The sequence below is a fragment of the Staurois parvus genome, unplaced genomic scaffold, assembly GCF_062004578.1.
Source record: "Staurois parvus isolate SC_StPar_1 unplaced genomic scaffold, SC_StPar_1.0 ptg000621l, whole genome shotgun sequence".
NCBI lineage: Eukaryota > Metazoa > Chordata > Amphibia > Anura > Ranidae > Staurois > Staurois parvus.
In genome coordinates, this window is record NW_028318417.1 from 1,086,682 (window position 1) to 1,190,827 (window position 104,146).

Below are 104,146 nucleotides of genomic sequence, written 5' to 3' on the forward strand. Positions count from 1 at the left end.
TTCCCCCCACTGACACCAATGATGGGGCACTATTCCTCCCACTGACACCAATGAAGGGGCACTATTCCTCCCACTGACACCAATGATGGGACACTATTCCTCCCACTGATACCAATGATGGGGCACTATTCCTCCCACTAATACCAATGATGGGGCACTATTCCTCCCACTGACACCAATGATGGGGCACTATTCCTCCCACTGATACCAATGATGGGGCGCTATTCCTCCCACTGATACCAATGATGGGGCGCTATTCCTCCCACTAATACCAATGATGGGGCACTATTCCTCCCACTGACACCAATGATGGGGCGCTATTCCTCTCACTGATACCAATGATGGGGCACTATTCCTCCCACTGATACCAGTGATGGGACACTAATCCTCCCACTGACACCAATGATGGGGCACTAATCTTCCCACTTATACCAATGATGGGGCACTAATCTTCCCACTTATACCAATGATGGGGCACTATTCCTCCTACTGATACCAATGATGGGGCACTATTCTCCCCACTGACACCAATGACGGGACACTATTCCTCCCACTGACACCAATGATGGGGCACTATTCCTCCCACTGATACCAATGATGGGGCACTATTCCTCCCACTGATACCAATGATGGGGCGCTATTCCTCCCACTAATACCAATGATGGGACACTATTTCTCCCACTGACACCAATGATGGAGCACTAATCCTCCCACTTACACCAATGATGGGGCACTATTCTTCCCACTAATACCAATGATGGGACACTATTTCTCCCACTGACACCAATGATGGGGCACTAATCCTCCCACTTACACCAATGATGGGGCACTATTCTTCCCACTAATACCAATGATGGGACACTATTCCTCCCACTGACACCAATGATGGGGCACTATTCCTCCCACTGATACCAATGATGGGGCACCATTCCTCCCACTAATACCAATGATGGGGCACTATTCCTCCCACTGACACCAATGATGGGGCACTATTTCTCCCACTAATACCAATGATGGGGCACTATTCCTCCCACTGATAGCAATGATGGGGCACTATTCCTCCCACTGATACCAATGATGGGGCACTATTCCTCCCACTGATACCAATGATGGGACATTATTCCCCCCACTGACACCAATGATGGGGCACTATTCCTCCCACTGACACCAATGATGGGGCACTATTCCTCCCACTGACACCAATGATGGGGCACTATTCCTCCCACTGATACCAATGATGGAGCACTATTCCTCCCACTGATACCAATGAAGGGGCACTATTCCTCCCACTGACACCAATGAAGGGGCACTTTTCCTCCCACTGACACCAATGATGGGGCACTAATCTTCCCACTTACACCAATGATGGGGCACTATTCCCCCCACTGATACCAATGATGGGACACTATTCCTCTCACTGACACCAATGATGGGGCACTATTCCTCTCACTGACACCAATGATGGGACACTATTCCTCTCACTGACACCAATGATGGGGCACTATTCCTCTCACTGACACCAATGATGGGGCACTATTCCCCCCACTGATACCAATGATGGGACACTATTCCTCTCACTGACATCAATGATGGGGCACTATTCCTCTCACTGACACCAATGATGGGACACTATTCCTCTCACTGACACCAATGATGGGACACTATTCCTCTCACTGACACCAATGATGGGGCACTATTCCTCTCACTGACACCAATGATGGGGCACTATTCCTCTCACTGACACCAATGATGGGGCACTATTCCTCTCACTGACACCAATGATGGGGTATTTGTTTACTCCTACTGACGCTGAGACATTTTCTACTTTCACTAGTCATTCCGGCCCTCCTAAACTCTGAAGGACAGTAAACAGGCCCCTTTCTTAGAAAGTTTGGAGAGCCCTGCTTTAGAGGCTCCACAAACAAAAAATAATAAATGCACATTTTTTACCTGCACAAAATTGTGCACTTATTAATTTCTGTTAATATGTGAACGTATCCATTAAAGTAGAACTGAAGCCAAAAATTTTTTTTCCTTTTTGAATAGAGCAAGGGAGGGTTATATCTCCTGTCCCTTTTACTCTTTTGCCATCTGTGTCCTATTGTGGAGATTCCCCTTCACTCCTTGTCTTATAGCCAAAGCAGAAAGTGAGAGGAAATCCCTCCAAAGTGAAGGAAACTGGTTGTCACCAGCACTGGTGTCCCCATTGGAAGATTTCTCCTCTCTTCCTGTTCTGCTGATAACTCACATTGTGGGATTTTCTTTCACTGTCAATGGTACCTGTAAACAGGACAGACAGAGAGGGAGAATCTCCCTAACGGGGACACAGCCAGCAAGAGAAATCTGACAGGAGTCCTAATCCAACTCTGCTCTCCGAAATTACAAAAAAAAGATACTGCTTCCATTTATGCAATAATATATGTGGATATAATTCAGAGAAAATGAAGAAAAAAATATGGCAAAAAAAGGCAGAACATAAAAAGAGTGAAATTAGAATTGAATGGCGTTGATTTACTGAAACTGGGGAGTAGAAAATCTGGTGCAGCTGTACATGATAGCCAATCAGCTTCTAACTTCAGCTTGTTCAGTTAAAGTGTTACTAAACCCCCAACAGTACAATCAGTCTGTAGATGCAGTAATGCATGCTTGTTATACTCACTGTGGAACCTAAGGGGTTAATCCTCTGCATTGTGTAAAAGGGCTGTTTGATCCTGTCTTCTCTGATCCTCCCCTTCTTCTACTGTCCCCAATCCATCTGCTGATAGTACAGAGCTCTAGAAGTCACTCTGCACATGCTCAGTTTAGTGTGTATGGCTAGAGAGGTTTTTTTTCTTGGGAGGATGTATGTGATCAGCACAGAGCCAGTAAGCACTGTCCAGACAGAGGGTCAGGGACCTGCAGCCTCATAGTACAGTCGGAGCACAACGAAAACTCCTCCAACAAGTGTTCTGGACACTGATAGAAGTGACAAGACTACTATATACTGCTGATGAGAAAAGGTATTTAGCAGTTTATATTTACTAAAATAATTGCATTTCCATGTTCTGTGTACTGTGGGAGACCAGATATAGTGAATGCAGGGTCCGGGGAGACTGGATATAGTGAATGCAGGGTCCGGGGAGACCAGATATAGTGAATGCAGGGTCCGGGGAGACCAGATATAGTGAATGCAGGGTACGGGGAGACCAGATATAGTGAATGCAGGGTCCGGGGAGACCAGATATAGTGAATGCAGGGTCTGGGGAGACCAGATATAGTGAATGCAGGGTCTGGGGAGACCAGATATAGTGAATGCAGGGTACGGGGAGACCAGATATAGTGAATGCAGGGTCCGGGGAGACCAGATATAGTGAATGCAGGGTCTGGGGAGACCAGATATAGTGAATGCAGGGTCTGGGGAGACCAGATATAGTGAATGCAGGGTCCGGGGATACCGGATATAGTGAATACAGGGTCCGGGGAGACCAGATATAGTGAATGCAGGGTCCGGGGAGAGCGGATATAGTGAATGCAGGGTCCAGGGAGACCGGATATAGTGAATGCAGGGTCCTGGGAGACCGGATATAGTGAATGCAGGGTCTTGGGAGACCGGATATAGTGAATGCAGGGTCCTGGGAGACCGGATATAGTGAATGCAGGGTCCGGGGAGAGCGGATATAGTGAATGCAGGGTCCGGGGAGACCAGATATAGTGAATGCAGGGTCTGGGGAGACCGGATATAGTGATTGCAGGGTCCGGGGAGACCGGATATAGTGAATGCAGGGTCCGGGGAGACCAGATATAGTGAATGCAGGGTCCGGGGAGACCGGATATAGTGAATGCAGGGTCTGGGGAGACCGGATATAGTGAATGCAGGGTCCGGGGAGAGCAGATATTGTGAATGCAGGGTCCTGGGAGAACGGATATAGTAAATGCAGGATCTGGGGAGACCGGATATAGTGAATGCAGGGTCCGGGGAGACCAGATATAGTGAATGCAGGGTCTGGGGAGACCGGATATAGTGAATGCAGGGTCCGGGGAGACCAGATATAGTGAATGCAGGGTTCGGGGAGACCGGATATAGTAAATGCAGGGTCCGGGGAGACCAGATATAGTGAATGTAGGGTCTGCGGAGAACAGATATAGTGAATGCAGGGTCCGGGGAGAGCAGATATAGTGAATGCAGGGTCCGGGGAGACCAGATATAGTGAATGCAGGGTCCGGGGAGACCAGATATAGTGAATGCAGGGTCCGGGGAGAGCAGATATAGTGAATGCAGGGTCCGGGGAGACTGGATATAGTAAATGCAGGGCCCAGGGAGAGCAGATATAGTGAATGCAGAGCCCAGGGAGAGCGGATATAGTGAATGCAGAGCCCAGGGAGAGCGGATATAGTGAATGCAGGGTCCGGGGAGACCAGATATAGTGAATGCAGGGTCCGGGGAGACCAGATATAGTGAATGCAGGGTCCAGGGAGACTGGATATAGTGAATGCAGGGTTCAGGGAGACCAGATATAGTGAATGCAGGGTCCGGGGGTTTAGTAACACTTTAATCACTTGCCCTCCAGAGGATTTCCCCCCCTTCCTGGCCAGGCCCTTTTTTGCTATACTTTAACTGACAATTGCGCGGTTATGCAACGCTACATCCAAATTAAATTTATGTCCTTTTTTCCCCACAAATTGAGCTTTATTTTGGTGGTATTTGATCGCCTGTGAGTTATTAATTTTTTTATTTAAAAAAAAAATTAAAATAGGTCGACAGTTTTGAGAAAAAAACAATATTTTTTACTTTTTGCTATTGAACATGTCTAGTAAAAAAATTTTAAAAATCACATTTCATCATAAGTTTATACCAAAGTGTATTCTGCTTCATGTCTTTGCTAAAAAAAAATTCCAATATGTGTAAATTAATTGGTTTACGTGAAAGTTTTAGCCTTTACAAATAATGGTACATGTACTGGGATTTTTTTTCTACTAGTAATTGCGGCGATCAGCGACTTATAGCGGGACTGCGACGGGCATTCTCACACTGGGGGGGGGGGGACTTACTGCCACTGACATCCCCAGTGACACCATTACAGTGATCAGTGCTAATAAAAAGCACTGACACTGTACTAATGGCACTGGGCAGGAAGGGGTTAACATGTGGGGCGATCAAAGGGTTAACTGTGTGCTTTACACTGTAAGCATACTGCTTTGTATGGCTGTGCTATGCAGAGCCATACCAAGCAGTGTGCAGGAGCTGACAGGGGAGAGATCTGTATTGTTTACATACAGTTCTCTCCCCCCCACATCGGTAATGCTCGGTAATCACCAGGTGCCAGTGAGTAATCACCAGCCTGGACCCGGTGATTGACAGTCGAAGCCACAAATGGCAGCATGGGTAGGGCTCATGAGCGCCCCCTATACGGAAATGCAAAACCACGTATACATATGTGATTTTGTGCACCCCTGCAGCCCTGTAGCAGTATATCTGCTATAGGGTGGCGGGAAAGCGGTTAAGCTTTGCCAATAAAACCTGGAAGCTGATTGGTTTCTATGCTGAGCTGCACCGGGTTTTGCAATCACCAGTTTTAGTAAATAACCACAATGTGTCAATGAAAAAAAAGAGGATATTTGGACAATATACATATTCTTCTACTATGATATGATATCTGATACATTAATCATGGATGGATGTTGTAACCGATGAAATCTGTTTTCAATAAATACAACCTCTACCTTTTGTAATAAAATACATTTATTAAAAATCGTTACATGATAACAGGCCGCCAGGCCAATCAGCTGTAGCAGTGAAATTCCCCGCAGCTGCATGTAACCAAGGGCTGGTGATGTCATTGACCTAATACTGCCACACAGACATGACATTGTCCATTCGGTCATTTTGGATCGATGATGTCACCAGCATCTTTGCTGCTGGAAGAGGAACCTCACTGAGCCGCCAATACAACTCTCATTCACATTCAGACCAATCCCATCCTTGATGATGACCAGGAGAGTTGATTGAAATTGTACATTGGCATGCTTAGATTTGTGGGATCTCAGGGAGTCCAACACCCCAACTTAGCTCAAGGTACCCCAACTCTGATGTTGCAGGGGGCTGTGCCACCACTCCAAAGTGATCATTTGCTTGCAAATTGAACATTGGTGTAAAAATTCTATCTAAATAAATTAACAAATACATGTTGAAATGCTTCTGACTGACATCATAGTAAGTAAAGGTGTACCATCGTTTACGAATTTAATGCATTCTGCGGGACATTTCGTATTGCGAAAAATTCGTAACGCGGTTTTCCATAGGAATGCACTGCAAAACCAATTAATCTGTTCCGGAGGTCAGAAAAAAAGTAAAAAAAAAGTCTTATCTGTTCAAAACTCTTTATAAACTGCACTTTAAAGGCATAAATACTGTACAGGGACATGATTAAAAAAAAATTCGTAAATGCATTGAAATCCAATTAATCCATTCCAGAGGTCAGAAAAAAGTAAAAAAAATTCTTCTGATCAAAACTCTTTATATAGTGCACTTTAACCACTTGCCCTCCTGAGGATTTACCCCCCTTAATGACCACACCTCTTTTTGCTACTCGGCGCTGTGCTAATTCAACTGATAATTGCGTGGTCATGCAATGCTGCTTCCAAACGAAATTTGCGTCCTTTTTTCAGACAAATAGAGCTTTCTTTCGGTGGTATTTGATCACCTGTGCGCTTTTTATTTTTCACGCTATAAACAAAAAAAGACCAAAAAAGAAAAACGATATTTTTTACTTTCAGCTATAAAAAATATATAGTAAGCTCAAAGTTAGTTATAAATTTAGGCCAAAATGTATTCTGCTCCATGTTTTTGGTAAAAAAAATCCCAATAAGTGTATATTGATTGCTTTGTGTGAAAGTTATAGCGTCTACAAACTATGGTATAAATACTGCAACTTACGCCATTTTTTTTGCTATACAGCGCTGCGCTAGTTTAACGGACAATCGCGCGGTCATGCAATACGGTACATAAGTGAAATTTTTTTCCCACAAATTGAGCTTTCTTTTGGTGGTATTTGATCGCCTGTGCGGTTTTTATTTTTTGTGCTATAAAAAAAAAGGCTGACAATTTTGAGGAAAAAAAAACAATATTTTGGACTTTTTGCTATAAAACATGTCCAGTAAAAAAAAATTTAAAAATCAAATTTAGTCATAAATTTCTGCCAAAATGCATTCTGCGACATGTCTTTGCTAAAAAAAAAAACCAATACGTGTAAATTAATTGGTTTACGTGAAAGTTATAGCGTTTACAAATGGCGGGAGAGATACTGGGATTTTTAATTTTTTTTTATACTAATAATGGCGGCGATCAGCGACTTATGGTGGGACTGCGGGACTGTGGCGGACATTCTGACACTGGGGGGAACTGACTTGGGGTCACTGACATCCCCAGTGACACCAATACAGTGATCAGGGCAAAAAAAAAAACATTGACACTGTACTAATGGCACTGGGGAGGAAGGGGTTAAGTTTATTATTCGGGGGAAAGGGTTAACTGTGTGAGGGGAGTGTTTTACTAGGGGGGTGTGTACTGCAGGGAACATGCTGATCGGGACAGATAAACTCTTCTGTCCCGATCAGCGTGTCAGGAGCTGTCAGGGAACTGACAGAAAGCACAGCTACTGCAGCCCTGCTCTCTGTCACTGATTGCCGCTAATCACCGGGACATAGCCGGTAACGACTGGCTGTGAGCTGGCAACTGACATCAACGGCCGTGATCGGCGGGGCAAATAGGGCGGCAGCGCGCGCCCCCTACATGCTTTAAAGACGCACGGTTTAAAACGTGGCCGTGCCGCCGTGCCGCCATATTTCTACAGTGGCTGGGCGGCATGTGGTTAAAGGCATAAATACTGTACAGGGGCATGATTAAAAAATAAAAATCGTACATGCATTGAAAACCAATTAATCCGTTCGTATTTGGGAAAAAATTTGTAAACCGAGCCATTATTGTCAATGGATTTTCATTCGTAAACCGAAAATTACATTACCCAAGGTACGCCTGTAATTGACACAAATACTCCTGCGCTTGGGGGTGAGCTCGATACAGTTATGGATCCATTGTGGAGATCCTGGATGGTGCACGCCTTGCTGCCCTCAAAGGACTGGGGGAGTCCAAACACTGGATACAAAGAAAACAAAGAGAGGGCTCTGAGGAAGAGGCAAGTCCTCGAAACGCGTTAGCCTGTTGGAGGTCCAGTGTTCCTATGTGGATAGTCATACCATGCGGACTGGACAGTGCTGTGCTTTATGATGAGTTAATACACATTTGTCCTTTGTGAGTATATCTCTTTTCTTTTTTATCAATAAATGTTATTTAAGGTATTGCACTAGGCTGGTGCGCCTTCTCTTTGTTTTCTTGGTTGACATCAAATTAAAGCTGAAGTCCATCCAGATATAAAAGACACAACTGAATGCAGCTCTGCAGTCCTTGAGTACCATCCCATAATACCCTTTCATTTCCAGGCCATTTTTCAGATTTCACCATTGTGATCATTTTACTGACAATTACTCTGTTATGCAACAGCTAAGCTAGTATTGTATCATTTTGTGAGACAGGTAGAGCTTTCTTTTGGTGGTATGTAAAGAGTATGTTATATTCCTGAGCAGGGGCGGACTGACAACTCATAGGGCCCCCGGGCAATAGGGGATCATGGGGCCCCTGTGTCCTTGCCCAAGCTCAAAAAAGCCTATGAAAAAGGTACCAGGGGCATCTCATGGGGCCCCCTACTGACCCCGGGCCCTCGGGCAGTGCCCAAGTTTCCAAATGGTCAGTCCGCCCCTGTTCCTGAGATGTGTCTGTTGTACCATGTACTATTGTTAAAACATCTCCTGTTCTCTTTGTGCTTCTTCCATGGGGCCTGGGGTCAGTAGGGGGCCCCTTGAGATGCCCGTAGTACCTTTCATAGGCTTTTTTGGGTGTGGTTTGAGTGTGGGCGAGGACACAGGGGCCCCATGATCCCCTATTGCCCAGGATCCCCATGAGTTGCCAGTCCGCCCCAGGCCCATTCATAAGTATTGATCTCTCTCCTTCCCTTGTTGTAAGGGGACGGGGAGGGACCAGCACTGTAAAGATTACCATAGGATGACCAATCACAGGGATCACATGGTAACCAGCCCCCTCCAGATCTGCTGGGTACAGTGTCTCTGAGTGCTGAGCTATCTAATGACAGCTCGGTACACAGCGATTACCAGGCAGATCGATCACTCAATGGCTAGTTATCCTAAACGATAAACAAAGGGCTGCCCAGCCAATGTGGAAAGACGTCCAGAGAGATGAGCTCTGAGTACTGCGGGGGAAATCTCCCAGTGGAAGATGAATGTTGCAGCACATGCTGATCTTGTCATTTTACCTTTCAGGGGCCCTTCCTTTAACTTGTTGTTTTTGGCTGGAGTTCTGCTTTAAGTTAAACAAATGGAGATCTAATGGTAGTGAGCCTGGGGGCCGCTGTCATCGTGTCCTGCAAGTCCTGCGAGCTCCACGGATGGAATGTTTGCAGAGCCGCGAGTGATTCACAAACACGGAGCGACTGGAGGTGATGCACAGCCGGAGAATTATTTATATAGAGATGAAGTTGTCATTGATCTGGATTTGGAGAGGATAATGAATAGTAAATCTGGATTGTGCTTCTGCAGAATATTGTATATCTGGAGCCATCGAGGTATGTCCGCTCATGGGTGACCCATCCCCATTGGTGACCATACAAATCGTTCCTGGATGCCCCAGGAACTCAGCACAGGGATGGTGGGAACCCCTCATAATGGGCACAGTGGGTGTACAGACCCAGGAACACAGCACAGGGATGGTGGGAACCCCTCATAATGGGCACAGCGGGGGTACAGACCTGGGAACTTAGCACAGGGATGATGCGAGCCCCTCATAATGGGCACAGCGGGTGTACAGACCCGGGAACTCAGCACAGGGATGGTGGAAACCCCTCATAATGGGCACAGCGGGGGTACAGACCTGGGAACTTAGCACAGGGATGATGCGAGCCCCTCATAATGGGCACAGCGGGTGTACAGACCCGGGAAATCAGCACAGGGATGGTGGAAACCCCTCATAATGGGCAAAGCAGGTGTACAGGCAATAATGGAGCCACGCGTCATTTCTGAAGGGCAATACTGCTGACAAATGCAGCCTATGTCAGTGTGTGGGGATACAATCGTGTGCACTGCAGGCAATTGAAGCTCAATGGTCCAGTTGTTTTATGGTTAATATGGGTATCAAGGAGTTGACATATCACCTCCTCACCGCCTGCCAAACAGTTCTGAAAAGTGATCCACTGCGACTATCCCTCGGGATTCAGGAGTGCAATGATGTGAAAATTACCCGACAAAATCAGAGATTCGGCTCCCTGTGATCTGAGTCTGAAGGCCCCAATATAGAACATAGTTTGTCTGCAGTGATGGTGATCCATGTGCGCTGTACGGGTGTCATAGAACAAATCAATACAAATGACAGCTTCCTAGGCATCCCAGCTGGTGCACCATCAGGGCTGCAATGTCAAACATCACACTGGGGGGGCGCCAACATTAACTAAAAACAAACAAAACCCGGACATGTTACATTGTTGCTGACACGCTGTAATTCATTGCAATGCTCTGCAGCACATAACTGCGTACAAGTTCATACAAGGAAAAAGAAAGGAAAGAAAAGGAGCAAGGACTGCAAAGTGTTCAATATCACAACAGCTGTGATCTGTCAGTTTATAGAAGTTTCATTGTTATATTTGATTGTTGCAAAAATGTCCTTTATCCTGTACAGCCCAATATTCCCATCATGGAAAGTACCAGACTGTCACCTAGTGGGCAGAGAAGGCAATGGTGGCGGCCAACATTATACAGGCGTGTTCCTGCCGTGTATTTCTCAAGCCTGAAAAAGTGTTTGTATAGAAGTTTTAGGAAACACCTAGACTTCCTTCTTTAAAATTGGGAAATACATATATGTTATCCAGAGGTCACTCCAGAGAACACATCTCCACTGCTCTAGAGCCCAGTGGTGGCGTGCTTTACACCACAGCAACTGATGCTTTGCATTGCACTTGGTGATGTAAGGCTTGGATGCAGCTGCTCGGCCATGGAAACCCATTCCATGAAGCTCTCTACGCAGTGTTGTTGGGCTCATCTGAAGGCCACACCAAGTTTGGAGGTCTTTAGCTATTGACTCTGCAGACACTTGGCGACTTCTGCGCAATGTGCGCTTCAGCATGCCCTGACCCCGCCCTGTCATGTGACGTGGCCGACCACATGGTGGCTGAGTTGCTGTTGTTCCCAGTTGCTTCCACTTTGTTATAATCCCACTAACAGTTGAGCGTGGAATATTTAGTAGCCAGGAAATGTCACGGATGGACTTATTGCACAGGTGGCAACCTATCACGGGACCACGCTTGGAGTCACTGAGCTCCTGAGAGCGACCCATTCTTTCACCAATGTGTGTAGAAGCAGTCTGCACGCCTAGGGGCTTGATTGTATACACCTGTGTCCATGGAGGGGATTGGAACACCTGATTTGGAGGGCTGGCCCAATACTTTTGGCAATATAGTGTATGTGATGCACTTACTTGAGCTGCTTACTATATCATCTGCTCTTATTTGCTTCTGGAAACATTCCCTTATATTTTTCCAAAGGACAAGTAAATTACCCCTGTGGGGCATTAGTGTTGTGACTTGTTGTACTGCAGATCCAGCTTGGAAGCCGCATTAGTTTGATTCTACCGATTTTTTTTTTTGATTTTTTTTTAAATTCAATACTTTTTATTAGGCTATGGAACTGCATTTGGGATTTCCTTGTTGGCCTCATATCCCCGCTTATGTATTTATACATGGAGATCATATCCCCCCTTATGTATTTATACATGGAGATCGTATCCCCCCTTATGTATTATACATGGAGATCATATCCCCCTTATGTATTATACATGGAGATCATATCCCCCCTTATATATTATACATGGAGATCATATCCCCCCTTATGTATTATACATGGAGATCATATCACCCCTTATGTATTATACATGGAGATCATATCCCCCTTATGTATTATACATGGAGATCATATCCCCCCTTATGTATTATACATGGAGATCATATCCCCCCTTATGTATTATACATGGTGATCATATCCCCCTTATGTATTATACATGGAGATCATATCCCCCTTATGTATTATACATGGTGATCATATCCCCCCTTATGTATTATACATGGTGATCATATCCCCCCTTATGTATTATACATGGAGATCATATCCCCCCTTATGTATTATACATGGAGATCATATCCCCCTTATGTATTATACATGGAGATCATATCCCCCCTTATGTATTATACATGGAGATCATATCCCCCCTTATGTATTATACATGGTGATCATATCCCCCTTTTGGTTTGGTTGCCCTTCTCTCTGTTCCAGTCTGAAAACAGGTAACATGATCCCAGGTGAAATTATTCTTTGAGGTTATCATAAAAAGCCCTGCTACACATAGCATTCAAGTAAGATATAAAACATGGTAACTTCTTCTGCAATGGCATGTTTCTTGATTTTTGGCATGTCCTCCAAAGTGTGTCCACATCCTCTACTCAAGTATGACTATAATATTGGCAGAAGTTTGACCCGAGTTTTAGATTTAAAGTGTAAGTCAACTCACTGAGTTAAGGTTGTCAAGAAGGAATAGGTTGAGGGGTTCCAGGATGTCTATTCTAAGAAGGCAAAACTGGGTTAACCGTTTTCTCCTGGATTGGCAATTCCTGGTGTCCAGAAGATGCTTGCCATAGTGCAGCTGAAGTCTCTGGGCTTACACAGCGGCATAGGCGCAGACAGGGGCGGACTGACCATTTGGAAACTCGGCACTGCCCGAGGGCCCGGGGTCAGTAGGGGGCCCCATGAGATGCCCCTGCTACCTTTTTCATAGGCTTTTTTGAGTTTGGGCAAGGACACAGGGGCCCCATGATCCCCTATTGCCCGGGGGCCCCATGAGTTGTCAGTCCGCCCCTGCGTGCAGATGTGCGAGGGCCCATTCTGCTGTGCAGAGTCATGAGCATTTGTGCACACCCGCAACTGCCCATTGCTAATGTTGGCGCCAATTAGACTATTTAAACTCATCAGCGCTATGAGCCTGTGCTGACTGATCAGTGATGCCTGTGGTTGACCCCTGCTTGCTTCTTGGACTCTGCCTCTGCCTTCTGTCTCTGCCTGATCTGCTCCTACCATTACTGACCTTGGCCTGTGACCCAATTATTCTTCTGCCTGCTGTTCATGCCTGACCCGTTTATCCATTACCGACCCGGCCTGTCTGACGCTGCATACAGAATCCCGATGAGACATCTGCCCGCTGCCAGCCTGCTCTGCCACCAGCCTGTCCAGCCGTGACGTCTGCCTGCTACCAGCCAGCTCTGCTGCCAGCCGGTCCAGCTGTCAGCGAAATGCCAACAATCTCTGCAGAGACTACAGGACTGACCAGGCACTCATACCCCGCCATGCTGTTGTGGATGCTGTTCCACCTTCAGTGGCCCTCGAGCCGCAGCTGTACGAGAGGCCTTCCTCTGCCGTCAGGCTCACAAGCACACCTGGATTTGGTTCTGGAGCCCAGAGCCTTTGAATAGTCTTGGGAGGGATGACACCTCTAATCCTGTGTCCACATCTTACTGGTGGCAGGGTCTTGGTTTGAACCCTTTGACAGCTGTGGTGTCTGCCTGTAGCTCTTCTCACTGAGCCACCTGAGACTGCTCTCTGTCTGATCTCTAGGGACAATCTTGCTTTGTCTCTTGTTTCTCATGAACCTTGCACCCTTTGTTGCTTCCATGATTTTCTTGATTTAAGCCATGTCTCTGTAGATCCTGTTTTACAAATTTTTGTGCTCTCTCTCCAGCTAACCTTGCGCTCTTGTCACTCCTGCTGCTGGCCGTATCTCCACTACCACTCGGTGTCTACTTTTGGCTTGTTCTTCAACTATGCTTCCGCTGGATCCCAACCTGCAAACACTTGTTCGTGATCTTTGGCTTATTTACTGACTATGCTTTTGCTAGATCCCTATCTTTTATATCTGCTACTGGACCCTGGCTTGCTCACTTCCTGGCAGGCGATCCTGAGGACCACGATCTGGTACTAATACACAGCAAAACCCATCTCCACCATCAGGAGCTCTGGTGAATACTGGTTATTGCTTAGATCCCGCATCTCAGGTGAGCCCACACCATCCACCAGGGTGACTTGTTTGTATACTTACCCTGCTGGTTGGTGGGAGCCTCTCTACTGCTATAGCTACTGGTCTCCAAGTCTGGCTTACCCCTGACCAGGAAAGCTGGAGACCAGGACCCTGATGGTGCAGATTTGCACAGAATTTTTGGGCAAGGTTCTGTCTGCAGTTCAGGGCTCCTTCTCTAGGGACAAGCTGCTGCAGGAGCAGTAGATTTATGTAGAGACACTAGGATGGTGCTTACCCTGACCTTGAGGAGAGGTGCTCAGATCAGACCAGACTGGGGCCTGAAAGTAATATTAGGAGTGTGTGGGGTCGATTTACTAAAGCTCGAGAGTGCAAAATCTGGTGCAGCTGTACATGATAACCAATCAGCTTCTAGCTTCAGCTTGTTCAGTTAAGCTTTGACAATAAGACTTGGAAGCTGATTGGTTTCTGTGCAGATTTTGCACTCTCCAGTTTTAGTAAATCCACCACAGTGTGTAACAAAGCAGGAGCCTGTGCTGTCCAAGGTAGGCAGAGTTGTGATAGCTGGGAGGCTGAAAATGTATGTTCTGTCATGGAGATGCTGAAAACCCCCACAAAGATAACCCTGTAAGCTGTTTTGAACTTTACTTTAATAAAAGTGGTCCACGAGCCTTGAAATTGTACTTTGCTTGCTGGTCCAAAGCTGATGAAAAGCACCACATTTGAGTGAAAACTTTAGATATGGAGAATTTCCTCCTCCTCATCACCATTAATGGCTTGGGAGGTTTGTACTTGTAATAGTAATGGAAGTGGCCTTAAGATTTGCCAGCCGTGTCCTCTGGCCTTCCTAACCACTGGCACTTCACATTTTAAAGACTGAAGCTCTGACCCAGATGGTTCCACACATACTCGTGGTATGTCCAAGGAAGCCATATGTGAAGCACTTTGTGTCCTGGCTGTGTCCTCGTGTAGCAACCCACTTGGTGTTTGGGAAGTCTTTATTTGCTCATATGAGGTTGTTGGTAGTTTTTCAGCCTCAGTCACCACCAATCCAAGCAGATCTGGCTTTATCGTTTGGTATTCCTTTAAGTAATTTGGTGTTTCCTTGACTGAATTAATGTTTTTTTCTCAACCTTGAAAAGCTTTGACATAACGACGGATCTTTTTCTGACTAAGGTCCTTTCTTACCACCACCCTGTAATACCAGAAGATTAAGTTAGAGTGTTTTTTTAGGAAATATTTTCTACAATAATGCTTTTCATCTTTTCAACTACCTACCCTCTTTATCCAAAGGTAGAGGTTTTAAAGTACACTTTTCTAAATCCTTGTCTAAGTTCTAAATGTGTAATATCTGTGAGAACGGTTCTAAAACCAGCATGTTCTGTATACCATTGTGTTGAATAAGGAACCATCTATTGGGTGTTCACTGCAATAGCACCTGTTTTTATTATTTCTTTCAACAAGAATAGGGAGTGTCTTGTTAAAAAAGGAGAATAGAATTCCATGGTGGATAACATATGTAAGTGTTCTCGATCTCTTTCTGTTCGTGAGACGGCCCTCAAGGTTTTAACTAGATGGTATTATACCCCATCAAGACTACATGTACTGTTCCCACAAACGTCCCCTTTATGTTTCCAGGGCTGTGGCCTCACAGGTACTTTGGTTCATATATTTTGGGATTGCCCGACCATATCTATTATTTGGTGCAAGATATCTGAGGTGGCTACCTCACTGGTGGGTACCCCGATACGATTATCTTTACAGACCTGTCTATTGGGGGCTCATATCCCGGGGGTCTCTGATGCCATTATGAGATTGATACATACTATATGTATTGCCACTTTATGGTCTATTGCCTTACATTGGAGGTCCAATTCTGTACCCTTGGCCTCCGTTTTACACAGAATTGATGCTGTAATGCTCATGGAACGTATTCATTATACCCTACTGGATAAGATGCACTTATTTGATAAAAAATGGGAGTCATGGAGGGATTATAGACATTTATTGCATAATTAATAACATTCCCAATGAAAGTTGACTGGCATATACTGTTGACAGATGTATCATTCAATCTACCTTATCATCTACATATTTCATGTACTTGCTACCTACTCTTTTCTATTTCTTCTCTTTCTTTCATTAATATACTTTTCTGTATTGTACTTTTCAAAAGTGCCTTGTTTTTGCTGTATGTATCATTTGAAAATGTACTGTTGTTTTACAGTCTACTTTTGTACAATAAAACCGTTTTGTTCATAAGGATTTTCCATAAACCACTGTAGAGTGATTTTAGCTTCCTGAAGAACCTGTGAAGGTCTCCTCCATTCTCCTTTTGATACACATACAGTATGCTTGTAAGTTTTTTTTATCATTTGATGAAGTTATGCAATATCTAGATTGAATTTCAATGTATTTATTGTGATTTGTAGGTAGCTGTTTACAAGAAATGTGTTCAGTGTATACATTTGTAAAAGACATGTCTACAAGCATATTGTAACTTCACTTTGTGATTGTATTGCAGTTTTACAGAATTATTCACAGATGTAAAATTCAGGAATGAAACACAACGCTGCTTCTGTCAGTTTTGTTAGCTAGTTGTCGGTTAACCATTAGTAGGACAGCATACAGTGGCATGTAGCTACCGATACCAGATATAGTGAATGCAGGGTCCTGGGTTTAGTAACACTTTAGGAGAAAATTTTCAGTAAAAAATACACTGTCAGGAATGTTTAACGTTCCTGATCTATCACAGCTGCTGATCTCATTCATCCAGGTTTTGGCTGTGATACATTCTCTTTGTCTGTCCACCTGCAAGGTGATTGATGTGGCCAGTCTCTGGGTTGAGACCAAACCTGATTTAAGCCAGCCAAGCCTGCAGTCTCATGCTTGTGACATTGCGTTTAACATGGTCTCCAAGCTCTATTAGACCCCTGATGTCCCCGCTGCATTCCACACAGACCACAATCCATTTGCTTCTTCCCTGACCACAGTGGCCAGAAAAAGTGATAGTAGAAAACGGAAGTGACAAAATCCTCTTTGCGTCTCGGTTTTTACTATCTCGGAGAGATCAGCAAATGGACATTCGCTGGTCTCCCTCCCGTCTACCCGGTGACTTGTGGGTCTTGGGCCTGTGGGTGGGAAAGCTGCCGGATCTCTTCTACCTAAATATTTACACACACTCCTGGCTTCTGTAGCAGCCAGGAAAGAATAGGGCCTGGAGCTAGATGGGCAGCATAAGCATAAAGCCAGACATGACTGGGTTTGCAGGGAAGGCTGGAGTAACATGGGGTTAAAAAATGAGTCAGGTTTGTTTAAAAGTTTTTCCCATCTGACTGGAGGAACATGGGGTGGGACGGAGCGAGGCAGGGTGGGCCCTGGAAGAGGAAAAGGGGTGGAGAATTTTCCTCCGAGTCAGTCGGAGCTGGTACAGAAGAGAACAAGCTTCTCCCTCCCTCCTGCCCATGATACTTAATTTGGCCTTGTATTGTGTTAGCCTTTTTTATTAATTGCCTTGATGTTCTTCATTTTCGTTTTGGGTTGTGTCGTAGCAGTTGGCAGGGGGTCTCAGGGTCTTTTAAGGCAGTGACTGGTAAAATTGTTGGAGAATGAGCAGGTTGGGCCCATCTCAGGTATGGGTGTACCTTCCCTAGTTAAGTTAAGGAGTAATATATTAAGAGTCATTCGGCTAAATTGAGGTTATCTGGATATTAAATTGTCCTTGAGCCGGTGTATTTGCGGCTGGGGGCCTTCAAGTCTATATGGTGGCAGATATAGCCGGTCGGTTGAATACAAGTTGCCTTAAAAGACCTTTAGATTTTAACCACCTCCCATCCAGCCATTGTATATAAACGATCGGACGGTGGCAAGGCAGGGTCGGGTGGTCGTTTCTAAACGGCCTCCCCGCCCCCTGCTTGTGCGCGCTCCATGGGAGCGCACAGCACCGTGATCTGGTGTCCGCTGTGTCCTCCGGACATAGTGGAGCACTGATCGTATTATGGGACCTCTTTGCGAGGTGCCGATCATGTGATCACTGATTGGCAAATCAGTGATCACATGCAGAGTAGTAAGCAAGATGTCACTTCTGACATCATTGCTTACTACGTGTGAAATCTGTGAATGATCACAGAGGTCACATGGTACAGGGCTATTCACAACAGCCTTGTACCATGTGACAAGCTGTGACCAATCACAGCTCACACAGTAATTCTCAATGGCTGCAAGAATGCAGCCAGAGGGAAGGAGAAATGATTGCTTTAACAGCCTTTATGGGTGTAAAAGCAATTAGTGTAAAAAATAAAAAATAAAATCTTCATCACCCCCCACAAGTAGTACAGTGTCACCAAGGTGACACTGTACTGCCAGGGTGACAGTATGTAAAAAAAAACCCCATAAATAATAATATAAAAAAATAAAATAAAAATGTGAAAAAAATGTTTAAAAATTATAATTTTTGGTTATAAACTAATTTGGGTTTTTTGTTTTTTTTTTACTAAAAAGATAACGGAATAAATTTTGGCCAATATTTATGATGAAATATTTATTGGCAAAATTTTATAAGAAAAACACTTTTTTTTTTACATTTTTGGACTTTTTCATTTACATAGCAAAAAAAATAAAAATCCCAGTGGTGAATAAGTACCAATAAAATAAAGCTTTATCTGTCTCAAAAAAAAAATTGGAAAAAATAAAAATAAAGTTTTATCTGTCTCAAAAAATGCATATGGGTACAGTGTTGCATGACAGCGCAATTGTCATTCAAAGTGTGATAGCACTGAAAGCTGAAAATTGGCCTAGACAGAAAGGGGGTGAAAGTGTCCGGACTTGAAGTGGTTAAGGAGGTTAGTTACTGTAATTACATTGTGGTCAGCTATGTTCACAATGTAAGTTTTTAATAAAGTTGCATTTTATTGTTCTTCCAATAAAATGACTGCTATGGCCTTTACATTCCAAGCAATAAGATTGTGTTGTCTGTTATTGGGGTGGGGGGACACAAGTAATGGGGTCTCTCTAAAGGTGACGGAAGCCAATAGGTATCTGCAATACCTCAGTCATGTGTAAAAGGCTCTAGCTACCACCGACCTACGACACACATATGACATTTGGTGGCAGTAAAACAGTTAAGATAAAAACTGGAGATCTCTGCAAAGCAGAGTTAAAAAAAGACAAAAAGTCAGCTACACCTTACAACATTCAACTCACCATAAGTACCAATGGTCTCCTAATCCATATTTTGTGCCACAAACGCCTGATCGAGGCCAGAGGAATCGTGGGAGCTTTCGCTCTAACATCACTGTGGTTGCAGCAACCTGATAAAAAGAGAGGCGAGAAACAGGTACGTCTTTATTATGATGGAAAATTAACTTGTTGTACAATAAAGTTCAATTAGATTTTCAAAAATATATATCCAAAGATCCTTAGGCATTAACCCTTCGAGTACCTGAACTCTCCACAGCTCATCCCTCTCCTGTGCCACCCTCCATTGAGTGTCTCCCACCATGGCGATCAGCAGGTTCAGCATCAGGAGGTTGGTGAGGATGGCGAAGGAAAAATATACAATGTGGAAAATGTAAGGAAGGGTCACAGCATAGTTGGTGGGGGAGTTGATGATGTTGAGGAAAAACTCAAAGGTGCTTAAAATAGACATAACGTAGGTATAGAAAGATCCAAAGTGGTTGTGATCTTCTGTCTGGATGATGATGTAAAACGCTGGCAGAAAGAAAACACAAACAGAAAGAGATCGATGAACATGATGTTACATTTAACCTCCCTAGCGGTCTGATTATGTCCATATTTCTGTGCTCAAAGCGGTACATTTTTTTGCATGGAAATATGTATTTTTTTATTGTAGGCCTGTAATTTTTAGGAATAATGCACTGAAATCTGTCCGAACAAGAGTCTAGTAAACATCCCAGGAATGTTAAAATTTGAAACACGAAATCATAAATTATAATTTATTAAATAATCATAAAAAATAATAATAATAAATTTAATTCAATAATATAATCAAACCAAAAACACTGAAATTTGAAAGAGCGCCAATCACTGAGCTCAGTCGCAAAATCATTTTCAGTGTCTGATGAGGAATTTCCCCACGAATCATTATCACTCAATTCTGCAAGTGGTTCTGATTTACTATCGCTGTTCTCTAGCCGGTCTAAAACCGCTTTTGACCTAAAGGGACGCTTTTTGGACGCCATGGACGTTTCCCAGTTTCCAGGCAGAAAGAACAGTAAAAATGCTGGCAGGGCGCCGGACAAAGCACTCGGGACAAAATGTATGTGAAATGGTTTGATACAGGAATGTTATACTATGTGATTTTAGTGAATTTAGTGAATGGCACTTTTTGTCATTTTCAAATTTCCCGCCGTTCTGTCCCCCGTACGTCCTGACGTCGCAGGGAACGGAACCCAGAAGACAGATGCCGGCATCCGCCGGAGGACATTACAGGGGACACTGCAGGAGGGACATCGCGGGAGCGCAGGACAAGGTAAGAGAAGAACAGATCCTGGGGCAGCGCCGCAGTGTATTCCCGAGTGTAGCTCGGGGTTACCACTTTTGGAACTGAAACTTTACCCCGAGCTACACTCGGGAATACCGCCAGGGGGGTTAATATAGAGAAAGAAGCTTCACTTTTACTAAAACTGTTTTACGATACAGTTAGATAAAAAATAGGACGGGAGCTGGAGAGACATATAATCTCACCTGTCCTTGTATATTGGTTTTATAGGTGCCACACCCCTATTTAATCAGAACGATATAAAAATCCTAACAGAGAAAAAACTAATGCAGCTTTTAAAGCACCATACCATATGAAAGTATAAAGATGCACAACATGAAAGCACTAGATAAAATAGAACATGTTTTATTGTAATTTTATAAAAAAAAAAAAACGTGGTAAGAGAGACCAATTGGTCAGTCAAAATAGACACATGCATAATGAAGCAAAAAAACATAATATAAATCTATAAGTAACAGAAGGGGGGGAGCGGGCAAGAGTCTAAGAGCCCCAACAATACCAACAGATACATAGATCGTCAATAGGCAAATTTATTGCCATAAAGTTGAATTATTAATCCAGAAACTGACGCGTTTCGTGGGATAAGACCCACATCCTCAGGGAATTTAGGAAAACAAGATAACAGTGCAGATGATGATGCTCTGTACAATAGTAACTGTCAGGGATGCGGGTGTGACCAGAAGTGTGTGGACTGAAACAGGGAAACGTAGGCTTCAGATATAGTAAATAATATAATTTATTAAGACTAACAATACAAACGCAGTGCAAAACTAAACATAACACAGTGCAAACAAACTGAACCAAACCTCCAACAGATAACAAACATACGATACAAGAGTAGTCAGGCAGGCCGGGTCGGTAGCAAACGGGAAAACGGAGTACCAGGAGCAGGCGGGAGAGTGGTCAGGACTAGCCGAGGTCAGTACAGGCAGAGTTCAGGGAGCGTCAGAACAGCAGAAACAGGATCAGGAAACCAGGGCCAAACAAACAGTACAACAAGGCACAGACTGCAGGTCTGGCCATCCCTTAAATACACCACCTGCAATCAGCCCCAGGTGATGGCTAATTGCCGAAGTGAGCCTCTGGTTGTTGAGAGCACCCGCTGGCCAGCCCTGGTACTGCAGCCCACAAGGCAGGTGAGTCCCACCACTATTGGCAAGTCCATTCCTGACAGTAACACCTGATGTAGATAAAGATCAATATTGGTAGAAAATACAAAAAAACCCTTATTCAGCGGACATTGGGGGGGGGGGGGGTAGAAAAACCATCAGTCCAGGAGTACCTCTGGTCCTATTAGGGAACCATTAGTCCAAGAGTTCCTCTGGTCAGATAAACAGCAGAAAGCCAAAGCAATGTTCATTCCAATTGTGTAAGGCTGCAGTAACCAATCATCAAATTAATTTGATGATATTTGTATTGTGGGAACAGGGGTTGTAGCAGTCTCAGCCGAGCCCTGGATCCTGTAGGACTAGATGGGTTTCTTTGCAACTTTCAACTTGAACTTCCCTTGAATTTGTAACAGTGCAAACTTGTATTCAAGGGTTTATGTATCTGTTCAATGTATGTAGCTCAGACCCCAAGCCGGTCTCGCTGTTTCTCCCAGGTTCTATTCCCTATTGAATGCACAGCAGCCAGGCACACGGCAGTTTTCAGTCTCTCCACACAAGGACCAGACAGAAAGTGTCTCTTTTTTTATTTATTTGTTTGGGGCACTTGGATAGGGTATAGGGTGAGCCTTGGGATAACTTAGAACTAGTGTAAACTTTAACTGAGGACCATATCTAGTAGTAATTATCCTCTTTAAGGTAGGCCTCTAATGCAAGAGAATGTGGACATACAGGCAGGGGCAGACTGACAACTCAAGGGGCTCCCAGGTGATAGGGGATCATGGGGCCCCTGTGTCCTCACCCATACTCAAACCACACATAAAAAAGCCCATGAAAGGTACCACTGGCATCTCATGGGGCCCCCTACATCCCCCGGGCCAAATGGTCAGTCCACCCCTGCATACAGGGGGATCCCATACTGTAAACAGGTCTGAGCCAGCAAAATTAGAACAGTTTCTCAAAAAGGGGGTCAAATAGCAACAGTCTCTCCAGCATCTCTCTCTTAGGCCTCTACTTACTGTGTCCCTGTATACATGAATGCCTCCTTCCAGTCCAAGCCAGACCCTGTACTGTGAGCCTTGAGGCCAGATCCTCAGCAAAACTTTCTCCAGACTATTCTCAACAACTTCAGAAATAGGTCCCCCAATTCTCCCTGATCTAGGACCTTGATGATCCAACTGCAGTCTTCACCTAGGAAACCCAGGAGGGCAGAATCAGCTGGTTCAGCAAGGACTGTCTGAATTTCAACCCATATATGGGCAGGCAGGTTGTACAGACGTCAATGCCAACTTCTGTACAACCAGCCTGTTGGATTTTTCCGGCTCGATCAATGTATTATGATCACTACACTGTCAGAATACAATAGCTCAGCTGGGAGGATTCCCCCATTCACCTTAAGGCATGTGTAATGTGTCAGTTGTCATCACTCAATATGGTAGTAAATAAGTCACAATACGTAAAAAAAAGAGAAAAAAGCTCTAGAATAGTGGTCTTGTGGGGCCAGATGTGGCCTTTTGCTTGCTTTTGTCTGGCCCTTGGAGAATTATTTCATCCACTGACACCAACAATGGGGCATAAATCTCCCCAATGACACCAATGAAGGGCACAATTCCTCCAAATGACACTAATGGTGGGGCACAATTCCTTACAATGACACCAACAATGGGGCCCAATAATACCAAGGATGGGGCACCATTCATCCCAATGACACAAACAATGGGGCACCATTCCTCTCACTGACACTCTTTACTCCCACTAATGCCGGGACATTTGTGACTCCCTATGTCCACAGTCTGGCCTGCCTAAAGTCTAAACTGGCCCTTTGTAAAGAAAGTTTGAAGACCCCTTCTTTAGAAATGTCTTCTAGAGGCAGGGGAAGCCCCAAAACTAAAGTTACCCAACAACCTAACAGAGAGGGTGTCCCATTAAGATTAGGGTCTACATTCACGTGATCCTTGAGCAGATAAGAGACTACTGAAATTCCCTATCAGTGATAGAATACAAGGGCAAAGGTAAAAGAGAAATGTATACTAAAATATATATGGTAATTAATGAAGAAACATTAATGACGTAAACAAGAACTTAAACAAGTCCCTAAGAGAGTTGCAGTGGAACAGAAGAGCATTTATAAGTCTTTCGTGTCAAAAACTCCATTACTTACCTGCTAGGAAATGTTTGAAATCTTTATATTGATTGCAATGCATGAGCAGTACAATGTGCAGTCCCAGCATCTTCCAGAAGTAGGGAATGGAGCCAAGGGCCGAGATTATGTAACTCCAATGTACATGTGCTTGATTTACACCATCAGTGCCTGCCCAATGGGTCAGGTAAGGAGATGGTGGACCCAGGGGCGGACTTACCGTTCGAGTACTTGGGCACTCCCCAAGGGCCCTGGGTCAGTAGGGGGCCCCATGAAATGCCCCTGGTACCTTTTTAATAGTCTTTTTTGGGTGTGCTTTGAGTGTGGGCAAGGACACAGGGGCCCCATGATCCCCTATTGCCCGGGGGCCCCATGAGTTGTCAGTCCGCCCCTGGGTGGACCCTGAGGAACAAGAAGATAACATAGCATCAGCAGGGAAGAAGTGAATGCGGAAGGATGATTGCACATCATGGCAAAAGCTGGCTGCCCCTTTTCGATTGAATCTGCTTCAATCTGATCTAGTTGCAATCCCCTACATCAGCGGTCGCTAAATGGCGGATCGCATTCCACAAGCGTCCCCAGCAGTGCTGCCGCCCGGACCACCAGCCCACCAGCCTGCAATGACAGATCTGCTGCTGAGCACAGCGGTCGTCACGGCAACATGCCATCCCGTGCGCACCCCGCCCCTTTCAGCTCACTGTCTCTCCGGCTTGTACACGAGCATCCAGCAAAGATCCTGGCACAGCTCCTGTCTGCCCTCAAGGTAGGGTGTAGTCTTACAGGGGCATTCTGATGGGCATATTGAATGTTAAGGGGCATTCTGATGGGCATATTGAATGTTAAGGGGCACTCTGATGGGCACAACATAGAATGTGCCTATCAGAGTGCCCCTTGACATAACGTGCCCATCAGAGTGCCCCTTGACATAACGTGCCCATCAGAGTGCCCCTTGACATAACGTGCCCATCAGAGTGCCCCTTAACATAAAATGTGCCCATCAGCATGCTCCTTATTTTATGTAAAGGGACACTCTAATGGGCACATTTTATGTTAAGGGGGCACAAATGGGCCCATACTATGGAAAGGGGCACTCTGATGGGGAATATGATGTAAATGGGCACGCTAATGGGGAAAAATGATAGAAAGGGATACTTTGAATGTAAGGGGGCACTGTGATGGGGATACCTGATGTAAAGGGGCACTCTGATGGGCACATTTTATGTTAAGGGGCACTCTGATAGGGAATATGATATAAATGGGCACTCTAATGGGGAAATATGATAGAAAGGGGTACTTTGAGTGTAAGGGGGCAATGTGATGGGGATACCTGATGTAAAGGAGTACTCTGATGGGAATATGATGTAAATGGGCACTCTGATGGGGAAATATGATAGAAAGGGGTACTTTGAATGTAAGGGGGAACTCTGACGGGAATACCTGATGTAAGATGGCACTGTGATTTAAAGGGGCACTCTGATGGGCACACTTTATGTTAAGGGGGCACAACTGGGCACATGTGATGGTAAGGGGCACTCTGATGGGGAATATGATGTAAAGGGGCACTCAAATGGGGAAATATGATAGAAAGGGGTACTTTGAGTGTTAGGTGGCAATGTGATGGGGATACCTGATGTAAAGGAGCATTCTGATGGGGAATATGATATAAATGGGCACTCTAATGGGGAAATATGATAGAAAGGGGTACTTTGAATGTAAGGGGGCACTCTGACGGGAATACCTAATGTAAGGTGGCACTATGATGGGGATACCTGACGTAAAGGGGCACTCTGATGGCCACATTTTATGTTAAGGGAAACTCTGATGGGGAATATGATGGAAAATGGGCACTCTAATGGGAAAATATGATAGAAAGGTGTACTTTGAGTGTAAGGTGGCAATGTGATGGGGATACCTGACGTAAAGGAGCACTCTGATGGGGAATATGATATAAATGGGCACTCTAATGGGGAAATATGATAGAAAGGGGTACTTTGAGTTTAAGGTGGCAATGTGATGGGGATACCTGATGTAAAGGAGCACTCTGATGGGCACACCTGATGTGATTACATGATGTAAAGTCGCACTCTGATGGCAAAACCTAATGTAAGGGGGCACACTGATGGAAACACCCTATTCGAATATCGGGCAGGAGAACATTTTAGTGACCGGACCTCCTTGAATTTTAATTCCATACCCCTGCCCTACATGATCTGCACATACAGCTCCATAGATGATCAGCAGGACTGTAATTCTGTGCTGTGTAGCTACTTCATGTATCATCAATTGCTTTCAAACTTCCAGGACAAGTTTGACTTTGAGAAATGTCTTGCCACATAAAGCTTTTTAAATGCAGCTTTTTGTGCAGCAGAAAGGAGAATGTTCCATCAGCAGCAGCAACGGTGTCCAGGATCGCCTGCTGATAGACAAAGGGGACTGGGGAAGATTGGAGCAGTATAGCCATGTACTGATTATAATTGAACTTTTCTGAACAAATTTCTGGAAAAAATCAAAGGGCAAGCCAACCCAAAACTAACATTTTAGGATTTAGTGGATGCTGGAAAGTTCAACCACATATCTCTTCAGTTTCTTGGGGACTTAATTGTGAGATATCTGAATTGAGTTCCCAGGTTTGTATACCTGCTGTGCCCATTATTAGGGTCTCACACCATCTCCGTTGGATTGTTTTTATTTATTTCATTTTATGGCGAATGTAACAAGAGGAAATGGGACAAGCAAAAGTGGGCAAGGACACCCAAAACCCAGGTGGACAGTAGCTGAGTCAGGATTATAGCAGGGAGATCTGACTGTTGACATATTCAAGACATATAAGCACTATTAAAGGGCTGACTCACCAGACTCTACCCAAAGGTGGAATAAAATAATTGCGTTAACTGATCATTTAGGCTTTAAGGTGGAATTAAACCCAATTTTGTTTCTTTTACCTACAGGTAAGCCTTTAATAAAGCTTACCTGTAGGTACTGTAAATATCTCCTAAACATGCACTGTTCAGGAGATATTTACTGTAGAAGGGCCGGTGTTTTCACCGGCGCATGCGCACTGCGCTCTCAACAGATGGTGTGTTGTCCATTGAGAGAGATGTGCCACGGCCAACACTCCCAAGCTCATTCTCGGGAGTGCCAACATCGCAGCTCGGCCAATCAGATGGCCGCAACTTGCAAACCTGGAAGGAAGACTGGGTAAAGATGGAAGCCTCGGGCAGCCGAGACAGCGCTCTCCTGGAGAGCTTCGTTTTCAGGTAGGTCTTTCATAATTTTTCTAGGGTGTGATACATACTAGCACATTATGTTCTTAACTTGCAGAGAGAAGATTTACATTTTTTAGGCTCACAACCGCTTTAATATCTACTCTATAGGTCTAATTCATCTTCAGAACTCTTTACTTACCAGTTGTATATCCAAAAATGACCACAACCATCAGCCAGCAAAACCGTACCAAGTCTCCAAAAATCATCTGCAAAAACCGAGATAGTAGGATTTTCTCATAAACCCAACATATTGGATACATATCAGATTTCCTATAAATACCAAGATCACATATACTTCTCATGCCCTGCTTGTATGGCTTTGGCCTCTCTCTTTACCTCTCTGGTACAGTTCCTTCAATTCCTCCTTACGAAAGCAAGCCTACCCATATGGAAAAAAAATATATTTGAAATATATTTTAAAAATATTCTTCCCAAATATATTGACATATATTTGAAATACTACAATTTTGGCCATATTCAATATATTTCAAAATATATTTCAATTATAATATATATATATATATATATATATATATATACACTGCATGTTGAAATGCATTTTTTAAATATTACAAAATATATGAAAAATATTTTTAAAAATATATTTTCTTAAATATATTCTTCAGATTTTTTTAACATATAAAACATATACATAAAAAAGTCATTTTAACATATATTTTTACATATAATTGTAAATGCATTCCAAAAATGTAGATTTTGTATTTTTAAAGACATACAGTATATTTGAAAATGTATGTAAAAATATGTTTCAGATATTTTGTAATAAAAACGCATTTCAACACGCAATAAATATTATATATATATATATATATCTATATATACATATATAGATATATATATATATAGATATATATATTTATTTATATTTTGAAATATATTGAATACGGCCAAAATTGTAGTATTTCAAATATATGTCAATATATTTGGGAAGAATATTTTTAAAATATGTTTAAAATATATTTTTATTCCATGTGGGTATCATTCAGCTACGACACCCTGAGGTCTAGGTCTAATAATTGCTGCCGTGTCAATGACCTAATCTCAAGTAGATAATACATGTCCCATGTTTCCCAACTCTTGATTGTTCATAATAGTGAGACTTCTACAGCAAGAATAATGTAATCCTCATTGTAAGGACCTCTGTTGATAAGCTATTGTTTGTATCAGATGTGTTTTGCATTTTCATGGAAGTCAATGAGAATGGAAAACACGCAGGTCAAAGGGAGGTCAACTGTAGGTCAAATACACCTGTTTTTTAGATCTCAGAAGTATCTCAAACTGATACCACCAACCAAAGCCTATTGGCACAGATCCTAAATCTGCTATTTATTACTGCAAGGGTGAAGAGTAGATATACAGCACGCCCAACAGTGCCAACTGCCTTGCTGCAGTTTTCCTTGGTTTGAATGCCAGCCAGGACACTATCTGCATGGAGTTAACATGTTCTCCTTGTGCATGTATGGGTTACCTCCGGGTACTCTGGTTTCCTCCCGCACTCGAAAAACATGCTAATAAGCAGGGGCGGACTGACAACTCATAGGGCCCCGGGCAATAGAGGATCATGGGGCCCCTGTGTCCTTGCCCAAACTCAAAAAAGCCTATGAAAATGGTACCAGGGGCATCTCATGGGGCCCCCTACTGACCCCGGGCCCTCGGGCAGTGCCCGAGTTTTCAAATGGTCAGTCCGCCCCTGCTAATAAGTTATTAGGCTCCTGTCTAGGTTGGCCTTAGTATGTGTGTGTATGAATGGGAAATGCAGACCTTGGGTTGTAAGTTCCTCAATAGAAAACAAATAAAATAAACTTGCTCATCAGGGCCCCTACAGAAAAGGGAACAATTTGCTTTGACAAGAACTTTCCCAACGTCTTATCAATTCACGATACAACACAGCATCTCTACATCAAACCACGCACATTGCTTGGTCCTATCAGGTTGTGCATGTCCATCCCATTCTCAAGTCAACTTACTTTATGGATCATGATGGTGAACGGTCCCAGCATTTGGAATCCACGTGCAAAATACATGACGTAGCACCAGCCCAGCACAAGTAATATGGACATCGGCACCACCTCTCCACCCGTGTCAGTCACTCGGAGAACGAGGGTCGCAAAAACAAAACAAGGGAAGGTGATTCTGTTGGCAGATAATATTTTAGTTGCTTTGCTCATATTCACAAAAGAAATATCCAAACCAAGAAATAAACATAAAAAATGCACCTTTAGGCTATTTAAAGTAGTGTTGGAAAGGCTAAGCACAGCAAAACAGCCCAATGGGGTTAAAACAGGCAGTGAGGTGGTGATAAATATATACACTCACTGGCCACTTTATTAAGTCTACCTTACTAGCATCAGGTTGGACCACCTTCTGCCTTCAGAACTGCCTTCATTCTTCATGGCATAGATTCCACAAGGTGTTGGAAACATTCCTCAGAGATCTTGGTCCACATTGATATGATAGCATCCCGCAGTTGCTGCAGATTTGTCGGCTGCACATCCATGATGCAAATCTCCCGTTCCACCACATCCCAAAGGTGCTCTATTGGATGGAGATCTAGTGACTGTGGAGGCCATTGGAGTACAGTGACCTCATTGTCATGTTCAAGAAACCAGCGTGAGATGATTTGAGCTTTGTGACATGGTGCATTATCCTGCTGGAAGGAGCCATCAGAAGATGGGACACTGTAGTCATAAAGGGATGGATATGGTCAGCAACAAAACTCAGGTAGGCTGTGGCATTTAAACAATGCTCATTTGGTACTAAGGGGCCCAAAGTGTGCCAAGAAAATATCCCCCACACCATTACACCACTACCATCAGCCTGAGCTGTTGATGGATCCATGCTTTCATGTTGTTTACGTCACATTTTCACCCTACCATCTGAATGTCGCAGCTCAAATAGAGACTCATCAGACCAGGCAACGTTTTTCCAATCTTCTATTGTCGAATTTGGTGAGCCTGTGCAAATTGTAGCCTCCGTTTCCTGTTCTTAGCTGACAAGAGTGGCACTCTGTGTGGTCTTCTGCTGCTGTAGCTGATCTACTTCAAGGTTCGACGTGTTGTGCATTCAGAAATGGTATTCTGCATACCTTGGATGTAACAAGTGGTTGAGTTACTGTTGCCTTTCTATTATCTTGAACCAGTCTTCCCATTCTCCTCTGACATCAACAAGGCATTTTCCTTCTCACAACTGCCGCTCACTGGATATTTTCTCTTTTTCGGATCATTCTCTGTAAATCCTAGAGCTGGTTGTGCATGAAAATCCCAGTTTTTGAAATACTCAGACCAGCCCATCTGGCACCAACACCTATGCCACGGTCAAAGTCCCTTAAATCTCCTTTCTTCCCTATTCTGATGCTCGGTTTGAATGTCAGCAAGGCGTCATCCGCACATCTAGATGCCTAAATGCATTGAGTTGCTGTCAAGTGATTGGCTGATTAGCAATTTGTGTTACCAAGCAATTGAACAGGTGTACCTAATAAAGTGGCCGGCGAGTGTATATATAAATTCTGTGACTATGTGACAATGTTTATTGTTTTGTTGAGATAATGATGGCACCAACAGTGTCTCCTGGATGCAGAAACATGCATATTCAGTCTAATGCAGCCTCTCTAAACATTTTTATCCCAGAGAAACCCTTGGAATAATTCTCAGGTCTTCGGGAACACTTACTAAATCCAGTTTGTTGGGGGTCAAGTGGGAAAATCCTTACACTGGTGGTCAGGAGGTAGAATGAAGCCCTTACAGTGGTGGTCAGTATGCCACACTTAAAGCCAGCTAAGAAGATCATTGGTGTCATGCTGCTGGCTCTGCCAACTGGTGTTGGCCCAAGATCCATCCAGGAATCATCAGATGGGAAGTCAATCAGCTACAACTCAAGGAACTCCTAGCAACCTCTGGAGGACCCTGGTTGAGAATGACTGCCCTGGTTGAGTATGACTGGTCTAACCAACCATACATGTTTATAGAGAGACCTTCAGCAGGCAGATCTTCTGATCGTCATTTCACATTTCAGGCGCGGACTGACCATTTGGAAACTCGGGCACTGCCCGAGGGCCCGGGGTCAGTAGGGGGCCCCATGAGATGCCCCTGGTACCTTTTTCATAGGCTTTTTTGAGTTTGGGCAAAGACACAGGGGCCCCATGATCCCCTATTGCCCGGGGGCCCCATGAGTTGTCAGTCCACCCCTGTTCACATCTTTGGCTAACTTACATAAAATTCTTCCCCGTGGTTCTTACATGATAAGTGTGAAGGGTCCTCCTTGAACAGCTTGTATGAAGTACCTTGGATCTCTTATCTGAAACAGGTCCGGAATCTAGAGAGTTTAGAGAAATGCTGAAAATTAGTAGAATATATTGGAGATTAGATCAACACGACTGCACCGTTTTCTACAGAAAAAACTCCCTTTTAAATTCATATTTCACCCAATGGCACAAGGTGTACTACAGGCAGTTTGCAGTGCTGTGATCTGTGCACCCACTGCTTCTTGTCAGCAGCTGGAAAGTGTTCCCTAGTAGCTATTCTTTAATGGACTACCTTGGGGGCTTAATAAAGTGTATCTAAACCCAAGAATAAAAATGTAGCATATTATAGCTTACCAGTCCTTAAATGGGGTGGCAGCATTAGTTTTATTTTCAGGCTTTTTTTCCTTGATTTTTAACTAGGGATTCTGTCACTATATTACAATTCCTGTACTAGGCTGGCTATGCTTACTCAATGTACTGTATCTGAGGAAGAGAGGTGTTGCATTCTAGACCTGAATACAAGTGAATAATCCATACCAGGGGCGGACTGACCATTCAAGCACTCGGGCTCTGCCCGAGGGCCCGGGGTCAGTAGAGGCCCCCTTTGAAATGCCCCTGGTACCTTTTTTATAGGCTTTTTTGGGTGTGCTTTGAGTGTGGGCAAGGACACAGGGGCCCCATGATCCCCTATTGCCTGGGGGTCCCATGAGTTGTCAGTCCGCCCCTGATCCATACACACACGTTCCTGTGTTAAAAATGGCAAAAGTGTGTATAAGTGGGTGCTGCAGCGACTGTTGGCTGGAACCAAACAGAATCAGCAAGGGAGAATGTCACCAGCACACCGAGGATCACCAATATGGGTCCAAAAGTTTTAATGAACAATCACATAGTAACAGCAAGGCAACGTTTCGGAGTCTTGCAGAATCCCTTCACCAGGCATGTGACGTCACATACCTGATGAAGGGGTCCTGCGAGACTCCGAAACGTTGCCTTGCTGTTACTATCTGATCTAATGATCGTTCATTAAAACTTTTGGACCCATATCGGTGATCCTCGGTGTGCTGGTGACATTCTACCTTGCATTCTAGACCTGGACTACAGAACACCTTCCCCTCTTTGTTTCTCTACAACATTGTTGGGATAGGGGGTTGTTGGTAACAAAATAAATGGTAACAGTGCAGCCAAGACAGAGAGCACAGGAACGTATCAGCTCACAAGATTTCTGGAAGGATCTTTTTTTGCACCTAGTGAACAGATATAGCAAAACGCTTTCAATGTTTTATTTACAAGAAAAAGAAAGGAGCAAAGGACAGAAGACCATTATTAGGCTTCACTCACACGTGCAACTAAGGGGCGGTAACACAAGGTGTCTGAGCCGTGGTTTTACTGCTCCCCACCCCTCCAACTGCCTGCCTAGACCAGGGCATGCAGCCATTTAGGGCTGTACACATGCTGTACAACATCACAGCAAAAAATAAACAGTATGTCACCTTTGGCGGGCATTACCATCGCTGAACGCGGCCAATGCAAGTCTATGGGGCTTGCAATCGTTGGCAAACTCATGCAGACTCCACCTCCACAACATCTCCAAAATATGTTCGTTCCTAACCCCAGACACTACTAAACAACTCGTTCACTCCCTTATTATCTCACATCTGGACTACTGCAACTCCCTCCTCACTGGCCTACCTCATCACAGACTATCCCCGATTCAGTCTATCCTGAACTCAGCGGCCAGACTCATCCACCTCACCAACCGCTCCTCTTCTGCCACCCCCCTCTGCCAATCCTTCCACTGGCTCCACCCCCCTCTGTCATTCCCTCCACTGGCTCCACCCCCCTCTGTCATTCCCTCCACTGGCTCCCGATTGCCCAACGCATCAAATTCAAACTACTAACACAGACATACAAAGCCATCCATAACGCTGCCCCAAACTACCTCACCGACCTGATACCCAAATACCACCCAACCCGTACTCTTCGCTCCTCACAAGACCTCCTACTTTCTAGCTCCCTGGTCTCCACCTCCCATGCCCAACTGTAGGACTTCTCCAGTACTTCCCCCATCCTCTGGAACTCACTACCCCAATCCATCAGACTGTCACCTACCCTCCTCACCTTTAGGCACACCCTGAAAACCCATCTCTTCAGGGAAGCCTACACCACCCTCACCTAACAGCCGATCTCCTCCACTCCTCCTACCACTCCATCCCCCACAGCCACTTCCTCCTGTGCCACTATCCCCTCTCTCCTAGATTGTAAGCTCGAAAGAGCAGGGCCCTCGAACCCCTCGTGTATTGTATTGTTACTGTACTGTCTCATGTTCTGTCCCCCACTATAATGTACAGCGCTGAGCAAACCTTTCTGGCGCTATATAAATACTGTATAATAAGAATATGAGGCAGAGCCACAGCCTTGTACAATGTGCACAATTGCAGTGTGGCGTTGTGACATTTTCAGGGTTAAATCTGGTGATGAAGAGATGAAATATGACCTTCTTGCGCCTGTAAAATGCCCTCTGAAAAAGCGGTCCACCATGGATCGCTTTTCAGATTGGTGGCAAGGACTACCACATGTGTTTGAGCACTAAGGGGTTTTACATACAATTTACGGATTCACACACTAAAACAATAAAGAGCTGTTCTAAGTTTTAGAATTACTCATCATCAGCACAGCTGGAAAGGCTTGGTGAGTCTGATCTCAGATTTTTCCCTTCCTATAGAGCAATAATCTCTAAACTGTGGCCCGGGGGGCGGATATGGCCCTTTGCTTGCCTTTATCTGGCCCTTGGGGCACTATTCCACAACCGATACCAATGATGAGACACAATTTACCCTACTGACACCATCAATGAGGCACTATTCTTCCCATTAATACCAACAATGGGGCACTATTCCCTCATTAAGATCAATGATGGGCACTGATGCCGATTTCTTCTCCCACTGGCCATGGTCCGGCTCCACTAAAGCCTAAAGGACATCAAACTGGCCCTTCACTTAGAAAGTTTGGAGACCCCTGCTATATAGGAAAGGTCACAGACCTTTGTCTGCCCTTGTTCCACACTGTAAAAAGATCCTTCCACACCTCTAATTACCCACCTTCTCCCCTAGTCAACTGCTCACCTATGGTCACGGTCACAGTGCAGAGACAGATGTTGTCTGTTGTCCTCAGGATGCTAAAAGTGCCCAAGATAGTAGTAAAAACCTAACAGGAGTTCTTATACTTCCCCACTTTATCCAAAACTAGAAAAAAAAAGTTTGGCTTGACGTACACTTTAAATTCTGTGTTTACCTTGAGAAGTAAAAGTAAAAATGCTCCAATAACACTAATGAGCTCTCCGGCCAGGCGGAGGTGGTCTTCAGAAGTGAGGTATGATTCCTGGTGAGATGAAGAAGAAAATATTATGGTGAATACTCAATGTGGGCAACATGTTTTCCCACCGAATAGGCTTGAATTGGAAGTATTTCTAACACTACTCAGCAAACACTTCTAAAAGAGGTTCCGAGCAGTACCTCATCTCCACCTCAAGATATCCTCAGCCTTCTGGGTTAATGATGTCCAGAGTTACTCAACCTGGAAGACTAAGGACACTGTGAGTGCAGAGTGTCATAGGTGTCACCAGGGCCAGTTCTTCCACTGGGCAAACTAGGCAGTCGTCTAGGGCACACTGCCACCTAGGGGCACCTGGGCGTAGCACAGGCCGCCACTATCTCTGTGTGGGATGCCACCACGTCATGCATGATCCTTCAGCTGAGGGTAGAGGCAACAGAGAGGAGGAAGAAAGGACAGAGGAAGATGCCCGGTGTTTGGGGCCAGTGTGGCAGCTTCCAGTGTTCCTCTCAGACTCAGTCCCTTACTGAAAGCCAGCTGGCGACTGCTGATCACTGTGGAGTTCCAGCCGTTCTCTTGCCATTCATCAGCGGAGGTGGAGTTGAGCATGTGGAGGAAGGTAATGTCTGACTCTGATGTCTCTTGTCTGTGTGAGTGTGACCTGGCCAGCCAGCCATCCATCACATGTGCAATGTGTCAGTGAGTGATGATAACATCACGATCCCACAGCCTGCTCTTCTAGTGCCTGCTGGGCCTGCTGATCTGTGTCAGTGTTGGTGGTGGTGTGTTGTGTCAGATCTATCACTGTGTGGGATCGCTCACTGCAGGTGTTCTCTGTGTGTGTGTCGGCTGGACTGCCTGCTGTCACAGTGTTTTACCTCCCCCCATTGCCTGGGGAATTCCAGCCTGGAATCTGTCATAGTGTGGATCCATCATCCTCCACTCACTGCAACTGTCACCTGCCACTGCCAACCACAGATACAGTCCATCCATGACACTGATTTTGTCTTTAATATTGGTGCTGATGGCATCTTATGGCACTTATTTTTGCACATTAAAATAAATTTAACAGTTTCATGTTTTGTTGATTTAATATTTTCTGTTTTTAAAAAATGTTATTTATTTTTTGGGGGAAGGGGGGTCTTGCCTAGGGCACAAAATGGTCTAGCACCGGCCCTTGGTGTCACCACAGTATCCCTGCAATATGTATGGTACGTAAAATAATTTACTTGCAGGGAACCTTCAGGGGAGGCAGAAGGGGCTACTTGGCAGGGGGGGTTTGCTCAGTCTTGAGTTCTCGAGTGCTTTCAAGTAGAACATTTCTTTTAACTTTAAGGAAACTAGGGTTTTGGTTACCAAAATGCAGTTTTTTTTCTTTCCTCAAAAAGTGAAGATTTGTGATTATAGGGAATATCTAGAAATGTTAATTGTGGCTAAGCAGTACCCTAAAAAAAAAATCTACGTTTTGTCTTGAATTCTTCCTGAAAAGCCACAATGCACTAACTTGTATGTGAGGGGGCTTAGGCACTGAGCCAACTTCCTATCTGCAGTGTGAGATCCAAGACACTGCTGCCTCTGACTTCTAGTCTCGAGAGATTTGGTGATGCCATTGCTGTGCTAATTACTGTTCTCTTTGCTGGAGGCTCTGATATGAGGAAGCAAAGCCCTGGGTCTAGCAGGATGACTGCAGCCACATAGACACAGAGTGTAGAACAAGACAATCCATAATGAGGAAAGATCAGCTTCCTGGAGACTATATGAAATACTACTTACTAGTCCTTTGCCCTCTGCCTGCCTATTTTTGGGAATATATTCTAGAATTCAGTGCCTTTGAAAGCAATAGGAGATTATTGTTATTAATATACAGGATTTATATAGCGCCAACAGTTTTCGCAATGCTATACAACATGACGGCAGACAGTGCAGATACAATACAATTCAATACAGGAGGAATCAGAAAGCTCTGCTCTTTAGAGCTTACAATCTAAAAGGAAAGGTGAACATCCCCTCTGCAACTAATGTAATGATGTATTACACCACTTCCAGGTACAGAGTTGTCATTGGCCAGGTACTGTAGCAGGATAGCAGGTTAACAAGCATGGTCTGTGCTTGATTAGCTATAGAGGAGGGCAGGGGAGACATTGGGGGACTTCTGCTGCCACCATATCCCCCTTGTAAAAGCAAAGAAGTTAAAATAAGGAAAAAAGTGATACAAAAAAAAAATCATTTAAAAGCACCCCATTTCCCCTGAACACACCTTACTGCAATATAAAAAAAAAAATATACAGCGCTCAAAATTAATAAATCGCAACACTATGACTTAACAAAGTTTCACATAAATACAAAATGTACCATTTTCAGCAACTAAACCAACTCCATATAGTGCGCATATATAGATAAATAAAATGTGCAAAAAGCACACTGGTAAATTAAGTGAACAAAAAATTCTTAAATTAAAGAATCTGCATCACTTATAAGTCCAAAAAAATACAGTTCCGTTGTGCTCCTCAGTGACACTGTCCAAATCTTAAGTGCAAAAAATCAAACATATGAAGACACTCCTTCTCATTAGGAGTTTGGGTGAAACACCATCTCCATAAAAGCACACCACCACAGAAAACGTGCCTCTTTAATCATATGCTAATGCCTTTTGTACACCAAAAGTTATTCCCGAGTGGCTTTATGTAGCGTGATGATGTCACTAGGTGCAAATCTAGCTTTAGCACAATATCTTGTTTGTGAAGAGCTATTTCTAATTTTGCGTGACAAAAACAAAATGGCAACTGCCACTAGCTTATTCTCCAGTGTTTCTGCTTTCAGAAATTATATAACTGTTTGGGGGTTTTCTAGCAAAAAAAATGCATATTTTAACATAAATAAAAGTTTTAACACAAAAAAAGTAGAAAAAAATGTCTTGCTAGAAAAGTGGTTAAGTTTCTTACATTTAGCGATTTTTGGACCAGTAAGGTGATGTCCCTTGGATCAGTTACATTGTCCATTCTTGGTTTAAGGGGGCGGTTGGCACAGACAAGAGAGACAACAATCATGTAAAGGATATAGATAAAGGCCAATGTCCAGAAATATGGCCGACCAAACCTCTGCCATTTTCTGTTGACCAACTCCTGCACTGGGGAGAGATCCAAAATTCGACGAGCCTAAGAAAAGTATACACTCAATGAGGCCTGAAATCATGACTCACATTCTAAATCAGCAATAGACACAATGAGAAATGTATTTTATATCAATGTTAAGAGACAATTGTAAAGCTTAGATTAAGAGCAGGGGCGGACTGACCATTTGTAAACTCGGGCACTGCCCGAGGGCCTGGGGTCAGTAGGGGGCCCCATGAGATGCCCCTGGTACCTTTTTCATAGGCTTTTTTGAGTTTGGGCAAGGACACAGGGGCCCCATGATCACCTATTGCCTGGGGGCCCAATGAGTTGTCAGTCCACCCCTGATTAAGAGTTAAGGATAGGAGGAGGGATGGAGTTGAAGTGTATATAGGGATAACAGAGTCTTTCTCCCTCGTTCATTGAGGGACACGGAAGTTCAGTAACAGTGTGGTTATACTGCTGCCTACAGGAGGTCAGGACATTGGCAAACAGTAAAAGTTGTAGACCAGCCCTGGTATTACCCCTCCTCAATCCAGAATTGCTCAGTTTTTTTTGCTAGTGTCTTAGGAGGTTGGCCATTCTTTCTATGGCTATTTTGAACAAAAGTTTATCTTTTTGTAAGTGAGGTCTCCTGAACTGGACACAGTATTCTAAATGAGGTCTAACTAAAGATCTATATAGGGGAATCAGAACCTCCTTCCTCCTGCTGGTGACCCTTCTACTGATGCATCCTAGAACCTGGGTTACCTGGGATTGTGAATACTTGAGGCCTTGCTTGACATTGAGCCTAGTTGCTTACCACTGTGTGGTGCAATATGTATACACGGTGTGTCCTCATGCGTTTAAGCAGGAGTGTGCTTCCTCCAGGCAAGCCTACCCTAATTTATCCACTGCTATATATTCTCCAATTTATAGACTCTCAAAAAAACAGAGTTAGGACCGCAGTGTACAGAGCAGCCTTGACATGGGCACCGCGGCTTCTACATATATTTGCAAATGTGCAATGAAACCCTCTGTTTTTAACGTGAATTGATAGATCAGCTCAATTTGGATTGTGTGCAGGCAAGCCAATAGGTGTGGTGGGAAATTTGTGTTTGTTTGTGAATATGCTGAAACCTTGCTACAGGCATCCCTTATGGGGGATAACGCAAGTCCAAAGGCCTTCATAGGACTTAAGCACAAGATGAGTGGCAACCTCTTGAGGAAGTACCTTTATATTCCTTCTTCATTCCTGTCCTCAGACAGGTCAGTGTTCTTGTGACCAAGATTCCTGACCATCACTCCTCGGAGGAGGCTATAGTACTGCTCTGAGGCAGGTTGGATGATTCTTGGAATCATATGTTAGAGCTTTATTTTCATGGAACTTCTTTTTTTCCTGATTAGGACTAGGACTGCTAGACTGTGACTATTTTTCTGTTGACCAGCTGGTTTTCTCTTTTGGACTTGCTTGTTGTCCACCAAACTTGCTTCTGGGGACATGAATTTTCTGGGACTTGACCCAATAAATATTTAATGTTGACCACTTCTAGTTGTTGGTCTGATTTCCTTCTGTTCGGGTAGTAATTTTGTTTCCACTTGTTTTTTTTTTCTTTGGTGGAATTGTAGGTTGGCCTTCCACTCTCTCACTGATTTAGGCGCATTGCTCTTTCAAGTGAAGTTTACCTTGTGGGTTTTTTTCTTTGTCCTAGTCTGCAGCACCACTTCTATGCTCAGTGCTCTCCGCCAGGTTGTGGCAGTTTCCCTCTCTGAGGGAGAGATTCATCTAGCTTTGATTCAGGCATTGAACCTTCAAATTCTACTAAAATGTGGTTGGTTTGCAAATTTCTTTTGGACTTCTCTGAGGCTAGAGTCCACCCCTCAGTTGGACTGCTTTTAGACATCTCAGCTGTTAATGAATTCCTGTGTCCTTCAATGGATGATGGATACATATTTTTCCACTTTCTATGAGATACAGTTGTGCTCAAAAGTTTGCATACCCTGGTAGAAATTGTGAAATTTTGGCATTGATATTGAAAATATGACTGATCATCATCCTTCAATAAAAGAGCATTTTTCTGCATGATCATATGAAACCAGTTATTATCAAATAGTTTGGCTCCTTTCTAAATCATAATAACAGAAATCACCCAAATGGCCATCATCAAAAGTTTCCCTCCCCTGGAATGTTTGGCCTTGGCACAGACACACAAGGTGACACACACGGGTTAAAATGCCAACGAGAGGTTAATGTCCCACATCTGTGGCTTTTTAAATTGCAATTAGTGTCAGTGTATAAATAGTCAATGAGTTTGTTAGCTCTTACGTGGAAGCACTGACTAGGCTAGATACTGAGCCATGGGGATGAGAAAAAAACTGTCAAAAGTCCTGCGTAACAAGGTAATGGAACTTTATAAAGATGGAAAAGGATATAAAAAGATGCCAAAAGCCTTGAATATGCCAATCAGTACTGTTAAATCACCTATTAAGAAGTGGAAAGTTCGGGGATCTCTTGATACCAAGTCACAGTCAGGTAGAACAAGAAAGATTGCAGCCACAACTGACAGAAGAATTCTGGGATTCAAAGAAAAACAAACAGGCAACCACAAAAGAAATCCAGGCTGCTCTGGAAAAAGCTGGTGTGGTTGAGTACAATACGGTGATACTTGAACAAAAATCAGCTGTTTGCTTGAGGTGCCAGAAAGAAGCTTTTACTGCACCAATGCCACAAAAAAGCCCGGTTACAATATGCTTGACAACACCTTGACATGCCTAACCGGGCCTTTTTGTGTCATTGATGCAGTAAAGGCTTCTTTATGGAACCTCCACCATGCAGCTAATTTTTGTTGAAGTGTCATCATATTGTAAAGCACCGCCTGGCTTAGTCTCTAGCAACCCACAGCGAGGGGTTCCTCAGTGCGCGGGGTCTAAGTCCCAATCTGCTTATTCACCAGTGCCCCTGATGGTGGGGATGGACTTGGAGCAGACTGAGACCAAGTCGTGACCCCTGAGTACATCCGGCAGTGGTAGAGAGCGTCGTCAGGGGTGTGCGGGAAATGGAGCCTGACGTGAAGAGGCTGGCAGGCCTGGTAACAGGGACAGATCCATGCGGGATGGATGGATGGACCGTCAGGAAAACGTAAGGAGTAGTCAAGCAGGCCAGGTCAGCAACATGTGGGCAGTGAAGTACCAGAGGAGCAGGCAGAGAATGGTCAGGGTCATGAGCCAGGTTCACCAACTAACAGGCAGCGTGGTACAGAGGATCAGGCAGAAGAATGGTCGGGTCAAGCAAGAGACAATCAGCAGGGTCAGGATCAATGCAGAGGTTGGCAAGAGGAAGCTTCACAGGATCAGAATACAGGAACAGGACAATAAGACCAAACGGCAATTGACATACCTCCTGTCCCGTTTAAATAGCGCGCCCTGCGCTGTCATTGGTGCCAGGCGCGTGTCCGTGATCGCGAGTGCGCATGTGCGGCCGTCGCAATCGCCCAGGTCCCGCTGCCTGCTGGCTAAAGCGTGTCAGTGTTCTGCGCATGCGCCACCCGGCGCGTCGCGGCAGAAAACTCGGCCCCTGACACATATTCTGCTCCTTCAAAACAACTACACTGTCTTTTTCCAGAGCAGCCTGTATTATTCTTGTGGTTACCTATGGGTTTCCCTTTGTATCCCAGACAATTCTTCTGGCAGTTGTGGCTGCAATCTTTCTTGTTCTACCTGACTGTGACTGTGCAATTTAAAAAGCCACAGATGTGGGACATTAACCTCTAATTGGCATTTTAACCCGTGTGTGTCACCTTGTGTGTCTGTACCAAGGCCAAACATTCCAGGGGAGGGAAACATCTGATCCGGGCCACTTGGGGGATTTCTGTTATCATTATGATTAGAAAGGAGCCAAACAACTATTTGATAATAAATGTCTTCATATGATCATCATCCTTCAATTTTTTGGCATGATCAGTCATATTTTCAATATCAATGCCAAAATTTCACAATTTCTGCCAGGGTGTGCAAACTTTTGAGCACAACTGTACCTTTCTTTGAGTTTATTGAGGGTCCCACCCGTCTAGTTTTTCTTTCGGCCCTGTGCACCGCTTCCTCACAAAACCGAGAAATGCTGGCTTACAACTTTTTCTGTTTGCCAGTATCCCAACTGCTTATAGGCAGCAGTATAACCCGACTGTTACCGAATTCCTGGGTCCCTTAACCTCCTTAGCGGTATTCCCGAGTGTAGCTCGAGGTAAAATTTCTATACCAAGAGCGGTAACCCTGAGCTACACTTGGGCTTACCATGCGGCGTTGCTCAGGGGGTCCCTGCAGCACTTACCTTGTCCTTCGCTCCCGCGATGTGTCCCCTGCAGCGTCCCAGGCCATCTCCTCCGGCTGATGCCGGCATCCGGCTTCTGTGTTCCGGTCCCTGTGACGTCGGGAAATTTAAAATTTTTAAAAAATTTCATTTTTGCTGTCATTGCTGTTTCAATGCATTTCATATATATTTTGTCCCTACTGCTTTGTCCGGCGCCCTGCCTGCATTTTGAATGTTCTTTCTGCCTGGAAACTTAGAAAAGTCCATGGCGTCCAAAAAGCATCCCTTTACGTCAAAAGCGGTTTTAGAACAGCGATAGTAATTTAGAACCACTTGCAGAATTGAGTGATAATGATTTGTGGGGGAAATTCGTCATCAGACACTGAAAACGATTTTGCGACTTTGCTCAGCGATGTGCGAATTTGCCTCTGTATTTCAAATTTCAGTGTTTTTGGTTTGAATTTATTATTAAATTAAATTTATTATTATTATATTATTATTTTTTATGATTATTTATTAAATTATAATTTATGATTTCGTGTTTCAAATTTTATCATATCCGGGATGTTTAATAGACTCTTGTTCGGACAGATTTCAGTGAGTTATTCCTAAAAATTACAGCCTACAATAAAAAACTACATATTTCCATGCAAAAAAATGGTACCGCTTTCAGCACAAAAAATCGGAAAGAATCATACCGCCGAGGAGGTTAACAGACTTGCTGAAAAAGATTTTATGGTAAGTACAAAAATCATATTTTCCTTGTCTTGGATAGAGTCAGGCAAGGTTAGCCTGGTTTTTATTGAAATGTGTGGCTCTGTTAGAGAGAATTCCTCCCACTTATTGTCCTGCTGACAACGTTTATCGGACAGAAAGTGGGAGAACTCTTCAAAAAGCAAAACAAGCAGTAAAAAAAATGCTTTCCTTTAGCAGAGTGATTAGAACCTCTTCCAGAAGGGGTTCACTCCATACACACCTCTCTTTTTTTTCCAGAGATCACCAGATCCAATACAGACTTGGGATCCCCCCATACATCGATCTCCATCAGGTCATAAAGATAGCAGCTAATCTGACCAAATGTCCATTGCAGATGTCTTCTCTTCTGTACAATGTGCTGGAACATCTAAGGAGACCAATATTAGGTGAGGCTCATTTAATACAATTATGCTTAAAGCACTAAATTTACAAAATGAAACTATTCATGGCAAGCAGTCACCCTTTAGTCAGGTCACTAAAGGATTTTTTTTGCTGAAAATAGTCTGTTGCTGTATAGAGTGGCAGGGCTGGGACAAGGAGTGGGGGGCATTAGGGGGCATTAGGGACACGTGCCCTGGGTGCAGTGTTAATAGGTGGGGGGGGGGGCACGCTGGGAGCTTCAGGAGGGGACAGACTACACAGTCACACTTGTTATAGCAGGGCATGATAGCTGCTGGGAAGTGAAGGCCTTTTTCCTGTCTCCTCTTGCCATGTGACATACCACATGACTAAAGATGGGAGAAGCTGCCTTCATTCCATACAGAAGGAGATCTGAACTGATTGATTACATAGAAGGTGGGGGGACAACTCAGCCCTAAAGCTCCCTCTACTCCTAAGAACCCTCCCAAGAGCATCTTAGCCTTTTCAGTCCCCCTCCCTTCCTCAGAGTTCCCCCAGATCCCTTTAGTTCCATGCACCCCAAATAGCCCACTTTCACTTTCCCCCTTCATCATGCTGACACAGATGCCAAAACAGTCCCCCTCAGACTCACTAGATGAATGCATTGGCATTTTTTCCTTTCAGTGACACCACCAACGCAGGGGCATTTTTTAGTTCCAGTTGGTGATTCTATCCGCCTTTTGTGTTGTATAAATAAATCTGACTCAATCTGTATCTTTAATCACTGAGGTCCTCCACACTTACCCTGCTCTACACCCCCCCCATTAAGGTTATACTTTGCTATTGATCAATGACCATGGACTCAGTTTGAACCATTGCCCAGTGACCCCATATTACAATAACAATGCATTTCTCTGCTATGGAGGATGAATCCTTCCATATACTGTACATACCACAGTGTTTCCTTCTACCGCTGCCATCTTCAGCGGGGTCAGCCCATCATTGTTGGTGATCCCTTCTAAACCAGGCCCAAACTTCTCTTTGTGATGGCCCAGGATGAGGTCATACATCTGACAGGCTGACATTTTGTTGGGTTGTAAGGCCAAAATGTGGAGGACGGTGTTCCCTGCAGGAGGGGGAGAAAAATTGAAGAACTAGGATTGGATGATGGCTGGTAAAAATATATGAGAAATAAATATATAAAGTTTAAAAGGGTGGGCAACACCAGCAAGTAGAAATAAATATCTTTCTATACACTGGTCAAAACAATTAAAGGAACACTTTGAAAACACATCAGATCTCAATGGGGAAAAATCTCCTGCTTGATATCTATACTGACATGGACGGGGTAATGTGTTAGGAATGTAAGGATGCCCCATTGTTTGATGGAAATTAAAATGATCGACCTACAGAGGACTGAATTCAAAGACACCACACAAATCAAAATGAAAACAATGCAGCAGGCTAATCCATTTTGCTGAAATGTCATTGCAGCAACTCAGAATGGTCATCAGTAGTTTGTATGGCCCCCACGTGCTTGTATGCATGCCTGACAACATTGGGGCATGCTCCTTAAGAGATGACTGATGGTGTCCTGGGGTATTCCTCCCAGATCTGGACCAGGGCATCACTGAGCTCCTAGACAGTCTGAGGTGCAACCTGGCGGCGTCGGATGGACCGAAATATGACATCCCAGAGGGGTTCTATTGGATTTAGGTCAGACGTGAGGGCCATTCAATGGTATTGATTCGTTCACCCTCCAGGAACTGCCTGCATAGTCTTGCCACATGAGGCCGGGCATTGTCATGCACCAAGAGGAACCCAGGACCCCCTGCACCAGTGTAGGGTCTGACAATGGGTCCAAGGATTTCATCCCGATACCTAATGGCAGTCAGAGTGCCATTGTCTAGCCTGTAGAGGTCTGTGCGTCCCTCCATGGATATGCCTCCCCAGACCATCACTGACCCACCACCAAAACGGTCATGCTGAATGATGTTACAGTCAGCATAACGTTCTCCACGACTTCTCCAGACCCTTTCACATCTGTCATATGTGCTCAGGGTGAACCTGCCCTCATCTGTGAAAAGCACAGGGAGTCAGTGGCGGACCTGCCAATTCTGGTGATCAATGGCAAATGCCAATTGAGCTCTATGGTGCCAGGCAGTGAGCACAGGGCCCACCAGAGGACGTCGGGCCCTCAGGCCACCCTCATGAAGTCTGTTTCTGATTGTTTGGTCAGAGACATTCACACCAGTGGCCTGCTGGAGGTCATTTTGTAGGGCTCTGGAAGTGCTCATCCTATTCCTCCTTGCACAAAGGAGCAGATACCGGTCCTGCTGATCGGTTAAGGACCTTCTATGGCCCTGTCCAGCTCTCCTAGAGTAACTGCCTGTCTCCTGGAATCTCCTCCATGCTCTGGAGACTGTGCTGGGAGACACAGCAAACCTTCTGGCAATGGAACGTATTGATGTGCCATCCTGGAGGAGTTGGACTGCCTGTGCAACCTCTGTAGGGTCCAGGTATCGCCTCTTGCTACCAGTAGGGACACTGACCCTGGCCAAATGCAAAACTAGTCAGAAAAAATGAGTAGGGAAAAAAAATGTCAGTGACCTCCACCTGTAAAACCATTCCTGTTTTGGGGGGTAGTCTCATTGCTGCCCATCTAGTGCACCTGTTGTTAATTTCATTAACACCAAAGCAGCTGAAACTGATTAACAACCCCCTCTGCTACTTACCTGACCAGATCAATATCCCAGGAGTTTCATTGACTTAATGCTAAATGCTGATTAAAAAGTGTTCCTGTAATGTTTTTGAGAAGTGTGTATATATATATATATATATATATATATATATATATATATATATATATATATGTGTACATACATATACACACACACATATATATATGAGTGAGAGAGAGAGAGAGTTTTTTTTCAGCGGGAATGGCTCCTCCGGCACTGAATGTATGTATGTAGTTCCTGCACCTATTCTCTGAGAAAAAAAGCAGTGTGCTTGTGTGTGTGTATATATATATATATATATACACACACACAGTACATACATTATATGAGTAGTTATAATATCAAATAGAAATGTAAATACATTTTTAGGTTTCACATGTATCCCACTTTAGTTACTTATCTGCTTTTGCTTGCGAAGAAAATAAAGACGGTAAAATAATTGGATCTTCCTTAGTTGATATATAGGGATGGAAAGGGAAATGTTACGTCAGTGGATCATTTCCCAGCTGTCCATGGAAAATAAACTATTAATTAATTATATCAATTTTGACCTGGGAGAGCACCTTATAGGGTGGGAAAAAAAGTGAATTGCTTTTCATAGGTCAGTTTCAAAAAGCTCCTCTTTTTTTCCAGAGGAAAAGCCACTTTGAATCCCTTATCAGAGGTAGTACAAACAAGCCTCAAACATACTACTATAACCAAGTTGTAGGTTTGACCATCATCAGTCAGCAGCTGGTTCTAGCAGTGGCCCTTGTTGATAACAGGGCCATAGATAATTGTATTTCTTGGGGGGCTCAGCCTCGGACAGAGAGAGTTGTGGTACTGTGGATGCTCTTGAGGTGTTTGGATCCCACTACCTCCCCTTTTCTACACCTCCTGGCTAAGAGCAATTAAAGTTGAATTTCAGGTACAGTATAACTGTTTTTGCATGGTTTCATTGTTCCAATGTAAGTGTGCATGATCAATACCTAGCCAGTTCCCGTGGAAGTTGGAAATCATTGTAGTAACAGCCACTAGATTCCAGGTCCCACACCAAGTGGCTGCCCTGCTGCTTAGTAAACACAGGGAGTCGCTCACGCATCATGGCACCATTCAGCCAACACTTTGCATTTTCTCAATGAATGTAAAGATCATGACATCGCCTCTCCACCTTGTCCAACCAGAGAATATACATTGACCTGTTACAAGCACTCCAACAGAGTGCTGTGTAGCAAAATCAGAATCCCAGGAGCTGATCGTTTCACCTCCTGAGAATAGTGCTCAATGCCAGTTGTCAGTGACAGCCGGTGGTTCTAGCTTGCACCCGAGCTGGGACTGAAGAGAACTGCTCAATTCTGGTGCCATTTTAAAATGGCTTATGGGACTTGAGTGGTTAAGGATCAAAGAACAGAAAGATGTGTAGGTAGTTACAGAATAAAAATATTTTTAGATTTTATTCTTATTTTATTCAAAATAAAAATAATTTGCGCAGCAGAGTAATAAACCTCACCATGGGAATCTTTGGCCTCTGCATCGGCTCCATGTTGCAGTAGCAATCGGACCAACTCTGCGTTCCCCAGGGAGGCAGCGAAGGAAAGAATGTGTTCTCCTGTTAAATGAAAACAAAGAATTTTTTTACTTCCAATACTTTAGAATATTAATGGATTATAAGTAGATGTAAACCCAATCATAAACATCTCGTATATATTTCAGAATTTACCATTTTTTTTTATTTTTCATATTTACAAAGATTCTGCTGATTTCATTAAATTAACAAGTCATGCTCCTGACATGAAGGTCCTCATTCAGGCCCTTCCTGTTACAAGGTGACAACGCTCTGTTCTGGTCTTCCAATTTTCTTCCTACATTGTCAACCTGTCTCATGAGCTTTCACTGGAGATTGAAAGTGGTCACTTCAACATTCATTACACAGATATGGTCCACTGCTGGCACCATCAGGAAACCCTCCCTGAGAAATGCCATGAAGCAATCGCTGGAGTGCCTGTAGCCTTCAAGGGCCTACAAAGAGGAGGCAGCACTGAGCTGCAAAGGATGAAAAATTATGAAACCAGTGTTGAAAAAAATGTTTAGCACTCACAGTGCTGCAGCAAACAAAATGTTTCTCCAATAAGATTTCCATCTACCTTAACTTTTTTGAATGAATGCTTGACTGTGTTAAACTAATCTTGCACCTTAGTTGCAACAAGTTCCTCCCCTGCTGTTCAGTCTTGAAAGGTCAGAGCTTTTGGTAGGCAGTAGAAAATCTGGCATTTAACAGTTAAATGACAGGAGCATGTCTTAGTGTTAGGAAGTGCTTGGCTTGTGCCAGGCCAATGTATAGACTACACCTTGACTTGCCCATGCCCCATGTATAGACTAAACCTTGACTTGCCCATGCCCCATGTATAGTCTAAACCTTGACTTGTCCATGCCCCATGTATAGTCTACACCTTGACTTGCCCATGCCCCATGTATAGGCTAAACGTTGACTTATGCAGGCCCCAAGTATACACTAAACCTTGACGTGTCCATGCCCCATGTATTATTATTATTATACAGTATTTATATAGCGCCAAAGGGTTTGCTCAGCGCTGTACAATAGCAAGGGGGACAGAACATGAGACAAGACAGAAACAATACAATGCACGAGGGTTCGAGGGCCCTGCTCTTTCGAGCTTACAATCTAGGAGGGAGGGGAAAGTGGTACAGGAGGAAATGGCTGTGGGGGATGGAGTGGTAGGAGGAGGTCAGTTGTTAGGTGAGGGTGGGGTAGGTTTCCCTGAAGAGGTAGGTTTTCAGGGTGCGCCTGAAGATGAGGAGGGTAGGTGACAGTCTGATATATTGGGGTAGGGAGTTCCAGAGGATGGGGGAAGTCCTGGAGAAATCCTGCAATTGGGCGTGGGAGGAGGAGATCAGGGAGCTAGAGAGTAGGAGGTCCTGTGAGAAGCGAAGGGCACGGGTAGGGTAGTATTTGGGTATCAGGTCGGTTAGGTAGTTTGGGGCGGCGTTGTGAATGGCTTTGTAGGTCAGAGTTACAGGCTAAACGTTGATTTGTGCCAGCCCCATGTATAGGCTAAAAGTTGATCTGCGCAGGCCCCAAGTATAGACTAAACTTTGACTTGTCCATGCCCCATGTAGAGGCTAAATCTTTGTGCCAGCCCAAAGTATAGGCTAAACTTTGACTTGTGTAGGCCCCATGTAAAGACTAAACCTTGACTTATGTAGGCCCCATGTAAAGACTAAACCTTGACTTGAGTAGGCCCCATGTAAAGACTAAACCTTGACTTGTGTAGGCCCCATGTAAAGACTAAACCTTGACTTGTGTAGGCTTCATGTATAGGCTAAACTTCGACCTGTGTAGGCCCCATGTAAAGACTAAATTTTGACTGGTGCAGGCCCTATGCGTAGGCTCAACTTTGACTTGTGCCAGCCCCATATAAAGGCTAAACTTTAACTTGTGTTACTCATTCCCATGTGTATGATAAACTTTAACCTGTGCAGGCCCCATGTATGGGATAAACGTTTACTTGTGAAGGTCCCATGTTTAGGCTACACCTTGACATGTGCAGGCCCCATTCATAGGCTAAAGCTTGACTTGTGCAGGCCACATTTATTGGCTACACCTTGACTTCTGCAGGCCACATGTATAGGCTAAACTTTAATTTGTACAAAGTGAGAGTCGGGCACAATGGCATCTTGGACATCTGTCACAGCTTTGGAATCCTATATAATTAGCTGCTTTTGGTTATAGTATTTGATTGTGACTAAGGACAAAATGACTGAAACACGTCAATTATCACTGTAGGAACGTATTCGTTCTATGTCATGATGGATCGATGGATCTTCAATAAAGATTTTATCTTATGATGCCTTGGTGCTGGACCCTCACTTTTTACATTTTCATGGAAAATATGTACAGCCTATGTCCAGGCACAAGAATCTGATTTCCATCCTCTCAAACACAGACTAGGGGTAGAAGCACAGCTATTTACTTTTCTCTTTGGATGTAAACCTTGACTTGTGCCGGCCTCATGTATAGCCTGAGCCTAGGATCCAATGGGACTCCACATACAGTAGATCAATCTAAAAACTAGCCCAAGTAACGGTAAGGTGCTTGTAGTAGTACATTTTAGTTACCTTAAAATATTTTAAGTCAGGTTTGATTTAAAGTTTATGTAAACCCTAAAATGAACTTCTGTTAGTTGATCCTGTTTGGCCATCCTGCCAGAAATCTTGTGAGCTGATATTTCTGTGCTCTGTGCCTTATCTTTTTTTTTGTCATTTTTATCTTTTTCAATTGTCTTTTACTGTTTTGTATTAATGCATCATCAATATCTAAAGACAGGTAATCTGCAATATACTCCATCAACATATGTGACATCATTCCCACCTCCCTACCTTCTGAAGCTCAGGAGTGTTGTGTAAACTGGGTACTTTGTACTGCTATAGAGTAAAGAAAACTGCAGATAAACAGGTACAATTTATGTAGGAGGACTTGTATTATCTCTGTGTATCACCAGGCCAGTCACTTCCTTGGGTATACAGTTGCAAGAAAAAGTATGTGAACCCCTTGGGATTACGTGGCGTTTTGCATGAATTGGGCATAAAATGTGCTCTGAACGTCATCTAAGTCACAACAATAGAAGAACACAGTCTGCTGAACATAATACTACACAAACATTAGATGTTGCCATGGTTTAATTGCACATAACATGTAAACATTCACAGTGCAGGGAGGAAAAGTATGTGAGGCCCTAGCTTAATGACTTCTCCCAGAGCTAATTGGAGCCAGGAGTGAGCCAACCTTGACTCCAATCAGTGTGATGATATTGGATGTGTTGCTGACAGCTGTCCTGCCCTTTAAAAACACACACCTGTTTTGGGTTTACTGGTTTCAAGAAGCACTGTCTGATGTGAACCATGCCTTGCAGAAAAGAGCTCCCAGAAGACCTACGATCAAGAATTGTTGACTTGCATGAAGCTGGAAAGGGTTACAAAAGTATCTCCAAAAGCCTTGATGTTCATGTGTCCACGGTAAGACAGACTGTCTACAAATGGAGAAAGTTTAGCACTGTTGCTACTCTCCCTAGGCGTGGTCGTCCTGTAAAAATGACTGCAAGAGCACAGCGCAGAATGCTGCATGAGGTAAAGAAGAATCCCAGAGTGTCAGCTAAAGACCTACAGAAATCTCTGGCACATGCTAACATTTTTGTTGACACATCTACAATAAGGAAAACGTTAAACAAGAATGGAGTACATGGGAGGACACCACGGAGGAAGCCATTGCTGTCCAAAAAGAAAATTGCAGCACGTTTGAAGTTTGCAAAAGAGCACCTGGATGTTTCACAGCACTACTGGCAGAATATACTGTGGACAGATGAAACCAAGATTGAGTTGTTTGGGAAGAACACACAACACTATGTGTGGAGAAAAAAAAGGCCCAGCACACCAACATCAAAGCCTCATCCCCACTGTGAAACATGGCGGAGGGAGCATCATGGTTTGGGGCTGCTTTGCTGCCTCAGGGCCTGGACGGATTGTTGTCATTGATGGGAAAATTAATTCCAGAGTTTATCAAGACATTTTGCAGGAAAACGTACGACCATCTGTCTGCCAACTGAAGCTCCGCAGAGGATGGGTGATGCAACAGGACAATGACCCAAAGCATACAAGTCATTCAACAAAACAATGGCTGCAACAGCACAGAATACGCCTTCTGGAGTGGCCCAGTCAGAGTCCTGACCTCAACCCGATTAAAATGCTGTGGCATGACCTTAAGAGAGCGATTCACACCAGACATCCCAAGAATATTGCTACACTGAAACGGTTTTGTGAAGAGGAGTGGTCCAAAATGACTCCAGATCGTTGTGCAGGTCTGATCTGCAACTACAGGAAACGTTTGGTTGAGGTTATTGCTGCCAAAGGAGGGTCAACCAGTTATTAAGTCCAAAGGTTCATATACTTTTTCCTCCCTGCACTGTGAATGTTTACATGTTATGTGCAATTAAACCATGGCAACATCTAATGTTTGTGTAGTATTATGTTCAGCAGACTGTGTTCTTCTATTGTGACTTAGATGACGTTCAGAGCACATTTTATGCCCAATTCATGCAAAACTCCACGTAATCCCAAGGGGTTCACATACTTTTTCTTGCAACTGTATATAAGGGTTTTCAACCACTAGAAATTGGCCCACATCCTTCTAAGTATTTTTTTGTTCTGATAGTGGCTAGATTTTCTGATAACTGATAAAAATCAGTGTTTTTATAGCATATTTTGTTTTCTACATTCCGCAAATACTAGATATATCATAGAACGTCACCTGCTTTATCTCATGTACATCTTCGATGTTCTCTCATTCGGACCAAATCAGCAATTGTTATACTGCTAACACATTTCCCTTCTGCAAGATTTTTTTTCATGCAAAACTGACTCCTCACCAGATCATAAGTCTTGAAGATAAAGGGCAACGAATTGCTTTAATTGGGATGGAGATCTGCTGATAGGCTTGAGTTCTACTCATAAAGCACAAATCTAGTCAAAATGCATTTTTGTTTTGGATGGAGATGGGTTAGAACCCCTGTCTGGTTTTTACTGGTATAGAAGAATTCCAGACATGGATATTTTTATATTGTTGCATTTGTGTATCTTGGACCAATGTAGCCATGCATGATATCATTCCTAGCTGATCCCTGTGGAAGTTGATTATCACTGCACTAGGCAACACTATTCCAAAGATCTCCATTAGCTTCCGGGTTGTGTGCCGTGTGACTGCCCTGCCACATTATGAACACAGGAGGTTGCAAGGGTCCCATTTAGAGAACCCTTTGCATTTTCTCACTGAATGCAAAGCGTTCTTTGATTGGATGATTTAAAACAGCAGAACAGTGATGTCACAATCTCCATCTCATCCAATCAGAGAATGCTTTGCATTCATTGACAAAAAAAAAAAAAAGAGTTCAGTAAACAGCAATTAAGCCACTCAGAAGCTAGTGGAGATTATTGGAGTAGCAGTGTCTAGTGCAGTGATTTCAAGTGTCCAGGGGGACTGGCCAGGAATGGTATATGCATAGTTACATTGCACCATGAAGGACCAATGTAACCCCGTAAAAACATCCATACCTGGAATTCATCTTTAACCTCCTTAGCGGTATTCCCGAGTGTAGCTCGGGGTAACATTTCAGTACCACAAACGGTAACCCCGAGCTACACTCGGGAATACCATGCGGCGCTGCTCCGGCATGTGTTCTTCACTTACCTTACCCTGCGCTCCCACGATGTGTCCCCTGCAGCGTCCCCGGCCATCTCCTCCGGCCGATGCCGGCATCCGGCTTCTGTGTCCTGTCCCTGTGACGTCGGGACGTACGGGCGCCGCCGGCGGGAAATTTAAAAATTTTAAAAAATGTCATTTTTTTTTTTTTACATTTTACATAGTAAAACATTGCTGTCTCAACCAATTTCACATACATTTTGTCCCGAGTGCTTTGTCCTGCGCCCTGCCTGCATTTTGTCTGTTCTTTCTGCCTGGAAACTGAGAAACATCCATGGCGTCCAAAAAGTGTCCCTTTAGGTCAAAAGCGGTTTAGATCAGCTAGAGAACAGCGATAGTAAATCAGAACCACTTGCAGAATTGAGTGATAATGATTCGTGGGGGAAATTCGTCATCAGACACTGAAAACGATTTTGCGACTGAGCTCAGCGATGTGCGAACTTGGCGCTATGTTTCAAATTTCAGTGTTTTTGGTTTGATTATATTATTGAATTAAATTTTTTATTATTTTTATGATTATTTATTAAATTATAATTTATGATTTTGTGTTTCAAATTTTATCATCCCCGGGATGTTTACTAGACTCTTGTTCGGACAGATTTCAGTGAGTTTTTCCTAAAAATTACAGGCCTACAATTAAAAAAATACATATTTCCATGCAAAAAAATGGTACCGCTTTCAGCACCAAAAATCTGAAATAATCATACCACCAGGAAGGTTAAAACCAAGGGTAGTAGGTTAATAAAGCTCCAAATGCAAAGAGAGTCTAAAATATTTAAATGTTCTACCGATGACAAGAAAAGCAAAGGCAAAGGACATCCAATGCATTTTGGAGGCCACAAAACCCCTCTTCATCAAGGATGGGCAGAACAGCACATGATATGGACCTGAAAGTGCTCCTATGCAGATTGGTCTGCAGACAGTACATGTTAGGGAGAACAATCAGTTCAAGTGTTCAAAGCAAAATGGCAAGCACACTGGATCTGCAGAGGAGCACTTTTGAGTTCAGGTAGTAATATTCCGCCCAGCCATGATTAATGTGGCCCACAGAACATGTTGCGTCCTTTTACTTTTCTTGTTGTCACCAACCAAACATTTTAAGATTTTGGACTCTCATGATTTTCATTTGGTGCTTTTGTTGACCTACTACCCTTGGAAGTTGAAGGCCTCCCTGTTTTGTGGTGAGTGGCCAAGGCCAAATCATCAGGCTCAAGTCATGACTTTACTTACCGTATTTTTCGCTCCATAAGACGCACTTTTTTTCCCCCAAAAAAGGAGGGAAAATGTCAGTGCGTCTTATGGAGCGAATATAGAGCGGCCGGTCCGGTATTTCCACCGCCGCCGTGTCAGAATACCGGGCCGGCCGCTCAGCTCTGCAGTGGGACCTTACCTGTTCCTCTATCCAGCGGCGCGCTGTCTTCCCGGCTTCTGTAGTGTGCGTGACAGCCGGGTCCCAAGTGCGCATGCGCAAGAAGCAGTGCTCTTTGTGAATGGTAAGGCGGTATCTGGGACACATGACAGATCCCAGAAGCCGCCGGACCAATCACAAAACGCAGCGCTTCTCGCGCATGCGCACTGGGCATCCGGCTGTCCGACGAGTGCCCACACTACAGAAGGCGGGAAGACAGCGCGCGGCTGGATAGAGGAACAGGTAAGATAAAAAAAAAACTCTGCGGAAGTGGGAGCGGGTACCTGTCAAATTCAGGTACCCGCTCCCCCTCCCTCCCCAAAGGTCAGCAGTCATCTGCACTGTCCGCAGTCTCTGGTCATCCCTGTGCTGTCCGCAGTCTCTGGTCATCTCCTGTACTGTGTCCGCAGTCTCTGGTCATCTCCTGTACTGTGTCCGCAGTCTCTGGTCATCTCCTGTACTGTGTCCGCAGTCTCTGGTCATCTCCTGTACTGTGTCCGCAGTCTCTGGTCATCCCTGTACTGTCCGCAGTCTCTGGTCATCCCTGTACTATGTCTGCAGTCTCTGGTCATCTCCTGTACTGTGTCCGCAGTCTCTGGTCATCCCTGTACTGTGTCCGCAGTCTCTGGTCATCCCTGTACTGTGTCCGCAGTCTCTGGTCATCCCTGTACTGTGTCCGCAGTCTCTGGTCATCCCTGTACTGTGTCCGCAGTCTCTGGTCATCCCCTGTACTGTGTCCGCAGTCTCTGGTCATCCCCTGTACTGTGTCCACAGTCTCTGGTCATCCCTGTACTGTCCGCAGTCTCTGGTCATCTCCTGTGCTATGTCTGCAGTCTCTGGTCATCTCCTGTACTGTGTCCACAGTCTCTGGTCATCCCTGCACTGTCCGCAGTCTCTGGTCATCCCTGCACTGTCCGCAGTCTCTGGTCATCTCCTGTACTGTGTCCGCAGTCTCTGGTCATCTCCTGTACCGTGTCCGCAGTCTCTGGTCATCTCTGTACCGTGTCCGCAGTCTCTGGTCATCCCTGTACTGTGTCCGCAGTCTCTGGTCATCTCCTGTACTGTGTCCGCAGTCTCTGGTCATCCCTGTACTGTGTCCGCAGTCTCTGGTCATCCCTGTACTGTGTCCGCAGTCTCTGGTCATCCCCTGTACTGTGTCCGCAGTCTCTGGTCATCCCTGTACTGTGTCCGCAGTCTCTGGTCATCCCCTGTACTGTGTCCACAGTCTCTGGTCATCCCTGTACTGTCCGCAGTCTCTGGTCATCTCCTGTACTATGTCTGCAGTCTCTGGTCATCTCCTGTGCTATGTCTGCAGTCTCTGGTCATCTCCTGTACTGTGTCCGCAGTCTCTGGTCATCTCCTGTACTGTGTCCGCAGGCTCTGGTCATCCCTGTACTCTGTCTGCAGTCTCTGGTCATCCCCTGTACTGTGTCTGCAGTCTCTGGTCATCTCCTGTACTATGTCCGCAGTCTCTGGTCATCTCCTGTACTATGTCCGCAGTCTCTGGTCATCTCCTGTACTGTGTCCGCAGTCTCTGGTCATCTCCTGTACTGTGTCCGCAGTCTCTGGTCATCCCTGTACTGTCCGCAGTCTCTGGTCATCCCCTGTACTGTGTCTGCAGTCTCTGGTCATCCCTGTACTGTCCGCAGTCTCTGGTCATCTCCTCTACTATGTCTGCAGTCTCTGGTCATCTCCTGTACTATGTCTGCAGTCCATTAGTTCAGAATTTTTTTTTCCTGTTTTCTGCCTCTAAAACCTAGGGTGCGTCTTATGGAGCGAAAAATACGGTACCTTTAAAAAAAACAGTGAAAATTTGTGTCTAGCACCTTGTCATTACCTATTCTTAAATTTGAAATGTTCTCTGTGTCCCTATTGTGGATGTTTCCAACTACTTCCTGTCCCAGTGACAACCTGCCACCCAAAGTATAATCGGAACATGATTTTAACCAATTCATTACCGGGCAATTTTACCCCCTTCCTGCCCAGGCCAGTTTTCAGGTTTCAGCGCTCTCACACTTTGAATTAAAAATTGCACAGTCATACAACATTGTACCCAAACTAAAATTTTATCATTTTCTTCACACAACTAGAGATTTCTTTTGGTGGTATTTAATCACCGCTGGGGTTTTTATTTTTTGCTAAATTAACAAAAAAAGACCAAAAAGTTTGAAAAAAAAAAGTTTTTCTTTGTTGCTGTTATAAAAGTTTTCAAATAAATAATTGTTCTTCATAAATTTAGGCCGAGATGTATTCTGCTACATGTCTTTGGTGAAAATAACCCAAATTAGGATGTATTTTTTAGTTTGTAGGAAAGTTATAGAGTTCACAAACTATGGAATATATCTGAATATTGATCAATCCTGAAGTACTGACAGCCAATCTAATTTCTTGAGGTCCAAGAATGTCAAAACAGTACAGATATCCCCCAAATGTCAGGACAGGACAGATATCCCCCAAATGTCAGGACAGGACAGATATCCCCCAAATGACTCCTTTTTGCAGAGTAGACAGTCCGACGTACTTCATAAGAGGCATGGCGAGTTTTTTGAAGTTGTATTTTTTTTTTGTCATAATTTTTTGAAAAATTAAAAAGTTAAAAAAATTAGTTTTACTATTTTGTTTTTTACATACTGTCACCAGTGCAGTACAGCGTCATCATATAACTGGCATGGCGGTGATCAGGGACACTGACTGGTGACAGTATGGGAAAAAAAAATATATATATATTTTTTTCTTTTTTTTATTATTTTTTATTACTTTTTTTTTTCTTTTTTTTTCATATTTCACTATGACCAAAGTAGTACAATGTTACCATAGTAACATTGTACTACTTTGGGGAAGTGATCAGTATTTTTTTTTTTTTTTACACAATTTGCTTATAGCAAAGAATTACTTTGCTATAAGCAAGCATTTACCTGAATGACATCGATTCATTCAGGGTTTTTTTTTTTTGTGCTTAGCTGTGATTTGGCCACAGCTAATCACATGACATGTGCATGTGATCGCTGTGACCATTCACAGCTAGACACTAGTATACATGGGATGGCATGAATGAAGCCATCCATTGTATATTGGTCACAGCAGGTCACATGGTACCGGCAACGGGGCCGATACTCAGATCTGTCATCGGCCGTGTCCGAGGTACACGGCCGGTGACAGATCGCGCCACTGCGTCGCTCTGCAGGAGCACGCCATATGGCGTCCACCCAGAACGCTGATAACATTTGCCGCCCGCCATTCGGCCAGTGGGCGGCAAATGGTTAAGCGGAAGGCTCCAAAACAGGGACACAGACAGTAATATATTGTTGACGAATTTATATTGTCATGTTTAAATACAAAGGAGATAAGGCAAATATGTGGTCATGGAAGAATTAAAGGGTTGATCCGACCACAAATAATATTTCTATTTTAGCAACTGGTGTGCTAAATTAGACCCTGACTTCTTATATACTGTAGGTATATATATGGTTTCTCCAACAGGGAGACCTCCCTGCCATAATTCCCCAAATAGGTTGTTGCTTGCCTGGGAATTTTAGGGGCTCCTGTCCACCTTTGTGTGTCCTTACTCCTGCTGTTACATTCTCCAGTATATATATATAGATATTTTAAGATCATAATATGAATACAAATCCATCAGGTATGGTGGGAAACCTTCATAGCAGATGTGCACATATGGGGAGGAAAAGCAAAGATCTCACTAAGAGAGTCCCCTAAAGCTGTTAGAGACTGTCAGGTCATTTATCTCTCCAGCATCTACTAAAATGGAAGTATACAATTTTTGTGGACTGACCCATGATTTTTTTTTCCATTGGTCATCATGTTCTCTGCCACAAGATGGAGGATGAGTTTAGAAAACAAGGCTTTCATTGCCAGTATGCGCACAATGATTTTAGAAGCTGCTAAAGGGATTAGGATATATTAAAACAAAACAGTTTAATGGTTACTTAAATAGACAAAAAGCAAATAAATAAAAGAAGTTAATTGCTGGGTTTTATGTACTTTTTAGGCCCAATCTCTATCCTATAGTAACACATCACTTTGGGTCAGAAAACAGGAAAGCACACCCTAACTCACCATAATAGAAGGATTTGGGTTTGAGCTGGAAGTGTGTTCCGACTGCCCGTGGCATGGACACATTGGCACCATTCTGTATCAGCTCTCGTGCAATTGCCAGATTCTGACGCATTACAGCGATGTGCAGCGCTGTCTGACCTGCCAAGACACAAGAAAGGGGAAATCTGTAAAAACAAATCGACTGATATCATATTCTTCAGATCTGTCATTGAGTATATGGTGGATTCAGGGGTGTATTTACCACAAGGCAAACAAGGCATTTGCCTAGGGCGGCAGGGGGGCAGCACCGCTCCCCGGACGAAGGGACAGAAGAAGGGACACACGCGGCATGGGGACCAGGTGGGGGGGTGTATGGAGGGTGGTGGTAGTGGAAGGCTCTCTCGGGTGGGGTGGTGTTGGTTGGTGTCAGGCTCTCTCCAAGGGGAAGAGGGGGCAGGCGATTTTTGTCTGGCCTAGGGCAGCACAAAACCTAAATACACCACTGGGTTGATTGCCTTGTAGGGAAACTTAAACTGCATCTTCAGCAAACACTTTTTCCCCTGTTTGGAGAGACTGAGGCTTCTTTTTGCTGTCTGCGTCCCCCATTGAAGATATTTACCCTCACGTCCTGTCCCAAAACAATGTTAGTGTAGAGCAGGGGCGGACTGACAACTCATGGGCCCCCGGGCAATAGGGGATCATGGGGCCCCTGTGTCCTTGCCCAAACTCAAAAAGTCTATGAAAAAGTACCAGCGGCATCTCATGGTGCCCCTTACTGACCCGGGCCCTCGGGCAGTGCCCGAGTTTTCAAATGGTCAGTCCGCCACTGGTGTAGAGGCATAACTACAGATCATCAGGCCCCATAGCAGGATGTTCATGAGCCAGGGCCACCCCAGCGACCTCTCTACTGTTGATCTTAACATTAAATATGTCTGAATCAGGGACCGGTAGATTTTTTAATCTCTCCTGGGCTCTGGCTCCCTGTGAACTCTCAGAAGGTCTTTAGCAAGAGGTCTACATTAATACTATATAACAAGGTTGTTCGGTGCCCCAGTACAGAGGCTCCAGGCTGGGTCTGTTAGAGGCTGACTACTCACCCGATCCAAACATTACAAGGTCATGGGATTTCCAGGGACATGATTAAGACAGGAGGCCTGTCACCACCACCACCATGCATTCTCACCACCACTACCAGTCCACTGCCTAAGCCAGTGTCCATACTTCTTGTTCTCCAGGTATAGGCCACTGGAATGACAAAGCTTGACTGAATCTTTTTGGAATTGTTCTTTACTTGTGCAACAGGCACCATAGTCCATGACTTCATGATTCATTCAGACATGGATGGTTGGTTACATTACCCACTTCAGGTTCTTAGTATACACCACTAAGGGGAAAGATCTATGGCCTTCCCCCCATGGCCTTCCCCCAAGGAGTAAAGCCCAAACAAAGAAGTCAATATTTTAAAGATGCAGGCCCTGGATCCTTGGGACAGGGGCTAAAAAATACTCACACTCAGAACTTGCCTCTTTACTGTATTGCCACAACACTCACTGTCCTGGACTTTACCATTCCCTCTTTATAACTAAAACTAAGAAGGAAATGGAGACCCTTACAGGGGAAAGTGTGGTGCCAGGAAAGAAGTGGTGGTCAGGACTGGAAGAGGATGCAAAGCACAGCGTTTGAACATGCAAGGGGAGAGAACTACTGTATTTTGGGACTTTTTTTTTTTTTTTGGAAACAAGGGTAGGGATTTTTGAAAAAAAAATATTTTTGGCACAGGGCAGTGGATGACCCAGTCCACAAGACTCCACTTATAAATGAAATGTTACATTTGGGTTGATTGGCACTTTAGGAAATGAAATGTCTACATTCTGCATCTATCCACTCTTCTATAATGCAATACAATACTATGAATAAATTAACATTTCAAAATGCATCTGCAAAAGTTCTCATATATCCAGGTCATGGTATAGCTCATAGTTCTTAGTCATAATAAACTAGACCTGTTCTGTAATGTAAGGTCCATCTGAATGTGACCAGTGATAATGCATTTTAAATTCTGGCTTCAACGCACCAGTAATGGTTCCATTAATTACCTTTATAGAGGTCTGAGGTCATGGGCTGGTTGACAAGCTCTGGTGTATGGTCCAGCAGAATCTTCACAGACTCCAGGTTATCATGAAGCACGGCAAGATGTAGTGCAGTCTCTCCAACGTCACCTAGCAGAAAGTCCATCATTGTGAGGCAATGGGGCTGATTTACTAAAACTGGAGAGTGCATAGTCTGGTACAGCTGTGCATTCTATCAAATCAGCTTCTAACATCCACTTGTTCAATCAAGCTTTGACAAAAAACCTGAAGCTGATTGGTTTCTATGCAGAGCTGTGCCAGATTTCGAACGCTCTAGTTTTGGAAAAATCAACCCCTGTGTGTCATAGCCTTCTTGACAGATAAAGTACAACCGAGCAGGTTTTATAAGCGTCAAGGACTTGATAGCAATAAGCATTGTATTTTTCTCCCATCTCATTTCAATTTATAATTACTGCATATTGTAGATCTGAGACCTGAACTGACCCGGCATATTCTTGGATGGAAAAAAACAAAGTGTAAGGCCGTTAAAGTTCATCTTTGTTTGGTATGTATGCTTTATTTTCTTATTAAGTTTATGTCAACCCAAAATCTATCTTGCATGTTTGGCACACTCTCTCCATTTAGTGATGGCATGGGCATACATAGTTTTCAGTGGCACTGGGTCATTGGTGTTTATTGATCATGTGACAGAAGCAGCCGGATGAATTCTGCAGTGTTTAGAGATATACTGTTAGCCCAGATTCAGCCAAATGCAACAAAGGTGATTGGACGGCGCTTCACAGTACAGATGGACAATGATCCAAAACACACTGCAAAAGCAACCCAGGAGCTTTTGAAGGAAAAGAAGTGGAATATTCTGCAATGGCCGCATCAGTCACCTGATCTCAATCCAATTCAGCATGCATTTCAGTTGCTGAAGGCAAAACTAAAGGCAGAAAGAACAACTGAAGACAGCTGCAGTTAGAGCCTGGCAAAGCATCAGAAAGGAGGAAACCCAGTCTTTGGTAATGTCCATGGGTTCCAGACTTCAGGCAAAGCATCAGAAAGGAGGAAACCCAGTCTTTGGTCATGTCCATGGGTTTCAGAATTCAGGCAAAGCATCAGAAAGGAGGAAACCCAGTCTTTGCCTGATGTCTGGAACCCATGGACATGACCAAAGACTGGGTTTCCTCCTTTCTGATGCTTTGCCTGAAGTCTGAAACCCATGGACATGACCAAAGATTGGGTTTCCTCCTTTCTGATGCTTTGCCTGATGTCTGGAACCCATGGACATGACCAAAGCATCAGAAAGGAGGAAACACAGTCTTTGGTCATGTCCATGGGTTTCAGACTTCAGGCAAAGCATCAGAAAGGAGGAAACCCAGTCTTTGGTCATGTCCATGGGTTCCAGACTTCAGGCAGTCATTACCAGTAAAGGATTCCCAACAAAATATTACAAATGAACATTTTATTTATGATTATATTCAATTGTCCAATTACTTTTGGTCCCTTGAAAAAGGGGGGATGGCTACTCTTAAGAGCTGTAATTCCTAAACTCTTCCTCCAGTTTGGATGTACATATACTCAAATTAAACCTGAGAGTGTGCACTTTCAGCCCATATCCATTATATAACTATAGCTTGAATATGTTTTGGTAAATACCTGAAAAAACTAAAACTGTGCCTGTGTGCAAATATATATGGACCTAACTGTGTATATATATATATATATATATATATATATATATATATATATATATATATAGCAAGATGCTTATTTGCCTCCCAAGAAGAGGATCCATGCACCAACCATACTTGCTCTATATAGTCATATCCAAGAAGTTCTAATAAAAAATGTAAGTAGTACTTGTGAGCCACCAACTATAACTAGTATAGGTTCGCTGACATCCAACACATCCTCTATTTATGTGTCAATATAAAATAAATATAAATAAAAATAATGTCGCGCTCCTAATCTAGCAAATTAATAAAAAGAGTGTACCCATTCAATTTAAAAACTATTAAATGTACCATAATAATAATATTAACAAAAATAAATGAAAAATAACTATATAAAACCCATGTGATCAAAAAACAAATAATTACATAATAAAACCTATCTAATAAGACATCCTGTACATAACATATATTGAAAAAAAGAACAAAAGTCTCTAATTATAATGGAGTGACCACTCCCAGTGATTAGAGTGAAGTGATAAATATCCAGTGCCTTCTTTAATAATGATGTCAAATCTTAATGATGATAAATTCCAATGACTTCCTTATTGTAAATTTAAGATGTACGCTCACCTCCTTGATAGCCTATAGTAGGCTTACTGCGCTTTCGTTCTTTTATGGAACTTTTAAATAGATGTGTATTGCATCATATAAGGTATGGTGGGTATGTCTCAACTGGCTCCCCGTCTCTCATCCCTGATTGCAATCACAACCCCCTGATGAAGCCGCGTGACCTGCGGCGTATTCCTCTTTCAGAATACACCGATCAGCAGCTGCAGCCGGTAATCAAGAAAACATTTCCAACAAGCACATTCAACCTAAGTCGATCATTAGATCAACTTCTTTCAAGCAGAAGCGGTCAGATGGATCAAAGTTTGCACAGTCCCTGCTGAACCGGCTGAATTTGGAATTATTTATGACCACCTTAGGTGGATATTAGATACAACTAGCCTTGGATTGCCACTCTTTGTAGATTTGACTCTTTTTTTTATCTTAACCAGGATGAAGTACTTACCTCTTTGCAGTGGGTTAGTGGTCTGCAAAGCTAGCAACTTCTTTAGAGCCCTTGTACGATTCCTCTGTGCATATTTAAGGAGGGGCAGCTCCTGAATCCTGTGAAAACAGATTGTGTTACTTGTTTGCACAAGATACCTATGGTTGCAGAAACGTCATTAGTATAGTGAAAAATATAGAAAGGAAATGTAAGTAATGGTAGCAGATAAAATTTTTATTGGGGTATACTATTTTTGACATTTTAGTGTCTCAACTGCAAGGTCTTCCCCTCATGCTCTAGTAGTCTAAGGTCCTGAAGTGAGGGTGCAGCCCCACGGCAAGGGAGATTTTTTAGGTTTCTTGGAGACGGGCTTTAAATCTATGTTACAGTAGGTGTATCATTGGGTACCTCAAAAGTCTCTAACACTTATTTTGATCCCTTGCCCTAGTAGTCAGTGTAGATGTAAACACTTCCATTGGTGGTGCCACCTAGGGAAGACCTTTCAGATTCGACGCTAATGAGTTGGACACTAGGATTAAAACTGTTAGCACAGCTGGATTAAAGGTTTCTTTCCAAAAATTGTCACCTGGGGAAGACCTTTCAGATCAGACACTATTGAGTTGGACATTGGGATTGGAACTGTTAGCGCGATTGAAGTAAAGGTTTCTTTTTCTGACAGTTGTCCCCTGGGGAAGACCTTTCAGATTGGACACTATTGAATTGGACACTGGGATTGCAACTGTTAGCACAGCTGGACTAAAGGTTTCTTTTTCCAAAAATTGCCCCCTAGCCTTGGTCGTCAGTGTAGCTGGGAAATTATTTTGCCATTGCTTATTTCCCAAGGAACCCCTAGAAATCTCAGTAGAGTTCAATAAAACCCAGGTTGAGAGAAGATATTTTAGAATATCACAAAAGGAAAACAGAATTTTACAACTCATCAGCAATCCTTTTTGACTTATCTAGATGCAGGTAGCTGACATCCATTTGGTTTCTCTATGGGTTACTGTAATTTGTACATTACCATTTCTTCCTGCCCCTCCTTATTGAATAAAGATGGGTTTACAAATGTAAGGTGAATTCAGCCTGTTTCTACGTGGAAGGCATGCACACCTGTACTCCGCCTTTACATTTAGGGTCTCAGGGCATCATGCCTAGATTCAGCCCAAAGCCACGTACTGTTCACATTCACACCTGAAGTACTCACACATAGGCCTATGTATTACATGTGGTCCAGATGGAAGCTCCAGAAGCCCAACTGTTCACCTGGTCCCTGTGGAGCACAGGGGCCAGAGCCATGGTACATGAGGGGGTTCCCTCTCACTGTCACGTGGGGGAAATCTATTTCTCCATCACCACCTACTTCAGAGCAAACCAGGTTTGCACCAGTAAACCACCAAACTCTTCACCTCGGCCATTAGCTGTATTTAATACTTCACTCAGCATCACACAGAAGCCTCTAATTGCAAAAGTAATTTCTTACTTCCCAACCTTAGCAGCAGTTCATTGAATGCTAATAGCTTTCCAAGTAATGGCAAGGCAAACATACCCTTTGTACTTGACACAACGGTGGAATAGCAATACAGTACTGACAACCCATCTTCAGTTCATAGCCAATATTTCTATAAACTAAGGCCAAAGCCCTCCACAGCCCCTATCCCAAAGGGGAAAGCATATCAAGAACCCCTTGGCTGTGCTCCCTTTCCCAGTGGCGCCAAGCAATCTCTCTGTCTCCCAAGCTCATCCCAGCTTTATAAAGGGGAACTTTTCATCACTGCTCCACCCATGAGGAGGAGCTTACTATAAAGCATTCAAAAAAGTCCTGGATTGTTTCTTAGATACACAGAATATAACTGGATACTAACATTTATAGGTAAATGTTAGTATCCATCTATGTTGCTACTATTGCTAGTTCACATTAAAGCTGCCATCTCTGGTTTTCTCTAGTCAAAATTCTTATGTATTTTAAAACAGATCTCTTGTATATTCCAACCCATCTGGGTCTTTAAAAGAGAAGTAGGCCCCCCTCCCCCCAATTTATACTTACCTAGGTGGGTGCAGCATCTGGTCGATGCAGCATTTGCCCCGTCGGCTCTAAGGGTGAGAACTCTGCTCTGCCCCCCAGTGCTCACTGTTGTGCTGGGTTGTAGGGGGGAGGGAGCTTCAGTGAGAGGCTGAGCCAGGTGCCTCTCCATACTCTGGGGTGGATCCCGACCAGGGGCGGACTGACAACTCATTGGGCCCCCGGGCAATAGGGGATCATGGGGCCCCTGTGTCCTTGCCCAAACTCAAAAAAGCCTATGAAAAAGGTACCAGGGGCATCTCATGGGGCCCCCTACTGACTCTGGGCCCTCGGGCAGCAGCCGAGTTTCCAAATGGTCAGTCCGCCCCTGATCCTGACTTTGAAGTCTGGATCTTTCACCAGCCTGGAGCGGCTTAGTGACGCTAGCCAATAGCGGACTTCAGCCTACTGTCAGCTGAAAACGGGTCTCAGGAGTACAGAACGAATTGAACTCCTGTCATCCACAGAACTACAGCCAAAGTTCTTTTGTCTGTACTTCTCCTGTGGATCCTGAGTATACCTAAACACAAGAACAAAAATGTAATACATTGAAGCTTTTACGTTCTTAGATGTGGTAGCTGCATTAGTTTTCATCTTTCAGATTTTTTTCCCCCTGAACTTTCACATGGTGATCCTGCCAGCACAGCACTTCCTGTCTGTGATGACAATGCACACTGTAACAGATCTATGCCACTCCAAGTCTGCAGTATCAGTGTCCCAGGTACCAGGGACACTGATACTGATACAGGAAAAAGGTACCAGGGGCAACTCATGGGGCCCCCTACTGACTCCGGGCCCTCGGGCAGCGCCCGAGTTTCCAAATGGTCAGTCCGCCCCTGGTTTACACTCTGTATTCAGGTGCTGGCAGAGAAGAGAGCATATCTCACTACAAAATATAATATGGCATGCAGGAACTGTAGCACACTATATTCAACTCCAATGTAAGCTCGAAAGAGTAGGGCCTCTAACCCCTCGTGTACTGTTGTTGCTGTTCTGTTTCTTGTATTGCCCCCCCCCCTCTATTGTACAGCGCTGAGTAAACCCTTTGGCGCTATATAAACTCAATGTAATAATAATAATAATAATGCAAGGTTAATGAAAGACAGGCTTCAGCTCAGATCTCAGCCCATCGGTCTGGCAGAAATCATGCAACAAGATGCATTATTGCTACTCGTGTTTGGGGTGCCATTAAGAAATAATTGCACAGCAAGTGCGTCGCACGTTTTTGCTTTTTTTTTCCCGCACATGCAGAAATGTGGGCAGAAATGGGCAATATATAAAACAGTACAGAAGGGATCCCCAGCACACTTTCAAGCTGGCCATCAATAAAAACCCTCCAAACTAATACGTTTCAACTACTTGATCTTAAAGCTGAGGTTTCCATTGCACAACATTTGCAAATACCATTTAGAAGCCATACTGCACCTCGGCACCTCTGATAGGTGTGGTCCCTTTAAGGAGGAAAGGGTTGCTTCAAGGTGAGCTTGTTCTCTGTTTATATATTGCTTTAGCTGTCCCATAGCTGGGAAACTCTAATGGCTCCAAGCTTACCTTAACCGTAAAGCCTTAGGCAAGGTCTGGAGCGCAGGTTGAATGATATAATTGCAGGATCTGTTGTCATCACAGGGGTATTTATATCTAAGCAAAAGCTGGTGTCTAAACAAAGCCACCCACTTAGTATTTAGTGCTGACAGATTGGGATTTGGCCCTATATAAACAAACAGTTTGCAGGTTTTCTTAGCCTGCCATGTGCAAGTTAATACTCTCCTGGCCACCACTCACCCATCAAGCAGCTACGTTCTTGGCCACCTCTCCCCCATCAAGCTGCTACTTTCCTCTCCACCTCTGCCATGTGAAGCCACCACTTTCCTGGTCACCACTGCCTTGCCAAGCTGCTGTTCTCCTGGCCCCCTCTTACCCATTAAGCCGATACTCTCCTGGCCACCTCTCCCCCATGAAGTCTCCACTCTGCTAGCCATCTATCCCATTTCAAGCAACTATTCTCCCAACCATTTCTGCCATGTCAAGCCCCTACTCTCCTGTCCACCTCCCTTCTGTCATGCCGGTACTCTCCTGGCCTCCTCTCCCCCAGGAAGCCACTACTCTCCTGGCCACCTCTTCCTAGTGATCTCGCTCGTTTCCCTACCATATTGGCTTTATCAAGCTTCTCCTTTACCAGCCACCTCTTCCTCATGTGGCTGCTCCTTTCCTAACCATGTCCTTCTCACAATCAAGCTGCCTGTTTCCTGCCACCTCTACCCCAGTCGGACTGGTAATGCCAGGGTCCATAGTTTACCAGGATCCTGATTGTGCTGGTGTGCACAGCCCCTTTAGTCAAGTGGCTGTCTATAGTTCGGGATTCCTTCCCCTGTAGAAAAGCAGCTGCATAAGCACTGAGAGAATGTCTACTTGGACCTCACGGGTGGACAATCTGACCAAACCCTTGTGTAAGAGAGCATTTTGTAGAGGTGGGCTTTTACCCTACCTCCATGTGCCCCAAAAAGAAGTAGGTGGTATGTGGGGGACTCTTATGAGTAATCTGGAAGCTCCATTTATAGGGGGTGACAAGATACCTGCCCAATACCAGGGTAGTGAGTACAGGAGTACATTAGTACCCCTTACATATTTCACACACTGAATTAAAAAAATTTAACTCAAACAAAACACATATATACTGACTTTAAAAAAAAAAGTTCATGAATGTCCTCAGATGTAATCCAGCACCAATCACAGTCTCCAGCGAGATAACCCACGATTATCAGGACGAACTGTCACCCGCTGGTTTGTACACAATGCACTGCTGCTATTAATTGACAGATTCCTGGCTGCGGTAATTTAGAGTTACCATCGGGAACCCCAGGCGATGCCATCACCCAAAATCTGGTTAATGATGTCACACAGAATTCCTGTTGGTATTACTGCAGCCAGGAGTCAGTCGTTTTGGTAGAAAGTGCAACATCTGCACCTGAATTCTGACATTCTTGACTTCTATGGTCTTTGGATTCAGAGCATCATTACTGATCTGGTTGCTAGGATGCTGGCGGATAGGCCATACAGCATTATTGGTTACTATGGTGCAGGCTGCCATCTGCACCATAACAGTCAATGATGCTGTATGGCCCAACTGGCTGCATTCTGGAAAAGCATGATACTGAGCCGCAAGCTTCCTAGCTGCCGAAGATGCACAGCCACACAATTCCAGCAGTGCCAACATCCTAAAAGCCAAAGTATAGGGGGTGGAAAAATTGAGGTGGTATCTGGAGTGTCCATGAAGCCACAGTAAAGCAGAGAATATACAGCCTTATAAATGTTTTCAGGGAGGCAGCAAAAACAGATGCCTCAGCCAGCAGTTAACCTAGGCATGGTCCTGAAGGGCAGTATGATGGCCAAGCAACTTGCATTTTTAGAATGAAGGGTCAACAACATAGCCTAGAAATTTTTCTAATGACGAGATGAATGGGATCCTATATTATGTTGATTGAATAAATAATAAAACCTTTTTTGTTGCCATAAATTGATCCCACGTGGGCTTTCCTCCTGCCTCTCCTTCCAGCATAGGACCATCTTGACTCTCAAGCCACAAAGCCTTTTTTAATCTTTGAACAGTTCAATCTCATAGATGCATTGACAATGTGCTCCACCCAACAAAGAGATCTCAGTCCACCTCAGAGACAATGGACACCTTACACAACTTCTCTTCTCATCCTGTAGGCTGCGTGAAGAGTTTTCAGTTAGAAATGTACAGAGGGCTAATTCCTGGAGACTTCATGAATTAATGTTGGTCTTCTTGGCTCCATGGATGTTCTCTGGATACCTTTTAGTGAATGTAGAGAGTCACCTGTTGGGCTAGAAGATAAAGCCAATTACTGAAGGCTCAAAAAAAACAACGCTTCCTAATTAATGTAGTAATGATTTAAGAAAGCAATAATGGCAGCCAATCTGGAAATTCAAAAAAGGAAAGGGAAAGGAACACATGGGCTGGGCAATACACAAAACTACAAGGGAATCAAGGGAAGACAAGTTCAAGATGACCAGCAAAAAAACACCCAAACTAGTCTATTTTCAACTGCTTAGGCTAAAAACACAGGTTTTAGTTGCATATATTTGCAAATACATGTGGAAACTGCATCAAGGCTCCTCATATAAGGGTGGTCCCTAAAGCTGGCCACACACCAGTACAATTTTTACATTTTTTGTTTGCTGAACCTTTGTTGGATTTTCTAATGGTTAGTGGGGTCAATTCTATGGTCGCTTTTGAGAGTAGTGATCAGGGGCGGACTGACAACTCATGGGGCCCCCGGGCAATAGGGGATCATGGGGCCCCTGTGTCCTTGCCCAAACTCAAAAAAGCCTATGAAAAAGGTACCAGGGGCATCTCATGGGGCCCCCTACTGACCCCAGGCCCTCGGGCAGTGCCCGAGTTTCCAAATGGTCAGTCCGCCCCTGGTAGTGATGATAAAGGTGAAGGAGCAGAACGGAATTCTTTTTTTTTGACAAACAACATTGTGTGATTGTGGTCTTCCTTCAGGAAAAATCATGCATATCGGATTGCAAACTGTTTAATACATCTAAGGTTCCAATCAAATAAAAGATTCCTTTAAATGGTCTGACCTACATAAAATCCGTTACCATATACACTCACCAGCCACTTTATTGGGTCCACCTGTTCAATTGCTTGATAACACAAATTGCTAATCAGCCAATCACATGGCTGCAACTCAATGCATTTAAGGATCTAGACGTGGTGAAGACAACTTGCGGAAGTTTAAACCGAGCATCGGAATGGGGAAGAAAGGGGATTTAAGTGACTTTGAACGTGGCATGGTTGTTGGTGCCAGACGGGCTGGTCTGAGTATTTCAAAAACTGCTGATCTACTGGGATTTTCACACACAACCATCTCTAGGGTTTACAGAGAATGGCCCGAAAAAGAGAAAATATCCAGTGAGCGGCAGTTGTGTAGAGGAAAATGCCTTGTTGATGTCAGAGGTCAGAGGAGAATGGGCAGACTAGGGGTGGAATGACAACTCATGGGGCCCCTGGGCAACAGGGGATCATGGGGCCCCTGTGTCCTTGCCCAAACTCACAAAAGCCTATGAAAAAGGTACCAGGGGCATCTCATGGGGCCCCCTACTGACCCTTGGCCCTCGGGCAATGCCCGAGTTTCCAAATAGTCAGTCCGCGCCCTGGGGCAGACTGGTTCCAGATGATAGAAAGGCAACTGTAACTCAAATAACCTCTTGTTACAACCAAGGTATGCAGAATACATTTCTGAACGCACACTTCACTGCGCATGCGTGAGTAGCGTTGCGCTTTGTGAATGGTCACGTAGTCTTCTGGGAGCTGTCATGTGGGGGGGACAACTTATGCTTCTGATTGCCTAGGCGATCGCAGAGAAAGTGGGAGCGGGTACCTGTCAATTTCGGGTACTTGCTCCCCCCCCCCGCTCCCCAAAGGTGCCAATCCTTAACAGGGAGCAGGAGACCAGTCCTTAAAGCAGTCCTACCTATTCACTATTAGTTCACATATCAATTGACCCTCTGTTTTAGATTGTAAGCTCTTGGGAGCAGGGCCCTCTGAACCTTCTTGCATTGAGTTGTATTGTATATATAAATCCTGAATGATGATAATAATAATTACGGTCATTATTATTATTGCTACTACAACTGCCCCCCAATTAGTCTGATGACAATGACAGCTCTCTTCTGTTAAAAAAATATATATAATAAATTATTGTGGCGCCAATTGCTATAATGAAATAGAAAATAAAAACAAATATATAATAAAAAATAAATTGGTGTTAGAATAATATTTACCCCCCCAGGGGGTTTTGCAGCTGCCTGTAGAAAGTGAAAGTGACATTTGTATGTGAACTAATAGTGAATAGGTAGGCGCTATTCACCACACACACACACACACAGACATACAACATACAAACCCAGTATATGCAATAAATATATACAACGATACAATAAATAGATATCCTAGAGAATGAAAAAAAAATCCCTCCCCATCTCTAGGTCCCAACAATGACATTAGATTCTTATTTATTTATTTATTTTTAATTTATTTCAGGTACTTATATAATGCTGTCAATTTACTCAGCGCTTTACATATACAGTTGCAAGAAAAAGTATGTGAACCCCTTGGGATTACGTGGAGTTTTGCATCAATTGGGCATAAAATGTGCTCTGAATGTCATCTAAGTCACAACAATAGAAGAACACAGTCTGCTGAACATAATACTACACAAACATTAGATGTTGCCATGGTTTAATTGCACATAACATGTAAACATTCACAGTGCAGGGAGGAAAAAGTATGTGAACCTTTGGACTTAATAACTGGTTGACCCTCCTTTGGCAGCAATAACCTCAACCAAACGTTTCCTGTAGTTGCAGATCAGACCTGCACAACGATCTGGAGTAATTTTGGACCACTCCTCTTCACAAAACTGTTTCAGTGTAGCAATATTCTTGGGATGTCTGGTGTGAATCGCTCTCTTAAGGTCATGCCACAGCATTTCAATCGGGTTGAGGTCAGGACTCTGACTGGGCCACTCCAGAAGGCGTATTCTGTGCTGTTGCAGCCATTGTTTTGTTGAATTACTTGTATGCTTTGGGTCATTGTCCTGTTGCATCACCCATCCTCTGCGGAGCTTCAGTTGGCGGACAGATGGTCGTACGTTTTCCTGCAAAATGTCTTGATAAACTCTGGAATTCATTTTCCCATCAATGACAACAATCCGTCCAGGCCCTGAAGCAGCAAAGCAGCCCCAAACCTTGATGCTCCCCCCGCCATGTTTTACAGTGGGGATGAGGTTTTGATGTTGGTGTGCTGGGCCTTTTTTTCTCCACACATAGTGTTGTGTGTTCTTCCCAAACAACTCAATCTTGGTTTCATCTGTCCACAGTATATTCTGCCAGTAGTGCTGTGGAACATCCAGGTGCTCTTTTGCAAACTTCAAACGTGCTGCAATATTCTTTTTTGGACAGCAATGGCTTCCTCCGTGGTGTCCTCCCATGTACTCCATTCTTGTTTAATGTTTTCCTTATTGTAGATGTGTCAACAAAAATATTAGCATGTGCCAGAGATTTCTGTAGGTCTTTAGCTGACACTCTGGGATTCTTCTTTACCTCATGCAGCATTCTGCGCTGTGCTCTTGCAGTCATTTTTACAGGACGACCCCGCCTAGGGAGAGTAGCAACAGTGCTAAAATTTCTCCATTTGTAGACAGTCTGTCTTACCGTGGACACATGAACATCAAGGCTTTTGGAGATACTTTTGTAACCCTTTCCAGCTTCATGCAAGTCAACAATTCTTGATCGTAGGTCTTCTGAGAGCTCTTTTCTGCGAGGCATGGTTCACATCAGGCAGTGCTTCTTGAAACCAGTAAACCCAAAACAGGTGTGTGTTTTTTAAGGGCAGGACAGCTGTCAGCAACACATCCAATATCATCACACTGATTGGAGGCAAGGTTGGCTCACTCCTGGCTCCAATTAGCTCTGGGAGAAGTCATTAAGCTAGGGCCTCACATACTTTTTCCTCTCTGCACTGTGAATGTTTACATGTTATATGCAATTAAACCATGGCAACATCTAATGTTTGTGTAGTATTATGTTCAGCAGACTGTGTTCTTCTATTGTTGTGACTTAGATGACGTTCAGAGCACATTTTATGCCCAATTCATGCAAAACTCCAAGTAATCCCAAGGGGTTCACATACTTTTTCTTGCAACTGTATATTGTACATTCACATCAGTCCCTAACCCTCAAGGGGCGTACAATCTAAGGTCCCTAACTCACATTCATACATACACATACTAGGGACAATTTAGACATGGGCCAATTAACATACCAGAATGTCTTCGGAGTGCGGGAGGAAACCGGAGTACCTGGAGGAAACCCACGCAGGCACAGGGAGAACATGCAAACTCCGGGCAGGTGGTGCCGTGGTTGGGATTCAAACCAACGACCCTAGTACTGCCAGATGGAAGTGCCCACCATTCAGCCACTGTGCTGCCCATTGGATGATCTGGATGACATTTTTTACTGCAGGAGCCAATTGAATCATGCTGTGCTGGGGTTTTTTGCCTTCCTCTGGGTCAGCTGTGAGTATAGGATAGAAAAAACAAACAAACAGCCCCCCCACACACACTTTTATGGTTGAACTACATGGATTTATGTCTTTTTTTCAGCCTAATTATGTGACATTTCCATTCACTGGGCAAGCTTCAAATGCTCACATACACAAACACAATGTTATTTCTTTGCGATTGCAAACCTCTGAAAAAATGCAGCGGAGCCATACAAAGCAGTGTGCTTACAGTGTAAAGCACACACAGCACACAGTTAACCCTTTGATCACCCCAAATGTTAACTCCTTCCTACCCAGTGCCATTAGGAGAGTGTCAGTGCTTTTTATTAGCACTGACCACTGTATTATTGTCATTGGGGATGTCAGTGACAGTTAGTCCCCCCCAGTCTCAGAATGCCCGCCGCAGTCCCTGTATAAGTCACTGTTCGCCGCCATTACTAGCATAAAAAAAAAAAAAAAATTTCCAGTATATATAATATACTAGATGTTTTTAATTTGTAGACACTATAACTTTCACGTACAGTAAACAAATTAATTTACACATATTGGGATTTTGTTTAGCAAAGACATGTCGCAGAATACTAATAATAAAGCCTTTTCCTTCAACTCAAAACCCAAATGCACCAAAATTTCTACAAATTAAAGACCACAAATGAATGTCCAAAATTAGTGTCCAAAAAAATAAATTTTAGTGTCCAAAAATATTTTTTTTTTATTATAGTCCACCAAAAATATCTTAATCCTCTGTATCCAATTCCAACATTCCGGACCACGTGATAGGTTACTGAGTGATTTATTGATTAAATGTCGCAGAATACATTTTGGCCTAAATTTATGATGAAATTTTATTTTTAAATTTTTTTTACTGGACATGTTAAATAGCAAAAAGTCAAAAATATTGTTTTTTTCTCAAAATTGTTGGTCTTTTTTTCTACAGCGCAAAAAATAAAAAAAACGCAGAGGTGACCAAATACCAACGAAATAAAGCTCCATTTTTCGGAAAAAAGGATATAAATTTCATTTGGGTGGAGCGCTGCATGACTGCGCAATTGTCAAAGTAACGCAGCGCCGTATCGCAAAAAATGGCTTGGTCAGGAAGGGGGGAAATCCTCTGGAGGGCGAGGGGTTAAAGTGATATTAAACACTTTTTTTTTTTTTAAAGCACTTTCTGCAGCAGATTTATTCGCTTACAGAGCATTCAGCTTCTTTATCTTTTAATCCTTGGCTCCTTTCTCTTGCAGAGTCCCATAGAGCAGGGGGCAGTTTACTGTGCTTCAGCCCCGGTGTGATTTGACAGTTTCAAATCGCATGACAAGTCCCACCCTATTTTTGGCAATGGAATCGTTCAAATCAATTTCGAAAGCAGCTTCTGCACTATTTATATCGATTCCAGGTGCAACTTGCACAGACATCTGTGCATGAAGTTGCACAGATGTCAGGCAAGTCGCATCTAAAAATCGCACTGATCTTTGAAATCGTGCAACTTCAGGTTGCATTTAGTGTGAACCTAGCCTCAGACTTTAGGGGGACAGGACTGTGGCCAATGAGAGTAGAAAATGTTCCAGCATCAGAGGGGGTAAATATTAATGCCCCATCATTGGTGTCAATAGGAGGAGTAGCACCCCACCTTTGATGCCAGTGGGAGGAATAGTGCCCCACCATTTGTATCAGTGGGAGGAATAGTGCCCCATCATTGGTGTCAGTGGGAGGAATAGTGCCCCACCATTTGTATCAGTGGGAGGAATAGTGCCCCATCATTGGTGTCAGTGGGAGGAATAGTGCCCCATCATTGGTATCAGTGGGAGGAATAGTGCCCCACCATTTGTGTCAGTGGGAGGAATAGTGCCCCATCATTGGTATTAGTGGGAGGAATAGTGTCCCATCATTGGTGTCAGTGGGAGGAATAGTGCCCCATCATTGGTATTAGTGGGAGGAATAGTGCCCCATCATTGGTATTAGTGGGAGGAATAGTGCCCCACCATTTGTGTCAGTGGGAGGAATAGTGCCCCATCATTGGTATTAGTGGGAGGAATAGTGCCCCATCATTGGTGTCAGTGGGAGGAATAGTGCCCCATCATTGGTATTAGTGGGAGGAATAGTGCCCCATCATTGGTGTCAGTGGGAGGAATAGTGCCCCATCATTGGTATTAGTGGGAGGAATAGTGCCCCATCATTGGTGTCAGTGGGAGGAATAGTGCCCCATCATTGGTATTAGTGGGAGGAATAGTGCCCCATCATTGGTATTAGTGGGAGGAATAGTGCCCCATCATTGGTGTCAGTGAGAGGAATAGTGCCCCATCATTGGTGTCAGTGGGAGGAATAGTGCCCCATCATTGGTATTAGTGGGAGGAATAGTGCCCCATCATTGGTATCAGTGGGAGGAATAGTGCCCCATCATTGGTGTCAGTGGGAGGAATAGTGTCCCATCATTGGTGTCAGTGGGAGGAATAGTGTCCCATCATTGGTATCAGTGGGAGGAATAGTGTCCCATCATTGGTGTCAGTGGGAGGAATAGTGTCCCATCATTGGTATCAGTGGGAGGAATAGTGCCCCATCATTGGTATCAGTGGGAGGAATAGTGCCCCATCATTGGTATCAGTGGGAGGAATAGTGTCCCATCATTGGTATCAGGGGGAGGAATAGTGTCCCATCATTGGTATCAGGGGAGGAATAGTGCCCCATCATTGGTATCAGGGGGAGGAATAGTGCCCCATCATTGGTATCAGGGGGAGGAATAGTGCCCCATCATTGGTATCCGTGGGAGGAATAGTGTCCCATCATTGGTATCAGTGGGAGGAATAGTGCTCCATCATTGGTATTTGAGGGAGGAATAGTGTCCCATCATTGGTGTCAGTGGGAGGAATAGTGCCCCATCATTGGTATTAGTGGGAGGAATAGTGCCCCATCATTGGTGTCAGTGGGAGGAATAGTGCCCTATCATTGGAATTAGTGGGAGGAATAGTGCCCCATCATTGGTGTCAGTGGGAGGAATAGTGTCCCATCATTGGTATCAGTGGGGGGAATAGTGTTCCATCATTGGTATTAGTGGGAGGAATAATGCCCCATCATTGGTGTCAGTGGGAGGAATAGTGTCCCATCATTGGTATCAGTGGGAGGAATAGTGCCCCATCATTGGTATCAGTGGGAGGAATAGTGCCCCATCATTGGTATTTGTGGGAGGAATAGTACCCCATCATTGGTATCAGTGGGAGGAATAGTGCCCCATCATTGGTATCAGTGGGGGGAATAGTGCCCATCATTGGTATCAGTGGGAGGAATAGTGCGCCATCATTGCTGTCAGTGGGAGGAATAGTGCCCCATCATTGGTGTCAGTGGGGGGAATAGTGCCCCATCATTGGTTTCAGTGGGAGGAATAGTGCCCCATCATTGGTATTAGTGGGAGGAATAGTGCCCCATCATTGGTGTCAGTGGGGGGAATCGTGCCCCATCATTGGTATTAGTGGGAGGAATAGTGCCCCATCATTGGTGTCAGTGGGAGGAATAGTGCCCCATCATTGCTGTCAGTGGGAGGAATAGTGTCCCATCATTGGTATCAGTGGGAGGAATAGTGCCCCATCATTGGTGTCAGTGGGAGGAATAGTGCCCCATCATTGCTGTCAGTGGGAGGAATAGTGTCCCATCATTGGTATCAGTGGGAGGAATAGTGCCCCATCATTGGTGTCAGTGGGAGGAATAGTGCCCCATCATTGGTGTCAGTGGGAGGAATAGTGCCCCATCATTGCTGTCAGTGGGAGGAATAGTGTCCCATCATTGGTATCAGTGGGAGGAATAGTGTCCCATCATTGGTATCAGTGGGAGGAATAGTGCCCCATCATTGGTGTCAGTGGGGGCAATCGTGCCCCATCATTGGTATTAGTGGGAGGAATAGTGCCCCATCATTGCTGTCAGTGGGAGGAATAGTGTCCCATCATTGGTGTCAGTGGGAGGAATAGAGCCCCATCATTAGTGTCAGTGGGAGGAATAGAGCCCCACCATTGGTGTCAGTGGGAGGAATAGAGCACCAACGTTAGTGTCAGTGGGAGGAATAGAGCCCCATTATTGGTGTCAGTGGGAGGAATAGTGCCCGATTTTTGGTGTCAGTGGGAGGAATAGAGCCCCACCATTGGTGTCAGTGGGAGGAATAGAGCCCCACCGTTGGTGTCAGTGGGAGGAATAGTGCCCCATCATTGGTGTCAGTGGGAGGAATAGAGCCCCATTATTGGTGTCAGTGGGAGGAATAGTGCCCGATTGTTGATGTTAGAGTAGGAATTATTGCTCTATTGGTGGTGTTAGTGGGAGGAATAATGCTTTGTAACAGTGGAAGGAACAATGCCCCATTCAAGTAAACAAAGGGCAGTTTGGAACCTACTGTTATAGAGTCACCCTTGCAGGCAGGGACTAAAGTTGTGTCTCCCTACACTGTGCACATCAATGGAAACACACAACCCCATAACCCAAGATGGCACAACCATTCCCTGTTAACCCCACCTCTATTCTCAAAGCTTACGGACTGGCTGGGGACTGCACTGTCCACTGTTAACACTTTCCTGTAAAGACCTGAAGTTCAGAGAAGCAGCACCAAGGGAGCAGGAGCCAGCTGGGGTGTAGGAGCAAGAGCCAGCTGTAAAGTGCAAGTGCTGGGACAAGAATATTAACAAATAGTTTCTGGGGCAATGCTTATTTTTTTGCCCTGAATATGTTAGGGCTCATGTACACTGCAGCTGATAAACTGCCGTTTAGGAGCTTTTCTGCATTTTATTCAGCAGCCCCTGAACTCTCCCTAATGTTTTCCTATGTTTCCATGTACACATCGTCGTTTACAGTCGTTTACAGGCAGCTAAGTTTAGAGTCGTTTTTTGAACGCAACAAACTTGTGTCCAGACGTCAATTCTATCAGTGTTTCAAACGCACACACTTGTAAACGCATCTAAATGCAGCAAATCGCGTTTGTAAGCGTTTGAAATTTTTTTTAACTCTCCCAGTTCCCGATGCTGTCCAGAGCCTTTTTTCATCATGAAAAATGCATGCAAGCGTTTTCAAGGTACTCAGATGGACAAAACACTGAACACAGGATGTTCCTACCAAGCTTGTCACACATTGTAATGACCAATTCACACCTCAGACCTCTCCCAGCCTTGGAAACAAAAGGAATGTTAATGACCCATTCACACCTCAAATTCCTCATGAAGACCCCCTGCCAGGTGACCTTAATGACTCCCTCCACCAGACACCTTTCCCACCCTTGGAAACAAAAGAAATGTTATTGAGCAACTCACACCTAATTATCTCAACACATACTACTGTCTCTGCTTCTACTCTCTGTATTTCTCTGAAACAGTCTGAAATAGTTAATAATTTACCACTTTTCAGTGCATTCTGGGCATTTGGGAGATTCTCCTGTGCTTATCTTTAAAAAACACTTCTAAACGCAAACGCGTATAAACGAGTTATGCAAACAGACGTTTTTTAAGCTACGTTTTCCAAAAGTCAGTTTCCATCGTTCAGAAACGTCACGTGTACATGGGGCCTTAAACTAAAAAATGCTGAGGGTTTACTATGATAACTTATTTTACTTTTGTTTGTCCATTTAGGGATCTGCATTTCAACAAACTGTAAATTAAAATTTTTGTAACAATTTGTATATTTAGGTCAATGGCAGTTACATGGGACACACTCTAACAAGCAATCGGAATCCTTATGACACATCTAAGGAGCGTAGAAGAAAGGAAGAGATTCACCTACCTTGGTTCTGGTGGAGGTCAATATTTTATCTTTTTTTTTGCGATCACTCAGCTTTAAGATATAATCCTTTTCTCTAGTTTTTGGTACAAATCTTGCTGTGGCTTTTGTCTCTGGCCCCTGTAAGTGGCTTTGTCAGACCATGTTTATCCTCAAGCATTTGTTTTTTTTATAGAGAGAATAGACTGAAACCTGCCAGACGAGTCATGCTGGGAGGGATGTTCCAATGTAACCACAAACACAACACTCTAGAGGGGTCAAACGTCAAACGAAAGGCTTCCCCGTCACTAACTAGCTTCTTACTTTTATCTATGGAGCCAACCTTCCACCTCTTGATGTTCTCACGTCTCCATTCCTTCAAGACACTTAACCACCACAACTGGGCTATAGCCGAATGATGGCTACAGTGAGGTTGTCCAGTTCTGGGAGGGTGCCATATGACGTCCTCCCGGAATGTGCCCCCCCCCCCCCCCCCCGCGTGCCCCTAGTGGACACAGCTGATCACATGACAAGGTAAAAGACCAATCACAGTGCCCTTTTACCACTTGATCAGCTGTGTCCAATGAGACAGCTGATCACAAAGTAAATACAGTTGCCGGTTATCGGCAGCACTTGCCTCACGTCTCATATATTACATACTGCCGATAACCGGCAATATGTCACACAGGACATCTGCACTGATAATCAGGGCACTGATTATCAGTGCAGCCCCAAAAGTGCCCAGCAATGCCTATCAGTGCCACTCATCAATGCCACCCATCAGTGCCCTGCAGTGCCATCTGTCAGTGCCGTCAGTCAGTGCCTATCAGCACCCATCAGTACCAAGTATCAGTGCACATTAGTGCTGCCTATCAGTGCCCATCATTGCTGCCAAGCAGTGCTGCATATCAGTACTGCCTATCAGTGCCACCTATCAGTGCCCATCATTGCTGCCCATCAGTGCAGCATCATCAGTACCTCCTCATCAATTCCCACCAGTGCCGCCTCATCAGTACAGCCTCAGTGCACATCAATACTGCCTATCAGTGCCACCTATCAGTGCCCATCATTGCTGCCCATCAGTGCAGCATCATCAGTGCCTCCTCATCAATTCCCACCAGTGCCGCCTCATCAGTACAGCCTATCAGTGCACATCAGTACTGCCTATCAGTACTGCCCATCAGTGCCACCTATCAGTGCCCATCATTGCCGCCCATCAGTGCTGAATATCAGTGCAGCCTCATCAGTGCCTCCTCATCAATTCCCACCAGTGCCGCCTCATCAGTGCAGCCTATCAGTGCACATCAGTATTGCCTATCAGTGCCCATCATTGCCGCACATCAGTGCCTCCTCATCAGTTCGCACCAGTGCCACCTCATCAGTGCACATCAGTACTGCCTATCAGTACTGCCTATCAGTGCTCATCATTGCCGCACATCAGTGCAGCATCATCAGTGCCTCCTCATCAGTTCCCACCAGTGCCACCTCATCAGTGCAGCCTATCAGTGCACATCAGAACTGCCATCAGTGCCACATATCAGTGCATCAGCATCAGTGCCTCCTCACCAATTCCCACTAGTGCCAGCTCATCAGTGCAGCCTATTAGTGCACACCAGTACTGCCTATCAGTGCAGCCTCATCAACGCACATCAGTGAAAGAGAAAAATTACCTGTTTGCAAAATTGTATAAAAACAAAGTGCAAAAAATAAAAAACACCCAGTGGCAATTAAATACCACCAAAAGAAAGCTCTATTTGTATGAAAAAATGATAAAAATGTCATATGGGTACAGTGTTGCATGACCACGAAATTGTCATTCAAAGTGCAACAGCACTGAAAGCTGAAAATTGGCCTGGGCAGGAAGGGGATGAAAGTGCCCGGCAGGCAAGTGGTAACTAAACTGGCCAAATATTGATCGGTGTATGGCCAGTTTTAAGGTCACCATTGGAAAATTTCCCCCTCTATTCCTGTTCTGGTAGCAGCTTGTAGGCAGGTGCAGTCTGTTTCCTCCACTATAGGTGGCGCTCAACTGGAGTGGTACTACAGCTGGAGAGGAAGTCAAAAGAAACCTGATTTCTCCTGGGACAACATTCAAGTTGGCTACGCTGCATCCAGGTGACCCTGGTGACCATCTTGGGTCAAGCAGAGTCTTTTTAAGTTCCTGCCCCCAGGGTTTTGGCACATTTGGGTAAAGTGCCTAGTGGAGGGAGAGCTCACCCATCTGTAAGTATCAGCACTAGAGTTCCAAAGTAGTAGGGAAAGAGCAGGGCCTGCATGTACACTACGTCTTGAGTTGGACCGGCCACACCGCTCTCCATTTTCCTTGGCAAGAGCTTTCTTCAGCTTGGGCCTGTTGCTCTGCTTTATTGATTATGAGTTCCCGGACAGACATTTCAGCCCACCGGCTTCTGTATTGTTCTGCAAGTTCCTCAATACATCGTTTTGTACTCCTTGAGCCTCAGAGTGATTACTGCTACCTGCACCATGTTGCACCTAGACCGAAAACTGAAAATGATGGATTTGACCTCACTTTCGCTCTCAATGACAAAGATTACCAGATCAAACAGAGAGGGCGAATCTCTATTTTCTATACTGCAACTGAAGGCCCTATCCATACTGTACTTGTTTTTTGGTTGGGAAAGGTTAGCCACAGCCAAACAGAGGTCCCCCTTTAAATCAGAGTTCCTCCTTTACACCAGAGGTCCCCCCTCACATCAGAGGTCTACTGTCACATCAGAGGTCCCCACATCTTATCAGACCCAGCCCTTCACACCAGAGGTCTCCCCTCACATCAGAGGTCTACTGTCACATCAGAGGTGCCCACATCTTATCAGACCCAGCCCTTCACACCAGAGGTCTCCCCTCACATCAGAGGTCTACTGTCACATCAGGGGTCCTCCCATCTTATCAGACCCAGCCCTTCACACCAGAGATCTCCCCTCACATCAGAGGTCTACTGTCACATCAGAGGTCCCCCCATCTTATCAGACCCAGCCTTTAACACCAGAGGTCCCCCCTCACATCAGAGGTCTACTGTCACATTAGAGGTCCCCACATCTTATCAGACCCAGCCTTTAACACCAGAGGTCCCCCCTCACATCAGAGGTCTACTGTCACATCAGAGGTCCCCATATCTTATCAGACCCAGCCCTTCACACCAGAGGTTCCCCCTCACATCAGAGGTCTGCTGTCACATCAGAGGTCCCCATATCTTATCAGACCCAGCCCTTCACACCAGAGGTCCCCCCTCACATCAGAGGTCTACGGTCACATCAGAGGTCCCTCCATCTTATCAGACCCAGCCCTTCACACCAGAGGTCCCCCCTCACATCAGAGGTCTACTGTCACATTAGAGGTCTCCACATCTTATCAGACCCAGCCCTTCACACCAGAGGTCCCCCCTCACATCAGAGGTCTACTGTCACATCAGAGGTCCCCATATCTTATCAGACCCAGCCCTTAACACCAGAGGTCCCCCCTCACATCAGAGGTCTACTGTCACATCAGAGGTCCCTCCATCTTATCAGACCCAGCCCTTCACACAAGAGATCCCCCCTCACATCAGAGGTCTACTGTCACATCAGAGGTCCCCACATCTTATCAGACCCAGCCCTTCACACCAGAGGTCCCACTATCACATTATTGGCTTTCCATCATATCAGAGGTTCCCCCTTCTCAATAGTGGCCTCCCCAATATTAACGTTCCCATGACAATCTAGCAGTGTATGGCCATCATTATAAATATATATATATTTATCTGTGTATTTATCTAGTTTGGCCAGAGTTGTGCTTTGGGTTGTAGCATGCAGTTGTACCAGGCACTGTTTGCTGGCCCTCCGCACAGACATCTACAGTGGGGCAAAAAAGTATTTAGTCAGCCACCAATTGTGCAAGTTCTCCCACTTAAAAAGATGAGAGAGGCCTGTAATTGGCATCATAGGTAGACCTCAACTATGAGAGACAAAATGAGAAAACAAATCCAGACAATCACATTGGCTGATTTGGAAATAATTATTTGCAAATTATGGTGGAAAATAAGTATTTGGTCACCTACAAACAAGCAAGATTTCTGGCTCTCACAGACCTGTACCTTCTTCTTTAGGAGGCTCCTCTGTCCTGCACTCATTACCTGTATCAATGGCACCTGTTTGAACTTGTTATCAGTATAAAATACACCTGTCCACAACCTCAAACAGTCACACTCCAAACTCCACTATGGTGAAGACCAAAGAGCTGTCAAAGGAAAACAGAAACAAAATTGTAGACCTGCACCAGGCTGGGAAGACTGAATCTGCAATAGGCAAGCAGCTTGGTGTGAACAAATCAACTGTGGGAGCAATAATTAGAAAATGGAAGACATACAAGACCACTGATAATCTCCCTCGATCTGGGGCTCCACGCAAGATCTCACCCCTTGGGGTCAAAATGATCACAAAAACGGGGAGCAAAAATCCCAGGACCACACGGGCGGGACCTAGTGAATGACCTGCAGAGAGCTGGGACCAACGTAACAAAGGCTACCATCAGTAACACACTATGCCGCCAGGGACTCAGATCCTGCAGTGCCAGACGTGTCCCCCTGCTTAAGCCAGTACATGTCCGGGCCCGTCTGAAGTTTGCTAGAGAGCATTTGGATGATCCAGAAGAGGATTGGGAGAATGTCATATGGTCAGATGAAACCAAAATAGCACTGTTTGGTAGAAACACAACTCGTCGTGTTTGGAGGAGAGAGAATGCTGAGTTGCATCCAAAGAACACCATACCTACTGTGAAACATGGGGGTGGCAACATCATGCTTTGGGGCTGTTTCTCCGCAAAGGGACCAGGACGACTGATCCATGTACAGGACAGAATGAATGGGGCCATGTATCGTGAGATTTTGAGTGCAAACCTCCTTCCATCAGCAAGGGCATTGAAGATGAAACGTGGCTGGGTCTTCCAACATGACAATGATCCCAAACATACCGCCCGGGCAACGAAGGAGTGGCTTCGTAAGAAGCATTTCAAGGTCCTGGAGTGGCCTAGCCAGTCTCCAGATCTCAACCCCATAGAAAACCTTTGGAGGGAGTTGAAAGTCCATGTTGCCCAGCGACAGCCCCAAAACATCACTGCTCTAGAGGAGATCTGCATGGAGGATGGGCCAACATACCAGCAACAGTGTGTGCCAACCTTGTGAAGACTTACAGGAAACGTCTGACCTCTGTCATTGCCAACAAAGGATATATAACAAAGTATTGAGATGAACTTTTCATATTGACCAAATACTTATTTTCCACCATAATTTGCAAATAAATTCTTTCCAGATCAGCCAATGTGATTGTCTGGATTTGTTTTCTCATTTTGTCTCCCATAGTTGAGGTCTACCTATGATGCCAATTACAGGCCTCTCTCATCTTTGTAAGTGGGAGAACTTGCACAATTGGTGGCTGACTAAATACTTTTTTGCCCCACTGTATATACAGTTCCCAGTGGAAGAATGTTCCGGCAGGGCCATGTATATACAGCTATGCCCCGAAACCACGGACACATTGCTCAGGATATAATTTGGCAAAACATGAATTTACCGATTCTCTGAAACACAACTTCTCTTAAGGATTACTTATTGCAAACATTCAAAAATAGTGGATGTGGCCCGAGGCTGTCTTGTGTCAAGCACAGATTCAGCTGCTCTCGTCTAAACCAGATCAGTCAGCTAGTCAGTTGACAATCAGTGTGGGAGAAATATTAAATCGTTTATGCTGATCTGATGACAAAACATTGTTGAAGGCATCTTATCTCCTGTTTTGCCATTCAAGTCTTGTTAGCACTCAAGCCTTGTTGTCATAAACTGGTTAAACGTTTGTTTCCTTTCTCTCCCATTTCACCTTTTTTCAGTATTCTAGATGGTCTAATGCAGGCCATAGATGGGTCGAAAATCGTCCGATTATTCGGCCGAAAATAAAATCGGCCGATTTTCGGATCGTTAGTGGGCTAATTGTTCGGCCGTTTTTCTGTATTTTGGCAGATTTTTTTTATCGGTAAAGTTGGAAAAAAATCGTCCGATTTTGCCGATCGGCCGATTTTCGCGGCAATGATGGGCAAATTGGCCGATCTTTTTACCGATGAAAAAATCTGTGCATGAGCAGTGACCTGCAAGAGGAAGACAAAAAGAAGAAGAAAAAAGAAGAAGAGGATGAAGAAGAAGAACAAGAAGAAGAGGAAGAAGAAGAGGATGATGAAGAGGAAGAAGAAGAGGATGATGATGAAGAAGAACAAGAAGAAGAGGATGATGAAGAGGAAGAAGAAGAGGAAGAAGAAGAGGATGATGAAGAAGAAGAGGATGAAGAAGGAGAAGAGGATGAAGAAGAAGAGGATGAAGAAGAGGAAGAAGAAGGATAGGAAGAAGAATAGGATGAAGAAGAGGAAGAAGAGGATGATGAAGAGGAAGAAAAAGAGGATGAAGAAGAGGATGAAGAAGATGAAGAAGAAGATGAAGAAGAGGATGAAGAAGAAGATGAAGAAGAAGAGGATGAAGAAGCTGAAGAAGAGGATGAAGAAGAGGAGGAAGAAGAAGAGGATGAAGAAGAGGATGAAGAAGCTGAAGAAGAGGATGAAGAAGATGAAGAAGAGTATGAAGAAGAAGAGGATGAAGAAGAAGAGGATGAAGAAGATGAAGAAGAGAATGAAGAAGAGGAAGAAGAGGATGAAGAAGAAGAGGAATTCCAGTCCAGGAAAAAGTGTCCCTGCAGAGAGCTCCGCTATTTCTTTGACAGTTCCTTGACATTTATAGCGGTTGCAACAATGTATCTATTTGTTTCCAAATAAAAACATCTGTATCCTAAATGGATACAAATAGATACATTGTTGCAGCCGCTATAAATGTCAAGGAACTGTCAAAGAAATAGCGGAGCTCTCTGCAGGGACGCTTTTTGTCGGCTGTAGACGGGATGAAAATCGGCCGATTTTTTTTTACCGTTGCTGGTAACATTGGCCGCTTGAACGACCGATTTTTCATTTTTTTTAAAGAAAAATCGGCCGATTTTCGACCCATCTATGGCCTGCATAATTGTAAAGCTGAACTTCAGGCAATCAGATAAATAAATTGATGAAATATACAGTGCTTAGCATAAATGAGAACACCCCAACAGATTTGTCAGAAAACCAAATGCCGACCATTGATAGCGAACAAGATTTGTTCCTTTGCACACACAAAAAAGTATTTTTCCTAACAAATTCATTTAAGACCATATTGCAAAAATGAATTCACCCCAATGAAAGTCTTAGGAGCAAAGCTAAATTTTATACAACAAAATCCTAATTAACAAGAATTCAACTCCAGACGAGTCTCATTATTCATTAAACAGGCATCCAGCGGACAGGTGATTATAAAAGGGCGTTACTTAACCCCTTCACTCCTGAGGGTAAAACAAATCTAAATGCCTAAGCACAATTCTGCAACGTTGACATGTGTTAGTAAAACCGTACATACCATCACAACCAGGGGCGGACTGACAACTCATGGGGCCCCCGGGCAATAGGGGATCATGGGGCCCCTGTGTCCTTGCCCAAACTCAAAAAAGCCTATGAAAAAGGTACCAGGGACATCTCATGGGGCCCCCTACTGACCCCGGGCCCTCGGGCAGTGCCCGAGTTTCCAAATGGGCAGTCTGCCCCTGATCACAACTACTTTGTACATCCAGGTGGATTATATCTTGATTTTTTCAGGACAAATTGGGCTTTCATTTGGTGGTAAATGGTAATGGATAGCTCCTGATTTTTTTTCATTATCAAAGAAAAACTGGCCCAAAATAGTAAAAAAAAAATCATTTTTTTTTTATTTAGCTGTGTGTTTCTCTTTGCTACCAGGGGCGGACTGACCATTTGGAAACTCGGCACTGCCCGAGGGCCCAGGGTCAGTAGGGGGCCCCATGAGATGCCCCTGGTACCTTTTTCATAGGCTTTTTTGAGTTTGGGCAAAGACACAGGGGCTCCATGATCCCCTATTGCCTGGGGCCCCCATGAGTTGTCAGTCCGCCCCTGGTTGCTACCATAACCTACCACCAAAGAACAACCCAAAATAAATTCTAAAGTCATTGACGATTGCAGCAATACCATATATGTGTATATTATTTGTTGTTTGTACCCGGAGTACAGCCCAGAAACAATAGTGCGCATTTTGTTTTTGTCTTTTTTTTTTTTTGCCTAAAACATACTGACATTTACACCAACTGACACTGATACCATTTTTTTTAAATCCTGACCCAAACACTAACCCAGGCACTGAACTAGATCAAACAAAAAAAGAATTTGATTGATTAAGTAGATCAAACCTTGATCTAGGTATTTTTCTTTTTTTTTTTTTCTTTTTTTTTTTAATATTTATTTATTTATCTTCTTTTTTTTTTTTTTTACAAACATTTTTTTTTCTCTCTATGCCAGGAGTTAGAGAGATACAATGTATCTCTCTTCTCCATTCATAGAGAGAGAAAAAAGCAAAGGGGCCTGGCTGTACAGTGACTGATCACTGTGATAGCCAATCAGAGGCTATCACAGTGAGCATGTGACCCGGATTGTTAGAAAGGGACCTGGGGCTCTCAGTGACACCGCGGTCTCTGTGCTGGGAGCACGCAGTGCGGCACTCTCCCAGTACAAAGACAGGTATGCAAATATGCAGCCCACGAAAAAAGCCCAGTTCCGTGAGGCCGCATATTTGTGTGACGTCGGCGTCAAGGGGTTAACCACTTGCCATCCTGGGGATTTACCCCCCTTCCTGACAGGCTATTTTCCGCTATTCAGCGCTGCACTATTTCAACTGACAATTGCGCGGTCATGCAATGCTGTAACCAAACAAAATTTACGTTCTTTTTTTCACACAATTAAAGCTTTCTTCCGGCAGTATTTGATCACCTGTGCGCTTTTTATTTTTCACGATATAAACAAAAAAAGCAAAAAAATTTTTAAGAAAAACGATATTTTTTACTTTCGGCTATAAAAATATATAACAAGAAAAAAGTTTTTTTTTAAGTGTAAACCCTCAAAATCAAACTGCGCTGTGAAGGTATGATTGTGAATCAAAAAAAACAAAGGAAAAATATAAATATATCTCATAACATGCTGACACATTGAAATATATGTGGAAAATAGAAAAATAATATTCTATAAAATATTAATGTGGCGCTCAAACTCAAACAAAATAATTTTCAAAGTATATATCAACTCATAAAAAGTCCAAATAATTATTGCGTTTATATATACTTAAAATTATTTTTTTTGCGTTTGAGCGCCGCATTAATATTTTATATATTTTATAGAATATTATTTTGATAAAAAAAATATATAGTAAACTCAAGTTTAGTCATAAATTTAGGCCAAAATGTACTCTGCTACATGTTTTTGGTCCAAAAAATCCTAATAAGTGTATATTAATCAGTTGCCGCCCGGCCTATGGCAAGATGGCGGCCGGACGAGCAGCTCCTTCCTCCTGCTGCGACCAATCGCCAATCTCGGTCTCACCAATCTGACTGTGCAGTCCTGCCTATTTGGGATCCCAGATCTCGGGAGTTGAGATTGAGGTTATTTGATAGAAAATGGGCAATTTGGAGGACTCCTAGGCATTTGCTACATGATTGAGAAACCCCCATGTTTGGATTGATTGAGTTACTCTGTCAGTTGCTGAATAATTCTGCCTACCTTTCCATTTCTATTGCTCATGTACTTCAGTTCTTTCCTGTCTTTCTCTCTTGACTTTATCCGATTGTACTTTGTGACATGCACATTTGACTTGTGCCTTGTTTGTGTTTGTATATAGTGTTTCAAGCTGCAATGCTACTTTCCAGGCTATTTCTTGCAAAATGCAATGGTTTGTAGCGGCAAAAAAGTGCTGAAGAATGTGAAAAAAGTGAATGTTAAAAAAGCCAAGGCAATGCGTGTGAAATCCAGAGGCATGCAGAGAGAGGAAGGATTGGGGCTGTTAAGCAGTGAATTGAAAGCTGCCTACGGGGCTTGAGCGTGCCGTTCCAGAATGGGGCCTTGAGCGCTAGCAGGCGGCAGTGTGAAGTGACAGAGGTGTGCCTGGAAGCTTTGTGCGCGTCTTCTCCGGGGGGAAGGCAGCGCGGCAATGGCAAGCTATGTATTGACCTGAAGCAAGTGCACATGTGCCGCTTTAAGGCCCGACCAGTCCGTCCCCGGAGCGGCGCATGCACAGTCCAGCCTTGTGTAGGTCTACAATCTTGTCCCTGACATCCTTGGACTGCTCTTTGGTCTTTGTCATGGTGGAGAGTTTGGAATCTGATTGTTTGATTGCTCCTGTGGACAGGTGTCTTTTATACAGGTAACAAAATTAGATTAGCAGCACTCCCTTTAAGAGACTGCTTCTAATCTCCACTTGTTACCTGTATGAAAGAAACCTGGTAGCCAAAAATCCTGCTGAATGATAGGGGATCAAATCCTTATTTCCCTCCTGAAATGCCAATCAGTCATCATTTGTTAGACATGCATTTCTGCTGAATTTGTTGTTTCTATTCTGTCTCTCAGTGTTACAATAAACTGAACATTCGATTTTTAGACCGATCATTTCTTTGTGAGGGGCAAACATTCAACACCAGCAGGGGAGCAAATACTTCTTTCCTTCACTGTAACAGATAACATACCACATACCCCCCCCACCCGCCGTCTGGGTAGTGAGAAGCAGCACAAAACTTATCGCCTAGAGAATTGACCACCACACAGGAGCTACGTCTCTGCACGAGGCTAACCAATCTCGGGGCAAAAGGTCAAACAGGCCCCTGTATATTCAAACATCAAACATAGATTATATAAATAACAGATATAGCTCAAAGGGCTTTTGCAGGAACTCAGCACTCATGTGCAATAAGACGGGACATATAAAAAACAACCAAAGAAAAGAAAAATAAGAGGGAGGAGCAAAAGGAAGTAAGAACAGTAAAGGCCGTACAGAGCCAGTACAATAGAAATAGTAATAGTAACACAGGATTTAGGGTTCAAGGCTCGGAGCAGACAGGAGGAGAACATCTCGAGGAGAAGAACGCTGGAGAGACCAACCACACGGCTAGTCGTCTACAGAGATTCTGGGTCTGAGCAAGTAAAAGGGACCAGCTGGGAGGGGGGGGGGTCTGGAGGCCAAGACAGGGGACCCAAGGAGAGGATGAAAAATTATATAGAGCCCGTATCTGAAGGAGAGGTAACCGGATTCTCCAATTCCATAGAGTAATACAGCCACCCATCCCAAATACCATGAAATTTCTCAAGGGTGTTGTTGACAGTATGGATCCAGCGCTCCTCCTGATAGACCCTATCAACCTCTCGCTTCCACTCCGCCACAATAGGGCATCTACTCTACTTCCATAGGCATGGCATTAGGCTCTTATCAGCATTCAAAAGATGTGGGGTAACACTACGTTTATAAATTTTGATTGAGGAAGGAGTGCCATGAAACAAATAGTGTAAAGGGGTGAAATTAATAGGCTGAAGGGTCGTTCTCTGGATCCAGGGGAAATATCCCTCTCCTCAACATGCTTTTAACTAAAATTCTCCTAGTGAAGCTGTCGAATCTTTACATTTTTCTACTGAAAATGCAAGGATTGTCCATGAAGAAGGATGAACCTGATTCAAGCGTTTCTGTGGTTATCCTTTTCTTCTATTTCTTTTTCGTGTAATGGACAGTTCTCACCAGAACTGACCAGCCTGTCACACCAGGCATTTGGACTGGTATCCAATTAGCAAGGGAGTGACAAGCTTGCAGACCCCTGTTATGTTGATGCACTACATCCTTCAGTATTGGGAAGGTTAAGAGGGGTTCCCCCCAGGGGCGGACTGACCATTTGGAAACTCAGGCACTGCCCGAGGGCCCGGGGTCAGTAGGGGGCCCCATGAAATGCCCCTTGTACCTTTTTCATAGGCTATTTTGAGTTTGGGCAAGGACACATGGGCCCCATGATCCCCTATTGCAGGGGCCCCATGAGTTGTCAGTCCACCCCTGGTTCCCCCCCAAAAACAGAGTTCTCCCTCCCAAAGGTCCAATGCCTAATGCTGTCAGGCAGTAAGTTCATAGGCACTTGGAAGTGTGCCAGCAAGGGGAGGAGCTTATAGACCACTTACCTGCTCTCCATGCTGTCGGTTGCCTTCGCTCTTGTGAAATGGTTTTAGGGGTCCCTTGGACCCGTAACTAGTTAATTGGTGCATGCAAGTCCCCTCCTGCAGTAGGATAACAGTCCCCCTATCAGGTTGAGCAATGAAGGTGTTTTTTCAACTGGCACAGTTTTAGGAAGTCAAGGAACTAGGTGGCTAGGGAACTCTGGGAAAGGAGGTCCCTGTGACATCACTGCCCAAAATTAGCTTTACTCTGGGCACATTTCCAAGTGAATCTTTCATGAAGAGACCCCCAACATACAGTTGAAAAAGAATCTAGCTCTGAACAGATATTTTCTTTTTCCCATTTTGTTCCTTTTATAACATATAAAAACCCCTCTAGGAATCATTACACGTAGATATTGACACAGTTATAATTGTTGCACTTGCAATTTCATTATTTAATATTATCAAATGTATATTTTCCCACACTGGGACTGATCATGTGATTAAAGCATGCAGACGATCCCACTCAGGAAGTAAGAAGTGATTGCAATGACATTATACACAGAACATCCGAAACATAAGCAGGTAAGAATCCAAGGTGTGTAAACATCCCTGCAATTTACACTCACCGGCCACTTTACTAGGTACACGTGTTCAATTACTTGGTAACACAAATTGCTAATCAGCCAATCACATGGCAGTGACTCAATGCATTTAGGCATCTGGACGCGGTGAAGATGACTTGCTGAAGTTCAAACGGAGCATCAGAATGGGGAAGAAAGGGGAATTAGGTGACTAAAAGTGGAATGGTTGTTGGTGCCAGACAGGCTGGGATTTTCACACACAACCATCTCTAGGGTTTACAGAGAATGGTCCAAAAAAGAGAAAATATCCGGTGAGCGGCAGTTGTTTGGACGAAAATGCCTTGTTGATGTCAGAGGTCAAAGGGGAATGGGCAGACTGGTTCAAGATGACTGAAAGGCAACAGTAACGCATGTGAATATGGACCAAAATCTCTGAGGAATGTTTCCAATACGTTGTTGAATCTATGCCATGAAGAATTAAGGCAGTGCTGAAGGCAAAAGAGGGTCCAACCCGGTACTAGCAAGGTGGACCTAATAAAGTGGCCAGTGAGTGTATATTACTGAACTGATAAGATTGTTTTTCATTTACAGTTAGGTCCATATATATTTGGACACAGGCACAATTTTAATTGTTTTCAGGTATTTACCAAAACATAATCAAGAGATAGTTATATAATGGATATGGGCTGAGTGCACACTCTCAGGATTAATTTGAGTATATGTACATCCACATTGGAGGACGGATTTAGGAATTACATCTCTTAAAGAGTAGCCATCCCCCCTTTTTCAAGGGATCAAAAGTAATTGGACAATTGAATATGATCATAAACAAAATATTTTGTTGAGAATCCTTTACTGGCAATGACTGCCTGAAGTCTGGAACCCATGGACATGACCAAAGACTGGGTTTCCTCCTTTCTGATGCTTTGCCTGAAGTCTGGAACCCATGGATATGACCAAAGACTGGGTTTCCTCCTTTCTGATGCTTTGCCTGAAGTCTGGAACCCATGGACCTGACCAAAGACTGGGTTTCCTCCTTTCTGATGCTTTGCCTGAAGTCTGGAACCCATGCACATGACCAAAGACTGGGTTTCCTCCTTTCTGATGCTTTGCCAGGCTCTAACTGCAGCTGTCTTCAGCTGTTCTTTGTTTGTGACTCTTTCTGCCTTTAGTTTTGCCTTCAGCAAGTGAAATGCATGCTCAATGGGGTTGAGATCAGATGACTGACTCGGCCATTGCAGAATATTCCACTTCTTTTCCTTCAAAAGCTCCTGGGTTGCTTTTGCAGTGTGTTTTGGATCATTGTACATCTGTACTGTGAAGCGCCGTCCAATCACCTTTGCTGCATTTGGCTGAATCTGGGCTGACAGTATATCTGTAAACACTGCAGAATTCATCCGGCTGCTTCTGTCTTCTGTCACATCATCAATAACCACCAATGACCCAGTGCCACTGGAAGCCATGTATGCCCATGCCATCACACTGCCTGCACCATGTTTTACGGATGACGTTGTGTGCTTTGGATCATGAGCTGTTCCAAGCCTTCCCCACACTTTTTTCTTCCTGTCATTCTGGTACAGATTAATCTTAGTTTCATCCGTCCAAAGAATGCTTTTCCAGAATTTGTCTGGCTTTTTTAGATGTTTTTAGGCAAAGTCTAATCTGGCTTTTCTATTCTTCAGGCTTATGAATGGTTTGCACCTTGTTGTGAACCCTCTGTATTTGCTCTCGTGAAGTCTTCTCTTGATTGTAGACTTTGACAATGATACGTCCACCTCCTGGAGAGTGTCCTTCACTTGTATGGATGTTGTGAATGGGTTTTTCTTTACCATAGAGAGGATCCTGCGATCATCCACCACTGTTGTCTTCCATGGACGTCCATGCCTTTTTATGTTGCTGAGCTCACCAGTGCGTTCTTCTTCACTCAGAATCTACCAAACTGTTGATTTGGCCACTCCTAATGTTGCTGCTATCTCTCTGATGGATTTGTTTCATTTTTGAAGCCTTACAATGGCCTGTTTCACTTGCATGGCCAGCTCCTTTGAACGCACAATGTAGGTTCACAGCAATAGATTCCAGATGCAAATCCCACACTTAGAATCAACTCCAGACCTTTTACCTGCTTAATTGATGAAGAAATAATGAAAGAGTAGCCCACACCTGGCCATGAAACAGCTTTTGATTCAATTGTCCAATTACTTTTTTTCCCTTGAAAAAGAAGGGATGGCTACTCTTAAGAGCTGTAATTCCTAAACCCTTTCCCCAGTTTGGATGTACATACCCTCAAATTAAATCTAAGAGTGCACTTTCAACCTATATCCATTATATAAATATAGCTTGAATATGTTTTGGTAAATATCTGAAAAAACTAAAATTGTGCCTGAGTCCAAATATATATGGACCTAACTGTATCTACAAAAGTAGTTTAATTTTTAAGTGACACTACTGTCTGGTTAAAAAAAATTCTATTCCAGTATGTAACTCAAAAAAGTCCATTATATTTTTCTCAGCCTCCTCCAAAATTTCAGATTCTATTTTTTTTTTTTTGCTGCTGTGATTCAACCTCCTGTTAAGAGAGTGGCTGCATGCATTCTCCCTGGTCCCATTGTATGTAGAAAGGTAACCACCAGAGGTGGACTGACCATTTGGAAACTCGGGCACTGCCCGAGGGCCTGGGGTCAGTAGGGGGCCCCATGAGATGTCCATGGTACCTTTTTTCGTAGGCTTTTTTGAGTTTGGGCAAGGACACAGGGGCCCCATGATCCCCTATTTACCAGGGGCCCCATGAGTTGTCAGTCCGCCCCTGGTAACCACTCTCTTGATTGTTCCTGAGATGGACTAAGGACTATGAAATATGTAATGTGCATAGGGTTGGGTTACATTACATAGGGTATAGTTGGTGACATTTTGACTAGAATCAGAGCGCAGCAGAACATCAGCATCATAAAGTGATCAGCACAGCGTGAGGTTGGAATTTTTTAAAGACATGTTTACTTTACAGGCAACCTCCAGACAAATATACAAATGATTTTTCAAAATTTGAAATGCATTCTTCGCTTAAAGTGGAACTTTGCCCTCTCAATCAACATGGACTATTTTTAATCCTTATGCTGCTACCATTAGTATATAGATAAGAAAGTATATTGTATTTACTTGTTTTACACTTTTTAATTACATTTCTTCAGTTACTTCCCGGTTTCCATGCCTAGGCAAATTATGTCATACATCCTAGGAGTCTTCTAGAGGGGAGGTAGGGTTCTCAGTTCAGCCAATGCCTGAGCTAAGGTTCGATGGATTCCAGGAAGTCAATGCTCCATGAATCATCTGGCCTTACTCAAAATGGCCACTGCCAAAAATGCTAGGGGGTGTTTTTCAAAATGATTTCTTTGGAAAATAAAGCATGAAGACATGGATAGATGGGGGGGTTAGCGTTGAATATTAACAATGAATTAAATAGCTTTTTTGGTTTGTGGTGCTCAGATGCAGTGCAGTTGCACTTTAACTTCTGGGTCATTGCAATCATCTTCCTGCCCTTCACCTTGCATGGTTGACTCTTCTGCTGGCTATATTCCTCTGGCTACTAATATCTTCAGGGCTGGATTTTCCATTAGTCTCGGATTTTCCATTAGTCTCTTAAGTCTTCCTAATATAAAGGTAGAAATTTACCAACTGCACCATTCCAGGATCAGTGTCTTCTTGTACAAGAGCATTGCATCTCAACAAGTTGAAGGCTTTCCCAAGAAGACCTCTGGCGCCTACTATTCCAAACCAGGGGCGGACTGGCCTTTCGAGGACTCGGGGTCAGTAGGGGGCCCCATGAGATGCCCCTGGTACCTTTCATTGTTTTTTTCATAGGCTTTTTTGGGTGTGGGTGAGGACACAGGGGCCCCATGATCCCCTATTGCCCGGGGGCCCCATGAGTTGTCAGTCCGCTTCTGTTCCAAACAACTTCTTTTTGCCTAGCAACTCTTACCTCTTCCCTCTAGTTGTTCTTCACAAGAGTTAGAAGCTCTTCTTGAGAAAGTAGCTTGACATATCCTTTTCCCAAGGTAGAGATTCTAACCTGCAATCACGTCTTCTGTCCCAATGAGAACCCATGCAAAAAATGTCTTCATTAAAAATGTACATAATAAACATCAAAATCTGCACTTTGTGATGTTCATGGACATTAGAGCTGCCTCATTGTTCAGTAGGTGCTATCAAATGCCCAATGGGAAGCACTGCCTAGACCTCTTGACTCAAGTCCTTGATATGAATTTTCTTACCCCAAGTCTAATGACCACCCATGACTCCCCCAATGGGACTCCATAACCCCATCCCTTAATTTTATTTAAACTTTTTTTTATCAACTAATTATAAAATTCTATCTTTAACACATGCATTCAATACAACAATACATAGTCTTTTCATAACATATACTGACTTTTCTTTTTGCTCACACGCGTACATTTTTTTCACCGTTCAATAACAAGGCACGTTTTTATTAATCTCTTTTAAATCCTTTGTTAATGTTTTCTTTGAAAAGGATTATTTGTATCAGTTTGCAGTGTCCTCTCCTAGCGATGTCCTGGAACAATATTTTCCTGTAACTATGCAGCCTTACGATGATATTTGCTCTGTTCTTAAAGAATTATATTTTGTGTCATCTTCTCCATTGTATATTAATGCCACATCTAGGTTATACTGTTTGTAGTTGTCTTTTATGCTTCTTAAGCTGTAATAACACCACATCAATACTTAGGGGTTTATTTATTTAAAAAAAAAATGCTGGTGCAAATATTACAAGCATTTGTCATGAATAATCGCCATACCGTCTCTAATACTGTATGTTTATTTACTATGATTGTCAGCTCCATCCAGCAGCCATAATGTGGTATTTCCCTCAAATACCCCAATCAGGAAAATACTGCATTATGGGAACTAGACAGAGCTAACGATTATAGGAAATAAATACTGGACATAATATGGTGATTATTCATGATGGCTGTGCGAATGATTGATATTCCCACAGCAAATATTTTATCAAAATAATTGATAAAATAATGCCTGGTGATCCTTCCACTAACCTCCCTAGCGGTCTGATTATGTCCATCGGGAATACACTGCAGCGTTGCTCCGGGATCTCTTCATCACTTACCTTGTCCTGCGCTCCCACAATATCCCTCCTGCAGTGTCCCCGGCAATGTCCTCCGGCCGATGCCAGCATCTGTCTTCTGGGTTCCGTTCCCTGCGAGCATCGGGACGTACGGGGGATGGAACCGACGGGAAATTCAAAAATGTGAAAAAGTGACATTCACTAAAATCTCATAGTATTACATTCCTGTATCAAACCATTTCACATACATTTTGTCCCGAGTGCTTTGTCCGGCGCCCTGCCTGCATTTTTACTGTTCTTTCTGCCTGGAAACTGAGAAACGTCCATGGCGTCCAAAAAGCGTCCCTTTAGGTCAAAAGCGGTTTTAGACCGGCTAGAGAACAGCGATAGTAAATCAGAACCACTTGCAGAATTGAGTGATAATGATTCGTGGGGGAAATTCCTCATCAGACACTGAAAACGATTCTGCGACTGAGCTCAGCGATGTGCGAACTTGGCGCTATATTTCACATTTCAGTGTTTTTGGTTTGATTATATTAATTAATTAAATTTATTATTATATTATTATTTTTTATGATTATTAAATTATAATTTATGATTTCGTGTTTCAAGTTTAAACATACCCGGGATGTTTACTAGGCTCTTGTTCGGACAGATTTCAGTGAGTTATTCCTAAATTACAGGCCTACAATAAAAAAAATACATATTTCCATGCAAAAAAATGTACCGCTTTGAGCACAGAAATAAGGACATAATCAGAGCGCTAGGGAGGTTACAGGTGTGTGTGGAGCTTAATTTAAGGTATGAATGTTTCATATCTAAGGCTGCTGTAGTGCATGATTGCTCGTTACTGTCATGTTAACATGCTGCCAGCATCCATTTTGGACTAAACTGCAAGCGGGCTCCATTCATTCCATTTGGTATACCATACAATAAACATTTATTTCAGTTAATTATTTAGCGCCGTTAATTTACACAGCGCTTCACATATATATATTGTACATTCCCATCAGTCCCTAACCCTCAAGGGGTGTACAATCTAAGGTCCCTAACTCACATTCATACATACACATACTCTGGCCAATTTAGACAGGATCCAATTATCCTACCAGCATGTCTTTGGAGTGTGGGAGGAAACCAGAGTACCCAGAGGAAACCCACGCAGGCACAGGGAGAACATGCAAACTCCAGGCAGGTGGTGCCATGGTTGGGATTCGAACTAACGACCCGAGTCCTGCCAGGCGAAAGTGCTAACCATTTAGCCACTGTGTTGCCCATATCCACAAACAAACATGTCCTTCAATCCATTTGGTATCCCATACAATAAACATTGGAGGATTCTTGCAACATACTGGGCAGAAGGATATCTTCCTTGCTTGTCATTCTCAAAATGATCCTTTTGCAGGGGTAGGCAACCTTTTAGAGGTTGAGATCTACCTGGATAACATGGAGGAAATCAAAGATCCTCGGGGAAGGGGGGGGGGGGTGTTGGTTGGCTGGGTGGCTGTCCTTAAAAAAAAAAACTACGAAGATCCCAAAAGAAAGATAGCATGAAGAACAGTGTGTCAAGGTGGTGTCTTCTGCACTCCCTTCACATCACCCCCCCCTCCCAGTAATGTCCTCTGCCCCCTTTACATCACCCCCCTCCCAGTAATGTCCTCTGCCCCCCCACTTAGCAGTGTCCTCTGCCCCCTTTACATCACCCCCCCTCCCAGTAATGTCCTCTGCCCCCCCCCCCTTAGCAGTGTCCTCTGCCCCTTCACATGACCCTCCCCTTGTAGTGTCCTCTGGCCCCATAGCACTCTCCTGCCCAATGGCGTGTGTTCAGCAGAGCGGAGATCAGGAGACAGCATAGTGCTGGATGAAAGGAGGGAGCTGCTGGAGTTAACATTTCATGATAACAAGCTGGTGATTGGTTGCTAGGACCACCTAGCAGCCAATAACATGCTGGTGAATTTGAAAGGTTCAGTGAAGTAGCTCCCGCCTCTGCCCTACATGGAGCACTATGCTGCCTCCTGCTCTCTGCTCTACGGTAATCAGGAGAGCGGCAGAGGCTGGAGGGAGGCAGAGCTGAGTTCACAATCTACCTGTTGGCTCCCTGCGGTTGACCAGTGGATCGTGACCGATGGCTTGGTGACCCCCCATCCTATTGCCATTAGTACAGTGCTTATGGATACAACTGTCTCTACTTCCCTGGGAAGGTTTTCCACCAGATTTTGGATTGCGTCTGTTGGAATTTGTAGCTATTTAGCCAAAAGGGCTTTTGTGAGGTCCGGTACTGATGCAGAATAAGAAGACCTGGCTTGCAAACCATATTCCAGGATATCGTAAAGGTGTTCAGTAGGGTTGAGGTCAGGGCTCTGTGAAAGCCACTTGAGTTTCTCCAAACCAAATTCATCAAAATATCTCTTTATGGAACTGGCTTTGTACACGGGCGCAGTCATTCTGCAGCAGAAAAGGGCCTTCCCCAAACTGTTCCCACAATATTGGAAGTAGACGTTTGTTTACAATGCCTTTGTATGCTGTAGCATTAAAAGTATCTATTGGTGTTTTTGGAGGAGTATTCACATAAACCAGGCACAAGACAAGGACACCCAGGAACAGTCCAAGCAGGTCTGTCCTGAAGTTTGTATTGAAAGATGCAGCAAGTGAGCACAGTTTCAATGCAGTAGACTCTGTATAGTAGGTCCATAGCACAAATATACAAAATATCTGCTCATCCTAGTAACCAACCTCAGGTCAGTTCCTTACTAGTAGGGTACCTCACAATGGGTTCCCCAATACAAATAGGCAGCACTTGAAACCTTTTTTTTTGTGTTTGGTCAGCCTTTTCACCCAACAGCAGGTTCCCGCAGCAGCAAAAGGGCCCTGAGCATCAGTCAGCTTACAAATATAAAGGCCTGTGCATAACTGAGACTAATAATGACATCTGGCTACTGGGTAAGATATGGTCCTGGGAATGAAGATTTATTCCCACCCAAAGCTCTACAAAGCCTTTGGGCTCCCGGACCCAGACAGGACTTTTTAAAATTTGGCGAAAACAAGTTTGATTGAGGTAGAATGAGAGAGAGAAAACTGTTTTTCTATCTGCTGTAGGATTTATTTCTTTACCATTATATAATGATGTGTAATGAGTTGATAAGTCACAAATCTTTTCCGTCTGAAGATAGATGCAAAACTGCTGGTTTTGGCACTTGTGTTGATATTTACAGTATATCTCTCCAGTGCATTGGCGGACTGACCATTTGCAAACTCGGGCACTGCCCGAGGGCCCGAGGTCAGTAGGGGGCCCCATGAGATGCCCCAGGTACCTTTTTCATAGGCTTTTTTGAGTTTGGGAAAGGACACAGGGGCACCATGATCCCCTATTGCTCAGGGGCCCCATGAGTTGTCAGTCCGCCCCTGCTCCAGTGAATGTTCTCTTGGCTGGTCCAATCCAAAGGGGAGCTTCCTAACAATGCAAACATAGTCTCTACTCTTTCCCTACTCTTTTAGAACCTCTCCCTGTCACTAGTGCTGTCCCTGGCAGACAGGTACCCTGTCCCTACAATAGCCACTCACACAAAGCGTGCCATAACAGGGGGGCAGGGACTTAAAAAGACTCTGTGTGACCCAATATGGCCACAGGGTCACCTGGATACAGTGCATCCAACAGGATCATGGCTCCAGGGGACCGAGGAAACCATAGAGAAACCCAGTTTCCCCCACTTCTTCCTCCAGTTACATTGAAGCTTTGGACGAGTGCCACCTGCAATAGAGACTGAAGGCACCTGCCTACAGAGGGGATTTCACCTCCCATTTGGAGAGATTTTCATTTACTTCCTGTTGTTTCTCTGTGACAAAAGAACAGGAAAATCTCCCAGATGAGACAGAGATAGCAAAAAAAAAACTTGAGAGGGGTAAAAAAAAAATGGTGTTTTACATACACATTAAATTTTAGGCACTTATGCAGGTAGTAATTTTGCCAAAATAAAAGTTTAAAGGGTCTGATTCTCAGAATTGACTCATTATGTAATTCTTGGCAATGGTGAGCAACCAGGCTTAAGATCCTTAAACTCATTTCCTGTTCCTAAAACAATTTTATCTAACTCGGACAAAATATGATATTTCCTTTGTGAAAAAACACCTATGTTTGAGATATGTCTTACATCACCCAGGCAGGAAAGCCGGCATTATTAGGTGAAATTGATATCTCCAGTAGGATCTTATAAAAGCTTCTCCTCGTGAACACAAAATATTCTAAGATCCAGTTTCCCATCATGTTCTGCGTCTCCAGAACACATAACCGTAAAGACTAGGAGACTATCAATGCCTTGGAATGTTTGGATTCTTTTCTCTTGGGTGGTCCCAATCCTGGGGTCACGGGGGCCAATTGGTATGCCATTTTCCAGAGAGATGACATCTTCTGAAAACGAAAAGGTGGTGCTACTGGAGTGGGGATATGACCGAGAGATGCAGGAAATCTCATTTGAGATTCAGACGCCTTTAGCGACTTGGGTAGTTTTGGGCCTGAGCCCTGATGGAAAACTGAACACAAGTGATTTTGCTGTGGGTGGATGGGACAAAGAGGAAAAACCATTTTTCTATGTAAGTTATTTTAAAATAATATCACAGATATCTGTTGATGGCTTTTTTTTTACCTTTTGAATGAAGTGTGGAAGGGGGAGAAAGTTCTCGGTATTGTTGGTGAGAGTGACCCCACTGGGAGACTTTGCCCATTTCCTGTCTTGGTGGCCACTGTCCATATGATAGGAAGTAAGGGGGAATCTCACTAAAAGTACACAGATCATTCTTTCCCTTTACAGTAGTTTCCCCTCAATTCCCCCCTGGTGACAGGGGATACGTGATTTAAAAAAAAATGTTTAAAGTTTCTAACACTGTTTGAAACTGAAGTAGAGGCTTGGATGTGTCTTCAGAATTACAGAACACGTCCCGTTGAATGTGGCTAACTACTACTATCTGTACCATCTTCTTTTTATTTTTCTTGATCTGAAGTTGCTTTCTGGGGGTGTAATAATGGTAGTTTAGATTGTTTTAATTGTTTTTTTGAATTTGTGTTTTTTGTTTTATTCGAATGAGTGTCAGGAACATTCCCCATCATTTATAACCACACAGGTAGCACAGATACCTTAGTTGAACCATCATGGAATGTGTCAAGGTAGATGTTGATTGTCCATGTACAGGATGGTAGGTGTGAATGTTGTGGAACCCCCCAACAAAATCCCATCTTTTGGTATCAAGAAGTCAGTATATGTGTTAATTCTTCTATTCACATGGCTGAAGGTGTCAATTGTTGTCTGATTGCTGGGGTAGAGATGGCAGAAATGGCATTTTGAAGAAATAAACACTCCATTTCAGTTATCCCGTATTACTAATAGAATGGAGTGGGTAGAACTAGGGAACAACATCAATGCTTGGACGACATTCTATTTAAGTAGATGTGCCATTAAGGACTCATTTGGCATCTCAAGGCTTCATTGTTAATTTGACTTGAACCTCCTTCTAGCAATATACTAGAGATATTAGAACATGGTAGCTTTAAAATTTGCTAACAAGTATGATCTGATGCAGGATGCTCATTTCAAAAATGAATGGCCTCCCGTGGTGGACAAGTCCCAAGACTATGAACTGCTGGAACTAAGCCGCAATGAGACCCATGTCGTTCTGAGGGTTTGGCGTCAATGGTTCACCTGTGACTCGCATGACCTGGAAATTGAGGTCAGTAAAGGAAGGCTCTATGGCAGTGGTTCTCAACCTGTGGGTCACGACCCCTTTGGGGGTCGAACGACCCTTTCACAGGGGTCCCCTAAGACCATCAGAAAACACATATTTCCGATGTGTAAAGAGCAGCTACTGTGTAGAAAGCAGCGGCTGTGTTGAAAGCAGCTACTCTGTTAAAGCAGCTACTGTGTAGAAAGCAGCAGTATTGGAGGTAAAACGACACTCATGAATTATAATTACTGGGTAAATAATTTTATGGTTGGGGGTCACCACAACATGAGGAACTGTATTAAAGGGTCACGGCATTAGGAAGATTGAGAACCACTGCTCTATGGAAATCTCTAGTTTATTATACTGTAAATCTCTAGTCTATTATACCATGCTATCATCATTTTTTTTGATGGAGTGATGAAACACAACATGGAGTATTGAGTTGTCATGGTCCTCCCTGTTTGCTTTTGGCATTAATATTACACTTGTACAATAAAATCTCTATCCTCTCCGAGACTATCAGTATGACCTCCATGCCGTTTGGGTGGCTTGTCACTTCATCATGTAAATTTCCCCCTTTTTTGCTGCACGTATGGGCAATTATGTATCATCTGGCTGGGATGGGAGATGAGGTGAGCTATACTGAGATATGTATACCATATTGTATAAAGAGCGATTCATGTTGGCTGGTGTGTGTTATGAAGCGGACTTTGGTTAGCAAAACTCATAAAACATTTTTTTGCTGACCAGCTATGGAACTTCTTACTTTTGGTTCATAGAGAAGATGCACTCTGACTCTAAGGGGGTTATTTACAAAACTGGGGAGTGCAAAATCTGGTGCAGCTCTGCAAAGAAACCAATCAGCTTCCAGGTTTTATTGCCAAAGCTTAACTGAACAAGCTGAAGCTAGAAAGTGATTGGCTCCCATGTACAGGTGCATTGGATTCTCAGTGATCCAGTTTTAGTAAATCTCCTCTGTTATTCTGTACAACTGATCAGAATTCTACAGATATGGAACATTCTATTATACTCTGTTGACGCCGTGTACATTTGTTCCTTTGACTAAAAAAATTGTATCCTTATGTGGGATTTGTAGCAGGATTTTATATACAGATATATGAATGTTAATGGTTTTATAAAGATTGAAGATATTTGAAGCTGTATAACAATACCTGTTAGGGCTCAGATATTTGGGAAGGGTGTCTGTATAGAGCAACTTTAACAGTAGCAGGGGCGGACTGACCATTTGGAAACTCGGGCACTGCCCGAGGGCCC

At 43.9% G+C, this 104,146-nt stretch overlaps 1 protein-coding gene across 1 annotated transcript; it reads right to left on the bottom strand.

The window, feature by feature from the left end:
• Positions 1–14,806: 14,806 nt before the first annotated feature.
• Positions 14,807–69,437, bottom strand: LOC149449391 (transient receptor potential cation channel subfamily V member 6-like). Its single transcript, XM_089693310.1, has 15 exons — positions 69,092–69,437; positions 63,558–63,655; positions 60,834–60,956; positions 58,759–58,896; positions 47,517–47,615; positions 44,240–44,412; positions 43,168–43,314; positions 37,739–37,951; positions 34,758–34,844; positions 31,461–31,537; positions 29,194–29,359; positions 27,345–27,411; positions 19,614–19,882; positions 19,376–19,482; positions 14,807–15,368 (listed from the first exon to the last, which is right to left on the bottom strand). The coding sequence occupies exons 1-15, from the start codon at positions 69,157–69,159 to the stop codon at positions 15,302–15,304; spliced, it is 1,899 nt and encodes a 632-aa protein (XP_089549436.1). The 5' UTR covers positions 69,160–69,437; the 3' UTR covers positions 14,807–15,301.
• Positions 69,438–104,146: the final 34,709 nt, after the last annotated feature.

Bases quoted from the DNA above. Each gene is read 5' to 3' on its own strand.
- LOC149449391 (XM_089693310.1), bottom strand. From the start codon at position 69,159: ATGGTCCTATGCTGGAAGGAGAGGCAGGAGGAAAGCCCACGTGGGATC. The intron at 58,897-60,833 runs GTAATTAATGGA...GTGTCTTGGCAG, and splicing joins GACCTCAGACCTCTATAAAG to GTCAGACAGCGCTGCACATC. The intron at 31,538-34,757 runs GTAAACACAGAA...TAAACTCTCTAG, and splicing joins TTTTACTTTTACTTCTCAAG to ATTCCGGACCTGTTTCAGAT.